The sequence below is a fragment of the Mytilus californianus genome, unplaced genomic scaffold, assembly GCF_021869535.1.
Source record: "Mytilus californianus isolate M0D057914Y unplaced genomic scaffold, xbMytCali1.0.p SCAF_7, whole genome shotgun sequence".
Lineage (NCBI taxonomy): Eukaryota > Metazoa > Mollusca > Bivalvia > Mytilida > Mytilidae > Mytilus > Mytilus californianus.
Window position 1 is genome coordinate 44,873,978 of NW_026262723.1, and position 144,179 is coordinate 45,018,156.

Below are 144,179 nucleotides of genomic sequence, written 5' to 3' on the forward strand. Positions count from 1 at the left end.
AAGATTAGAATAAATGTCATTTGAATTTCTTTTTATTTATTCAACTTATTTTTTTTCAAATTTTTAATAAATACACTGTTCTGAAATTTAACATAAAAAAATATCCAATTGATTCTAACAAATAGAATATAAATGCAACTGTTCGGTAGCCAAGCTTTAAATATGACACAATTTGAACAGTAATCTGCATCCATGCTAGCATTTTCTTCTTTAAAAAACAACAATAAAATATCTTTTAATTAATAATCATGATTGCTAAGTTTTTAATCATTTTTTACAATTTTTACAATTTACCCAAGCTGTTAATAATTTCTGACACTTTTGTGAGCGGTTGTCACAAATTATTGTATTATAAATATGAAATTGTCTTACATTCGAATCATTCAAACCAAGTATGGCAAACGCACAAGTTCAACAACTTCAGTATGTACAGAATAAGTTTGGTAGAGAAAGTTTGGTCCTAGGAGGCCATCGTTACAGAGTGAAAAACAAAAGAAACAATAGAGTTAACTGGCGATGTTCTATTCCAGCCTGCCCTTCAACAGTTTACACTCATTTAGTCAAATTAGGTCCACCACACAACCATCAAGCCAACCAATCTAAGATATAGGTGATCAAAATAATGCAGACTATGAAACAACGGGCCAAGAAAGAAGTTACTCCTACACAATCAACCTATGAGGATGAACTTGTCAAGCTACGCACTCCAGAATGGAAAGACGACACCAAACAGATTGTTGAGCAACTACCAACCTATTACTCCTGCAAGACATCACTCTACCACCAAAGGTCACTCAACAGACCAATCCTACCCAAGACAACTATCGACATCGACCTGGATGAATGGTGCCTTACTACTACAAGACAACAGTTCCTTTTACCGTCAGACAACATCTAACCACCAATGCTGATCTTCTCAACAACAAACAACTTGACTCACCTTGATGCTGCCAGCACGATCTTCTGCGACGGCACATTCTACTCATGTCCAACTCTCTTCCATCAGCTGTACACAGTACATGCAATGACGGTTCTATGTTCCCACTAGTGTATGCTCTAATACCAGGAAAAGACTAGGTCATCTATTTACGCTTCTTCAGTCACATACGATACATCGATCAACAACACCAGTTACAACTTCATCCAGAAACAGTATTCATTGATTACGAGACAGCAACCAACAACTCAGCACGGATAGTGTTCCCAGGGGTAACATTAAAAGGCTGCTTCTTCCACTTCACCCAGTGTATTTGGCGAAAGCACAGAGATGTGGACTACAGTCGTATTATAAAGAAAATGAAGACATCACTTGACTTATACGACGAGCCGCAGTATTACCTCTTGTTCCACCCCACCTTGTTCAGGATATTAGGCTTACAACTTTAGAAAACATTGGTGAAGCTGACAACATACCCGCTACAACATCATTTACTGATTACGTGACAGAGGTCTGGGTTGAAGGATACCGCTTTCTATGGAACCACTACTACACAGAAGGACCATGCACCACCAATCACCAATTAACAAACTTAAGAAGAGACTCCAACATGCCCGCCCCAACATCTACGATATCATTGAGTTACTGAAGAAGACCCAGGCACTAACAGAATGTAATATTATCCAGTATGCAACAGGAGGAGCCCGCCCACCAAAAAGACGAAGATACAGAGTAATAGACACCAGACTCCAACTACTGAAAGACAAATACCAACAAGGACTCATCAACGTTGTAGACTACTCTGACGCAGCATCCCATCTTCTCCATTTGAATGAACAACTAAGTGAAATATTGTAATTTGTGACTTTGTAAATATAATGTTTTGTGACTTTGTAAATATAATGTTTTGTGACTTTTGATGTATATATAAAAGATTGTATTTCCCATCATTATACATATTACTTATTTTACCATAGTGCTTTATTTATCTCCTTATGCAATGTATTTATAAACTTGATTCATATATTATCTATATTATGTTTGCAATAAAAGAGAACTTGCATTGGTGTATTTATATCATGAAAATCATTCAGAAACTAATGAATTATAAAGACACTTTTATAACTGAATCATTGTTTTGTCATTAGTTGTACATGTTTGTTAAATGAATCGATTGAATTGATATTAAATTATTGAGAAAAATATTTGATTTATTTATTATTTTTCTATACAAATGAAAATGGAATTACATAATAAAAAAATACCTGAATATATAGAAAACACTAATAAACTATATACCTAAGTTGGAACAGACTATACAATTGTATGCTCATTAAACCTTTTGTCTTTTTTGTTTTCTTTACTAATAGATAATTGATATAATTAAAAGTGGGCAAACCAGGAGTAAACCATTATTTCTAAGTATGCAGTAACAACAACGTGTCTCAATGTTAACGGAATTAGTTCAAGGGAAAAAAGAAATAGAGTTATAGAATGGGTTACGGCTCAAAAAAGCGTTATAAGTTTTTTACAAGAAACACATTTTGATGAAATTATTGAAAGGGAAATAAATAATAAAACGGAATATGATACTTATTGTAGTCATGGTACTACGGCTAGTAGGGGTGTAGCTATTTTAATTAAAAAATCACTAAGCTACGAACTAATAAATAAATTTATTGATAGTGACGGAAGATTAGTACTTATCAACGTGCAGATAAATAACTCAATTTTTACATTTATTAGTGTATATGCACCTAACTGTAAATCATCTAGAAATTCTTTTTTCAAAAAGGTCAGTGAAAATTTGAAGGAACACGGTCTAGGAATACCAATACTTGGGGGCGATTTTAATGAGACAATTAAACCAATTGATAGAAAATCTATACGTCCATGTAAATTTACTCAACCCGTAAACGGTTTTAAAAACTTGATTAAATCTAACAAACTGTCAGATGTTTGGAGAAACTTAAATGAAAGTAAACAGCAATTCACATGGAGAAGAAGAGATAGGTCACAAGCTAGTAGGATTGACATGATTTTTATGGGGTCAGATTTTTTACCTCTTGTAAAATTTTGTAAAATCAAACCGGCTGTTATTCGGTCTACTGACCACCAAAGTGTATTTCTAAAATTTAAGCCAGGGGTATCAGAAAGGGGCAATGGGTATTGGAAAATAAATAATTCAGTTTTGCAAGATAAAGATTACCAAGAACTGATTAATAATTTGATAGATAAATATATTTTCGAAAAGGAAACACTAGATTGTAGATTATTATGGGATGGTTTTAAAATTGCGGTAAGGGAAGTAACCACAAATTATTGTAAAAATAAAGCAAAGTTAACCAAGGGGCGAAGATATACTTTGGAAAAAGACTTGGAAGAAAAAATTAAATTAATGGACGAGACGACTTTAGATGACAATGAAATAGAAAAAGAAATAAATGATATTGAAGAAGAGCTAAATAAGATATATGAAGAAAAAGCGAAAGGAGCTCAAGTGAGATCTAGAGAAAAATGGGTAGAGTTTGGTGAAAAAAATAATTCTTATTTTCTTGGGTTAGAAAAAAAAAGACAAGTAAAAAAATCGATAAGTAAGCTAATGGGAGATAAGGGGGAAATAATTTCGGATCAAGAGAAACTTTTAAACAAAATAAAAGATTATTATGAAAACTTGTATAATAAAAAAAGTTTAAACAAAGATTTAACAGAACAATATATCAGCGATACAAAATTAGAAAATAAAGTGGATGAAAATGATAAACTAATATGCGATGGGAAAATTACAGTGGAGGAATGCACACATGGTATCTTTAAAATGAAATTAAATAAATCTCCAGGTCTTGATGGACTTACGGTAGAATTTTATAGATTTTTTTGGAATAAACTTAAGTTACTACTGGTAAATGTCTTAAATACAGGATACGATAGAAACAGTCTTTCATATTCACAACGTACTAGTATATTAACTTTGATATTCAAAAAGGGGGATCCTTTACTTTTGGAAAACTATCGTCCAATATCTCTTCTTAATATAGATTTTAAAATTTTGTCATATGTTCTTGCTCAACGCTTAAAAAAGGTACTTCCAAAAATTATAAATGAGGATCAAACCGGTTATGTTAAAAATAGATTTATTGGGTTTAATCTGAGACAAATCCAAGATGTTATAGACTACTCAGAAAGATACAAAATTGAGGGAGCAATTGTTTTTGTGGATTTTACGAAAGCTTTTGATTCGAAAAAAGGGATTTTATGCTTGGAACTTTGAAACATTTTGGATTTAATGAATCATTTATTAAGTGGGTTAAAACTATGTATACAGACGTTCAAACATGTGTCATGAACAATGGGTGGGTATCAGAAAATTTCAAAAATTCACGGGGAATCCGACAAGGCTGTCCTTTATCAGCATTATTGTTTGTTTTGGCTGTTGAAATTATGGCCCTACAGTTGAGAAATAGCAACGAAGTAAAGGGAATCACTATTAAGTTTAGATGGGAAAAGTCACAGCATTACAATTTCACAATTAGCAGATGACACAACATTATTTTGTAAAGATAAAAACGATGTGATATCTGCAATGAATATAAAAGAAATATTTGGCTCGTTTTCAGGTTTATTGGTAAATAGAAATAAAACAGAAGGATTATGGATCGGGAAATTTTATCTTTGAAATCATGCAAAGATAAAATTGCGGGGATTAATTGGGGAGATAAACCTATTATAGCTTTAGGGGTGTTTTTTGGACATGATAAAGAGGAATGGAAAAAATTAAATTGGGATTGTAAAATAGAAAAAATGATAAAAATGTTCAAGACATGGGAAAAAAGGAATCTTTAAATTTTAGGGAAAATACTAATTATTAAAGCACTAATCTTGCCTTTATTTACATTCTTGGGAAGTGTTTGCTTAACTCCCGAAAATTATCTTAAAGAACTAGAAACACGAAGCTTTAAATATATTTGGGATGGGAAGCCAGACAAAGTAAAAAGAAACCTTATAATACGTCCATATGAAAAAGGGGGCTTACAAATGGTCGATTTTAAAAGTTATTTTATGTCGCTAAAGGCATCATGGGTATATAGACTTGTTAATGGTAAATTTGCTAACTGGAAGCTTATACCTTTTAAATATCTAAAGGTGTCTAATAATATTTTATTTATATTTAATATGAATTTAGATGATATAAAACATTTAGAATATTTTAAATGTGTTCCAGAATTTTATAGAGAAGTAATAAAGTCCTGGATTTTGACTGGGGGTGGGCAAACAAAACAACCAGATACATATTTTGATATAAGAAAGCAGACAATATGGGGGAATAAATTTATTACATTTCATAATAAACCAATTTTCTTTGAAAACTGGATTAAGAGTGGTATGATAAACTTAAATGACATTTTAGATGACACTATGTCATTATCAGAAAAATATATTTTGAACAAATTAAAGTGTAAGGTAAACTGGATTGCAGAATTTCATATATTGAAACATGCTATTCCACAAAATTGGATTCACATAGTTAAACAAGAAAATTCTGTTCAAAGTACAGTTAATGTCAAGAGAAATAAGATCACATGGAAAGATCGTTATTTTGAGACTACATGTTTTTCAAATAAAATGTTATATGATTCGCTAGTGAATAATAAAAAAAGAACCGTCAGTAGGGATAAACAGGTGGCTTAAAATTCTACCAATGCAAGAAGCTCCAAATATGAATTCACTATATAACTTTATTTTTAAATATTTAACTGAAAATAAATTAAAAATATTCAGATGGAAATTACTACAGTTTATTGTACCAACAAAAAAGCTTTTATTACAATGGAAAATAACTAATAATGATATGTGTAATTTTTGTAACATAGAAGAAGATTATGATCACTATTTTTTTAATTGTTCTTATTTGACAAGATTTTGGCAGCAAATATACGATCTCTTAAAAAGGAGTAATATAGATTTTTTAATAAAACTACAACACCTGATATTTGGATACAAAATCACAGACAACAAGTATTACTCAATAAATTTTTTAATTACAATACTTAGTTTTTCAATATATAAGTCATACTATGTATCTGAGCAGAAAACAAAAAACATAGACGTCTACAGAATTTTTGTCAATGAATACACTAAGAGAGTAGACACCAATATTAATGGACATAAGACAATAAGTCCAATGTTACTAACAATTAAAAGGAACATAATCAGTGAATTTTTCTAGTATTGTTATTATAATGTTTTGTAAACAAAATGTATGTCAATTAATCTAATCAGCTGACTATTCCCTGGGTAGTCAGTGGATCATAACAGGGTACGTCAAGAGAAGCTTGGAATCTTGATGATTTATGTAACAAGCAATATTTGATGAATAAAATAATTATGTTGTTAAAAAAAAACAAACAACAACGTGTATTAATTAAGTAAACAAACATCAAGGAACGATCACGTGTTTGTATGCTGTGCTTGAATTATAAAACAACCCATCAGCTTTATTAACACGAATTTTTGCTAAGACAGACGGTTAAACATGTCTAGTTACATTATAAGTTTTATAAACAATTATTTGTTGTTATGACTTGTGTATGCATGGAAATATAATGAAAATAAAATTGATTTTTACCTGTCTGCAGCTATAACTTTGTAAACAAAATACATACGCACCCCGTGGGTATAACCGTATTACTAATTTTCGATTCTTAAAAACTTCGTAAATCTTGATAAAGAGCATTATCTTTCGTATGGATATCAAGATGATTCCGATTATTATTTTTTAATGATTTTAAAGTTCAACTGACAAGAAAGGTTGACATTCTTTCAAGAACTATTTTGTCTAGCGATTGGTGATCATTGGTATGTAAAAAGTCCAAAACCATTACAAAACGGATACTATGATTTGTTTACGGATTGTAAAGACATGCACATAAAAGCGAAAGCTCGTATAAATATGAAAAATATACCAAAGGGATAGCTCAAAATACCATTTGAAAACAATAAACATATGGACAGGTTAAGAATGAAATTCTGTATAGTACATAAGTATGTAAAATACGGAACCGAGTTCGGAAAGCGGCTTGGAAGCGGTAAATGACTTCTGGTCAGCGGTATAGGAAAATTGACTGCGTCATTTTCCAAAATCAGTAAAAATCGTCATTAAAGACCAAGAACTACAATAAGGCGTCGATGATGATTTCAGCACTGTTGACTTATTTGTAGAAATTGTCTTACTAATCATTTTTGCGATTTAAAGTGTCTGTCTATCTATTATAGTTTTAAGTTATAAGCGAAAACACTAAAAATTTGTAAAAATCGTCATTAAAGAGCAATTACTCAAAATGCCAAGTCGATTGAAGGTTTTGGGCATAGAAGTTTTGTTGATCTAGTCTTGCTGATCATTTTTATTTTTCAAAGTTTCTATCTATTTATTGTACACTTATAAGGCAAAATCGTAAAAAATTGGAACAAAAAAAATCGTCATTAAAGGGCAATAACTCCAATTATAGGTCGACGGACGATTTCGGCCTTGTAGACTGATTTGTAGATCTTGTCTTGCTAATCAGTTTTACAATGTAAATTTTGGTTAAATTTAGCCCAGTTGTTTCAGAGGAGAATTTTGGTAAAGTTACCGACGACGACGGACGCTATGTGATGAGAAAAGCTAGGTGAGCTAATAAACTTGAGGCAGAATTTCTTTCTTTATTATAATTTTTATATGATTATCTCATTGCATAATTATTTTGTATCTTAACCTAAAGTTCGTAGAAATAGACAACTAGGAGAGTCTATAAAATCATCTTTGACCGTCTATAGATTCAACTTCCACAGTTTATGAAGTCAGTAGGAGTGGACCATCTTTAATCTAAAGAAAATAAATTCAATCTTATCTAATTGCACAAGGTCATTACATGTTGTTTAGAAATTCACCCCCACACTCAATCCCAGCTTTCCCTTTGTGGTATGGTACCTTGCAGTACAATTTTAGAGAGATCCATTCACTTGAACACAAGTTATTGTCTGGAAACTAGAAAAATGCTTGTTTTTTTGGTCCCTTTTTGGCCCTAATTCCTAAACGTTTAGGGCAATTACCCCCAAACTCTAACCCAGCTTTCCCTTTGTGATATGGAACCTTGCAGTACAATTTCATAAAGATCCATACACTTACAAACAAGTTATGGTCATGAAACTAGAAAAATGCTTGTTTTTTGCCCCTTTTTGGCCCCTAATTCCCAAAATTTGGAGGAAATTACCCCCAAAAATCAATCCCAGTATATCCTTTGTGATATTGAACCTTGTGATACAATGTCAGAGAGATCCATACACTTACACACAAGTTATTGTCATGAAACTAGAAAAATGCTTGTTTTTTGCCCCTTTTTGGCCCCTAATTCCCAAAATTTGGGGGAAATTACCCCCAAAAATCAATCCCAGTATATCCTTTGTGATATGGAACCTTGTGATACAATGTCAGAGAGATCCATACACTTACACACAAGTTATTGTCATGAAACTAGAAAAATGCTTGTTTTTTGCCCCTTTTTGGCCCCTAATTCCTAAAATTTGGAGGCAATTACCCCCAAAATCAATCCCAGCATTCCCTTTGTGATATGGAACCTTGTGGTACAATGTCAGAGAGATCTATATACTTACACACAAGTTATGTCTGGAAGTTACAAAAATGCTTATTTTTGGCCCCTTTTTGGCCCCTAATTCCTGAACTGTTAGTACCATAACCCCCAAAATCAATCCCCACCTTCCTTTTGTGGTATTGAACCTTATGGTAAAATTTCATTGAGATCCATTTACTTAAACTAAAGTTAGAGTGCGAAAACTAATGTGTCTTCACACGACGAGGCCGACGCCAATGTCATACCAATATACGACCACAAAAATTTTTTTGCGTTCGTATAAAAACTGGATTTCACCCCTATGTTCTATTTTTAGCCATGGCGGCCATGTTTGTTGATGGATCAAAATTTCGGATACAAGTCATAAACTAGATTCCTTAAGGAACATTCATTCAAAGTTAAGAAGTATTAGGCACAATAGTTTCAGAAGAGAAGATTTTTAAATGTTATCAAACTTGATGAACACATTGCGTAAAATTGTATTTAAAGGGCAATAACTCCTTAAGGGGTCAATTGACAAATTTGGTCATTTAATTTTTCTGTAGATCTTACTTTGCTGAACATTATTGCTGTTTACAGTTTATATCTATCTATAATAATATTCAAGATAATAACATAAAACTGCAAAATTTCCTTAAAACTACCAATTTAGTGGCAGCAACCCAACAATGAGTTGTTCAATTCGTCTGAAAATTTCAGGGCTGATAGATCTTGACCAATTGAACAATTTGACCCCTTGTCAGATTTGCTCTTAAAGCTTTAGTTTTTGAGATATAAGCAAAAAACTCCATTTGATCGCTATGTTCTATTTTTAGCCATGGAGGCCATGTTTGACGATGGATCAAAACTTCGGATACAATTTATAAACTAGATACCCTAAGGAACATTTAGTTAAAGTTTGAAGGTATTTGGCCCAGTAGTTTCAGAGGAGAAGATTTTTGTAATAGTTTATGACAACGACAGACGACGACGGACGACGACGGACACCAAGTGATGGCATAAGCTCACATGGGGCCCTTCGGGCCCCGGTGAGCTAAAAAAGGCAGGATGACAATTTATGTAAAAAAGTCAGGATAAACTAATAAAAAAAAAGGCAGGACAGAGATTACAACTAAAAAAAAATGCAGGACAAAATTTTTCATCCTAGCCCCTCCCCCTAAAAATCAAATGGTAGCTCCCTAATGCCAAGGTCATCCTAAATAAATACACATGAAGATTTGGCTTCAGTTCCATCTGCCTTCGAATCCCAAGATCATCCTTAATAAACAAACTTGACGATTAGGCTTTGGTTCCATCTGCCTCATAATACCAAGGTCATCCTAAATAAATACACTTGAAAATTTGGCTTTAGTTCCATCTGCCTCTGAATGTCAAGATTATGATGAATAAATACACTTGCCAATTTGGCTTTAATTCCATCTGCCCCAGAATACCAAGGTCATCCTGAATAAATACCCTTGATGATTTGGCTTTGATTCCATCAGCCTCAGAATTCCAAGGTCATCCTAAAACTAGATTTGAGCCTTCTCCAAATGCAGTAAACTACTTTGTACACTTTTGTTAGTACGAGGTGTTATCAGATCATACTTTTTCCTGATTTCATGTTGCATATGCCTCAGATTGCCAAAGTAATTGAAAATCATCTAAAACGGAGGTATTTTTCACAGTTTTATTTCATTTTATAAGTTTATCAAATATCCAGTAGTCCTGAGTTCAGATTTATTTTTAGAAAATGTATTTTTGCTTTCTTTGTTTCCACTTTTAACTTCTTGTCGATTGTATTTTCATATAGTTCTTTTTTGTATCCTAGGAATTTATTTGTTTATTGTATATCATGTAGCATTCTACTTTAAAAGGGAGGGAACATATTAATAAAAAAATGTAGTCTTTTGTGTCATTTATTAAAATATCTAACTGATTTGGCAGTTAATGTAAATTCAGAAATTTTTGCCTTCATATTTTATTGTAATTATTGAGCAACATATATTCAATATTTATTTTAATGTGTCTTCACGAAATGCTGTACCAAAAGGGTTGATTTTTGTGAAATAATAAAAACATCACAAAAATTTCTGAAGTTACAGTATTTGGTACATGTGATGTCAATGAAGCTATTAATTAATAAAATGTCAAATACTGATAGAAGATAGGTGCAAGATACCAAAGGGATATATAAACTCAAAGACAAACTGACAACACCATGGCAAAAAATGAACAAAACACAAACAACAGTGTACAAAAAACAACATAGAAAACTAAATACTGCGCAACACGAAAACCCACCAGAAACCAGGGTGATCACTGGTGCTCCAGAAGGTAAGCAAATTGTGCACCCTTCAAGTTGTTCATGGTAAGTAAATACTGTGATAACTCTGATTCAGTGATTGATGTTACGATCAAAGAAAAGAGGACAGTATTGCTATTACAACAACTGGAACACATCTGTGGTCATCTGTGACACTAATATTTGACACATGTGGCACCTGTCAAATGTTGCTCAACAAGAAAAGCAAGATTTACTAGATTTAATATAATAAGGAAAATCATAAACAATATGCATAGCTATATAAGAATTACAAATATTAAATCCATATGACAACCATTATGCTAAAAATTATTTGCTAACAGTTATAACATTTTTTATATCATCTATCTGATAATGGCAGTTTTGAACTTAAGTTTCTATTGCATCAAAATTTTCAAAACTTCTGACTTATAATATTTATCGAAAATGCTGTTTATTTTCTTCTATTAAATGGAAATATATATAGTCAACTGTATACTTGTATGATTACTTACGAAACTTTTAATTTATTTGAAAACAATTTTGAAGAGAAAAAGAAAGCTTAATAAATTGATATCTAATTGAAAACAGTATCTGATATAACAAATATTAAATTCAAAACTTTACACTAATTATTAATATTGATAAAAAAGAAGGGTTAACAATATTTTTTTAAACATCTAAATTGTTTAGTGGCATTATTATAATCTTTAAAGTATTTGAGGTGAATGGACTTCAGATTATTGAAAACTATTTTGAATGTGCTTTGTCATCAAAAATTCCCAAAGAAATAGATACCTTATTTAAATGATGCTTATGGCAGTGTCTGATGCAAATACATAAATATTATCACACATGATTTCTTATGAACTTTTTGACACTCTAATTCAAAGGGGTAAAACTTTATTTTGGTACTGATTTAGACATAATTTTTTTTCTCTTTTTTACAATGATTTATACTGTGTATATAAAATTCTAAAACATTACTGATACATTGAAGCTTCACAAAAACACTAAAAGAATTAGCTTTTATATAATTAACTAACATATGAAAATGTTTGTCATTACAAAAAAAGCATTAGGCTCAACCATTTTCTGTTCATTATGCGCAATTTGCAAGAGAAAAAATGTCTCAATAACCGATGTAAATTGTGAATTGCAAAACAAATTAATTGTCTAATTCTAATTACAATCCCTATTTACGCAAAGATTAAACAGCATTTCTGCAAAAATAAAAACAGATCATATTAAAATCCAGGTTTGAAACCAGAAATGAAATTTTTTCTTGACCACATTCAAGTATATAAATACAAAAATAATGAAAGAAAAAAAAACACCGTCATATGTTACAAGATTTTTTTAAAAATTGATATGGCTGTAAAATGCACTTGACAATATCTAAATGCTTTATATAATGTTATTATTCAGACATTTAAACATTTATCTCTTCTTTTAAGTAGTAATTTTACAAAAGAAAATGTTGAACCAACTGCAAATTTACAAAAAGAAAGAATGGACCCTTTATTAGATAGTGCAACTTCATCTGTATAATATGTAATTGTAAGTGACCTTCATAAAATCTATAAATACTAACGTATTTATTTAAGAAATAAGAGTGTTAAAAAAAATGCATGTAAGAAAGAGCCTCTAATATCAGTTTATTTCAGTCAAATAAACTGATTCTAATTTTCTAACAAAACCTAAAATTATAAGAATTTGTAGTCATTGAATATAATATATTTTGTATGGACCAACACCAATAAAAGCCTATTGCAATATTTTTTTAAGTAAACTTTGGACAAAATTTCCTCATACATGGGATACAGGAACAAGATCAACTAATCACAGTTCACTTCTACCAAAAGTTAAAAAAAATGAAACGTATAAATTCTGGCTCCCCAGTTACAAAAGCTTTACTTACAGATTATAATATAACATTTGTAAAAAGTTAATAAACAACATGGTTATATGTGTATAATAAACAACAATGTCTTTGATCTGTCACAAATTACTGGCCAATAATACCAAGAAGTAGTTTCTTGTAGTCCCCACTTGTCTCGGAGGCCACAGCATCATGAAGAGATTTTTGGCGCATATTTCTGTACTCATCCTTAATGTCTTGTAAATCAATCTATAAAACAGGAAAATGTGTATCAGACACCATGCCCAGCTTGCACTTTCACATTTCCGTGTTCAGTGACCCACAAAATTTCAATCAAAACTGTAATTTAGCATATTTATCCAAAGTTCATATAACGAACCTGTCGTTTCTCGTTTTTTATATAGATTAGACCGTTGGTTTTCCTGTTTGAATTGTTTTACACTAGTCTTTTTGGTGCCCTTTATAGCTTGCTGTTCGGTGTAAGCCAAGGCTCTGTGTTGAAGGACGTACTTTGACCTATAATTGTTTACTTTTTACACATTGTGACTTGGATGGATAGTTGTCTAATTGGCACTCATACCACATCTTCTTATTTATATGTGTAATAAGTTTCAAGTTTATGTGATCACAACTTCATGGAAAACTAACTTAAACCCAAACGTTAACATGATGCGCCACACAGACATAAAGACAGGAAAACATAATGTCTCCTGCTATTGTAGGTAGGGCATAAAATAAGGGTTTTTCATTAAACCTTACAAATGTGTTAGCTTTGTTTCTAGAATATCTAGAAAATGTTACTGAAATAAAATTTTATATTAGAGAAATATATATCTTTTTTTTTATTTATCTTTTATGTAAATTCAATTTACAAAAAATATCTGTAACCATGTAATAACATCTATATATATACATACAATTAAATGCAAATATCAGCATCTCTATTTTCAGTATTTTGATTATTGTAAGTGTACTTATCATATGCTGTTTCTGAAAGTTGCCAAGAACATCTTCATGCAAAAGCATTTTGACAATCAGCGCTTGGCCAGCTATATGTGATCCTATAGCAACATATTCATTGATCTAGTCTCAAATACCCATACTGTCAGACCATAGGTATATAATTTCTTCTCCTAAACTTCCCCTTCCTAATTTGTTCCCAATTTTATAATTCATACTAGCCAATAGAATCTTAGCCAGACCAATCAGAACTAACTGTTCAAACTGAAAATGGAAACAGGGAATGTGTCAAAGAGACCAGCAACCCAACCAAAGAGCAGAAAACAGCCCAAGGCCACCAGTTGGTCTTCAACACAGCGAGAAAATCCTGCACCCGGAGGCAGGCTTCAGCTGGCCCCTAAACAAACATGTGTACTAGTTCATAGAAAATGGATGTCACACTAAACTCCAAAACATATAAATGAACCAAAATTAAAAAAAATATACAAGACTAACAATGGCCAGAGGCTCCTGACTTGGAACAAGCGCAAAAATGTAGCGGGGTTAAACATGTTTTGTGAAATCTCAACCCTCCCCCTATACCTCTAGCCAATGTAGAATAAACAAACGCACAGCAATACACAGAGTCAAACTCACTTTAATAGAAGTCCAAGTGGAATGTTAGAATAGGTAACAGAATTAAGAAACTTAGCAAAATGACAATGATAACATAAATTAACAACGGACTACTAGCAGTTACTGACATGCCAGCTCCAGACCTCAATATCGAATTGGCATGTATATCAACTTAAACTAATAGCTTCACACTGCCATGGGAAGCAAAAAGATGAAAACTAAACAAATAGCAACTTTTTGAAGCAATAACTCTCAATTCTTACCTCAGACCTTGAAACAACGACTCTGATAAGTGTAGAATCCTTTGTTCCAAATCCAGCCATTGCTTTGTGTAATCTCTCAGCAAAGTATTGTGGTCTATTCTTAGCACAGGTAACTGCAATATGAGTAGTATAAATCTATATATTGAGACAAAACAGCTTTCATCAATTAAAAAAGAAAGTGTTGGAAATATCAGGAAATATATTGATGAATTGTTTTACAAATTAATAATAAATTAAATAAATAATATTAGTTATAAAAAACTTTCTATATTGAAAACCATATGTAGACTTTTATATCTTTTTTCGTTTGGTTGCTGCCTCATTCATGTCTATTGAAAATATTGAATTCTTCATATTGCACTTAGATAAAACTATCACATACCTAAAGCTTTGAATCCATCCTCTAAATCACCTGACATTTCACCTTTAACAGCTGATATGATATCTTTTCCAGCCAACTGTGAACAAATATTTGCATATTGATTCAAACTTTAATGTAAGAATATGGCAATAACTCCCATTAGATGTCATCGGATTGCTTCTATCAAAATTGACGGAAGCTACCTATGGATTGAACAAACAATTTGGTTGGTCAGTTCATATCCACTAGAATTATTCCCTAAAAATTAGGAACCGTTACCCCTACCTTCAGCTGAAGGAAAACAACAATAAAAGTGGGGATTGTGCTGAAAAACAAGTTTTAGTTGTTTTTTTTAAAAAGTTTCTACAGAACCATGTGTCTTGTCTTCAACTGCTGCTGTCAGTGTTAAACTATTTTGAAAACAACCAAAAAATTAATGGACAATTGATCAGTGAAATACATTTAAATAGATTATTTCAAAATAAAAAGTTTGCTCAGGGAGATATCTCTTGATTATTAGGAAGCTTATGTCTAAGCTTTGTGAAATTTAATGAAGTTCATTAATCAGTTAAAGCACAAACTGAACCTTAACGTTGACAACACTAACACCATGATAACGGACAGCAGAATCATTATGTTATGACCTTTGTTGTAGGAAATATAAAAAAGAATCAAATGTTTTGTTTCTTCAAATTTCTGATAACATTGTTTAAATGGTTGTATTACACTTCCTTCATGTGTAATAGGCAAGATCTACTAATTTCCTTTTCGTGATTGATAGAGGCAATAAACCTGGATTGAATGTAAGTCCGCAATATCAAGGAGACAAAAACAAAATTACAGATAGTGGTCAATTTCATCAACAAAACTGGCAGATTTGTTTCTGTAGTTCCTCCATCCCATCTTACAAGTGCATACCATTTACAAATACATGTACGTAGCAGAAATTCAAATGAGCATAAAGTACAAGATAGTAGACTGCATCATTGAGACAAGTTGTGCCAGCAAGCCATAAGATTGACGATCTCATTATTATGGCACCAAGTAATTGTTAAAATTTATTGCCATTTTTGTTTTAAAATTTCCCTAAATAATATCAACTGATTTTATACATTATCACATGATAAAATACATCAAAGTAACGGAGGAACATACACATAATACTGAAACTGAAGCCAATACACTTTACTTATACCTCGCATTTTATTGTTATTTTTTCTCTTGTCCAGCAACATAAGAAAATGCCTGTACCAAGTCAGGAATATGACAGTTGTTATCCATTCGTTTGATGTGTTTGAGCTTTTGATTTTGCCATTTGGTTAGGGACTTTCCTTTTTTAATTTTCCTCGGAGTTCAGTATTTTTGTGATTTTACTTTTTGTTTCATAAATGGAACTGTGTTTTCTGGCCAGATTTACACATAAACAAGGATCTAAATCAAGCTAATCCATCGGTTGCAAGGATTAAATGCTCAAAATGATGACAGACGACAACAATAAAAGCACTGTATTTTTAAAAATGTAGGCAGAGATTGACAATGCATACCTCTGCTACCCTGTTTTGAATTGATATGGTAGGGTCCATGTTTTTCATAAATCATTTGGATTAAAACAAGAGACTGTCAGAGTGTCAGCAAACATGTTTTTTTAATATTTATTTGTGTCCTGGCATTTTTCAATATCACAAGGACCATAACTCCTGAACTGTAAAAGTGACAATCATTCATATTGAACTTGACCTCCATTTTGTCATCAATAACAACATATTAAAATTTGAAAAGCTTTGGTTTGAACGGTCCATGAGTTAAAGCACGGACACGACTGGAAATAACATTTTTCAATCTTTCAAAAACCACAACTCCTGAACGGTGAAAGTGAAAATCGTCAATATCAAACTTGACCTCCATTTTGTCATCAGTAGCAATATATTAAAATTTGATTAAAATTTGAAAAGCTTTAGTTGAACAGTTCATTAGTTAAAGCACAGACACAACTGGAAACACCATTTTTCAATCTTTCAAGAATCATAACTCCTGAACGGTGAAAGTGAAAATCGTCAATATGGAACTTGACCTCCATTTTGTCATCAGTAACAACACATAAAAATTTAAAAAAGCTTTGGTTAAACGGTTCACGAGTAAATGCACGGACACTGTTTAGCAGCCGCCCGCCCGGATGCCCATCCGCCCGCCGTACATTCCCAAGTCAATAACCAGTTTTTCCTTCAGAAATCCTGTTAAAAATTAGAATAGTAGGTGCAAAATGGCACTATAAAAGAAGAATTCTGGGCAAATTTCAAGGAGATACAGTAAATGGTTAAGGGGAGTTCCTAAATTATGATAAAAAAAAATGTTTTGCTGTGTGAACCCAACAATCATTGGGTTAAAATAAGTAAAAGCAATGGTGCACAATACCTTTACATATTTAAGATTCACTCATACGACTCATTTCACAAAAATCTTATATCTATATACAAGTATGAACATTTCAGTATATTTACGATCAATTTTAGTCATACCATTTTTTGTGAATAGAGCCACTGAATGTTACCATGATTTTATTGAATGCCTTCAGTTACAAATGAGAAAGAGCTTTAAAACATATCTACCCTATGGTACTCTTCAAAAGTGGCTCTAAGTTGATAGTAATGTCTGACAGCCATAACCTGTAGGAAGGCAGACTCATCTGTTCCTATTTTTTTTGCACCAGCTTGGTATAGTTTTTGAGCATCCTCTCTTGCAAGGTTTCTATCAATTACTGATTCAACACCCTGTGTAGCAGCTTTCTGTAACTGTTCTTGGGTTAGTTCTGTTCTGTTTCCCTGTGAATATATAACATAACTATATAATAAGTTTTTAGCATTCTTGGAAAGACCTTGACCTGAGCTTTAATTTCTCTTTGTATTTTGAATTAAAACTTTTTTATCCCAAATATGCACTTTAATTTCTCTTTGTATTTTGAATTAAAACTCTTTTATCCCAAATATACACTCATCAAAACTGTAAGTTTGTGGTTTTTTGAACAAATTTTTCTTTAAATTAGGATCACTTCAGCTCCTTATTTAATAAAGTCTTTCTAAGTACCTGGCATGCTGACACTAATAGACGTTTAAAGTGACCACTGGTTTCATCCATAATGTCCTTCTCCAGACTTCTACCATAATCTACATAATAAACAATTATGAAGTCACTGAAAATCAGAATATCTACCTGAATTATGCATGCATTAAGCAACTATAAAATATGAATACACATATATATGTGGGTAGATAAAACCCTCTTTACAGTTGGGAAATAACATCTGAATTGGCTGATACATGTATATTATATTAAAGGCATACATCAAATAAAGTAAATAACAAGATTCCCAAGACTTCAAATACTTACATCTTCTGCAGTACTAGCCTTTGAACTAAATTACAAAGAAATTTTTCTTGATTGAAGATGAATGTATATTTTCATTGTGTTTTTAAGACTAGAACCAATAAATAATATCATTTACTAACAATGGAATTTTTCCTCCATTTTTGATTGAAAAATTAAATTTTGGCCTCATTTGGGAGTATCTTTCTTACTACACAAGTAAAATATACATTGCATATCAAAAGCATTGATGTCAAGTCTGTAACAATAAATTTAACAAATTAAAACTCATTATATATAAATCTGAAATACTAAGTAAGGACCCTAACTAAAGATTCTTAATTTTTTCCTTAAAGTGACATTTGTTTTTGGATACAAGAGCAATGTGTTTTGGGGGCATTCATCTTTTTGTCTTTTCATTTATTGCCATGGCATTGTCAGTTTGTTTTCAACCAATGAGCTTTGCATGTTCCCTTGGTACCTTCCCCCTCTTCTTTCTACAATCTCCCATGGGGAAATTGTCCCTTACATTTTAATACAATTGTAACAAAAATAACTGTCCAATCACAGATCAATACATAATTCATTGAAGTATTCTGTGTCAACCCCTTATTGGTGTTTTACAGAAGAAATAGGTACACCACTGATAATCTTAATAAAAAAAGATCAAAGATACCAGTTTTCGCAAACATGTTATTGCAATTCTGTCAAATATAAGTATAAATGCTGAAGAATGGAGCTATTCAACAGTATAACAGAATATTCAACAAAATTTTTTTTCTTTTTTTTTCTGCCAAATTTGTAAGGTTTGCTCAAGAACTTGATTAAACAGATGATATAAAGGCTTAGTTGTAATAGTAATATAATCCAAAAAGTTCAAACAAACCTCAGAAGCAAAGTAACCAAACTCTTGTTGAACATATTGTTTTGGAAGAGCTTTAATGAAGAGCCTGTCTTGAAGTTTCCAAAGAAGATAGGTTTTGATTAATTTATGACAACCTTCAAGACAACAAACATCAAGAAAAGCGCTGCTTCCTTGGTATACTTACAACTTATACTATACATGTAATATCCATCACTTTTAAATTGTTATAGATTTTGCTTAAATTTTTCATTTTCAAACAGATACTTCCAAATCAATAGCCACTACAAACTATTATATTTATTATGGGAACAATCAAAATATTGCCTCTTCACTTAAAAAGTTGCTTACTTTTTTGGTAGCAAGCAACAATTTCTTTGATATCTGTGTTTGGTCTTGTTAAAAGGATTTCAATGAGGACAGATTCTTTTGTTCCAACACCCTGTTAATAGAAAATTCAGTATTAAATTTTGCATTTGTAAAAGTAGGTTCAAAGCATTTTTGAAGACAAAAAATATACAAACACAGGCTTGCAGCTGGTAGAAACCAATCGTGTCTTCATGTAGAAATGAAAGAAGTCATGTGAACATTTAATCTTATATCTCCCTTTGACATACTTATAATATTTTTTTAGTTCTTTAATGACAGTAAAAGGTTTTTTTTTTTAATCAACAGTAATCAAGAGTAGATATGTTCCTTTTCATCAACACAGTTTCTTAATTTCATATACTGGGGATACATTTATTTTCTTGGGAACCAATTCTTGTGGATTGAAGGAACATTGCATTTGCATGGATATTTGATTTTAAGGTTTTGTATACGTCTGTATTCAAGCTTATAAAAAATTTGTACTTTGTTGAACATTTAAAGCCTTTAGAACAATGTCATGTATCATATAAAAGTAAAACGAACTCAAATTTACATTGTAAACAAACTTTATTTTTCTATATTTATCTTATCTATTTATAACTCTTTATTCATGTTATTGCTACTTTCACTTTTCATTGTTTCTCTCACCTTGACAACGTCAAATTCAATGTACCACTTTGAGTACTTCAGTAATTAATTTCTGTATAAAATTTGTCCTGATGACGCCTGTACGAAACATGTAGACCATGGCAAATAAAATTGCAGACCATTTGAAGTGTTGTTGTCAATTTTGAGTATTATTTAAATGCTTGGTTCAACTTTTAACCACAAAATCCATGAAAATAGGTATCCAATGAATAATTATGAATCCACAATAAGCACTCTATCTGTCAAAATTGTACTTTTACATACTCAATATCAAATTGGATCTGAATACCTATATTACAACTAAAATAATGTATTGTATTTAATTTTATTTCCATTCACTTATCCTTCAAAGAACCTACCTTTCCTATACACAGTTTTCAATATGTTAGGTATAATGAAATCAAAATTGGCAATTCAAATCCATTTGTTTGGCTTCTTTGACAACTTAATGACACATATTAATTTCTTAAGGATTTACATCCATTGCGTGTGTAATGTATTTTTGATTTTCATATTTTACACCATTTAGTAAAGATATGAATGAAAAAAAATTTGGTTTTCCAGGAAAAATATTGATCAGTATGTCTTTTGGATGCTGTCCACTGATAGAGACTAATTTCAATATATGATGACAGGATATTACGTAATAAGGCCTTGTTTTGCTGATTCCAAAGTGCATGGAATGGGTACATCCAGTCAAACAATCATTGTCCATGAGGCATATGCACAACGAGAAAACTGTATTAAATTTACAATTTAATTTTACTTTCTTCCAATTTTTTACCATTAAACACCTAATTCAAGCTCAGTATTAATACATGAAAAAATACCGTCAATTGATATCGCGTACTTAAGGTATGACATGATTCCTTGACTCTTAAAAATGGCTGATTTTAGAGGTAGAAATGCCAATCTCTTTGGAAAATAGGTGACAGCTGACCAAGTAAGAGAGGTGACCACTTAAATAAGTTAATAAATATAGGGAAATGTTTGGAGGTTTCAAAATAACCGTTAGAAGAAGGTGACTGCTGATTTGAGGTGACTTTTAGGACAGGTTTGACTCATTTAATCATTCCTGGTGAAAGCTTTACAAATTGTTGACACACTATCAATTTTATCAATTTTAAAGGTTTTTCTAAAATACTTTGATTTCTAGGATGATTAAATGCAGTAAAAGTATAAATTGGTTGTTGATTTCAAAACTCAAGTGTCTTGGACTATGCTTGGTGGGCAACAACTCTTTATTTGAAAATCCCGAAAATTATCAATCAATAAAAGCTAATATGAAACTCTGATATTGTAAATTGACAATATTGTTAGTGAATGAAAATTACACTTTATTCATTTCTTGCGTCTAAAGTGCCTTTCTGGATTTACCTTTATCAGGAACACTTAAATCTGAACATTTGTAAGCCAGGATGTAAATATACATAATCACATTAGGAGTTATAGGACCAAAAGGGACCTCAAAGGAATAGCCAAATTCTTCTTTGGTCAACTTTAGTTTTTAATAAATTCTTATAATTTATTAGCAGGAATTTTAGATGTATGCTATAAATAATATCAGTGTCGAAGCAGAGGTAGACATATCTTTTTCATTTGTTTACAGGAGGCATAATGAATTGCAAAAAAATTTAACATTATGTGTAAGAACTTAAATATAAAACTCATTATTATTAAAGGTAAAGTATGAATGTATAAATAAATAATTACTTACTTCCATAGCTTTCTTAATAGAATAAGCATCATAGAAAGTAGTTGGTTTAAACATTGCAAGAATCAACTCCTCCAAATCTCCACTTAACTCAGATTTCAAATCATGAATTAGATCCTGAAAGTAAGTTTTCTTTTTTTTTATAATATGTAAATAAAACAAAATGTCCCAGGTAACTGACTTAAAACAGTTGATTATTTAAATGTTATTTTAAAACTTCAAATATAATCCATCATTTACCACATTCTTTTTTCAATCTAAGAGATAAAAAATCCTAGAAAAGACCTGAAGATATTACAAGAATACAATTTGAATCTGAGCTGGAACTCCAATTACAAATGGTGTTTCAATGCCTCATAATTTACAAGTCAATGAATTAATCTACAAATATGGGGATATTATATGATTACCAATGAGAGTCCAAATGACATGGATGTAAGCAACTAAAGGTCGCTGTATGGCCTTCAACAATGAGCAATACCCAATTCAAATAAGAAAACCCAAGGTCTGATATATGACAGCAACCAACAACAACTACTTTAGAGGCTACTGACTTGACAGGAACTTAAAGAATGTGGCAGAGCTAAACATGTTTGCGAGTGATTAAACCTCCCTCTAATCTGGGACTGTGATGTAACAGCACAACATAAGAACAAACTGTAAAAATCAGTTGTAAATGGCTCAACTCATCCTATTGCCACAAGGCACAAAAAAACAACTGACATAACTAGACAAAGTGATGCCCCCGCACTCCACTCTGAAGTAACTGTATTATAACAAAGTCAATGTAGAACTTTCTTTGAGATATTATTGTGTCTGGGAGACACAAATGATGCCCCTGCAGATGCAAAGTGTTATTTTAAAATACACACAGTTGAGCATGGGAGCACATAGGTCTATGTTTCACTGTAGGAGGAGTTATCCAGAAACTCTATGAACCTCTTATGCAATATACTCCAAAAATGACAAAGTTCAACTCTCTTCCAAAAGAGCAAAATATAAATTAAAATCAAAACCCTGACCACATGCACACCTTCAATATATGTACAAACAGCCAGCAAAGTGAAACTGTAGGAGGAGTTATCTGGAATAACTATATACCCATAATGGGATGGACTGATGGAAGGATGGACAGAAGAACAGACGGCAGGACGGACAACAGGGGTAAAACAATATGCCCCCAAACTTTCAGTTGCGGGGGCATAAAAACAAAAGACACAAGGTATTGATCTAAGAGTACTCATAGTTTCTGAAGGCTTTTTCAATGCAAATTACAATTAATAAATTAATCATTTTCTCCCAGACTAAGTTTGTTTTCATCTGGTTTATTCCAAATAAAGACAGACAATGATTTTGAATGGAAACTGCAAAGTTCGAATTTTGAGGGCATTATAACATTACACAGTGATTTGATTATGTACCTTTCCAAACAAAGTCTTAAACATAACCAGTATTTCTTGTCTTTGCTTGTTAGATCTATGACTTATAACATCCACAATGGCTCTTTCATCAGTGCCTACAACAAATGTTCATAATTTCATTAAGCTGGAGAAATAAACGATTATAAAATAAAGATACTAATGACCTGAGAAATGCTATCATAACATGTTATATAATATATCTAATTTGTATGAAATTTAATCTTTTTTAACAATTTTTTTACCACAATTTAATCAACATGATTCACTATCAATATTTAAAAGAATATCTCTAGTAATGCAATTTCTCAATCAGAAGCAATCAATTTAAATTTCATAATTAATATTTTCAAAAGAGGAAAAGATGTGTGCTTATATACATTGTCCAGTGTTGGTGTATGCTGTGGTCTGTTGTACTGTCATTTTTTTTTTTTGGTGATTTATGTTATAATTTTTATTATTTCTTTTCTTTTCATTAATGAAGAGAAACAGGTAAGACTGCTTTGCTAAGCAGATTACAAAAGTTATCATTTCTTGATAGAATTTTTGTTCAAATTTTCATATGCTCAGCAAAAAAAAATGAAAAAAAAATCCTTAATAAATTTTATTAGTTAGAAGCACTTTTCTGGATTTACCTTCATGTAATGTAGTTTGGTGATTTAAATTTTAAATTCAGGGTATTATGGTAGAATCTTTATATATATAAAACACTGAAAGTCATTGAATTAAACAAGGTCAATTATTCTAAAAAGTTTTCCTATCACACAATATTTTAAATAAGGATTTTCTTCCAGTTTGTCATCTTACAGAACAAAAATGATTGTTTTCTTCATTTTTTGATCTTATAAAAAATAGACTGATATTTTAAGAAACTAATAACTACTGCAATGTACTAACCTAATCCCTTCATGGCTTTTCTTAGTATCTGTGCATCTTGTTCAGCATTGAAAGGTTTAGCAGGTACAATAGTTGGCCTTGACCTTTCTACCATGTTAGCCTGTACATTTAGATTAGCCATTCCAGCAGTTGCCATGCCAACATTAGGACCACCTGGTGCCTGAGAAATATATGGTGCAATAATAATACATCTAAAATATATTGTTTCTATAAAATCTGATATTTTCCTTGGTGATAACAAAGGTAATTTCATGCAAAAGAAATAAATATAAGTAGTATATTAGAAGTTTGCAATTATTATCAAAACAAAACAAAGCTAAATTCTTATTTCTTTATTTACAGTGAATGTTATTTGTTTGAAGATCTAATCAAATGAAAAGCCAAAGCATCTCTAAAATAATTACATTTCAACAAGAAATCTAGTTGAGCTGTATGTCTTAAACAATTACTTCACAAATAGCTTTAATATTGTAAACATTGATTGTTGTGCTCTTGTATGAATAAATGAGATCTTGACAACAACCCAATTACGGATACCGGTAAATCATAAGATATTTTGTTCTTTTTTTGCTTTTACTACGGTTTAAAAACATAATAAAGATTTTTAAAACTACAACAATAGAATATATTCAATATTTTTATATTTTGAATATTTACTAGATATTTTATATTATATATTTATCCTGAAGTTTGCTTTTTTAAAAACTTTGACATTTTCTTTTGACAAACAAGTGACAAGAATGAAACTTACTCCTGGCTGTACATAACTTGCAGGTTGTCCTGTACCAGGTGCACCATAAGCTGGAGCTCCACCTGGTTGACCATATGGTACTCCTCCTGACTGAACTTGTGGTGGGGCTCCACCTGGAGCACCATAGGGTAAACCTCCAGGCTGTGCTGTTCCATACCCAGCTCCTCCCGCAGGCGGTTGTGAATATCCTCCTCCACCAGCAGGTGGAGCAGCAAAACCCCCTATAATCAATGTAAAAAAAAAACATTTTTGTGGTTGTCATGGTAAAATACTAATACATACTCCATCACACTTATGAAAAGGGTGTAGAGAAAATTGGAAATTAAATATGTAAATAAATGTAATCTTTCTAAATCTATATAGCAAACAAATGATGATATATGAATGCAATATAAAAATAAGGAGATGAGATATGATTGCTAATGAGACAAACATCCACCAGAGACCTCCTACTTGAATCCCAACACTATGTGGAATATATTTCTAAATAGGACTATTCCAGAAATTGTTGTAATAACATGAATAAGAGACATTTCAAATTACAATCTCGGGAGTGATTGTATTTTTATGAAGAATTACACAAAATTTTGAAAATTTTTATAGCTCATTAAAAAGAGAGGCAGAATATACCACAAGGATTTTCATACTCAAAATTCCAAGACAAAATTTCTGACAACTACACAGCAAAAAAAGAAAAACATTTTTTTTTTGGCCCTCTTGATGATTTGGATGTTAAAAAGAGCCTCCCTCCCCTCCTTACACAAACACATAGAATTCAACTACTCGACAGTGTTTGCATAATATTCTTTAACTGACTTTGTTTGTAAAACAACAAGCAAGCTAATGAACAATCAAAAGAAATATTAACCATGACTATTCTCCTTGAAACTAAACCATAATGTGAAAAGCCTAAAAACGAACTATGTGTGGAATACAGTTTTCAGTGGCACAATATTGTTGAGAAGCTAATATCAGTACCCATGGGTTGTAGACTTTGGATTCATAGTAAAACAAAAAAATGAAATCTGACATAAAACCTGAGCCCATGAAGTCAAACTTAAAATATGAATCAGGTGCCTTTAATCTTAATGGTATGGTATGATGATTTTTCAATACTGACTTTTGACATAGATGAAAAAATGTACACATATTGTTTTACATCTAACCCCCTTGTTTTATTAATTTTGTTTTTACATTGTGTCATAGATCAAATTTATTCGTTCAGTGTATGTTCACTTGTTTTTGTTGATATGTCTTTTGATTGAGTTAAGCCATTTCAATTGATAATTTATAGTGTGTCTTTCTATGTTGCGATGTTACACTATTGTTTCAGGTAGGGTGAAGGTTGGCGCCTATTAAAACGTTTAAACCTGCTGCATTTGTTTGCACCTGTCCTAAGTCAGGAATCTGATGTTCAGTGGTTGTCGTTTCTTGATGTGGTTCATAAGTAGTTCTCATTTCTCGTTTTTTATATAGATTAGACCAATGTTTTTCTGTTTGAATGGTTTTACACTAGTCATTTTTGGGGCCCTTCATAACTTGCTGTTCGGTGTGAGCCAAGGCTCTGTGTTGAAGGCTGTACTTTGACCTATAATGGTTTACTTTTACAAATTGTGACTTGGATGGAGAGTTGTCTCATTGGCACTCATACCACATCTTCTTATATCTACATAATTCTAGAGAACTCTTTAAATAGATAAGGTTAACTAAAAATCACCTACAATGATTCAAAATTCAAAAGAATAGATACTATCAATTGTACATGTAGTATTTGAAGGTAAAAAAGACAGAAAATGCATGGCTGCATACCTGCAGGTGGTTGACCAGCATATGGCTGTACACTTGGTGGTTGTCCTGCATAGGCAACTCCTATAATTAAAAAAAATAATTTCTTTCACATTAAAACCAAGAGAACAGATATCTCTTAAACATATTTTCATGTCATAATCTGTGAATTTGCTCAACTATTTTATCATATGTTCTGTTCACTTGTGATAGTTTATGATTGAAAATGCATCAACACAAAGTGTTTCTCTACATGAATAAAAGAGATGTGGGGTATATATCAATGAGACAGCAACCCAATGACAAAAATAACCAAAACATCTACTTTCGTTGTTGATATATACATACTCCATGCAATATGGTATTAATTTTCTTTTAGTGTAGAGCTCAACTTGTCCTCTTATGGATGTCAATTATTTGAACAAATTAAAAAATTAAGTTAGCAATTCCATCATTTTGTATATTCTAAAGGTATGAGAAAGACCACTGTAATGAATGTGTTACACTTTAACATTATACATTTGTATTCCATTTACCATACAAAACAATAACTAAATATAAATTTGAGAAAGATTCTGGTCTGATATTAAATCTCTATTATATAATTTATTGGATGAGTAAACTTTGCAACATTATATTAGATCAGGCACATATATTCAAGAGTCTATCCTAAATTGAGGTAAATTATGTAGCCTTCCAATAACCGTTTCGATTCCTAACATCACTGAAGAGACATTAATTGTCGAAATCCGGATATGGTGTACAAAAAATCTTTGCACCTTTGTTTGCGGTATACCATCTTCGCCACAAGTTTATTGTTTTCTGTTTGGTATTAAATTTATAGTTAAGATCCATTTATTACACCTTGTGATCCGTTTATTTGGCAATCGCCAATGGCAGTCAGCAGGATTTAAGAACATTTGTTGTTCGACCTGTTAGTCAAATGCGTTTTGTTAAAATATACTTTTTCACTTTTTTGGTCTTTTGGAAAATGTTGTTTGTGCTGTATTTAGACCCCTCTAACAAGAAATTGTTTGCATGCACACGTATAAAAATTGCAGTTTTTATCCAACGCAATCATAGGTTTGAACGTTGTTTTCAATTTAGACTTGTATATATATATATATATATTTATTCAATTTAGACTTGTTTATATTTTCTAATTTGGGATCGTATTATATTTGCCTTCGGGTTTATATAATCCGTTCATCCTATTTGGACTCCTCAAAATTCAAGAGTCTGTTCTAAATTGAGGTAAATTATATGGCCTTCCAAATACCGTTTCGATTCCTAACATCACTAAAGAGACATCAATTGTCGAAATCCGGATATGGTGGAACAATTTTTTGCACCTCATGTTGCGGTATACCATCTTTTCCGCAAGTTTATTGTTTTCTGTTTGGTATTAAATTAATAATTAAGATCTATTTTGTTACATCTGGTGATCCGTTTATATGGCAATTGCCATGGCAGTCAGCAGTGTTTAAGAACATCCGTTGTTCAACCTGCTAGTCAAATACGTTTTGTTAAAATATACTTTTTCACTTTTTTGGTCTTTTGGAAAATGTTGCTTGTGCTGTATTTAGACCCCTCTACCAAGAAATTTGTTTTGGATGCACACGTATAAAAATTGCAGTTTTTATCCAACGCAATCAAAGGTTTGAACGTTGTTTTCAATTTAGACTTGTTTATATTTTTTCGTTTGGGCTTGTATTATATTTGCCTTCGCGTTTATATGATCCGTTCATCCTATTTTGACTCCTCAAAATTCAAGAGTCTATCCTAAATTGAGGTAAATTGTATGGCTTTCCAAATACCGTTTCGATTTCTAACATCACTGAAGAGACATTAATTGTCGAAATCCGGATATGGTGTACAAAAACCTTTGCACCTTTTGTTTGCGGTATACCATCTTTTCCGCAAGTTTATTGTTTTCTGTTTAGTATTAAATTTATAATTAAGATCCATTTATTATATCGGTGATCCGTTTATTTGGCAATCGCCAATGGCAGTCAGCAGGGTTTAAGAACATTTGTTGTTCGACCTGTTAGTCAAATGCGTTTTGTTAAAATATACTTTTTCACTTTTTTGATCTTTTGGAAAATGTTGTTTGTGCTGTATTTAGACCCCTCTACCAAGAAATTTGTTTTGCATGCACACGTATAAAAATTGCGGTTTTTATCCAACGCAATCATAGGTTTGAACGTTGTTTTCAATTTAGACTTGTATATATATATTTCAAGATGAGATGATTTTCTGATTGCAGCTAGCGCTAAGACTACTGATATCCAAAATTCTTTCATGGAGATCATCATGTACTTTGCATCATAATAAACAAAAACATTTCAAACTCTGATGATCTCCATGAAAGAATATTGGATATCAGTAGTCTGCAATTAGAAAATCATCTCATGTTGAAATGCTTTGCATATAATAATGTATAACGAAATATTAGTCTCTATTTTGTTTGTCTGAGAGTCAAGTCTAAAATTTGATAGACTGGATGCTTATACAATATCAAAAGTGTTATATTCAGCTTGAAACTGATATGCATGAATATTGTATCAATTGTTTATTAAGGTCTTTCCACTCCGTTAGGAAAGACCTTATTGTTTTTCTAATGTTTTTTTTTCTACCAGCATTTTTATTACATGCCCTCCCCTCCTTTCTATTGGAGTTATCAAGAACAATTATGGACCATCGATAGACCTCATCATGAAGTATTACCAGATGACCCTGTTAAGGATTTCATCATCCCCTTTATAAGTTATGTCCCTTTTAATGTTTTTTTTCAACATTTTTGTTGTTTTTAAAGATATCATGATCTTATTTGTACAATAGGTAGATCTCAACATGATGTATTACCATATGAGACTGCATAGGATTTCATCATCCCATTTGAGAGTTATATCCCCTTGAAGCAATTTCTTTTATTTGCATTTTTCTTAAAAAGTATTAGAGATAGAATCGAATTGAAAATGGCAGCATGTACAAGAGCAGATGGCAATGTTAATAAACATAAACAATTAGTTTGTTATCAACCCTTATAAGGAGTTATTTCCCTTTAAAAATTATACACAATTTTTGAAAAATTATATTTCAAGAACCAGAAGTTGTAGAGACTTGGGACCTTCGCCAATAATCTTTAATTCATGTGACCTTTAATTTGCACCTACTGAATGTTCCTCTCGACGAGCTCTACATTTTACACATTAAGCTCAAAACTGTCAGACCGTCTGTTCAAAAGTTACAACAAGATAATTCTTAAAAGTATAGTATTTTGGGTTTTTTTTTTAAAGGTAACAGATATCAACCTACTATAAATTGCAAAAATGATCAGTATTTAAAGACCTTCATTTTGAGGTCAATGTCAGGTCATGATGAAATTTTACCATTATACCATTACCTTTAAAGTGTACTAGTACTATGACCTTGAACTTGTGACATTTGAAAGGTCAAGTGGTCCTGAGTTGAATGGTGGTAGTCCCATGTCTCTGCGACTTCCGGTTCTCAAGTTTGGTATTGCATCATATATTTGATTATTCATTGTGACCTTGATGAACCTTAGAATTGTCCAAATCTTTTTTCTAAAATGTTGTACTTCAACTTCAGATCATTTATCACTTAGCAGATTTGAGATACCTGTTGTCGTTTTAGAGATAATGCAGTTTAAAATTTTGCGAGCGGAGGCATGTATTTCTGAATCAACAACAGCTTACCTTGTAAAATTTTGAGAAATTGAAGAGTTTAACATGGTTATATGTTTGACTAATTACCAAAAACATTCAATGAAAAAAAAACCCAAAAAAATCAATTTGAAATTTTCATCTTTTTCATTGTTTTTGTAAGTTTCATAAGTTCTATTTATATAATTGATATTGCATCATTTTTGGCACTTTGGCATATGAGGTCATTTGGTATATCAAATTGAAGGTCTAAATGAGCTCTACTCAAAAATGAAAATTTTAAACCCCTTTTTCATCCCAGTGGGAATGGTGGGGTCATTTAGTGCAAAATTCAAACTTGTCAGATGGTTAGGTTGTCGCATATCAAATGAAAGTCCATAATGCTTACATTTCAAATATCAAATTAACGTCCCCCAAAAATGGGTTGGGTGGGGTCATTGAGTGCAAAAAATAAAATGTCTCATAAGGTAAGGTTGTTGTATATCAAATGAAAGGTCATAATTTGTACATTTCAAATACAAAATTCCTCTCCTCCAAAAATGAGTTAGATGGGGTTATCAAGTGCAAAAATCAAACTTTCTAGAAGATGGTGTTGTCGCATAGCAAATGAAAGGTCATCAAGTCTACATTACAAATATGGTACTTACGATCTAGAAAATTAAGGTGGATAGGGTCATTAAGTGCGAAAAGTGAAAAGTTTCAGAAGCTATGACTGTCGCATTTCAAATGAAAGGTCGTAAAGAGTGCATTACAAATATCAGACTTTAAATGGAAAGACCCTTCAATTGTTTTACAAACTAGTTATAAATATTTTTAAAATGTTATGTAAAATACATTTTAATGTAAAAAGTTTTATCACTGAAGAATGTCTGATCAAATATTCTAAATCATTCCTCATCATGAGCTTCATATACACAATCGAAATGCAGTAACAAAAGTACATTATAGAATATGTTATTGTTGCGAGAAAAGTTATGGATAAATAAGTAAATAAATGCTATATTCTAGCTGGAATTAATCACATTGAAATACAATGGAATATTTTCTTTTTAACATTTTGATGTAACATTTGTTGACAATCTTTGTGTTGTACAAAGATCAACACATTCACACAGAGAAATGAGAACACAGTGGTAGTTGTCTGTTTATGCTGGTTTTTTTATATCTATTGAGGTTTGGTGTTTGTGTCAATTATTTGATTGTTACTGTTGATATATTTAAAACTTTTCTAAACTTCAGGTGATAAAAGATTGTAATAAGGTATAGGCACCTTTCAAGGTTGAAAGCTGAAAGTGATCTCTAGATGTGTATTTTGGTCAACATGTTTTGGTTGGATGTTGTGATGTTTACCACACATTATCTTTGATTTATATGTAACAATACCAGTGCTCCAGGTTGAGTGATGCTTATGTTGGTATAGTATATACATCTATGGGTGAACAACTCACTGGCAAACCAACATATTTTGTTAAGGCAGCCTGGCCTTGCGGTCATAAAACTTTCGAGTACGATTATTGTACTCAGACTCAGAAATCACCCAATCAAAATACTGGATTTAGTGTTTCGAGCACAAATTTTGTACTCCGAGTACTGAGTAAAGTTTTATGACCGAGGGGCCTGGTGTCGTGCAGCACATAATCCAACTTCACTACATACTATTTGTGCTATGATTTTTTTTCTACTTTTGGTTGTAAAAATATGATTGCGTTTGTATGTATCTTAAAACATTTGTATGTTAGAAAGGCAGTTTATACTTGTAACAATGTAACTGTAGAAATAACTTGCTTAGATTCAAAAAATAAAATCATAGATAAATTTGTGTATGGTAGAAGGTTGATTTAGATCTTTCTTAATATAAATTTTAAAAATGTAAGCTCTCAATTTAATGAAATCAAATCTCCTTTCATGTCAAAACTTAAGACAATGCCATATAACAGCAAAGCTGCACTAGCCGGTAAATGATGTAACAAAGGCTTGTTATTTAAGCATCTTTCTGGTGAAGAAACACTTAATATAAATAAGAAGATGTGGTATGAGTGCCAATGAAACAACTATTCATCCAAGTCACAATGTTTAAAAAGTAAACAATTATTGGTTAAAGTACAGCCTTTAACACAGAGCCTTGGCTCACACCGAACAGCAAGCTATAAAGGGCCCCAAAAAGACTAGTGTAAAACAATTCAAACAGGAAAACCAACGGTCTAATTTATTTAAAAAACGAGAAACGAGAAACACTTATGAACCACACAAACAAACGACAACTACTGAACAACAGGCTCCTGACTTAGGACAGGTGCATAAAAATGCAGCAGGTTTAAACGTTTTAACAGGCGCCAACCTTCACCCTAAACCAATATATTCTTATAATGCTTTCAGCTTTCATTCCAGTTTGTGGGAGTCAACAGTGGGTAAATTTATGCAAACCTGATTACTGTAAATTGGTTTATTTTTGCAGAGCTTAAATTTTCTGATTTTATGGGGCCAGCATGCTTTGTGTTCTTTTATTTTCGTAGTTTTTTTGTATCTGATTCTTATCTTCAGGGAATTATCCCATGTAAACGTTTGCATTTAACCTAATCTTACAGAAAAGGCATGATATGGGGCCCTTGTCAGGTAATCTATGGAAACTAACAAATGTTACCAGAATTTAGTTGACTAATTTTGCAAGACAGATAGCTTTTGCTGTCACATAGGAAAAGAAATTTTGTACATTTTTCATGACTAATATGAATTAAAATATAAAAAATGAAATAATGAGACAGATTGTACATCAACTATTTTGTTTTAAATACTGCTCACAACATAAACCATTGATTTAAATTTCACAGATTCATCCCATTTTCACCAAGACTTTTAGCAGCCTTCAATCTATCATAAAATCAGCAAATTAGAAATGCTGTTTTTTTTAATAAATAGACAAGAGTAGACATAGTGAAATGTTTGACCTGATTTTTTTATCATGACTGAATTTTATGCATGAAACCATAGAGATCAAGGTCTTACTATAGGTATTAAATGATCCATGAAAATGAGGAAAAGGTAGGATGAACCCTTTCAGACAGAAATGTTCTCTACAATGATTAATTACAACATAAAAAGTTGACCTTTAACTTATAGTATAAGAGATTTGATGTAATCACAAAACATGAAAATAGATCAATGGTTCATATAAAGGAGGTTAAGGTCAGATGAACCCTATCATAATTTCAACTCACAATCACTGACTCTATATATCAAAAATAGTTGACCTTCGTTTGCATTACTTATAGTATCAGAGAAACTGACCTAATCACAAAAACTAAATGTTGATCATTGAACCATGAAAAGAGGTCAAGGTCAGGTGCATCCTGTCTGATCTATATCTGGCAATGATATTAATCTACATTCCATATAAACTTAAATTATATTTACCAAATAAAGTTGAATAAGATCATGTGATATAACAGCTTGTTTGTTTTTTATAGATTTTTATGCTGTTTTTTATTGTGTATGTTTGATATGTATGTATATATGTTTATTGTGTTAATACATGTTGGTCACAAACTGTAAAGTTTATACGACAATAAAATATTTGATTTGATTTGATATAAAAAAAAACTTAAGTTAGTTTTTTTTCCTGTCATTGAACCAGGAAACAATGATAAGGACAACAGTTTGATACCAAATAGAAACTATTGTCAGACCATAAAGCATCTATACACAAGGTATGGATTATTAACCTTTTGGAATATAAAGCTTTATACAAATAGAATATGCCCACACTGTCGCTGGTATTGTATCCCTGTGTCCAGCATTGTGCAGCTTAGTCACAGGTGAGACAATTAGATAACATCATTAGTTTGCGGATGAATTTTATAAGACTAATAAGCCTCTAATTGCACCTTGTTTTTTTTCCAATTAATTCAAGAATAATTGATAAAACTATAACATTCCTCAATAGAGAAACTTTTTTCTAATCATGAATATTAGATATTAATATAATGAATCTTTCGTAACTCTATTGTGATTCTGGAAGAATGATATTCTTGGCAAAAAATAAAACTTAAAAGACACAATTCAGATGAACATCATTTTTTATTTTAATAAGAGTTATAAATATCGTGACTGAAAAAATTGCATTTTATCACTGAATTAATTGCATTTCATAACTAAATAAACTTTACCAAGTAACCAAAAAATCCAATTATTCTTCAGTCAAATTCAACAAGGTAATCAATGAAAATTGAAAAAAAATAATATGAGGAAAATATACAACAAACATTCCAATTTATATAAATATATGTATCAGACAACAATCACTGGCAGTACACACATATTTAACTACAAGAATGATTTGAACACAATTGGCCATTTCAGAATCTAATGCCTGCTGGGTTATATATATTTTTTTTTTAAAGCGTACACCAAAACATTACGGTCAGTCAAAAACGTCAAAAAAATTGGAAATTCAACGAATGACGTGACATTATCTCTATTTTGGTGTACGAAGAATAGAATTACCAATAATCCTTTAGATTCTGAAACAGCGTATTGGAAAATTAAACTGGAAATCAAGATTCTTTAAATGCCTGTAGGCAGTCATCAAGAGTAACATCATGTCTCTGTTTTGATATTTAGTAATTATCCATAAAGAATATGAATATTGGGTAAAAAAAAATCTCTTCCACTTTGGTGCACCTTTTATCATTACTATGACAAAACGATTCATGCATAAAAATCACATGTTTTGCATAAGGCACATAGAATAAAACGGAAGACTATGATTAACATGGGAATCATTTGAGCACTTTTCAATAAGTCTTGCCATGAATCTAAAATTTCTCTCACAAACTAATTATTATAAGTTTATCTTCTTTAAAGGAAGTTCATATAGTATTGGCTCCCTGCTTGAGTTTAACATTTGTGTGCTTCCTTTATATATCTTGACAATCAATTGACATTTGAATTTTTTTAAACATATTTGAACCAGAAATCACTTTGGTCACATTAAAAAGCACATTAAATTGTTTAAAACAGGTCAATGATTGAAGGTAGGATCCTTTATTATGTCTGTTTGATACCTACCTCTTTAGACCAGAAATATAGATTCCAACACTGCATCAAGTACTAGTGTGTTACGATATTTCTCCACTCGAGACAGTTAAATTTTAATATTTATAGTGTGAGGCTTGCAGAGCTTTTTAAATAATTAAAATTTAACTGTTGAGAGTGGAGAAATATCGTAATACATGAGTAATGGTGGTGGAATCTGTTTCTCTAATGATTTTTATCCTTCCTTTTCAAAAATTTGCAGAAAGTTGTGTTCTTTATATGTGACGTCATCAGGCATGGTCGCCTTTTTTCATGACGTCACAATAGGAAATTCAGAAGAAACCAAGAAAAGTTGACGTCATAATTAAATATCGACCAATTATTTGCCGTTAACAGATATTTCACTATTGAGGAGAACAATTTTTTCACAATCGATTGGGAAATGTGAAAATAGTGAAAAAATTAGAGAAATTAGGATACCTTGTCATGAAATTTCTTATTTTTACAATTAGGGTTTGAAAGCCTGGCTCACTGTGCTTATCAAGGGTAATATTGGACTCATTTCCAACAGTCATAGCAATCATAATTAAAGTGTCTCTTGAATTTATGCAGAATTTTTTTCATTATGTTATGTCTCTGTCAAAGAAAACAAGGATCATGTTGATATGCAATTGTAATCATTTTAAATTTATATTATATATAACAATAAGTCATAAATTATAATAATAATAAAAAACATTTAGTAAAAGCTGCTACTATGCTCCTTCAAAATTTATTTGCATTTGCAATGTTTCATTATATCAAGCATGCAACATGTATATCACATTTCTGCCATCTTGTTATTATTTCCTCTCCCATTCAAGACTTAAAACACAACATTATAACTAGCATTAGGCACTATTCTATTACAAGGAACATCAGTAAGGTGGCCTTTGGAAGCCTGTAAATAAAAAAGAAAGAACTGATTTTAGAGATCATCTGGTAAGAAAGGAGTGTTATTATCGATTTTAACCATTTAACATTTTGTAAAAAATAAAAAAATGAACAGTTTTCATGATTTTGTAAAAAAAAAGGAAAGAAAAACAGTCTTAAAGTTAATGCAATAAAATATCTGTACTTCAATATTCAATAGGTCAAAAGGTGTTTTTCTTTTTCTTTTAATTCGTTTCAGTTTTGCTTGCAATCTCATAATATCTAAATTATATTTTGAAATGACTATATGTGACTACACTTATAACCAAAGTAATATATACATCATGTATATATATATTATATCCTTTATTTATAAATCTCATTCTGATGATCCCTAAACACAGATTTTCCTTTTTCAAGTCTACAATTTGAACAGAGTTGCCTCCCTTATAGAAAAATCAAGGTGTAAGGCCATAAAAAAGAATATGTTTGTTTGCCATAACCCTACCTACCCAGAAAATAGCTGCCTATTCAAAATCTTTCATTGTCCTGATGTGGAAAAGTTTTCTTTTAATCAGATAGGCAGGAAGACTAAAAATCATCTGACTCTTCAATTTCTTTTTGCAGAAAAAAGAAAAAGAAAATGCCTACCTACCTACCCACTGTCTCTACCTTTCGATAGGGTTTGGGCAAATCAAAATATTTTTAAGTGCGGCCTTAACTTTTCCTGCAGTTTAAACAATCAAATAAACAGTTAACACAGAGATATGTCTCGCCTTTTTGTAATTTTGATAATGCAAATGTTGAAATTAAGATAGCAATACTATAGCATGTAAGTTATGCAAATATTCAAAGTCGATGTACACAATCTCCATGGATATGAGATATGCCAATGCTTATACAACTGCATACCAAATACCATTGACTTATTATAAGTAGTTCCCTTTAAACCAAAATAAACACAAACATTAACTTGTTAACTATGTAAAAGCTTCAAAGTCAATGAACCATGATGAGGGGATTGGGCTATATAATCTCCATAGAAACGATACTTGCGAATGCCAATACATTTGCATACCAAATATCATTTACTTAACATTAGCAGTTCATCTTAAACTGATCTAATAACAAACTAATACATGTATACTAAGCAAAAGTTTCAAAGTCAATAGACCATGACTGAAGGCGCTAGGCCAAATATTCGCCATGGAAATGAGATGTTCTAATGCTTATACAACTGAATACCAATTTACATTGACCTACCACTAATGGTTCCCCTTGAACTGAACTAATCACAAACTAATACATGTAAACTAAGCAAAATTTTCAAAGTCAATAGACCATGACTAAGGGGGCAAAGCCTAATAATCTCCATGGAAATGAGATATTCCAATGCTTATACAACTGCTTACCAAATATTATTGACCTACCACTAGTGTTTCCCCATAAACTGATCTAATCACAAACTAATACATGTAAACTAAGCAAAAGTTTCAAGTCAATAGACCATGACTGAGGGGGCAGGGCCAACTAATCTCCATGGAAATGAGATGTGCCAATGCTTATACAACTGCATACCAAATTTCATTGACCTACCATTTGTGGTTCACCATAACCACCATAAACTAGACCTAATCACAAACTAATACATTGTTGACGCCACTGCCAGAAACAACATACCTATGTGACTATGTCTCGCTTTTTGACTCCGTCAAGGCGAGACAAAAAGTATGTGAATGAGCATAGAGTCTTGCATGATTCTAGTCAGAAATGGTACAATAATTCAATTAAACACATTATACTTCACATGCAGTTTTCATGTAAAAATCACATTATTTTTCATTTAACAAATTTATTGATTTTATCACAGTTAAAGGATTTTTTGGCAGTTATCTCGTACATGTACTAACTAATTATGATAAAAATACCAATATACAACAAGTACTGTGAATAGTTTCTTTGTTGTTAGCTATGGATTTTATGGATTTCTTAAGAAAATTAGAAAGCAAATATATGATAATTTGCAATTCAATATAGTATGTGAAAAATGCAAAATTTGGACATTATGCAATAGGCAACTCTGTATATATGTGAATTAAATGCACTGATTATCTAATACATGCACATGCAAAAAAAGTGACCAATTATATATTATAGTCACTGAGGCATAATTTTGTATAATAAAGTTAAACAAGCAAGGCGTTAAACTGTTGTAATTTTCTAAAGAACCTTTTATTGAAATTTTGTAAGCTATTCCTTGTCAATACTTCATCAAGGAAAAATGTCTGTTTAGAATTTTATAATTAATCTAAGAACTTCCTGTTTGGTCATGATTCGAAGTTAATGAAGGATCTATTGAAAGCATCTTTTTTAGTCTAAAAGCATTTGATGTAATACCTTTAAGGGCAAGATCAATTGATCAAACAGAAATATTCCTAAGCATTTGTAAGACCATAGCATTTATGGGTGATTGATATTAAATATATATTTATGCAAGCTGATTTTAAGTAGCTTTCAACAATGTTGTCCTCTGCTTTTCTTATCAGAAAATTCCTTGGGCCTTTTTCTATAAATGTTTCCAAACATTATTCAACTGCAGGATTCATTATACAATGTACTATATACTGAAACATTTGATATGAAAAAGTATTGGGCTAGAGTACATATGGAAGGAATTGACATAGAAACAAGGCTGATGTCAATTGGATTATGTTTCAAATTTTCCCATCTTTCATGAGATTTGTCTACCGTTATTAACCCAAAAAATAAAAATTTGAATTGTGTTTGAATAAATAGTATGAATTTCTATTGAATTTGTACAAGCACTCTTACAAATCGCCCTCTGTTTAATAAGGGTAAAGTAACTTTAAAATATGCCTATACAAAAATCTAAATAGTGTATGGTATTTTCAAAGGTATTAGGGAATAAAGTAGTTTGAAAGTTTCACATGCATCGTGATAATGATAAGTGGGAAAATTTTATTTATAAGTTTTTTTATCTGTGACCTTTCAAAAAAAACTATGATAAAATCTATCCAAACTTTTAAAGAAACCAACTGTTTTTTGCAATTATGTCTATAAAATTTCTTAACCACTTCATTATCATGTATACAAACCTACATTAGACAGTATTTTGACCAAGATTTACTCACCGCCTGGATTATAGCCTGCTGCAGGAGGTCCTATTAATATAAAAAAATATGAGTGAGATTTATAATTCTGATAAAGGGCGATGAATCATACTTCTACCTGTCTGAGTGGAAATTTATTTTTGATTGATAATGTTTAATGTAAAAATAATCTCAATTGAATTTTATCAGACTGATTTTATACTTCTCTAAAAACTTTCCTCTAGGACGAACAAAATGATACAAGAACTGAGAGTGAATTCACAACAGGATTTACGCTGCCCAAAAATACCTAAGTAATGTTCTACAAGTGTTTAAAGTTTCATCAATAACCTTTTTGCCTTTTAGAACCAGTTGCACTAACGAGAGACCACATATTGCAATATTGAACTAATCAAGTTGGATTAAATCCCTTAAGCATGTAGATTTTACTTCTTTATGCAGATCCTCAGGTATTACCCTTTATTCAATATCCATCCAGATATTAAAGAGAAATTGTGCTTACGAGACACTATTACCAAATATTGCAATATTAATGTAAGTATATTTGATTATTTACATTTTGGACCAGGATTGTACATTCTAAGGTAGTCTTCTACAACTGTGTAAAGTTTCACCAATATCTGTCCTTTTGTTAAGGAGGAGATTGCAAGGAACATGGACAGAGAGACAGATATTCCTATAAAATTTTCCTTCCCCCACCCCAACTGTATAAAAATACAAATAAAAGAAAATCTCATCTGGGACTTTAAAAAATATAAAATAAGTTTGCTTGCATCAATTTTTTTAAGAAACAAACAGTTCTTCATGCTTATTTCTGCATAATTTCTGAACTCTTTCATTTTGATGTATACACACATGACACAAATAAAACTGAACCTTTCTTCAACAGACAGTATGTTGACGTAGATAAACTTACCTCCTGGATTATAGCCTGCTGGAGGAGGTGCTGTAATCATATAAAAAAGTATGAAAATCTACATAATTTCATTTATACTCTAATTTATTGAGGCAGAAATATATACTGATCTTTGAGTCTGTTAAAAAAAACACAATTCAGGAAAAAACATTTTACCCTCCTAACAAAAATATTATCTTTTTATACTCATGTTCTCATCTTAAAATTTTTGGATAAAAAAAGTGTTCAAGTTCTATACCACAGATGATTTAGAGTGAGTGACCCATATTCACCGCATAATTCATACATTCTCACTTACATCCGACCTACATTCGAATATTAGGAACTTTTTATGTAGGTTTCAGAAATTTAACTATATGAAAAAAATGTTTGATAAAGGAATCATCTTCAAAACATTGGTTAAATGTTCTGAAAACAAACGCAACTCAAGAGAAAATCAAGTTGTTCGTGTACCATGGGGGACACATTTTTGCCGCAATGTATGATATGACCATCCTCATTATCCTGGTATATTATAAAAACGAATGTTTGCAATAACATGAATTAGCTTGAGTGATCATTCCTATACATTTTTTCTCACAAGTATTTTCATTAAGACTGCGCATGATTGCCATCTAAATCTTACAATCTAATTGCCAATATCGTGTAAAAACACCTGAGTATTTCTTTATATGTGCGAATAACCTTGGAAATGGGGTAAAGATGAATATCAACAGTTCGAACATTACAAACAGCCTTTACCATCTTTTTAGGCAAGTATTGGGTAAATGCACAAAAAATTTACAGAAGAAATAGCAAAACGGCGAAAAATGTGTCCAAGGCGAATATGTGCCACCCACTATATACATAGTAATCTTTTTCAATTAGTGGTTTTCATTTAGATATTCCACAAGATCTAAGTATTGGCAACAGATTTTGAGTAGTTTCTGTTGGCTTTTTTAAAAATGTAACTCAATGAATTCATAGCTTGACAGTTTTGCCCCTCCAAATGGTCATGTGCCTGTTCAGGTTGAGAATCTCATCTACTGTTGTATTATTTCATAATTTGATAGATTTTGTTATTTGGAGTGTTTGGTGTTGATGGCAGATGCTTTAGATTCTGTTGGAGGGGAGTGGGTACAGTTTCCCATTATATTCTGATTTAATATGATTTTGAGATATGTTGTAAATCAAGATAAGATCTCTGATATTTCATGAAAAGAAGTTCCTGTGCTTGTTTGCTATGAAAAAGAGGTATAAAATTGGAATTTTGGTTATTTCTTAGAAATTTTTACACAATTTTTAAGCTGTTCCAAAACTGGTATTTTTATCAATAAAACTGTCAAGTTGCTTTTATCTAAAAGATCTTATAAAATCAAATAGCAAAAAATTCCAATGAACATGATGAAACAAATATTTGTCATCTGTTGCATTAAAATATGACGAAACTTTTGTTATGAAAATCATTTTCCATGGGTAATTTTGCAATTACTTAGTTTTCACATATTTAACATTTAATGTTTTTATAGTTAACAGTGTGACAAAACTGTTGCATGCAAAATATCTAACATCACAAGTAAATAACTTATGTTAATCCTGAAACCTGAATAAACGGACAGACTTTCCAAACCTGCACTTTTTCATAGTCCCATAGCCGGTCCGTTTATACTAGTTTTACTGCATAAGGTCATCGTCATAAACAAATGATTAAAAAGATATTGAACATTCATTGAACACTCATTGTCACCTTAATAGTTATTTCTCCTCAAACTGTATCTTCAACTCCCCTGAATTTTTTAACTTTTTTACTTGTATAAGACTTTGTTGCCCTTTAACTATCTTTTTGTCATTGGGTTGCTGTCCCATTGTATACCACACATATTCTTTTATTCATAAACCAAGAGTGCTACTTGTCAATTTGTATGTCATTTGGTCTCTGGTGGAGAGTTGTCTCATTGCCAATCATACCAAATCTTCTAATTTTTATGTATACTGAAATGTGTCGCCTTTTAACTGATCATGATTAAATCTATGTTGAAAGTATTTCAAATAGAGGTTTTACTAAAAGAATAACATAAACTTATTATTATCAATGATCCATGTACATTGAGACAAGGTCAGATGAATCCTGTCAGATGGACATGTGCAGCTTGCAATTATTCAATTCACGAAATACAGTACCGGTATATACATGTATAAACCTATTGATTATAGTATCTCAGAAATGTGCCTTACTACAAAGACTTGAACATTAACTTAAGAATCAAAAATGTGGATTATGTCCACATGTGTACACAGATGATGCCCCCGCTTGCATATCATATAGTTACAAAGGGACATAACTGAAGAACGGTAAAAGTGACGCTACCCAAATTTGTTCTTGATCTGAGTTTTGTGGTAATAAGCATTTTGTGTAAGTCTCATAACATTTGGTTGAGGCTAACTTAAGTAGAGAACAGAAACGAAAAATTCAGCAATTTTTCTATTTGTAAACACGCATAACTCTAGATAGGTTGTGTATAAGTTTTATAACATTTGGTTGAGACTACTAAAGTTAGAGAACGGAAACGAAAAATTCAGCAATTTTTTTTATTATAAAGGGACATAACTCAAGAATGGTAAAAGTGACGCCACCAAATTTCGTACTTAATCTGTATTATGTAGTAATAAGCATTGTGTATAAGTTTCATAACATTTTGTTGAGGCAAACTAAAGTTAGAGAACGGAAACAATATTTGTACTCGATCTTCGTTTTGTGGTAATGAGTATTGTGTATAGGTTTCATAATGTTTGGTTAGGGCAAACTTAAGTTACAGAATGGAAACAAAAAATTTAGCAATTTTTCGTTTTATAAAGAGGCATAACTCAATAATGGTTAAAGTGACACTACCCAAATTCAACTTGATCTGTGTTTTATCAGTGGAAGGCAAAATTAAACATTGCATTGTATAAAGCATTGATTGTAGTAGATTTAACTATAATCATGGACAAAGGAAGATAACTCCAATTTTAAAATATACTTGAATAATGATATTGATATTTTTGGAAAAAAAATGAAAAAATTTAGCAATTTTTCCATTTGTAAAGGGGCATAACTCTAGAACAGTAAAAGTGACGCCCCAAAAATTCACACTTTATCTGCGTATTGTGGTAATAAGCATTGTGTATAAGTTTAATAACATTTGGATGAGGCAAACTTAAGTTAGAGAACGGAAATGAAAAATTTTGCAATTTTTCCATTTATAAAGGGGCATAACTCTAGAACGGTTAAAGTGACGCCACCAAAATTCAAACTTGATCTGTGTTTTGTGGTAATAAACATTGTGTATAAGTTTGATAACATTTGGTTGAGGCTAAGTTAAGTTAGAGAACGGAAACGAAAAATTTAGCAATTTTTCCATTTGTAAAGGGGCATAACTCTAGAACAGTTAAAGTGACGCCACCAAAATTCAAACTTGATCTGTGTTTTGTGGTAATAAGCATTGTGTATAAGTTTCATAACATTTGGTTGAGGCAAACTAAAGTTAGAGAACGGAAACCAATTTTGGGACATACGGACGGACGGACGGATAAGGGTAAAACTTAATACCCCCTCCGCTACGGCGGGGCATAAAAAAATTAATGCAGTGTTCCAGCTAGGTCCTTTTCACAGGGCGGTCCGCCCGCCCTTTCCCGAGTGCCGCCCTGTGCCCTTTTTACAGTTTGCAGGGCGCCTTGCCTTTTTTGAAGATTGATTGGTATATTATTTTGTTCGTATTGATATGATCAGCCAATTACTAAAATTTACCTGGCGACAAGTATATGACTTTGTTTACGACCCCAAGCTAATCAACGGTTACAACAGGTGTCATAATCTGTTGTTATAGGTAATCCGTTTATCGGATGGGTCATTTAATGATCATCAACATTAATTCATTCAAATAGAATCGGTCAGTCGGCATTTGTCTTTGAACTTGAAGAAATGTTCATACAACTTGGGCACAATTAGCAATGTTTACCGTAGTTTCATGGAGAAAAAGTAATTGACAGAAAGTCGAAAACCATAATCAACTCGTTAAAAACATTGCTCTTATTGTTTTCCGTGAAATAAATAGCAAATTAAGACGTATTTTTCATTGACTTCCTTCATTTTTTATAAGAAAATAACAAAATAGGCCACCATATTGTTGATCGTATTTACATCTTCTACGTACTGTTTATTATCCTCCAAAGAAGGAGCACACCCAAATAAAGAAAGATAACTCAATCTTATTTTTTCCTAGCATTGAGTAACCTACTAAGATATTATAAAATATGTCTTCATACTTCTGGCTTTAGAATTTATATGTTTAGGTGTTTTGAGTTATGGGAAAAGTTAAAGAGGGTCTTAGTAGCAGGATTGGTAGGGTGCCTTGGTCATCTTTTTCTGTATTTTTTATTTTCAATCCAAATTTTCACTGTTCACTATATCCTAACATTGTGCATTTACAGCTGTTTTGTGCTGTATTGCCATTAAGCACAGAGAAGGTAGAAAGGTGAAACTTGTAAAGTGTGTCAGACCATAGAAACAGAATGAAGCAGGACATTTTTCAAAAAATACTGCATATAAAGCTTAACTGTGCCAAGCAATGATTTAAAACTTGTGTCAAAATCTGCTTGATAAGTTTTCATTCTAAAAAGTAGAAAGATAGTTTTTTCTCTGGGCTAATGATGTTGTTCTTGTATATTTATAACCAGTGATTCAATGAACAAACAATGTTTGATTATAATCTTTATTAAAACATGCCCTTTTCATATTATCATATCACACGTTAAATGCCCTTTTTCAGGATTGGCACCCTGCCCTTTTGAAATCCTAGCTGGAACACTGTAATGTCAAGATCAGATGAACCTGACAAGAAGCTTAAGGACATGAAAACTTTACAATCTTTCTATACACCAAAAACAGTTGTCATATTGCCTAGAGTACATGAAAAATCATGAAAACTAAACATTGACCAGTGAACCTTTAAGTGAGGTCAATGCCAAATAAACTCTGCCACACAGACATGTACACTTAACAATCATTCCATACACCAAATATAGTTGACCTATTGCTGACCTATTGCTAATAGTACAACAGTACCTGACATATGGATATGGATTTGACCATGAAAACTGAGGGTTGACCTGGTTGATAACTGATCCATGAAGTCTAGGTCAGATGAATCAAGCAAGGACCCCATAAACCACATATAGCTATCCTATTACATATGATAAGTGAAAAATTCATGTGATCTGAACCATGAAAACGGAGATATGACAGATGGAAACTTCAGAACATAAGGCAACTGAATATGTAGTATAAAGTATCCATGTCATTTACTTTCTGAAATATAAAGATTATACAAATAATTTATGCTGACACATCCAATTCTGCCAGATAAGCATGTCTATGTCTAAATTTCTGTGACTTTCATCAAAGGTGAGACAAAAACATATAAAAACTTACGTTGAAAGCCCTGCTGAGGATAACCTCCAGCTGCTGGGTAGGCTGGGTTTGGAGCTTGTGGATAAGCTCCTCCTGCTGGGTAACCACTAGGTGGTGGGGCATAGCCTCCTGGTGGTTGAGCAAACCCTCCTGGAGGTGGAGCATACCCACCAGCTGGCATACCTCCTGGATAACCTTGTGCTGGTGGTGGTACTGATCCTGTTGGATAACCTTGTGCAGGTGGTGGTACTGCTCCTGTAGGATAACCTCCAGCTGGGAATCCAGGTTGTGCAGGATAGCCTCCTCCATGATGACCTTTACCCTAGAAAAATTATAGAAAGTATAGAGAAAAATCTTTTCATTTATATTTAGTTATGTGGGTAAATATCAGACTAAATATGTATATGCAATAGGCCCAATTCCTAGATTTATTACTGAAAGCAGCAAATTTTCACTTTTATCTTTATATAATAGACATTACAGTGTAATTTGTTAACAGGTGACACTAGTGGATCAGGATATGCTTATCATTCTTGAACACCCCAGTTGACCCTAGGTTTTTGATGGGGTTGTTGTTGCACAATATTAAGTTTTGTTGACTATTGTTGTTGGGGAGGGGAGCAAGAGGGGGTCCATTAACAGGTCAACAATTTTTTATTTTGCTCAAAACAGATAACAATAAATTTAAAATACTGATAACCGATAACAGCAATTAAAATGATCCTAAATGAAAAAAACAGAAAACATTGAATTCAAAAATCAAAAAACAGTTAACAGGGGTCACTTTTTTTTATAATAACAGTTATCAACAACATTAATTTTAAGAAAAACAGATAACAGCTAATTAGTCAATAGCAGTAGCCCTTTTAGTAGTGCATTTAGAAAACTGTATGTATATATGTTTTCAAAACAAAGTTCTTAGATAATTTCAGATATTTTTAATTCCATATGTAAGCTTTTTCTTACGATAAAATAATCAATCTTTTTCATTTTTCTAGCATGCTCGTAACCATTCAATTAAACATTTAAGCACTGCCTACTTTTTCAAAATTTTTGACACAGAACTTGTTTCCAATCAATGTTTATCACCTACTGGTTTAATAAAATAATTTAGTGTTAAAGTTTTAGTTTTTTTATTGCTTTCGTTAACTTTGTTTTATTTCTTTATTCCTACTTATATACATGTCCTTGGTGTTTTTTTTTTTTATGTAATTTGATTTTAAATTTTACTGTATTCATGAGTTGCATATATTGTAGATCATACATACATGTTATGTATATGTATATAATATATAGAATTTTTATAATTTTATGTAAAGTGTGAAGTAAATAAAAAACAAATGTTTAAGAATAATGAATTTTAAGTTACAATTGTACATGTACTTTTACCTTAATAGAAAAACAAAGGATATGGGGTATTCATCCATGACACAAAATCAGTACATGCACAGCAAAAAACACTAAAAAGCAAAGGAACAGCACTTTTATTGCTGTTCTTCATCTCAAAGTCACAGTGAGCTTTCATTGCCAGAGTAAAGATGAAAGATTATTTAAACCTTTACTGAGATGTAAATCTGATAAAAACAAAGAAAACATATAGAGGAAATTTATAATAAAGCTTATACCGGTAATCGTCAAACATGTTTTCAGGCAATTTCCATACTTACTGGAGCCAATACTCCATGATGAAGTTTAATTTTGTTCTAAAAATAGTCAAGCATATATATTGTACATAGATGCATATGTACATAATCAGACGAAAGTTTATTTTGTCTATGCAGAAGTGCTTTCAACAACAAACAAGAGGCTTTCAAGAGCCCGAATAGCTCACCTTTAATTTTTTGCTTAAATCTTTCATCAATGATTATTTTTGCTTTTCAATATATATTAATGAGTGGCTTAAAAATGACATTTAAATGTTCTTTGTATCTGTCATATTTTCTTCAAAAGCAAAAAATTGCAATTTACCCCTATGTTCCATTTTAGCATAGTGGTTATGTCTCTTGACGTATAAGGAAATAAAATACAAAATTTATACTAGATACTCTGAAACTCAATCAGCCCAAGTTTGGCTGAAATTGAGTCAGCAGTTTCAAAGGAGAAGATTTTTTAAAGTAAGCAAACTAGAACAAATTGTGAAAAATTGTCTTTAAAGGAAAATAACTCCTTAAGGGGTCAATTGACAATTTTGGTCATAAAACTTATTTGTAGATCTTACTTTGCTGAACATTTTTCCTTAAAATTACCAATTTAGTGGCAGCCACCCAACAATGGGTTGTTAGATTCATCTAAAAATTTCAGGGCTGATAGAACTTGACCTAATGAACATTTCTACCCAAGTCAGATTTGCTCTAAATGCTATTTGTTTTTTGAGATATAAACAAAAAACTGCATTTTACCCCTATGTTCTATTTCTAGCCATGGCGGCTATGTTTTTTGACGAAACACAAAATAAAACACAAACTTTATTCTAGATACCCTAAGGATCATTCAGCTTAAGTTTGGTTGGAATTGGTGTAGTAGTTTTAGAGGAGACGATCTTTGAAATAGTTTAAACCGGACGGACGACGGACACCAAGTGATGGCAAAAGCTCACATTTCTTTTTCAAGGAAAGGTGAGCTAAAAAATGGGCTTAACACAGGTCAAATTCCAGTTAACTTGAAAATACTAAAACAAACATTTTTATCTGAGAGTTTTAAAAGAAACAACCTTTTTAAGCATTATAAAAATATTTTCTCAAAGTACATTTGAAGGCCCTTTTTATTGTATCTCACAGATACATATATATACACCAACATTGAAACACTGAAACATAAACAAACTACATATACTACATTTTTTGCTAATTTTCTTATACCTTTTTCATCATCTTTCTCTGCTTTTTCATCATTTTCCTCTGATCTTTTGGAAGATGTTTATAACTTTCATCATCAGAGCTAGATGAACTTGAACTACTACTTGAACTTGATTTGTGCCCATGATGGTGTTTTTTATGTTTTCCCATTGTTATCTATCTGTCTACCTTGATATCTGTAAAATATGAAACATTTGAATGTTTGGTTCTTTTATGTATTTCAATCATAATAATCATCTCTAATATAAAATTATTTGTCACTTGTGTTTTTCTGCATATATATAAATTTCATATTTCAGTAAAATTGACTTTCATAAATAACACACTCAAAACCAGAATTATTTGCAGCTTTGATCTAGTTAATTACTTATCGCAAACTTTAGAAATTCATGGTAAAAAGACTTCAGAAGTTAAACAAATGAAACAGATCGATATCTGGACTGTCACTTATCACTTGATCTTATTTTGTGGTCCATTTCTAAGAAATCATAACATTGCTTCAAACTTCCAATTCTCTTAAGGTTGTGGCCTGTTTATCTATTTTTTGCATGAAAAGATATTTTTCATGTCACACTTCTAAGAATGTGATACAAAAAAGTGATATGAAAAATGTGTTAATTTAACTGGCTTATCCAGCATCTTAAGACCATATTGAGACATTTCCATTGTCTATTTGTCAGGTCATTGATGACTTTCAAAGATTAAGACAACGAAGATATGTGATTTCTTCAAAAATATACAGAACAATCACACTTTTCATGTGAATATCTTTTTTTTAAATTTTATTACATTCTGATGTCTGATGTTAAAGTTTAACACTGAAAAATGATATATGACATGATACTGGTGTGACAGTGCAAAAGACTAAATCAACTATTCACATATTTTTAAATTAACACAATAAGAATGTTTACCATAAGAGAAATAGATTTAACTACTCTTGAGAATTGGATATTGTTTGATATCAACTCTCGTTAAATAATTTAAATAGTAATAATAAAATCGCACAAGGCTTGTTTATTATTATATTGAAAATAAATGACTCAAGTTGATATAAAGGGATATCCCATTCTCTCTCGTTATGAAACCTATAAATCTATAGAATTCAGTTCATACACCTGAACACAAATGCAGAGCCTACAACAGTATCATGAGTATATATATCTTAGTTTCTATTAAATAATTTTTCACAAAAATAATTATCCCACAATTTTCATGATTTTGTTAGTTGGATACAAAAGTTCATATGGTGACCTGATATATACATATGATTTATCATGCATAGAAATTCCTGGACTGCTTCATATATTCTTAGCTATTAGCCAGAGATTTTATAAATAAACAATTATCTTTTGACAAAGTGAATTTGGAAAAAAAAATAATAATTCACAGAACTTTCTGTTTGTAAAAATATTTTGTGGTTGGTTGTCAACAAGGTTAAAGCTACAGGACATAGACATTACTCAAGTCATATTTTATTTCTGTAAAAACTAAGTCTAATTTATATTTATAAGAATAATATGGAAATTTTAAACTGGAAAAAAAATATATTCGAAGTTTTGCTAGATTGGATACTGTCTTTTTATCATGACAAGCATCTACAACCAAGTTTCATATAATTCTATGAAGGTTTGACAACGTTTTAATGTCCGAAACCTTTAACTTGAGACTGTATCTAAATATGCTAAATGTAAACTGCATAAAAATCAAAGTCCATTTATCAGTTAAATACGGAAAAATTAACACATTTATTTTCCAAATTTTGATCTAGATCTGGATGATGTCTTTAAATAAATTATAAAAATCTTCTGTTCAAGTCTCATAAAATTAAATCAAGGTTTGATAAATTAAATGAGGAATGTGTCCATACAATGTATGTCCATGGGACACAGGTGATGGCCCCGCTTTCATATCATATAAAGTTATAAAGAGACATAACTGAAGAACGGTAAAAGTGACTCTACCAAAATTTGTACTTGATCTGAGTTTTGTGGCAATAAGTATTGAGTATAAGTTTCATAACATTTGGTTGAGGCAAACTTAAGTTAAGAGAATTCAGCAATTTTTCCCTTTGGAAAGGGGCATAACTCTAGAACAGTGAAAGTGACACCACCAAAATTCAAACTTGATCTGTATTATGTGGTAATAAGCATTGTGTGTAAGTTTCATAACATTTGGTTGAGGTTAACTAAAGTAAGAGAACGGAAACAAAAAGTTCAGCAATTCTTATTTATGAAATTATCTTCAATTATATAAATATTAAACTGAGAGAAAAACAGGAAGAATATGTACATGTATGTTAAAATTGAGAACGGAAATGAAGTATGCGTCGATCAAAGAGACAATAACCTGACCCGAGGTCACCAATGGGTCTTCAACACTATCAGAAAATCCCACACCCGGAGGTAAGCTTCAACTAACCCTCTAAACAATAATGTATACTAGCTCAGCATTAACACATTTACAATTACTCCTCGTTTTACTAATTAAAAATGATATAATAATTTCTAAATTACATATCATGATCCGAAGCTCAAAGTTTTTTCTTAACTAATAGTCTATATGGATCAATCTATCTTAAAACTTTAAATTATTTGTGAGCTAAGACCCAGTAATTAAATAAGGGTCAAATACATTTTGCGCTCAGTATTTTGGTCATTTTTAAGGACTGGACTAGCAACTGGAAACAACAGTAAAATACAAATGTTTCAGAAAATTTCCCTGATGGGGAATATTTCCTACCTGCACTGGTCAGAGACCAGTTACCATCCCCTGTCATTTTATTCAATAATAGAAGCCTTGGGTACAAACAACAGACTGCTGATATCTTCACACAAATACTTTTAGCTCATTTGTAAAAACTGTTTTGTTTGATCCTACTAAGATATGGAAATGCAGTTTTCTGTAAAATTGAACATGCTGTGGGAAGATACTCATGTGCCCACATGCCATCTTCACTTCATGACAAACTTGATTTTGGAAAACTTACCGTTTTGAGACAAAGCAATATCTAACCTTGCTTTGAAATATTTAATTTCTTTCAAAAGACACATGAAAGAATTTTAAAAGATTTATAAATTTCAAATTTAAAGTTTATCATGTTTATATGTCAGTCAGGGGTATTATTTGTACAAGTTATATTTATTTACTTGAAGGAGTAAGTAATAATATACTTATACATGTTATAGAAGTAAATTTGTTATATTCATATTTTCTTATAAAATTTGAATAAGCTCCCCTTAATTATCTCAAAATATTTACGTGTATAAGTAATTTTTTTTTACAATCCCTAAAATTCTCAAGTTTTGGGATGTAAAAACATGCCTTACACAATTTTTCTCTGGTAAGCTCATAATTTTTTATTAGAGTTCAATGTTTCATCTCAGTAATTCAACAGAGAAACTAATTGCCAAAGATCTTAAGTAATTGCGCAAGGCCTTCAAAAATTGCCCCTTGGAGGCTTGTAAATGAGCAGTATTTTGAAGATAACAGACAAATGACAATGAGATTTTCATCATGTTCATTGTCCATGAAATTACACTTCAATAAATAGTAAAGACATCTGCAAAGGACAGACAATTAAAAATTCTATTAGAGCAAAGAAGTTCTGAGAAATTCAAGAAAAGAAGATAGTATGACTTTTTTACTTGTATAAGTAAAAAAATTTGAATGTCTAAGGGACATAAAAAAGCCATTAACATGATTAAAATAATAAGTAAATAAAATACACTTGTATAAGTATCTTACAATTTTACTTATATAAGTATATTAATATTTACTCCTTCAAGTAAATGAAAATGACTTGTACAAGTAGTACCCCTGACTGTATGTCTTTCGATAAAATGTAAGTGGTTGATTTCAAATGACATACAGTAAACTTTCAGAGCAGGAAGGAGACCTTCCAAAATTAATGGTCAGAATACACCTTATCGCTATTTGTCCGTCATTTCTGAACACCACAAAGGTTCCCATAAAATTTTGACGTCACATTAATAGAAAATGTCTAAAGCCACAAAGGAAAATCATGAATGTCCTGTTTAAATGTAAAATTCTCTCATTTGATGGCAAGATTCAAAAGTGACTGGTTATTGGCATCATACCTACATAAATTCCCGCAAAAATATGCATAGAAGTAAAACTTTTTTAGTTGTAATCTGGTTCTATGCCTAGGCTTTGGGCTAAAAGTGACTTTTAGGTACCCTTTTTATGTTAAAACATAAAAGAAAAATTAATTCCCCAAAGTGTTCCTGATAAAATGTATTAGAGAAAAATATCGAATTTCTGGCAGTTGTTGGTCTTCGTACGAGTAAATTATACCCCTGACAGAATGTGCAAAACATCTTATTGACTTATATATACAAGGATTTGAATAGTAAGAAGTCTTACTATACATTATCCTTGATAGGGGGTCTCATTGGGGGGTTCTGATCCCGGATTCCGCTTACTGTTTTGTCAGATTCCCGTATCCCGCTTACACTATGTACGTAAGCAATTCTCAATTTTTTGTAATTTCCCGTGTCCCGCTAGACTTCATTTCCTGTTTTCACGGCACAATAATTTGACTTTCACGTGTCACGCTTACAAAAAATCGGCAATCCCGCGTCACGCTTAAACCCCAATGAGACCCACTTGATATATCATACATTGTATGTCATATATATAAGAAGGCGTATAAAAATGTTTGAGATGTTCCCCTCGGGTTGTAGTGCATTGCATTGATTGACATGCATGGAAAAAAGAGTAACAATAGACATCTCCACAACAAGTGATTTAAACTGTGGAACTGGGTGGATTAGATAAGACAATTAAACAAACCAAATAAGTAAGAATGTGTAACCCGGAAATCGCTCTCTAACATAGAAGGGAAAAACCCTACTCCTATGTAAACTTCCGGTGTTTATATGTACGTGGTTGAAAATCAGCAGGTTAATGATACATTTTAATTAATAGATAAAAGTAAATGAGCTAAAAGCTTACTACACTAACAAGACTTGACCAACAGTTCATGTGGATAAGGCACTTTCAGTCTAGTTACATAATTTGAGCGTTGAATACCGGTACAAGCCAAATCGTCACCTGGTCGATTCGGCACCTAATACACAGATACATGTACACTACAGGCTACAGATCTTCTTCTTCTTTCAGTTTCCGCACTCCATCATAATATTGATGACTATGTGCCGTGCATGCGTGGGTAGAATTTACAAATAATGAATATATATTTACATCAAAATTTAAATAAAGAAATAATAACTTGTTTTTGATTTTCACTGACACTGTACATATAAGATAAAACTATTTACAAGGTGTTACAATTACATGGTGTAGTATTGGTTGAGAACAGATGTAGGAATCTGTTCTCTGAAGGCTTCAACTGTGGGGGAGCGTCTTTTTACCAAAGAACACCACAGAACACCCAAAATTTACCACAGAACTTCGAAATAATAATACTTCAGACATTATTATCGTGTTATTGTTAATTCTTTTTATAATTTGACATTCATTATTCAAATAAAATTTAATTTTTCTATTTAGGGTCAACTCATTAACGCTACGCCCCCAACTGAATGGCCAATATAAATTGGGATCATACCGAAAACCCCAAGCTATTAAAACTATAATATATTTATATTTGTGACATTTATATTTTAAATACATTTTAATCTTTTTTGTAATTTTAATTCATTTTTGAAAATTTTTAGACACATGAAGTAATTTGTTAAGCTGATATCTAGAGTTGTTCAAACAATTGGCGAATGTGTGACCTATAATGGTTTACTTTTATAAATTTTGACTTGGATGGAGAGTTGTCTCATTGGCACTCATACCACATCTTCTTATATCTACATCAAAGTTTTCTCCATTTATAGAGTTATATATAAAACTTCAAAAAGATATCTAAAGTTGTTGTAGGACAGTAATATTTGAGTTGACTTATAACATATTATAAGTGTGTCTTTTTAATTTTCAATTAAAAGTTCAAGCTCGATGACTGTTTTTGGAATCTTATGTTGTGTGTGTATCTTCTCCAATCATTTAACAATATTTGGGATTTTTACCAAATTTTGTATGCATTTAGAAATCGTTGAACTGAGCATTTACATATATATTCTATATTTTTTAGTCCAAAATTAATGTTGACCATAGCAAGTTCACCGACACAATTAAAGTACCGAAATTTAATTACAAAATGTAGATTAACCAATTTTGACACTTGTGGTAATCACCAATTAACATGTCATTTAAATTATTACACCTGAGACATCAAATACATTTAATTGAATTATCTTATATAATCAGGTGGCAGCTAGAATCTGTAAATATTCAATTATTAATGATATATATTATATTAAATAGAATGTTGAAATGATCTAATTATTGTCAAGTCATTTCAAGAATAAAATTTTTATGATAATAAAAATTCAAGATTAAAATGTGAACCGATGTTCACCATCATTTTAGTTGGAAATTAAAATTATTGTCTTATAGGTTTATTAATTTCACAGAATAAATACTTACATATGAGAAATATTAGCTCTTTCTTAATTTCACGAAAAAATATTGTAAAACAAAAGAGTTATCAACACTTTTTATCGATCAGTTCAATATATTCAAAGCGTATATTGATCAGCGATTGAGAAAACCGTACAGTAATTTTTTTGTTGCTAAAAACTATTTTTTTAAATGTTTATTTTAGATTTTCATTATTACAATACATTAGTTTAGTGTCTCAAAGGTCTCCAAATGTAAACAAAATATGGCAAATAACAAAAAAGTTATGATCATTTTTATCTCATCCAGTCAACAGTCAATCATCATGTCATTGGTGTAACTGGTGGTCAATTATCATGTCATGGGTGTAACCCGAATTAAAGAAATATAAATCGGAATTATCAGATTTGCTATTTATAAAGTAATTTTACTGTTCAGTGGCATATTTCAGTAGTTTTGTTGTAATTTGTGTAGTTCTGTGGTACATTTTGAGTGTTCTGTGGTATTCTGTGGTGTTCTGTGGTATTCTGTGGTGTTCTGTGGTAAAAAGACGCTCCGCAACTGTGGTGCATTGGACAGCAGTAACTGGTAAAAGGTTCCATTGGATGATTGTCCTTGGATAGAATGAAAATTTGTATGAGTCTTTTTTTGCCTGTATGTGCCTGAATGAGTGACTATGAGTGTATTGTCTTGTGCAACTGTCTGATGGTATTAACAAGTTTGTGGGGTATATTGTTACTTGGTGGTGTATGATTTTGAAGAAAAATATAAGTCTTGTTCTTATTCTTCTAAGTTCAAGTGTTGGCCAGTTGAGATGGTTAAGCATGTTTGTCACAGAGCTGGTGTTATGGTATAGATTGCATGTATACCTGGCTGCACGTCTTTGGACCATTTCTATTTGTGATTTTTAAAGGCAGTGCTTTAATGCCTTTCTAGTTGCCGAGTTAATCCTTCCTTCCGCGATATCCAACTTATCTACGTGGGGGGTCATTAGACTCCAAGTAGATCCGGAAATGTTGAATTCTCTCCTCTTCTTATTGCGATATAAAATGTTTTTTGTTTCATTTCATTTACATTGGGAAATAGAGAAACGATCATTGTGTTTTGTTAGTTTTAAAAACTTTTGATATATTAGTATTTTGCATTATAAGCAGTCAACCGATTGACAAACTAGAATTATTTGAATTCCGTGTGGAAAGAGCTCGGGTTAATTTCGAGTGTTATCTGCAATCTAGATGTTTATAAATCATTTCAGTCGTTGATATAATAATTAAAGGTCGACTGAACATGAATTATATTATACAATTTTAAGCGCATTTCTGTTTATGCACGTGAACCCGTCTAACGTTATTTTCGCAGTTATATAAAGTAGCAAATTATCGTTCCTGAATAGGTGGCGCCGTGGTAGCGGATCCTGTTCCTCTACTTCCGGTTTCTGCATTGTGCAACTATTTCAGTTACATTTTTAATTAACGATGCCAAGTACTTGTTGTTGTGTACCTGGATGTCATTTAAGAGGAGGACATGCATTTCCAAATGACTTAAAAAGAAGGAGAAGTTGGATCAACGCCATGACCCATACGCAGATTGGACGAGAACACGATGATATCGTGGAGTCCATCTCAATCAGCTGTTGTTTGCAAGGCACATTTTACTGAAAAAGACTACGTGCAGGAAACTATTCATGGTAAAACTCTATTTTCTTTGTGAAATATATAGTTATATATGTAATCGCCATGCGAATAAACCAAAGTCTGTTTACAACCGCAATTATCGTTTAAGAATAAAAGGGGGTGGGTAATTCAAGACGTCATAATTTTTTGGATTACGATTCAATGTGATCTGTTTAAGATTTTTTGGTGATTGCTACAATTATAATGATTTCTTACAAGAGGTATATCATACTGAGAATTATTTTAGCAGTAATTATGCTAATGTAGTAATGACAGGAATGCATAAGCTATGCCTCATAGACTTTCTTGAAAAATATCAATGACAATGTTAACAGGAACAAAACAATGACATGCTCTCATCTATATTAAAGTTATTTAGGTACAAACAATGTACGTTTGTTGCATAAGTCTTTCATTGTTTGTCCTTTGGATTTACATAACATACATTGAATCAGGCAAACATAGTTTTATCCAGATTGTAATGAATAAATCTAGTTAATATTTCGCCAGGTAGTACAAAGTATACATTGCTAATGGAAGTTCATTTAATTATAATTTCAGGGCACAAACCCACCATACAGAGACTTAAGTCTACTGCAATTCCCAGCCTATTTTCCTGGACCAAGCAAGAGACTGAATCGTCCGCAAAAAGAAAAATCAGGGCAGTTTCCTGTGAAAACAAAAGAACTAAACTTGATGAATATTGTAGTAGAAATCTAGAGGAAAGTTTTGATTGTAAAGTTGGTTTTCCTGAAGAAGTCATTCATACTGCAGAATGGATTTATGACTGTCCACCACCAACTGCCGAGCTAATGTTGAGCTTCACAGATGGAATTACGCAAACACCATCAATGCCTATGTTTTCAGCAGAGAATTTTGAAATGAAGACACGTGACACAGCCATGCATTTTTATACCGGTTTAGAGTTGTATACTAAATTTTTATTTGTTTTGACCACACTTGGTCCAGCAGCACATTGTTTGAGATACATATATTTTCAAATTGATAGGGTGTCAGTTGAAAATCAGTTTTTTTATGACTTTGATGAAATTGAGGCATCATACAACCAACTTTGAACTGTCTAGATTCTAGATTGAATCTAGTGTTAAGAATATTGTGTATACATGGATTGTTTTTATGTCTAAACAGAGGTGTGAGGCTAACACTTGGCCATCTAGTGGTTTAGTCAGGTATTTTTCACCATCCAACTTCAAATTAAAGTTTCCTACGACTTGGATTATTATTGACAGCACAGAATATCCCGTGATAAAACCTAAAGCTCCTAGAGCTCAGGCAACCTTTTCATCAAATAAAAACAGAAACACTGAAAATTCTTGAATGTTCGACACCTGGTGGTTTAGTCAACTATGTCTCTATGTCTTATAGAGCGAATTATTGGACTTGGCAAAACATACAAAATTCTAATAAATCCTATGAATGGAACTGAAACAAAACTTTCATCTGAAATAACATTTAGTTGTTTTATGTTGTGTAATTTTAGAACTTGTATTGTGCCAAAGGATGCATAAATAAAAGTGACGCAATGAATTTTGTTCTGATATATATATATTTACAATTACATGCACATGTAAATTGTAATGCATATAAAAATAAGGAGATGTGGTATGATATTCAGTGAGTTTATCAAACTAAAGTGCATAAGAAATGGGTTTAAGCAGTTACAGGTGTTACTGTCACCGTACAATCTCCAACAATGAGAAAAACTCGTACCCTGTAAAAAATTTCAGAGATCTTACAACTAAGTTTTGTTGTCTCACCTTGACTTTGGTGAATATTTTATATCTGTTGATGTAAATATAAAAAAGAAGATGTGGTATGATTGCCAATGAGACAACTCTCCACACATGCACAAGAGACCAAATGACACAGAAATTAACAGCTATAGGTCACAGTACGGCCTTCAACAATGAGCAAAGCCCATACCGCACAGTCAGCTATAAAAGGCCCAGAAATGACAATGTAAAACAATTCAAACAAGAAAACTAACGGCCTATTTTATGTAAAAAAATGAACAAATATAACAAATATGCAACACTTAAACAAACAACAACCACTGAATTACACTTTTATAGGCTCCTGACTTGGGACAGGCACATACATTGTACATGTACATACAGAATGTGGCGGGCTTAAACATGTTAGCGGGATCCCAACCCTCCCCCTAACCTGGGACAGTGGTGTAACAGTACAATATAAGAAAGAACTATAAAAATCAGTTGAAAGAGGCTAAACTCATCAGATGGATAAATACAAATACAAGTGGACGTGGTCAGGTAGTTGTACATCCAAACAACAAAAAGACACTAAGTACAAATCTGAGAGTACTCGCAGTTACTGACAGCTAGTTCAAAGCCACTAACAACTTATAAAAAAATCTTGCATCTAAGACTAAATTATCAATCCGTAAGCTCCCTTTAGAATTTTATAAATTTTAGATTTTACATTTCTGAGTTATGGGGTTTTATTCATTAAAAAAGGGGGGATTTTCCAGTTTTTGGACAACAACTCAAAAATGCTTTAAGCAGTTCACATGAAACTTTGGTGAATTATTTATAGCTATTGATGTAATCTCCCTATTGATTTTCATAAATTTCAAATATGACATTGAGAAGAAATTGAACTTTATTTGTTTATAGTCTGGCAACAGATTTATTAAGTATTGCACAACAGCACAGTGTATTGCACAACAGCAAGAAATCTTTAATTGAATATAAATTCAATTCATATAACCGATTTCAAGTTCATTGACTACATTTATTCAGAAACTATAATATGTCAAATATTTAATTACAATCCAAATTCAGACCTGTATCAAGCTTGAATATTGTGTCCATTTTTGCCCCAGCTGTTCAGGGTAGTACCTCTGCGGGTGTATCCAGCTGCGCTCAGCAATCAGTTTATTTCTTAATTAAGAACTCCTTTTTTAACGACCGCAAAAAAATTTTTGTGGTCGTATATTGGTATGACGTTGACGTCGTCGTCCGAAGACACATTAGTTTTCGCACTCTAACTTTAGTTTAAGTGAATGGATCTCAATGAAATTTTAAAATAAGGTTCAATACCACAAAAGGAAAGTGGGGATTGATTTTGGGGGTTATGGTACCAACAGTTAAGGAATTAGGGGCCAAAAAGGGGCCAAAAATAAGCATTTTTGTAACTTTCAGACATAACTTGTGTGTAAGTGTATGGATCTCTCTGACATTGTACCACAAGGTTCCATATCACAAAGGGAATGCTGGGATTGATTTTTGGGGGTAATTGCCTCCAAATTTTAGGAATTAGGGGCCAAAAAGGGGCCAAAAACAAGCATTTTTCTAGTTTCATGACAATAACTTGTGTGCAAGTCTATGGATCTCTCTGACATTGTATCACAAGGTTCCATATCACAAAGGGAATGCTGGGATTGAATTTGGGGGTAATCGCCTCCAAATTTTAGGAAAAAGGGGCAAAAAACAAGCATTTTTCTAGTTTCATGGCAATAACTTGTGTGTAAGTGTATGGATCTTTATGAAATTGTACTACAAGGTTCCATATCACAAAGGGAAAGCTGGAATTGAGTTTGGGGGTAATTGCCCAAAAAGTTTAGGAATAAGGGGCCAAAAATAAGCATTTTTCTAGTTTCCAGATAATAACTTGTGTTCAAGTGTATGGATCTCTCTGAAATTTTACTGCAAGGTACCATACCACAAAGGGAATGCTAGGATTGATTTTGGGGGTAATTGCCTCCAAATTTTAGGAATTAGGGGCCAAAAAGGGGCAAAAAACAAGCATTTTTCTAGTTTCATGACAATAACTTGTGTGTAAGTCTATGGATCTCTCTGACATTGTATCACATGGTTCCATATCACAAAGGGAATGCTGGGATTGATTTTGGGGGTAATTGCCTCCAAATTTTAGGAATTAGGGGCCAAAAAGGGGCAAAAAACAAGCATTTTTCTAGTTTCATGGCAATAACTTGTGTGTAAGTGTATGGATCTTTATGAAATTGTACTACAAGGTTCCATATCACAAAGGGAAAGCTGGGTTTGAGTTTGGGGGTAATTGCCCTAAACGTTCAGGAATTTGGGACCAAAAAGGGGCCAAAAAACAAGCATTTTTCTAGTTTCGAGACAATAACATGTGTTCAAGTGTATGGATCTCTCTGAAATTGTACTGCAAGGTACCATACCACAAAGGGAAGGCTGGGATTGAGTTTTGGGGTGATGAATCATAAGGGGGTTCAAAAAATTTGGGGGGGGGATTCTTTTTCCTTTTTTTTCTTTAAAATTTTCCATTTTAAATTGGTTATTTCTGATTTATATATAAAAGCAAATAATAATGATATGGTTTGAATAGGTAAATTAAATTTTTTTAAGTATCTTAGACCACTTTCATTCTGTGTCAGAAACCTATGCTGTGTCAAATATTTAATTACAATCCAAATTCACTTGCCCCAACTGTTCAGGGTTCGACCTCTGCGGTCGTATCAAGCTGCACCCCAGCGGAGCATTTTATTTCATTCATAAATTACTTTATGCTTGGAAATATAATTTTGCTTGGAGTTGAAAGAGTTGACATGTTGCAATGTACATTTACTCTACATAGTTCTATGGTACCAAATCAAAAGTTTATATAAAGAAAGAAGTCAAAGGTTTCCCATCATAGTTTAGTTACATACATTTTTTTTGTACCCGAGGTCGTTGAATATAGATCATTATATAAATAAGGAGATGTGTTATGATTGCCAATGAAAAAACTAAGGATTTTCTTATCCAAGGAATAGATTACCTTAGCCGTATTTGGCACAACTTTTTGGAATTTTGGGTCCTCAATGCTCTTCAACTTTGTACTTGTTTGGCTTTGTTACTATTTTGATCTGAACGTCACTGATGAGTCTTATGTAGACGAAACACACGTCTGGCGTATTAAATTATAATCCTGGTACCTTTGATAACTAATTTGACTATAAACATAGATAAAAAAGGTACAAACTGGACATAATGCACTAGTTCATAAACTAGTGAGAACAATCGCCTTCATATAGTGCTCAGAATATGACATTCATAAAACTTATTCAATATCATTAGAGAACTCTAAATCTTAAATACTGAAAGCCACCTCTGATAAGTACACTGTACTATGCAAGATAATGATATAACTGGACTTAAAATACACACAACCTGTAATTAACTGCCTTTACAGCGCTTTCGTGCTTTGATTGTGATTTTGTATGTGGGTCCCAGATGCAGCTACCATACTCTAGCTTTGGTCTCACAAGTGAGATATAGGCCTTTTCTTTAACTGACTGTGAGCTGACTTTAAGGTTTCTTTTGATAAAATTAAGTTGTTTAGTTGCATTTGCTGTGATGTTATTTATGTGTTTGTTAAATTTTAAATCAGTTTGTATTGTTAAGCCAAGATATTTAGTAGATGTTTCTTGGTGCAAAGTGTGCCCATGTAAGATGTAATCATATGGGAGAGGGGTTTTCTTTGTTGTTACTTGGAGGACTGAACACTTGTCCGGATGGAAGGACATGAGCCAGTCCTCTTCCCACTTTGCTGCTGCTGTTAGGTCTTCTTGTAATTTTTCTGAGTCATGTTTATTTTTTATGGTTTTGTAAATAATGCTGTCATCTGCGAAAAGTCTAAGAGTGCCATGTTTAATATATTCATTCAGGTCGTTTATGTACACCAGGAATAGGATGGGACCTAGTACCGTTCCTTGCGGTACTCCTGATGTGACATGTATTTGTTCAGATTTTGTGCCTTCCAGTAATACCGTTTGTGTGCGAAGTGTGAGAAAGTCTTCTATCCATTTCAATGTTTTGTTGTCGACACCATAGTGTTTAAGTTTATAGAGTAGTCTTTTGTGAGGGACTTTGTCAAATGCTTTGGCAAAGTCCATCACAATTACGTCTGTTTGAATGTTATCATTGCTATAATTTGCCAGTTCCTGTATGAATGATACTAACTGGGTTTCGCAAGATCTTGAGGAGCGAAACCCATGTTGTAGATCGTATAGAATGTTGTTATTTTCTAGATGTGCCATGATGTTACTTGCTAATATGTGCTCCATGATCTTACATAGGATGCATGTTAGGGATATAGGCCTGTAGTTGATAGGATTATGTTTATCTCCCTTTTTGAATACTGGGCAGACGTTGGCATGCTTCCAGTCAGTAGGTATTTTTCCGGTGTTCAGGGATTTTTCGAAGATTAATGTTATTAAAGTCATTTCGGCACCTAACATTATTTTCTTTCTTTTGAGGTAAGGACAAGGATTTGTATAGTACAAAATGTAGTACTATGCAAATCCTTCGTATGTCAGAGGAACATATCTTTTTTATTTTTATTCAACATTTTTGGGAAAAGTTCATCAATTATGCACGCCTTTATAACATCATTTACAAGATAGAGGGGGTCATTTTAAGATGAACCACTAATGTTAAGTCAATGATATTCAGTATGCAAATGTATTGGCATTTGCAAGTTTCATTTCAATGGAGATTATGTAACCCCACCCCCTTATTATGGTTCATTGACTTTGAAACTTTTACATAGTTTACAAGTTTATGTTTGTGTTTAGGTTTGTGTAAAGCTAAGGGAAAAACTTATGAAAAGTCAATGGTATTTGGTTTGCAGTTGTATTAGCATTGGCACATCTCATTTCCATGGAGATTGTTTAGCCCTTTACCTTCAGTCATGGTTCATTCACTTTGAATATTTGCATAACTTACATGTTAAAGTATTGCTAATTTAATTTCAACATTTGCATTATCAAAATAACAAATAGGCGAGACATATCTCTGTGTCAACAGTTTATTCTAATTAGCTGCTAAACAATCAGAAAAACAATTCAGATGTCCGAATAGAAAAAGGGAGTCATGTAATCTACATTGTAAGTACAATGTATGGAACTCTTGACATGGCCATGAGCTTATGGGTTTTTTATTACCGGAATCCAATGCCAGCTACCCTCCCACCAGGGGTACAAGTCAAAGTGGCACCTAGTCATTCCTGTGATATGCGACAGGTGCTACCTGATAAGACCTGAAGGTTATTGGTTTTTTAAAAGTGGATATTCATATTTTATGTATTTGTTTCACTTGCATGACTTGTTGTCATACTTTTCAGCAATCTGATATACAACTTTGCAGGAAATCGTATGCTCCTTTTGTCATGTTAGTGATATTTTTGCACAAAATTGTATACATGTTAGTGGTGTTTTAGTGGAAATATTTTCTCCTTTATGATATTTTAGAAAAATCCTGATAGGAAAGGAAACCTAAAAGAATTTAACAGCCATGTTGTAGATAGTTTTTATACGACCGCAAAAATTTTTGCGGTCGTATATTGGTATCACGTCGTTGTCATCGTCGTCCGAAGACAGTTGGTTTCTGGACAATAACTTTGGTATAATTAAATAGAAATCTATGAAATTTAAACACAAGGTTTATAACCATGAAAGGAAGGTTGCCAACTTGGGATTAATTGAGTTTGGGGGTTATGGTCCTAACAGTTTAGGAAAAATGGGCCAAAATGGGCCCAAATAAGCATTTTTCTAGTTTCCAGACAATAGCTTGTGGAACGGTGTATGGATCTCTCTGAAATTATACCACAAGTTTCCATACCACAAAGGGATGGTTAGATTTCGCTTTGGGGGGTTATGGCTCAAACAGTTTAGGAATTAGGGGCAAAAAAGGGGGAAAAACAAGGGTTTCCTGGTTAAAGGACAATTACTTAAGACAATTTAAAAGCAGTGTAAGGGAGGTAATCCAAACACAACGTTTTGATTACCTCACTTACACTGCTTTTAAATTATGTATAAAGAAATGTTGTATTGTCTTGAGATGATTAGCTGTCAATTTATTTTTAGAAGTTACTATTAAGGAATATTAATTTTAGCCATGATTATGCATGTCATTTTCTATTTTAAGACTTTTATGATGTATTTAAATGGGTAATTATGGTTGCAAACTCCATTGGAAATTTGAATTGAGATTATGATCATATCTTGAGGGAAAGAATTTTTTGGGGGGAAAAGGGGGGGGGGGGGGGTAAAAAGAAATTGTGGGGGTCAATTTTTTCTCATTTCAGATTTCAGAAATTAAAAAGAAAAATTCTTCAAATATTATTATTTTGCAAAAGTATTTTGCACAAAAGCAAAAATTTGAATATAAATTCAAATCATATAACTAATTCTAAGTTCTTTGACTACAGTTATTCTGTGTCAGAAACCTATTATGTGTCAAATATTTAATTACAATCCAAATTCAGACCTGTATCAAGTGGAAATATTGTGTCCATTTTTGCCCCAACTGTTCAGGGTTGGACCTCTGCGGTCGTATCCAGCTGCACTCGGCGAAGCAGTTTATTTTCTTTAAATGATATAAGGGTCAGTTTGGGTTATTTTACCATTATAGTCACAGGCACTTGTTTCTATCCATGGGAAAGTCGACCCTTATACCATTTAAAGAAAATAAACTTCTTCGCCGAGCGCAGCTGGATATGACAGATTTCTTGCTGTTGTGCAATACACTGCTGTTGCGCAATACTTAGTAAATCTGTTTTCAGACTATATACAAAAAATTAGCAAAATAAATTGTGACCCCAAATTTTTTCTTTGGAAAATTGACAATTTCTTAAATCTTGAGGGGAAAAAAAATGCCCCCCCCCCCCCCTCCCCCCCCCAAAAAAAAAAATTTTATTTTTTACTTTTTTACTCCCCCCCCATCCCCTTCTAAAGAATAACATTTGAAGTAATTTTCTATTTGTAAAATGATGTACAATTTCAGAGACATCCATACACTTAAACACAAGTTATTGTCTGAAAACTAGAAAAATGCTTTTTTTGGCCCCTAATTCCTGAATGGTTTGGGCAATTTCCCCCAAAATGAATCCCAATCTTCTACTCCTGGTATTGAACATTGTGGTACAATTTCAGAGCAATCAAAATACTTAAACACAAGTTATTGTCCTGAAACTAGAAAAATGCTTGTTTTGGGCCTTTTTTGCCCCTTTATTCCTAAATGGTTGAGACCATCAACGCCAAAAACAATCCCAACCTTCCTTTTGTGGTATTGAACCTTTTGGTCAAATTTCATAGAGATCGATACATTTAAACTAAAGTTATTGTCTGGAAACCAAACTGTCAAATGTCTTCATACGCTGACGACGACATGATAGCAATATACGACCCCCAAAATGTTTTTGCGGTCGTATAATAAGGTTTGCTTCATTGCAGTTAATGGTTGGTTTAATAAATTGTAGAATTATAAGTTATCATATATAATGTAGCTGTTGTGCTAGCTCCAAAACTGCATCAACTGCAAGTTCAATTCTTGTTGCAAATGGGAATTTTGAAATTTTTAAAAGGGGAAGAAAGAAATGGGCTTCCAAACCCAAGAGTTGGTCTCCTGATCTGCCAATGGTTTGTGAGGTTGGATTCACAGACATGACAGATATTGGTTGCTCCAGCAAATGTTCTTTTTTTAACTGATCCATGTTCAAATATTTCGTTCATATATCTTCATAATGATTAATGGTTCTTTATAGGATTTTTTACAATGTCTGTATCATATTTCAGATAAATCAACACACGTCATGGTAAAAATTTTAAGTAATGGTGACATAGTACCAGATGATGATCCAAGGGCACAACAGAGTTCATCAAGATCTAGCAGGCCTACTTCAGCAAGACCTAGACAGGTGAGTTAAATGTGTCCTAAATCTAGTGGGACTTCTTCAGCAAGACCTAGACAGGGGAGTTAAATGTGTCCTAAATCTAATGGGACTACTTCAGCAAGACCTAGACAGGGGAGTTAAATGTGTCCTAAATCTAATGGGACTACCTTCAGCAAGACCTAGACAGGTGAGTTTAATGTGTCCTAGATCAAGTGGGACTACTTCAGTAAGACCTAGACAGGTGAGTTAAATGTATCCTAACAGTGGGACTACTTCAGCAAGACCTAGACTTGTGAATTCAATGTGTCCTAGAACTAGTGGGACTACTTCAGCAAGACATAGACAGGTGAATCAATGTGTCCTAGAACTAGGGGGACTTCTTCAGCAAGACCTAGACAGGTGAATTATTGTGTCCTAGATCCAGAAGGACTGCTTCAGCAATCTTGACGAAAACAGGTGAAAGCATTTTTGTAATCCTTGACCTAGTGGGACAACTTCAGTAAGACCAAGACAGGTGATTAACATGTATGCTAGATCTAATTGGACTATTTCAGTAAGACCAACACTGGTGTTGATTGTAATCCTTGATCTAGTGAGACTACTTCATGAAGACCAAGACAGGTGAGGTATCCTTACATCTAGTGGAACTACTCTAACAAGACCAAGACATGTGAGTAATCCTTTATCTAATTGGACTACTTCAGTAATACCGACACAGGTGTTGATTGTAATCATTGATCTTGTGAGACTACTTCAGGAAGACCGAGATAGGTGAGGTATCCTTACATCTAGTGGGACTACTCTAACAAGACCAAGATATGTGAGTAATACTTGATATGGTGGGACAACTTCAGTTAGGCCAAGACAGGCAAGTTATTCTAATTTGAAATGTATATGTATTTTAAACTTGATGTCTGACAGTCAAGTTAAGAAAATATTATTACTTGTACACAATGATGAAGGTAAATAATTTTAAAAAAAAGTTGTCTACTTACATATTGCATCTTAAGCTCATATACTATTTACATGATTAGATATAGTTTGCTATACTTTGAAAATAACTCATGTAATTTATTATATTAGTGGTTAAAGGAATGCAGAAAATTTTCCAGATAAATTCTTTGAATTAAAATAAATTACATGAATCAAAGGAAATTTTAATAAAAAAAATGTTTTGTAAAAATTTTGGGTAGTAGATAGAAACAGGAGTTACATGTATAATATCAAATAAAGCGTATTTATTTTAGGTCTGATCAGTACCAATGATTTTCAAGAACACATGACTTGATTACAGAGAAAAGTTTTGACATTGCATTACCTTGTATTATTTTTACATGTTTTTGTAAAATGTGACATCAAATGTTTTTTTTTTATTATTCTGGAAACTAAACATGCTAAAAGTTTAATAAAAAAAAAGAAAATCTACATATGAAATTACAAAATGCTCTTCCTTTCATGGTGGAAAGTTGAAAAATTTTAATGAAAAAAGGTTCAAAATATTTAAAATTTGTATGAAAGGGAAAGGGTTAATATTGAAATAAAAAAATGACTTTGCTTACATGCTGTACATCCTGAAAAAGTTTGTTTAAATGTTCTATCTATTTAGAAGAAATCCTGTTTTTTTTACAACCACCTTTTTAGTTTGACAGTTTATATACCATGATTAAAGAAACTTTAAATTTCCAAATTCTTTTATTATTTTTTTTTAATGGAGATGTGTTGAAAATGTCAAGGAGACAGCAACATCAGAATATGATTTAACCAATATAAAAATCTATGTCTTTAGTTTAGTAATTAAATATGCACTTATCTGTTGTTCAAATTAATTTATCTATATATATATATATATATATATATATATAGTATATTTTTTCCTGTACATTCAGAAAATCTTCCAATGTTTTTATTTTTGTGAACTTTGTGAAAGGATAATATTGCAAAAATAAAAAACTCACATTTAAAAAATTAATAGCATTATTTGAATGCAACATTTCCTGAAATTGCAATAATTTATCTTGCTTTTTTGTTCATTGCTCACTAATCCCAATAATAAATACATGCAAAAATTTCTGAAATTACGTGCCCTCATAATTAACATAATAAATGTAAAATCTATAGATAATTGTAGAAACACAAATAATCCTAGATGTTGTTTTGCCATTTTACTCATCTCATTGATTTTTCTTTCCAGGGGTTTGTTCAGCATGACAATAATGCTTACCAACAAGGTCAAGCTGGAGGACAAAGTGTATCTGTATTTACTGTGGTTAATCAAAAACTGTTAGGCTACGGACTGCCTAGATTTAATGTTGGACCTTATGTTGTGGAGCCCATTGTTATAGTAGCTTTTGTATTAGCTGGACTTTTGATGGGCCTTCCTGGACTTATATTTGCAGCATTGTTATTTTTTGTATCACAATGGAGTGGTATAGGCGGGGAAGGAGGAGGAGGAGGGGCAGGTCAGAGGATGGGAGGGGGAAATCAAGGAGGTGGTGGTCATAGACTTGGTTAATAATTATAGTAATTTATTATAAATTCATTGTGTTTTATGCAGATATATTTATTACAAAGATCATGTTATTGTTAAAGATTTGATACTGTACAAGCACTTTGTGTGAAGTTCATAAACATAAATAATCATAAGTTTCACAGCAAGTCTGACAGGACAAGAAGATTGAGGTAATTGAGATGATTTCTGCCAAGATATTCAAACTGGATGTTAATCTGTTTTAGCTACTATAATCAATCTCAGACAATATCAGTGGGTGTTGCAAACTTAACATTATACAATGTTGTTTTTATCCAACAGTGATTTTTTTTACATAAACTTGCATTCAAGCTTTTTCTCACCTAGTGAGTCCAAATATGTGATAAAATTATACCTTCATGTGGTACTGTTAGAGATTAATGGGGTCAAAATTTTTGACATTTACACAAAATTTCGGTTTCTTACATAATGTCTGTCCAAAGGATAGAAATGTTTAACTTGTTTAATTAAAAAGATAAACACAAGCAGATTTAAAAAAAAACATTTGGAAAATCCTCTTTACATAATTTATTTATATTAAATTTTCATAATTTTAAAGAGAAACTAGATGTGTCAGAACAACACTAATGGCCCCACTTGCAAAAAAAGCTTCAAGCCATTTTTAAGAGTGTAAATTTAAAAATGAAAGTCTGTATAACTGATATTTTCACATAATTTTAAAAGTCCAAAGCCCGTAATTTCTGCAAAAATCAGTGAAGTGGAACCAAACGTAAACTTGATCTGTAACTCATCATAGTAGACTCGCATACTAAAAATCAGCTGAATATGTGAAGGAATCTAAAAAATATCTGTATAACAGTTCATTGCGGAATGATGTATAAGGGTAAAACTATATGGCCCCCAACCACTTTGTGGTTTGGCCATCAAAATGGCATTTTTACTGTATATCTAATCTGATTAAATTCAGATCCTGTGTCCAAGCTTTGCTTACAAGGATCTGAAAATGATTCATTCTACTTTCTATTGTAAAGAACTTTCAGGAATCCTCTGGTTTTATCAGATTAATATTCACCATCAAGGAAGTAAAACAGAATGTTTTCAGAGCCTTGTAATCATCAGTGATTTGTTTTTAAAAAAAGTTGGTACGAATAATCCTCATACACAATCAAGCAACTGAACATAGAAAATGATAGTGCAAGTGGGGCATCCATGTACTATGGATACATTCTTGTTTTATTACACAATTTAATCAATTTACTTCAATTTTTTTTTTACATATCACTTGTAAAAAAACTGTTCAATAGAAATAGCATATATGGTATTGCATCATAAAGATATTTTAGGAGAGAAAGTTGAATGAAAGTGAAGTAAATTGTGTATTACATTGTATTGTGCAATAAACTGTAAATAAAATTTGATACCATTTCAACCCACTTCATCATTTCTCAAAATGGTTTATTTGTATACTTCTAGATCTTAAATTCCAGTTCCAAGAAATAATCTGATAATTCAACACTCCCCCTAACCTTGGACAGTAGTGAAACAGCACAACATAAAAACAAACTATTAAAATCAGTTGAAAAGGACATAACTCATCAGAACAATACAAAGCACAAACAAGAGTGCACACGATGAAATGTCTCGCTTGCTTGACTGATTTTATGTTGATAGTCCTAAATATAAAGTTTTACTACAAGTATCACATAAACTTAACATGATCCAAGAAAATGAGGTCACGGTCAGATAAACCAAACCAGAAATACATGTACACCTTACAATCATTTCATGCATCAAATATAGTTGACCTATTGATTATTGTATCTAAGAAACAAACTTAAACATTCAGTATGTGCCTGTCCCAATTCAGGAGCCTGTAATTCAGTGGTTGTCGTTTGTTGCTGTGTATCATATTTGTTTTTTGTTCATAAATTAGGCCGTTAGTTTTCTTGTTTGAATTGTTTTACATTTGTCATTTCAGGGCCTTTTATAGCGGACTATGCGGTATGGGTTTTGCTCATTGTTGAAGGCCGCACACACGGTGACCTATAGTTGTTAATTTCTGTGTCACTTGGTCTCTTGTGGAGAGTTGTCTCATTGGCAATCATACCACATCTTATTTTTATATTAACAGGAAACCTAAACATTGACCAATGAACCATGAAAATGATGTCAAGGTCAGATGATGCCTGTCAAACAGACACATACACCTTATAATCATTTCATACACCAAATATAGTTGACCTATTGCTTATAGTTTAAGAAAAACAGACCAAAACACAAAAAAACTTAACATTGAGCAATGAACTGTGAAAATGAGGTCAAGGTCAAATAAAACCTGCTAGACTGACATGTACATCCTAAAATATTTCCATACACCAAATATAGTTGATAATTGCATATAGTATTAGGAAACCAGACCAAAACACAAAAACTTAACTTTAACCACTAAATCATGAAAATGAGGTCAAGGTCAGATGACATCTGCCAGCTGGACATGTACACCTTACAATCATTCCATACACCAAATATAGTAGACCTATTGCTTATACTATCTGAGATATGGACTTGACCGCAAAAACTTAACCTTGTTCACTAATCCATGAATTGAGGCCAAGGTCAAGTGAAAACTGTCTGACAGGCATGAGGACCTTGCAAGGTATGCACATACTAAATATAGTTATCCTATCACTCATAATAAGAGAGAAATTAACATTAAAAACTTTAAACTTTTTTTTCAAGTAGTCACTGAACTATGAAAATGAGGTCAAGGACAATGGACATATGACAGACAGAAACTTCATAACATTAAGTATGATGCAACCAGGTCTTCTACAGTCTGAAATATGAAACTTTTAATTAGTTAACGCAGCTGTTGCCACCAGATCACTATCCTTAAGTCTCCCTTTTTGCAACAGAAGTCACAGGCTCGACAAAAACCAGTAACAAAAACACTAAAGACACAATGTACAGATCTGAGAGTACTCACAGTTACTGAAAGTTCTTTCAAAGCCAATTACAACTGAAAATGGAGACCTAGCTAGCTAGTCATACATTTGTCTCATAATACATACGAGACTCACAGTGAGACACATATGTATAACATATATCAATTATATATTAAATCATGACTTCACTTCATGGTATCTCATTGACAGAAATTCAATGCACATGATATTTTACTCTCAGTATTTGATATTTAAACAATTTTCTTTTTAAGTATTTGTAGTCAATTTTGTGGGACAGTCTCATTTAAATATAAACTTAGCATTAATGAGACAAATCTAGAAATATTTCCTTCTTAAGTACAAAGATCATTAGAGTTTTATGAACTAATGATAATACCATAAGGTAACCTGTAAATTCACATTCACTCCTATGTTTTAAATCAATGATAACATTAATGTTTGTATATCTTTATTATTTTTTATATCAATAGTTAAACATAAGTTAACTTGGTGATAAGTCTGTTACTGAAAGATAATTATGCTGCCGCTGTACACATATGTATATGAAATCATAAAACAAGCATTTAATATCAAATCTCTATACATATTGGTATATCAAAAGATCAGATAAAACCTCAAAACTGGATAGCATTAATGCCATTAAAAAAAAAATCCACTGCAATTTACAAAATGGTATACAAAACAGATTTTGAAAAAATTTCAACCCAAAATGATTTCAGTTTAAATGATACTAAAATAGATTGCTACTGCTACTTCTCAGTCTGCATTATTTCTTTAATTTCTTAGCTTAATTAACAAAATGCTAAATGTGATATGGAAGTATTCATTTACTTTTTTCTACCAAAAATGATATCAGTTTAATGATACTAAAACAGATACAACTTATTCTCAGTATTTCATACCTGCCAACCCTCCTGTTTATTGCGGGAGTCTCCTGCGCAAACGACGAAATTCCAGAAATCTCCTGCTTGCCGGTCCGCTCCCGCGCAGGAGTTTATAATCTCCTTTCAGATATTTTTACCTGGAATAACCCACGTTTGTAAATCTCTTGATTTTTTCATTACTTTCAATAGAAATAAACAAACAATCGGCGATCATTTAAAAACTTTGGTCAGTAGTGTTTATGGTCGATGTATAAGTAATCAAAATTCATTTCTTCTATGTCAATTCCAACACGATAGAGGTCTTTGTCTGGACCAAGCGGCAGTGTAAAAAAGAAGAAATAGATAACTGCAAATCAAAATGTCAAGTAGATTTGAATGAAAGATTTTCAATTTTTACGACCAAGTTCACTTGGCAATGAAATTTATCTTTTTGCACATCATGTTCAAATAACTCTTCGATTTCTTCTGGTGGTCTGTACGATGTTTGAAGGCATGCTTAGTGTGAGACTCACAACAAAATCAAAATATGGAACGTTATGAGTTATGAGACTCGGAGGTATAGAAAAAGGCTAAATGAAAAAACCACCTTGTATAGATTATTACCATGAATTGGAGAAATAAAGTATATTTATTAACTCTATTGGTGTTTTGTAGATGAATGCGTAAACAGGTCATACGTATATTTAACTTGAAAATGTCATTCGCGCAAAATCTCCCCCTCAGCTGTCATAGCTGAGGGGGAGATCTCCCTCTTGAAGGTTTCAGAGGATGGCAGATATGGTGTTTGTCTTTTTAAGAATGACCTACTGGATATGTTCATCAAATGATCCAGGTGCCAGAAAAGTGAAAAATTATTTTCGTAGCCTATTTATATTCACAGAACAATATACTGTGAGATCAGATTGGCATTTCTTTTTATAATGGATTATCTTTAGATGATAAGCAAAAACAATATAATTGTACAATGGTAGGTGTGGGGACAATTGTAAATTGTAACCATGTGTGTCTATTTATGAAATAGTAACATTTATATATTAAATAATGAATAAATGATGGAATTTTAGAAAGTGTTTTTTCTTGAAGGTAATGATTTAACAACTGTAATATATGACACTTTTATGTTTTCACATGATAAATCCAGATCCTTTTGTAAAGGAATAATTTTCGATTGTTCACAAATAAATTATCTCCCTTTGATTAACACATGTAGTCAAACAAATGTGGTCATGTTTGATTTTTATTGAGTTTAAGAAATCCAGCTGTTGTAGAAAAGTATTTATTGTTAGCTTCTTGTACTTTCTTCTCTGCGGCTTGTGGATTTACTATTTCCAAACCCTAAAACAGATAACATGAATGTTAATTTTAGATGACAAAAGAGAGATATCAATTGGGTTTTTTTGTGTGTTTTTTTAGGAGGGAGGGCAGTCTTGTATTATAATCTCTAGTTCTTTCGACAGTTTGTTTTTTTCTTGTAAGACAAGTTTGTACTCCTCTACAGTAGTCTCGACATTCATCACAGTCATTACACCCCTTATAGTGTGTATATCTAGAGTTTTAATATTTTAAAATTAATATTTACTCTGAGATAAAAGTTTTCTGCATGCAGAAGAAAATTGCATGTGAAAGGTTGGAAGAAAACCCATACTGAAAAAATGTAAATCAGTTGAATCAATTAAATTTTGTTACTAGTATAATGACTTCTATGTACATTGTAGTTACATATTATTATTCATATACTGGAAAAGTAAAAATTCAAATTCAAATAAACAATGCTAGATGAAAGAGTTCATAAAGCATTGCAGTTCAGGAATTATTATTTAAGTAGAAGTTTACTGCCTTTAAACTTCATCTTGTGTAATAGATTTTGATACAACAACAGGCTTTCATAACGTTCATATACAGCATTATCTCCCTTTAAAATGAACAACTACAAAGTATTTAATTTCCCTGAATGAAAGGAACTAAATTGTCATAAAACTTCTACAATTTTTTTTCTTGATATAAACCAAAACCTATTATATCACATCTTTTGTGACTAGCAAACAGTGCATTGTGCTTAAGTTTTGTTGCCATCATAGTTTAAAGAGGTAATTTAGATGTCTCTGTTTACCTGTAATGGTGTGAATGCCACACTGGATGCTGTACCAGCTATCTGTTTCTTTACTGTTGTACTTCCTCCCCACACCTGGTTATTTTGTTTCTGTACTTTCATCTAAAATTTAAGGTTTCAAAAACTTAAAATTCATATCTTTAGATTGATGAAAAAAATCGAAGTGCCAGTCTGCATCTGCCTAAAAACATAGCAAATGGAAATAATAAACATACACAAAACTACACTGAATTAAATTAAGAAAGGTACCAAGATGACAGTATTCCACAACTGCATCTTGTGAAGTTATAAATAATGATTTTAAAAATGCTATGACATTATAACTATTTGACAGTCGATCTAAAATAGCAACTATAATTTTTATGATTCTAAGCACTTTTCTAGAAATAAATGTATGGGGGTCTGAAGGCACTTTTTATCTAACCTAGCCATGCATAAAATTTTGATTAATTATTTCATAAAATAACCACCACCCATCAAATTTTAATAAAAGTGCCTTCCTCTAATTTCTTCTGACACTTCAATGCTTGTATTTTATCCTCCAGTTGATGTAGGACATTTACATAACCAACAACTGAATATATGTTTCATCAATACCTGTAATGTTTTAGAAATTCTGGCTTTAGTCTTTGAGTCTACAACAGGACCACGTATTCTGCCGGATTTTGCTTTTGATCCAAGTGTTCCCATGGTAAAACCTAAATCATCTTGATATGCATCTTCTTCAATCTGTAAAGATATTTATAAATATTAAGGTTATATGATCCATCTTAAGACACAGATATTATCTTTCATTTTTGCAAACAAAACCATTTTGTGAGCTAACTACAAGTATATAAAATCTCCTGTACATATCATCATTAATGGTTAAAATATATAAATTGTTTTTATTCTTACTACCTACAGTGTGACACTTCTGACATGTTGGAATTTCTGACGTAACTACAGCGAATTCACTAATGTTATTTCACACTGATGACATACCAGGGATTGTAAATAGAGGAAATCTGAGGTCCTAACCTGATACATTCCTATTTGTCCATTGAAAACCAACCCAATAGGTCAAGTAGACCTTTATTATTTCAAGAGAACTTCTACATCATTTAGTCTCTAGTTGAGAGTTGACTCATTGGCAATCATACCACATGTTCTTATTTTTATATAATATAATAATATATAAGTTAATAACATTGAAATGTATCTACTAGAACTGACCTCTCCAAAGCTCATTCTGTTGGCAGCTTTAGCCATTTCTGAAAGTCCTAATCTTTCTTTTACTTTTCTAGCTCTAAAATTATAAATAAAAATTGTTAACAATTAAAATACTATAATAATGATGATGATAAATTGGTGTTTAACTTTAAATGGCATATCAGAAAGAAAACATGATTATGTGACATGAATATGAATAGATATAAGAAGAGGTGGTATGAGTGCCAATGAGACAACCCCTGTTTAGTACTAGACCCACATATTGAGTCAGAATTTTAACTTGCTAGTTATCAAGGTAACAGTCCACTGGATGATATATCACCCTTCACTGACACATCATTCTAGCTCTCAGTAACCAGTATTTACTTTTACTCCCACAGGTTGCATTGTTTTGCAGATAAGCAACACAAATACCAATTTTTAATTTGGTTAGGTACCTGTCATGGGTTGAACACACAATCTCAGGACTCAAGGCCTGCCCACTACCACAAGACCATGGATGCAGTTTAAAAAAGAAAACGGGAAAAGGGTATACATCTAATGAGGCAGCAACCTAACAACACACAAAGTTTTAAAAGATATCTATCTGTCAAACAGTTTTATAGTTTATGAAAAGTTATACAGAATTTATTAAAATATCCATCCACAGCAAGATTGGGTTTTAAATTTCTGAATTTTGTCACTAAGTGTATACAATAATCTACGACAAAATGTGAATCAATTTGAAAGGGAAAACTAACAGCCTGATCTATGCTAAAAACATATAAGGCAATCAGAAACTAAGGAAAACCACTGGTTTACAGGCTCCTGACTTGGGACAGACACATACAGAATGTAGTAGGGTTAAACATGTTATAAGTTCCTTTTCAAACAAATATCAACCACTGGTAATTCATGTTGTCCCTCTACATCAGATAAAGTTCTATTAATTGTTTAATTCATACCTTCTTCCTCCTCTTTTTTTCTTGGGGACCTCTATGGGGGCTGGTAAAGCTTTAACATGTTTTACTGGGGGAGGTTCCTGTAGTTTTTCTAATTTTTGTTCTATATCTGCGGCCAGTTGGTCCCCTACTTTGCCATCTACACTTTCATGGAAGCTGTCCACTCTGGCTGCTAGTGTACTTTTGGCTGATACCAACCTTGCTGCTTTCTTTCTCAGATCCTGCAACAACTTAGACATTAGAAGTAATCTAGTAGAAACATATGATTCTGAAGTAATGTATGTAGACCTAATTTGGTAGAGTTTTCGTATACTAGAGCGTTTAAACCAAAATGGGGCCCAGTACCATAAACTATATCCCCCATCCTTTTAAAATTGAAATTCCCTATTATTTAATCTAACCCCTGTCCTTCACTTATTAGCTAGGGAAAACAATGATATTTCCTTTTAATTTCTACATGTTGGCCAAGTTGTATATGATTGTATACCTTTACATGTCCTTCTTGCTACTGATAAAAAAGTGCTTTTAGTATACTTGTTCAACTTTATGACAGATTATTATTGGTTTAGGAAATCAGAGCAAACCTAGTGATATAATGTATGATATTGATTTCAGTGTAAAGACATGTCTGAATAACCTTCCTACGGTGTGCAAGAGATGAAAATTTTAAGCTAAATAAATAAAGATTTGGGCATATCTCAAGTCACTATCTTTAACAAGTAATTAAACAAGATTGCTGCACCATAGTGAAATATTCCTTGCGCTGAATGTGTGAAGAAATAGACAAACAGATAGATGAACAAAATGACGATATATACAACGGATGATAAGAGACAACAATATCCAACATCAACCCTTTTGGTCAGGTAAGCTAATATCTTACAGGTGGAGTTTTCTGTACTGTATCACTATAGTATATGTATCCTGTGTGTGGCATGATAGCTGCTGTAGAGAAACCAGACAATGTTTTCTTTTGTGAGCCCAAAAGCAATACATTACATGCTGGCATCTTAGACAAGTTCGTTAACCCTCCTGCTAGACCTGTGAAAAATAATAACATACAATCAGTTATACTTTTCTTTTGAGCCACTTGTTTCACATGTACATGTATTATATATATTAAGGGAAATACTTTTCTTGCAAAGGAGAAGGTATAATAAGGCAAGTTTTTGGCCCCTTAAGAAGTAATATAAATCGATCAGTTATCATTCTTGAAAGGTTCATATTTATATTTTTTAATTTGTCTTGCATATTTGCTTTTAACTCTAGGCCTTCAAACTTACACACAATTTTAAGTAATCAATGCAAACACTTTAAAAGTTGTCAAACTTTGAGATTTTGTCACTAATATTTACATAGTTAAACAAAGTGATAAGAATTTATCATTGTATTCTATTACTAATACAATGAAACTAACTTTGAAAGGATTAAAGAAGTTTTTTTATTTTAGGGACTTAATAAATGCACTTATCATACCACCTCCTCTCTACAGGTTTACTTTATGCATGAACAGCAACAACTGACTGGCAATAAACTGAGAATTTACTTTAAGGTTACATTTGAATTGTTTTCATATCAGATATAATAAAATGCTCCGCTGGGGCGCAGCTTGATACGACCGCAGAGGTCGAACCCTGAACAGTTGGGGCAAGTATGGATACAACATTCAAGCTAGATACAGCACTGAATTTGGATTGTAATTAAATATTTGACACAGCATAGGTTTCTGACACAGAATGAAAGTGGTCTAAGAACTTAAAAATGTTTAATTTACCTATTCAAACCATATCATTATTATTTGCTTTTATATATAAATCAGAAATAACCAATTTAAAATGGAAAATTTTAAAGAAAAAAAAGGAAAAAAAAATCCCCCCCAATTTTTTGAACCCCCTTATGATTCATCAACCCCAAACTCAATCCCAGCTTTCCCTTTGTGGTATGGTACTTTGCAGTACAATTTCAGAGAGATCCATACATTTGAACACAAGTTATTGTCTGGAAACTAGTAAAATGCTTATTTTTGGCCCCTTTTTGGCCCCTTATTCCTAAACGTTTTGGGCAATTACCCCCAAACTAAATTCCAGCTTTCCCTTTGTGATATGGAACCTTGTAGTACAATTTCATAAAGATCCATTCACTTACACACAAGTTATTGTCCTGATCCTAGAAAAATCCTTGTTTTTTTCCCCTCTTTGGCCCTTAATTCCTAAAATTTTGAGGCAATTACCCCCAAAATCAATCCCAGCCTTTCCTCTGTGGTGTGGTACCTTGCAGTACAATTTCAGAGAGATCCATAAATTGAACACAAGTTATTGTCTGGAAACTAGTAAAATGCTTATTTTTGGCCCCTTTTTGGCCCCTTATTCCTAAACGTTTTGGGCAATTACCCCCAAACTCAATTCCAGCTTTCCCTTTGTGATATGGAACCTTGTAGTACAATTTCATAAAGATCCATTCACTTACACACAAGTTATTGTCCTGATCCTAGAAAAAATCCTTGTTTTTTCCCCCTTTTTGGCCCCTAATTCCTAAAATTTTGAGGCAATTACCCCCAAAATCAATCCCAGCCTTTCCTCTGTGGTATGGTACCTTGCAGTACAATTTCAGAGAGATCCATAAATTGAACACAAGTTATTGTCTGGAAACTAGAAAAAATGCTTATTTTTGGCCCCTTATTCCTAAACTTTTTGGGCAATTACCCCCAAACTAAATTCCAGCTTTCCCTTTGTGATATGGAACCTTGTAGTACAATTTCATAAAGATCCATACACTTACACACAAGTTATTGTCATGAAACTAGAAAAATGCTTGTTTTTTGCCCCTTTTTGGCCCCTAATTCCTAAAATTTGTGGCAATTACCCCCAAAATCAATCCCAGCATTCCCTTTGTGATATGGAACCTTGTGGTACAATGTCAGAGAGATCCATACACTAACACACAAGTTATGTCTGGAAGTTACAAAAATGCTTATTTTTGGCCCCTTTTTGGCCCCTAATTCCTTAACTGTGGGTACCATAACCCCCAAAATCAATCCCCACCTTCCTTTTGTGGTATTGAACCTTATGGTAAAATTTCATTGAGATCCATTTACTTAAACTAAAGTTAGAGTGCGAAAACTAATGTGTCTTCGGACGACGACGACGCCGGACGACGACGACGATGACGACGACGACGACGCCAACGTCATACCAATATACGACCTCAAAAATTTTTTTGCGGTCGTATAAAAATGCTATGTTAAACCATGGAAGTAATATTTAAAAGGAATAACAACAACTAATTAGCATGTATTAACAGCCTGCAGAGCTCTGTACTAAAGTCATATGATTTTATCCAATTATAGTCTCAGCGGCAAGACCCCTTTGGTTACTATCTGTGATACCGCAGTTGTAAAATGGCATCTGGAATTTCTTATCAGTCACGTGATTTTATCGAGTCCGGTAATTTTAAAGCACCTATGTGAAATCTGGGGTTTATTAATAAGAAGGTGGCGCTGTAATATATAAAACCTCTACCTTCAGAAAGAAGTCGTACGATGTAAAAAACTTGAAAAACGGACAAGAATTGTTCAACCTACAACAGTTTTAGCATGGAAAATTGTATTTAATTTAGCATATTTTTGCTTTTTACCGTTTGTTTTAAACTGTTCTAAAAGTATTTTCCAGTTAAAAGCGGATCCCGAGTAAAACAGTTAAATACCCATGAATCGATCAGGTTTCACATGATGTTTAACAAAATAATAATGTTAGTAAACATATATTTTTTTAAAAAGTGTTTATTGTGGAATACTTGTATTAATATAACAAGCTACAGCAAAGATTAAAACAAACTGACAAAATGAGCTTGACGCTATCTGTCTTACGGCAATTTCATTTTACACGAACTAGTGTATGTATCAAGAACTATAAATTAAAGGATAGAACCGTTTAGAATTGTCAATATTTTAATTGACTAATACACGAAAGACTTAGATTATTCGTATTTAATAATAAAAGGGGGTCCAAACGTATTTTTTGTACAATCATCTTCTTAACTTAACTGTCTGTAAATATTAAAATTGAAAATGACCCAGCCTTGTTCTCCAATTTCATATGTGATAGCTGTCGGTACTATTAAGATCGAACTAACCAGAGATAGGAAAATTGGACTAAAATAAAAATTGAACGAATGACTCTATTCGGCAGCGTACATCAACGGAATGTAACGAATGGACTATTCGGGTTACTTCGCACGTATATACGACAAAAACTTGTCTGTTCGTAGTTTTCCGTGAACACGAAAATGACCGAAAAGTGTCAGTGATTTGATCGATCACATGCGGAGAATCAACTTCCATGCCAGATATTAAACCAATTAACGAGTTATCGAAAGATGGGCGGTATCGCAGATGAAACCTTTGAAGTGACGACGTTGTTATTCCTTTTTAATATTACCTCCATGGTTAAACTATATATTTTCATGTGCTTGTGTTGTTGGATTGTATGCTGACTGATGTTTAATTAATAAATATAGTGTAACTAAAATGTGATTTTTTTTTTGTATTCATATCAAATGTAAAGCTACCTTGAACTTGAAGCTTATTCTGCCTGTTCCACTTTAATTTGAACATTATTTGTCTGATCAATCTCTATCCAATATTTGATTTTGATTTTCAATTACTGTAAATTCAGAATTTTTCTGGATTGTTTAATTATTGCGAAAATTGCAACATGATGGTTTTTGGCAAAATCAAATTTTTTACTTGTATGCAGCATTTACTGAAAACACAAAAATTAATTTCATATTTCTGTCCGTTTGGTACAAAAGTATATTAAACAAATAATATTTAAATATGTCTCATTTTCAACATAACACGATTAAGAAATTTTTAAATAATGCCACCTGACTGATAAAGAAAGGTAAATTTTGAGCATTCCTGATTAAGGTAAATCTTGAACAACACTTCAGATGCACCAAATTTATAAAGTATTATTTTTATTCCATATTCAAGTTACCTTAAAGAATTCAAAAGAGATTGATAAAAATCAATTTAAAATAAATGATATAGCATTCAGTTTTATGATTATTGTTTCAGGTATTATATCTTAATAATATGGAAAATATAACATAAATGCTAGACACTTACCCATCAATTTAGCTGCTATTGAAGCCCCTACAATAATTGATAGGTTAGGTGCAATGAAAGACATCCTCGACTCCACATACTCAAATATCTTTAGTTTAAATTCGCTCAATTCAACAGCCTGAAAATACAAAAGATATACTGTGGATTCATTTATTTTTGTGGATACCAATTTTTCATGGATTGAGGAAAACTTACATATTTGTTGATAATTGATTTCATGGTTTTGTTCACGTCAGCATATATTCCAAGAGAGCATTTGTGTTTCGTTGAACATTTAAATTCATGGTTTTCCTGAACCAACGAAATCCATGAAAATTGGTATCCGTTGAATACTTATGAACCCACAGTAATGTGATCTCTATAAGTAATCTACAACATACTGTCCTATATGTATTTGTTCTTATCTGTGTATGTCCATTATATTGTAGGAGGTGGTTGTTTGGGGCTTGGACTATTTAACTATAATGTTACCTCTTTTACATACATAAAAGGGGCACTAGCTGTCAAATTCATGTTTTGACTCCATTGCCAACCAGTAAAGGCTGAATGCTTAGGTGAGAAGCACCATACAAATGTTCAAGTCTTTAGTTTCAAACCAATGATCCTCTGCACATGATACTCTTACCACCACTTGACCACCGAGGTGGTTCAACTTTGAAAGCGCACATGAATATGTGGCATTATTAAGCTAGTTTTTTTTAACCTGACACAAAAAAAAACCTTATAAAAAGGCAGTCAAAGAAAAGTACTGAACTTCAAAATAATAGTTTGCTAGATAACAAAAACACAAGTATAATAAAGCAATAATAAACATTATCATATACTAAGAATAAATAAATTTTTACAGTATGATAAAAGCATTAAATTTGCGTGAATTCCATATTTTCCGAACTGGTGCTTAGCGGGCTGATATATATAGATTATAACATGGCATTTTTCATATCAGACCCCTTATCAGCCCGAGAGCCGACAGGCTCGAGGGATGATTTTGATCATGGGCTGATAAGGGGTCTGATATGAAAAATGACACGTTATGTTCTTTTTATCATATACTTCAGCAGAAGCCATACAGACATGAAAACTTTTTTAAAACTTTATAAAATTCATTTATTGTATTATTTGTTTTGCATTTTTTAATAATATATTTTCCTGTTTCCTAATATTCCTTCTGTTATTCTACTTAGCTATGTTTTTCACTTAAATGTACCACTGAGGTTTATTTTCCCGAATTTGTAGAATGACGTCGAAATGCTTTGCGATTACATTAAAGAAAGGGATGCGATAATAACCGGAAGCAGTTGATATAAACCGGAAACAGTTGATATATACCGGAAGCAGTTGATATATACCGGAAGCAGTTGATAACAAAAGTCATATCACACGGCTAAGACAATTCTTCAAATTTATTGAATAAATATATGCATAAATTAGTTTTATCAATGGGTACAATTATACCATTATTTTCTACAAGTATATGATAAGAAAAAATTATCAACTGCTTCCAGTTATTAGCGCATGCCTTTCCATAAAGTTATCGCATGGCATTCCAGAAATTTCACCTCAATGGTAAGTTTTCATTGAAAAACATAACAAAGTAGGATACAAAACAAATATTAAGAATCAGGAAAATATTTTATGTAAAATGCAAAACAAATGATACAATAAATGCATTTTTCAAAGTTTTAAAAATAATTCTTGTCTGTATTTCTTCTGCTGAAGTATATGATAAAAAGCTCATTGCATTTTTCATTATGTCTTGTTGAATACTATACTGTTGTTTTTCTCCTCTGTTGAGGCATATGATAGAAATATTTCATATCGGATGTATTACATTTGGCATCCATCGTCTGTAAGCTTTTCACTTTTTGAACTTCTACTTGAGAAACACTTAAATGTCGCAGATCGATATATTAAACTGTTATTTTTCTCCATTGTTGAAGCATATGATAAAAAGATCATAACATGTCATTTTTCATATCAGATGTATTATCAGCCCAAGAGCCGATAATACATCTGATATGAAAAATGCCATGTAATAATCTGATAATATTACACTGTATCATAGAATGTTCACAATTAACGGTACTAAAAGCAAGCTTAAAGTACTTTTACTGCAGATATGAAATAATGTCACAGTCTTCACAATAGACTTTTGAATCTAAAGGCCTGAAGCTGAATTTTAAGAAAATTTTTATATAGTTAGATTATATTGGCCTGTGGAGGTGATTTTTACAGGCCCAACAAAAAGTTTTACAAGCCTGTGCCGGTCTGCCTGTGGTTGAGTGCAAAGACTGATGTCATTCATTAGCTGCACTTCATAGAAGATTAACTGTAAATTCAGAAACTATTGTAAGGTTTTTATTAATGCGAATAATGTGACTGGGTGAGAATCGCAAAAATAAGAACTAGCATTTTGATATCTGATTCATATATCTGTATAAAGACTTTCCTGAATTCGCAATTATTAATTTCACATTTTTGTCTATTCTTCAAAATCACATTAATAAATGCACTCAATAATTTCTGAATTTTTCAGTAATACAGTGACGCCATAAATGGTATGCAATCTTATGCAAAGCTGAGAACGAATTGTACAGAATTTCAATGCAGGAAAACAAAAGAAAAATTTAGTCTTGCTTCAAACAATTTTAAAAGACGCAAAGTGATGTTTGTGCAAAGATAAAGAATAAATTTTACCATTTTGCAGGCATCCATGACAACTGCCAATTCTTCATCTGTAAGCTTTGAACTAAAACAGAATACATGTACCATCACACTAAATTACTATTTCTTCTAATTATAGAGCTGATGAATGGACAACTTTGAGTAACTAACAGCATTAAAATTAGCTAAGAAATAAGTCTAAATACCAAACATTTTTTCACACAACTATTTCATTATTTTATTGCCTACTATTTCATTGTTAGATAATACTGTATAAACATTAGCTAGATACGATATCTATGTTAGTATGTTATCATAGTTACAAGTTAGTTGCAGTTATATAATTTACTTTTCTTGAGGCTTAAAAAAATAAAGGAACTATCTTCTGTGGAATTTTTCTTCCATAACTTTGAAATTAAACCAAGGTCTATATTTAGATTAAATTGTAAGTAATAAAGGTTAAAGGTTATTAGACAGAGTTCCTCGTGTGTCTATTCAGCCTTACACTTTCGTACTTAAAAGAAAGTCAATTTGTTAACTTTGCCTTCCACCTCATACATAAAATAAATTCTGTTTGTAAGCACAGTTTACACATAAAAAAAACTCCTTCAAAATAGCCTTTATTTAATTTTTATCATTAGGCTGGCAGCTTAATGCTTATTTATAGGTCAAGGTGACTCGATTTCTAAATAGACCAAACATGTCTGCTGACAGCATATGATTCTTCTATTATTTCCAGATGATTTGTTTTCGACATTACCAAATTTAAACAAGGCTACTGCACCTATATTTTTTTGTTTGTTTATTTCATTTTTAGCACTATGCCTACTTGGATCATGAATAATTACATGTCCTATAAGTCTCTCTTTGTTTAGAAAAAGCAACAATGTTGATTACATCTTATATATCTATACCTTGTGTAGTAGATGCAGTGTTTATTACAGCTTATATAACTAAACCTACCCTTGTGTAGTAGATGCAGTAACACTGACAACCATTATGGTGGCTGGGGTCAGTATCTCTTGTAAGTTTTCATTGTTTTTGGAATTTTCTAAAATGCTGTTTCCAAGGTTCTACAATAAATATAACATATATTTATAAACTGTAAACCTGGTAAATTTCATAGAGTAGCCTTTACGGCTATCGCTTGGCTGCAACAGGGGAATAATTGTATTTTAGAATATTTTGTTACCAGTGACAGACAGAATCCCTATTGTCATGCTTACTAAGCACTAGTTGGTTTATCAAAGACCTTGATTGCAGACATACAGCTGTGACAGGATTAATTATAAGATGGAAAAAGTAATATTTTCATTGTTTTTGGAATTTTCTAAAATGCTGTTTCCAAGGTTCTACAATAAATATAACATATAATAATAAACTGTAAACCTGGTAAATTTCATAGATTACAGTTGTGACAAGGATTAATTATAAGATGGAAAAAGTAATATTTAAGTCAATTAAAATGTATTAATACATTTACAACTAAAATAGGTCATTACTTAACAATTAATCTCTTTTTTGACGAAGGTATTTTTTTTTATTTGGATCTCTCTCTCTCTCTTTCATTTATACACTGAGAGTTACATATGTATATTTCTTCATGTTTCAACTGAATATCACATCTTGAAATCAGTAAAAAAATGAACCCATTCTGTTGATTTCGATAATTCATTATATTTCCTGCATTTGGCCTTTTGTTGTTTTATCTTAATATCTATTTCTTAATTCTGGCGTTTTTATAAAATTATTGTCAGATCAAATATGTATTTCCATTCCTTAAATTCCTAATTTATAGAACAATATTATGTGTATCAAACCTTCACTGTCCTAACATATTCCATAGGCATTGGTACTAATGATTCTAACTCGGGAAATCTTTTTGAATAATGATCTCTGGTAAACTTGTGTATCACATCTGAAAAAGAACCAAATATGAGGTATCCATCTGTAAAAACTTTCTTAAAAATACATTAATTAAAAACTTCTGTCATTAGAATAAAAAGTTATGTGAGTAGTACTACTAATACAACTCAGTAAGAACAAGACTCTACTTTGTCTTATTTTGTATTTAAACAAGAATGTGTCCATAGTACACGGATACCCCACTCGCAATATCATTTTCTATGTTCAGTGGACCGTGAAATTGGGGTCAAAACTCTAATTTGACATTAAAATTAGAAGGATCATATCATAGGGAACATGTGTACTAAGTTTCAAGTTGATTGGAATTCAACTTCATTAAAAACTACCTTGACCAAAAACTTTAACCTGAAATTTTCTATGTTCAGTGGACCGTGAAATTGGGGTCAAAACTCTAATTTGGCATCAAAATTAGAAAAGATCATATCATAGGAAACATGTGTACTAAGTTTCAAGTTGATTAGACGTCAACTTCATCAAAAACTATCTTGACCAAAAACTTTAACCTGAAGCGGGACAGATGGACAAACGGACATACGGACGGAGGAACGGACGCACAGACCGAAAAACATAATGCCCCTAGGTGGGGCATAAAAAAAAATTTAGTAAAGATAAGATAAAAGATTTTAAAGCTATTTATAGATTGTATTATATAAAGTTTTCATCTTTAGACTTTACACAAATCTAAGCTTAAAATGCAATTGAATGAATCTATCTTACCTTACCAAAACAGTAAAATGTTTTGTTTATGATTGTAAAAATATAGATTCTACCACTGTATCAACTGTTATACAATATCTCTCTACTCAAAAAATTTAATTCATATTAAAAATGTGAGGCTTGCCAACCTTTTTTAAAATTTTAAATTTATCTGATGAGAGTGGAGAAATATCATATTGCATGAGTTTATGTGGTGGAATTTGTTTCTCTAATGATTTTAGACTACATGAAGACAAACTTTATCTTTCTTTTTCAATGATCTACAAAAAGATGTGTTCTTTATATGTGACCTCATCAGGGCTCTTGGTTATAAAACTTTATTCATTACTCGGTGTTCAAATTTTGTGCTTGAAATTTCAAATCCAGTATTTTGATTGGTTGATTTCTGCTTGAAATATCAAATCCAGTATTTTGATTGGTCTGGTAATCAGGCTCAACTTTTTTAGACCCCAAGGCCAGACATAGTTCCCCTTATTAGTGACATCGCAATAGGAATTTCAAAGGAAAGCCAGAAAATGTGATGTCATAATCAATGAAGAACTGAGAACAAACGAACCACATGCTGATTATAACAAGCATTCTCAGAGTATTGCATGGCAATACATAGTCCCCTACCAGGTAAAAATTCATTATGCTGGAACAAAATGCTAACTTGTTCTATAACTTGTCATGGTGTAAACAAAAAGTAAATATCATGTCAATATCTTCAAGCATGACTAAAACAGTGTGGAAAACTGATTATATGAGGGAATTTTTCAAGTCCAAGGACAATAACTCTGCACAAAATTATTAGATGATAAAACTATATACCAATTATCAATCAATATCTTATAAGCATGATGAAAAAAACATTAGATATGATAAATAGTTCTCTAAAATTAGATATGATGTAATACAGTGTATATCTATTTTCAAATTATAATCAGATATAATAAATAGTTCCAAATATTTTTTTCTTTCATTTGTCACAAACTAATAAAGATTTGTAACTTATCTATAAAATGTCAACAACTTTTATCTACACAATATAGTCTAGTCAATTTAGTGAACAACCTGCAACTAATTGCAACACAAAGTTTTTCTCTGAAAAACAAGTCTGTTACTATCTATGAACAACATACTAAAACTATACAAAAATATATTTTGCGGAAAGTGGTGTAATTTATAAAAATGTTTAGTAGTAAAAGTAAGGTTATATGAGTTGCTTCCCCTTATTTGCCAAAGTTGAAAAAAATAAAATTATACAAAAAAAGTTCTGTATTTTTTAAAACAGTTCAAATAATACAATACAATACATAATTATTTCAATTTAAAAGAATAATATTACAAATGAATCACTTTTCTGTCTCAAAATTTGTATATTTGAATAAAGATATAGACCGAGATTGTGTTCTGCTATTTTACAATCCAAGAATCTAATTCTCCAAAATAATGTTGGTAAGTAACCTATAAATAGAAAACTGTACTGAATTAGAGTCACCAACTTAGTCACATTCTTACTTGGTATTTGAAAGAATTCTGCCCTGTGTTAAAGGCACAGACAGTTAATTTTTTGTTGGGGGAGGGGTTCCAGAAACACATGTTTTGTTCTTTATAAAAAAAATGTTATTGCAAGATTCAAAGTCTTTAATGTATTTTTCCCCACAACTTTAGAAAAAAACCAATATATTTTTTTCATATACCTTCTGGAATAAACATGTTAAGATTTAGAATCCAACAATGTTTCATAAAAAAATAAGAATGATGAGTGTTAAATGATTTTATGTTAAATATTTTTTCACAAATGAAAATTTCAGGCTTCTCGAAGCAAATAGCTACTCATGTAATTTGCGACGATCTCAGTACTCACACACCATATAAATAAAGCTTTGACTGTAACACTGAATCCACTTTTCACTTTGGTTACTAATCGGATGTGTACTTATTTATATTTTAGTCGGTGCCAACAGTATTTATTCATCAACTGTAATTACTAAGCTTTGAACTAGCTATGAGAACTCAGTGTCTTTTTGTTAATTGGTCATATACTCCGTGCTGATCTTTTTGAGTTGAGCCCTTTCCAACTGGTTTTTACAATTTGTTCTTACGTTGTTTGCTATTTAAATAAAATTGAGAATGGAAATGGGGAATACTGTATGTCAAAGAGACAACAACTCGACCAGATCAAGAGCAGATAACAGCCGAAGGCCACCAATGGGTCTTCAACGAAACGAGAAAATCCCGCACCAGGAGGTGGTCCTCAGCCGGCCCCTAAATAAAAACTGTTCTTGATTATTGGAGGGTTGAGTGCTCGCAAACAGGGTTAACCCTGCACACTATGAATATGATTATCACAAGTCAGTGGCCCATTATTACTTGGTTGTTATTGTTTGCTGTCTGTCATATTTGTTTTTCCGTTTATTGTTTGAACATTAATCAGGCCTTTGAGTTTCTCGTTTGACTTGTTTTATATTTTGACGATGAGCTATAATTGTTTACATCCACACCCACATCATTGATATCTCTTGTGGAAAGTTTTCTCATTGGTAATCATACAACATCTTCTTATGTTTTTAAAGTGGGGAGATTTTATAATAGGTGATGGTTTCATTGGCAAGCAATCAAACTTACTACCAAGAGATCACTGATAGAGTTTAGTGGACCTTAAACGTTAAACATTTATATTCTTTTGGCATGAGGTGTATTTTTTTAAATAATTTTATAGTTTCGTTCAAATGAGTTGAATACAGGTCAGCATTCCGGAAGCAGAAAACAGCGTCTTTAACATTGATATATCTGTAATAGAGTATATTTATGAATAAAGAGAGATTTGAGGTTTTTAAAGTCAACGAGAAAGCAACCCAAACGACTAACAAAAACCAACAGACATACTTTCAGATAAGACATGACTATCTAAACGCTATCTCTGGCCATCAAAGTCGCCCACAGACACTACAAATTTTGATTCATACACAAATGATGCATGATCATTTTTTTACAGTTCTTAGCCTAAGCTGATTATCTTTTATTATATTAATTCAATGAGATATATTAAATAAAGAACTTGGTAATGTTTTTCTTTATATACTAGTAAGTATAGATATATCTTTGACCATAATATTTTCATATAGCAGACAACCCATGTTAGTTCTTTGTCATTACCATTTGGTTGATGTTTCAGACCACCACATACATGCAGGTTTATAGGGTACACACATAAGGCGCTGTTCCTATTAACACTTCCTCCAGGAAGTGATCCCATTAATTCATTCAACAGTGCTTATCTCATTTTCAACATCCAAAATTGGACCACTTTAGTACAATTACTATTTAAATTCAAGCTCTTGAGGTAAACTTATAATCGTATCGACAAAGCTGCTCTTGAAATTGCCTTAAACAATATCAGATCTACATTTAATTTTTGATCTATGAGTTTGACTGTCCCTCTGGTATCTTTTGCCCCTCTTTTAATGCTAATTCAGTGAACTAGTATATGTTCCTAAATTTTAAAAGCTTATATATCTGAAATTAAACGTGGATATTGATAGAGCTTGCTAAATAAAATTAGCAACACATTAAGAGAAATCTGCAATCACATCGTCTGTTTTTAACTGTGACTTTATGCAATTCAAATATTGTAAAAGTAGCTAATGAAAAAATACACAAAAAGGACTACAGTCAATGACGATGCAAGGACACTAGAAAAGTGAATTTTCCAGCAATTAACATGACACAATCAAAGTCAGTAACCAAACTGATTTACAGTTATTTTTGAACACAATCATTTTTTGTTTATTATACCTACACGTTTAATTACTATAAATACATAACCGAAACATAAGATAAAATTTCAAACTTCCACAAAATGCACATATTTAAAACTGAGTTTTACTGTGTGTTTGTTTATTCTATATTGTCTAGAGAAACTAGGGGAGGGTTGAGTTCTCAAACAACATGTTTTACCCCTGCCACATTATTGCACCTATCCCAAGTCAGGAACCTCTAGCCTTTGATTGTCTTGTGTGTGTTTTTTCTTTTTTGTGATAATTTTGGTTCATTTGTATGTACTGGAGTTTAGGGTGGTTTCCATTTTGCTGAACTAGTGTACAAAATAATTAAGGGGTCAGCTGAAGCCCACCTCCGTGTGCCGGATTTACTTGCTATGTTAAAGACCCATTAGTGGCCTTGTTTTCTCTTTGACACATTCCCTGTTTCCATTGTCCATTTTTTCGTTTTTAAAAATCAAACTAAAAATAACCAAGATTTTAATTTTTTTAATTTTATATGCCCTCACTTAGGGGCATTATGTTTTTCTGTCTGTGCGTCTATTCGTTCGTCCGTCTGTCCTGCTTCAGATTAAAGTTTTTTGTTAAAGTTTTGGTCAAGGTATTTTTTTATGAAGTTGAAGTCCAATCATATTGAAACTTAGTAATAAATGTTCCCTATGATAAGATCTTTCTAATTTTAATGCCAAATTAGAGTTTTGACCCAATTTCACAGTCCACTGAACATAGAAAATGATAGTGCGGGTGGGGCATCCGTGTACTATGGATATATTCTTGTTTTGTAGTTAGTGTGTAAAACAAAATATTTCACACAACAAATTGATTATTATTGATATCGATAACAAGAGGAATACATATGCGATAAACATAAGATAATATAGTCTGTCTATAAAGATCCTATGTTAAAAGTTTTAACCATGAATAATCGAGTTTTTTATTTCTATTTTTCACAATTTTTCTCTACAAATCACATTTTACACAAGAATTACAATTTTTTAAATACTAATAACTATAGGACTTCTTAAGATAAACATCGGATAGTATTCTCTATTTTCTGTTAAGATTCCAATTAGAAAGTTTTAACCATCAATAACCGAGATATCTTCATTTCCAGTTTTCCGGGTTTTCGGTCTTAAAACATATATTCAACCAAAATTACCCAAATATTAATATTGATAACTAAAGGACTTCACAAATAAAACATAAAATAGTATGTTCTTTTTCTATATAGATCAAATTTCAAAAATATTAACCATTAACAACGGAGATTTTCTACGTTTCCAGTTTTCAGCGTTTTTTCATTAAAAATCACTCATTACACCTCAAAATTACTTCAGTATGAATAATAATAACTAGAGGACTACATAATATTCTATAAAGATATGGTTTCCTGTCTTCAACAAGCTTTAGGTCTAAAAATGTAACCATAAATAACAATTTTTCTTCTTTTCCAGTTTTCAGCATTTTTTCTCTAAAAAACACATATTTCACCCCAAAATAACCTTTTCCGCAAATTATATCAATATATAGTTTTAGTATGTTATTAGTACAAGTCTATATTATAATTTGCACTAAAAAAACCTTGTGTTGCAATTAGTTGCAGGTTGAGCGATTTTAGAGCTAAATTGACTAGGCTAATATAATGTAGTGAAATATATACATTAATAAAAATAGATTATTATCTAATTAAAGGATTTCTCTTCATAATTTTTTATTTTATATATATAGCATTCAGAAAATGAGTTTATACTAAATAACAAACAAACCTGTCAAAAAATTCTTCAAATAATTTAACAAAGAATGTCTTTTAAAAAATGAGTTATCTCCCTTTGTACAGAAATATGGTTTAACATAGTACTCTAACATTAGATATGGTCCAGAGTTATGGTTCATAACTCTGAACTAAATCATCAGACCAGAACAAAATTCGAACTTAATCTATAACTTGTCATGATAAAACTATATACCAAATATCAAATCAATATCTTCAAGAACGAAGAAAAAAAGTGTGGAAAGCTGATTTGCCGGACTGACGGAGGGACAGACGGACAGATGGACAGACGGACAGACGGAGGGACAGACGGACAGATGGACAGACAGACAGACAGACGGACGGAGTGCAAACCTACCTACAGTCCCCTTCGACTTTGTCGGTAGGGGACTAAAAATTTAATCAACTGGTCATGAAAAGTACAAATCAGGTAAGAATAAAATAAATAACTCATACTGTGAAAATACTTTTTCCGTCTATTATTTTCTTTTTTTATATATTTTTTTTCAGCTTCTAATATTAGCTTATTTGTGTAATTGTGTATTGTATTCTATGTTTGGCTGCTATCTCCTTCTTTTCTACACTGTGGTGTGCATTTTCATTTTGACCATTTTGTGGTTTTAAACTCAACCTTAAAAACTGAAACGGGGTAAAGCCGTGGTTTTTCATGTGTCTTCTACATGTAGTGTTATCAATTTGTATATCTTTTTTATGTTATTTTTAAACTTCAGTAAGCCTTCAGTTGTCTCATTCATTTTTTGAAACTTTGTTTACTGAGTCTTTTTTTTATCGTGAATATTAGCTGCAGAACATTTCCCATTATCCTTTAGTTTATAATGGATTGTTGTCACTTTGGCAACCATACAAGATGTCCTGAATTTTATAATATTTCTCTTTTTTTGATAAACCCAGGAAAATCAGTTGTATATATTTATAAAAGAACTTACTTATTTCATTATCTATTTCAACTGTTAAATTGTTTGCTTCAACGATAAGTTGATATTCTGGATCTGCTTCAACTGGCCCAGCAACTACAAAAAAAGGATGGTAATATAAGTATTACAAATCTCATCATTTCACACTACTTCTTTGAGGGAATATTTAGATTTATATTCAAAAGATTAGTAGCACCTGAACTTAAATTGGATTTTTTTCTGCAATCTTATTTTTCGATTTTGATCATGTTCTTAGTTTTTCATCTATAGTGGTGACCATGTTAGATAAAAATTTGTAAGGGGTCCATGGAACCCTGTGTCTCGACTGCGATTGCTGCTGTCAGTGTAAAAGTGTAATGTTGACTTAAAAAGTGAGTCCATTTATCAGTAAAATATAGAATTTTTTTTTAAATTCAAACTTTTTCTTTAGAAGTTTTTTTCTTCGTCTTGAAGATTAACTTATGTCCAAGTTTCATATCCATAATCAATGAAGGCTGACAAATGTATCATTTCTAAAAAATTTAATCCCAGACTGTCTGTAAATGTTAACTGTATAAAATGCTTCTCTGAGCACAGCTGGATACGACCGCAGAGGTCCACCCCTGAACAGTTAGGGCAAAAATGGACACAATATTCACGCTTGATACCAGTCTGAATTTGAATTGTAATTAAATATTTGACACATAATAGGTTTCTGACACCGAATAACTGTAGTCAAAGAACTTAGAATGGGGTTATATGATTTGAATTTATATTCCATTTTTTGCTTTTGTGAAATACACTATGCTGTTGCGTATTGACCCCCCCCCCCCCCCAATAATTTTTTTTTACCCCCCCCCCCCCCCTTTTTTGGCAAAAAGAAATAATATTTGAAGAAATTTTCTTTTTAATTTCTGAAATCTGAAATGAAAAAAAAAAATGCCCCAACAATTTCTTTTTTACCACCCTCCCCCCTTAATATTTTTTTCACCTCCCCGCCCCATTTTTCCAAAAAAAAATTCTTTCCCTCAAGATATGATCATAATCTCAATTCAAATTTCCAATGGAGTTTGCAACCATAATTACCAATTTAAATACATAAAAGTCTAAAAATAGAAAAAAACCCAACCCCCCCCCCCCCCCCCAATTTTTTGAACCCCCTTACGATTCATCACCCCCAAACTCAATCGCAGCCTTCCCTTTGTGGTATGGTACCTTGCAGTACAATTTCAGAGAGATCCATACACTTGAACACAAGTTATTGTTTGGAAACTAGAAAAATGCTTATTTTTGGCCCCTTTTTGGCCCCTTATTCCCAAACGTTTGAGGCAATTACCCCTAAACTCAAACCCAATTTTCCCTTTGTGATATGGAACCTTGTAGTAAAATTTCATAAAGATCCATACACTTACACACAAGTTATTGTCCTGAAACTAGAAAAATGCTTGTTTTTTTCCCCTTTTGGCCCCTTATTCCTAAAATTTTGAGGCAATTACCCCCAAAATCCATCCCAGCCTTTCCTTTGTGGTATGGTACCTTGCAGTACAATTTCAGAGAGATCCATACACTTGAATACAAGTTATTGTCTGGAAACTAGAAAAATGCTTATTTTTGGCCCCTTTTTGGCCCTTATTCCCAAACGTTTAGGGCAATTACCCACAAACTCAATTCCAGCTTTCCCTTTGTGATATGGAACCTTGTAGTACAATTTTAGAAAGATCCATACACTTACACACAAGCTATTGTAATGAAACTAGAAAAATGCTTGTTTTTTGCCCCTTTTTTGGCTCCTAATTCCTAAAATTTTGAGGCAATTATCCCCAAAATCAATCCCAGTATTCCCTTTGTGATATGGAACCTTATGGTACAATGTCAGAGAGATCCATACACTAACACACAAGTTATTGTCTGGAAGTTACAAAAATGCTTATTTTTGGTCCCTTTTTTGCCCCTTATTCCTTAACTGTTGGTTCCATAACCCCCAACCTTCCTTTTGTGGTATTGATCCTTATGGTAAAATTTCATAGAGATCCATTCACTTAAACTAAAGTTATTGTGCGAAAACCAATGTGTCTTCGGACGACGAAGAAGACGACGACGATGCCAACGTCATACCAATATACGACCGCAAATTTTTTTTAACTTAGTCCAACTATCAAAAAAATACTGATAATGAAAATATGTTTTCAAAAGTATGCTTCATACATTATCTCTTAATCATAAAAAAGCTTCTGCCAAAGTTTCATAAAATTCTATGAAGGTTTGACAAAGTAATTGATGTGTAACAAACTTTAACCCTAGACTGTTAACTGTAAAAAAAAATCTAAGTCCATTTACCAGTGAAAAAAGGGAAAATGAAAATAAATATTTTCAAAATTTCACTCTGGATACTGTCTTTTGGTCATAAACAAGCTTTTGTCCAAATTTCATAAAATTCCATGAAGGTTTGACAAAGTTATTGATGACTGAAGAACTTTAACCTCAGACTAAATCCGAACGTTAACTGTAAAAAAAAAGTCCATTTATCAGTATAATACGGAAAAATGAAAATCAATATTTTCAAAACTTTGCTCTGGATGCTGTATTTTGGTCATAAACAAGCTCCTCTCCAAATTCATAAAGTTCCATAAATGTTTGACAAAATTATTGATGTCTTAAAATAATTTAACCACAGATTTAACCTAATTTGTTGACGCCGCTTACAGAATCTTGGATCGCTATGTCTCGCTTTTTTGACATAAATGTTGCAGGCTCGACAAAAAAGTGTGTTGGTAGGTCAAAATTCTTGAAGGTTTAATAAATGTATCAGTTTTAAAACAATTTTACTAAAAAGGATTTAAAAAAATATCCTTACTTTTTTTTAATTATATTTTCATTTCTAAAATAATAGTTCCTCCTACTGTTGATTGCTGTTGGGACCATCAACTATAAATTTAAATGGCAAACATTACATGTATCATCTATTGTCCCAATGCTTAGTAGCAGTTCTGGTTACATAGTGTTTCATAATACATTAATGTGCTTTCTAATCATAACTTCCAGGTATGATAAAATGTTAATTTTGCTCAGAATTTTTAATGTTTATTAGTGACTATGACAGTATTCAATATATGACACCACTGATCTGTGATAGAATCAAGTCCATAATAAAATATATATATGACATCTTTTAATTGTATTAAATCAAGTCCATACTGTTATCATGTGTTATCAAAGTAATGATTTGATTTTGATTTTTGGCGCTTTAATGCCTCTTTTGAACACCGCTTTTAGGCTATTTCGTGGCGGCCACTTTTTATTGGTGGAGGAAGCCGGAGTGCCCGGAGAAAACCACCGACCTTTGATAGGAAAACTGACAATCCTAGTCAATTAAGATTGGAGTCGAGTGAACTCACAACCTCAGTGTTGACTGGCTAGTGATTACAATAGTGACTACTTAGACCACTCGGCCACTGAGGCCCTTATCAAAGTAATGGCTAGGTAGGTAAAGTAATTCTACATTTGAAGAAAACATTTTTACGTAAGACTAAAGAGAAAAATGTTCTGGACTTTAAAATGCTTAACCAAAAATGTCTGGTCTTTAATGGCGCTTTAACAAAGCAGGTAGTCACAAAACTTTAGGTTATGTAGTGCCTTAACAAAACAAGAGTGCACGTGTAAGTGAAATGTCCCACCTGTTTTACTGACCATTTTTTGTCAGACAGACCTAGTCGCTTTACAATTATTCCATACACCAAATATAATTGACCTATTGCTATTAGTATTTGAAAAACAGACCAAAATACAAAAACAAAACATTGACCAATGAACCATGAAAATGAGGTCAAGGTAAGATAAAACCTGGCAGACTGACATGTACCCAGAACAATCATTCCATACACCACATTTAGTGGACCTACTGCTTATAGTATCTGAGAAACGAACCTAATCACGTAACTTTAACATTGTTCACTGATCCATATAATGAGGTCAAGGTCAGGGGAACTCTGTCTGACGGACATGATGCAAGGAACCCATATACCAAATATAATTATCCTATTACTCATAATAAGTGAGAACTTTACATGACAAATAAACTGCTTCGCTGAGCACAGCTAGATACGCCTGCAGAGGTCCAACCCTGAACAGTTGGGGCAAAAATGGACACAATATTCAAGCTTGATTCAGGTCTGAATTTGGATTGTAATTAAATATTTGACATATTATAGGTTTCTGAATAAATGTATTCAAAGAACTTGAAATTGGTTATATGAATTGAATTTATGTTCAATTAAAGATGTCTTGCTGTTGTGCAATACTTAGTAAATCTGTTGTCAAACTATAAACAAATAAAGTTCAATTAATTCTCAATGTCATATTAGAAATTTATGAAAATAAAAAGGGAGCTTACATCAATAGATATAAACAATTCACCAAAGTTTCATGAGAATTGGTGACAGCATTTTTGAGTTTTTGTCCGAAAACTGGAAAATCACCCCTTTTTTTAATGAATAAAACCCCATAACTCAGAAATGTAAAATGTAAAATTTATAAAATTCTAAAGGGAGCTTACATCAATACATACAAACAAATCACCAAAGTTTCATTAGAATTGCTGAAAGCATTTTTGAGTTTTTGTCCGAAAACTGGAAAATCCCCCCTTTTTTTATGAATAAAACCCTGTAACTCGGAAACGTAAAATCTAAAATTTATAAAAATCAAAAGGGAGCTCATGTCATTAGATATAAACAATTCACCACAATTTCTTGCAAGTTGGTGAAAAACTTCTTGACTTATTGTCCAAAAACTGGAAAATCCCCCTTTTTTTAATGAATAAAACCCCATAACTCGGAAACGTAAAATCTAAATTTTATAAAAAACGAAAGGGAGCTCACGTCAATAGATATAAACAATTCACCAAAGTTTTATGCAAATTGGTTAAAGCATTTTTGAGTTAATGTCCGACATGTTGACGACGGACAGACAGACGGACAGACGGACGGACGGACAACGGTATACCATAATACGTCCCGTAAACGGGCGTATAAAAACTGTAATTTTTTAAGCAGTTGCTGAACCATGAAAAGGAGGTCTAGGACAATGAACATATGACAGATGGAAACTTCATAAGGTATCTGTATACAAGGTATGAAGCATCTAGTTTCTTCTACCTACTGAAATATAAAGCTTTATAAATACAAAAAAATTACAACTCCGTCCCCGCTGGATAGTAATCCCTATGTCTCGCATACTGTGACGAAAAGGCAGGACAAGACATATGTTTTGTTACATATATATAACTGACTGTTACACAAAATTTTTCTAGACTCAGAGGGATTTATATGACTCTTATGAGGGTCATATGTTTGTGTGCTTGTCAATTATTGAAGGCTGCAAGATGACTCTAGGATAATTTGTGTTGTTGGCTTGCTGACATTACTTGTAACTTTTTTTAAAAACACAAATTGGAAGTTTTCAATTGTATACTCTTACCTTTTTTACGTCTTGGTTGAGTGGCATATACTTGAACTTGCTGCATGACATCCTTCAGCTGAAAAATGCCAATAAATATTTAAAATGTCATTATAGCATATTAACTCCTACCATTGTTTTCAATACAGCAGTAACGGTCTTCTTAGAAATTTGATGAACATTTTTCTTTGAATTAAGGAAAGCGACATATGTATCATTTCACTTAGTAAAACATCTACTTGCATCCAGCCTATTTCTTATACATATCTTCCCTATTTCCAAAATACTAATATTTTGTAATCATAGTCTATGGTAAATGTATATACGGTAAAATCTTGATTTAAAAATAATATATAAACCAATTAAAAAATTCAGATATATGAAACATTTAACCGTATAAAAGTGATGCTTTTGTAGAATTTGACTTTTTCCCTGAAGCACATACAACAGACATCTGTTTAAATAACAAACACAACCTTACTGTACAAAATAATAGTTCAAAAAAGGGAGACAACCAATATAATCAGAGTACTTTTGAAACATTCTTTATTAATGAAAAAAAACAGCAAATTACTTGTTTTCCATCAAATAAGTAAGGCAAAGAGGTAGCTACTCCAGGCATATTTAACAGCAAATGGTTCAAGCCTGATCAAATAAGAATTAAGGAGGGATATAAAAAATAATGTTAAATAGATACTAGCAAGTCTAGTATGTAGGCATATGTGGATGTTTAAAATCATTACAAGGTATGCCTAGCTTATTCTGAAGCTATTTAGGGACACATGATGTAACAGCTAAAGATGTACAGAAAAACTCAATTTGAGATCAGTTGGTTTCCTTTACTAATTAAAATATCTCAATGTGATATAGTAAGGCTAACAGCATATGTTAAATTATGATTTAAACTGAATCTACAGTTTTCTACACGTCTTTTTTTTTGAGAACTCATGAGTGAATTGTAGCCTGCTCTTTGTATGGATTTTAAGGAGTTCAGTCATCATAATTGTATACCTTTTGGCTATCCCGTAGTTTTGCTACAGATCTAACAGAGTCCTTTGTTGAGAAGTCAACTTCTTCAGAGACTTCAGCCACTTCAGCAATTTCTGTCATTTCAACATCAGCTTCATCTTCAATTGCCTCCCCTCCTGCCTCTTCATAATCTGCTAGAAGTTCATCTGCTAGAGACATCCTGTTTCAACTCTTTCTCAAAAGCTTACAACTACAATACCAAAAATATAAATGCACATTACTGGTATCTATTAGAATTTGTCCAATTTTCAGTACTACAGCTGAGTATAATTTATACTCATTTACCACATTACCTTTTTATTATGTGGCAAAGAGGCTAAAAGTAATCTAGACAATAAAAAGATAGTTACAAGATTTCACTAAAAAAAGTTCTCAATATTTTTTTTTATCCTGCATTTAACCAATTTTTGTTCAAATAACAGGTATACAAATAAATGTTTCTGTTAACCTTTACTGCTCTGAGAGATCTGCTATGTTTACATTGCCATTTTTGTCAGACTTCACTTAAGGGTCATCTTCAAGGTCTCATAGTAAACCAGGGATGGGGGAATCATCATTTAAAGGCAATAATACTAACAATACTGGTAAAAAAAAATAATCCCTAAATGCACACAAATGTAATGCAACCCTGATTTAAGGAATTTGAATAAAAAAATTACCACTTTCAATTTAATTAATTTCAAGTACTTGGTTGATAAATTGGATCTATATATCAATTTTGAAAGTTGGGTCATCTCGTTTGATCCAAACAGAGTTAATCTTGTTAACAATTATTTAACCTCTTTAACATTGTTAATCTGCATTATCCTTATTCTTATAAACATAATAAATCTGACAGACAATAAATAGCAAGGTATTACTTATCAACATGAGCCACAGTACTTCCCTAAAAACCTTGCTGATTCACAATCATGCTTTATCAACTATAACATAATTTTATTAGATCTTTATTTTTAAAAATACTGGTACATTGTATATGTATAAACTCATATTCTAGTATTGTAGTATTTTAAAAAAAAAGTAAATGTGGATTGTGTCCACATGTGGACACAGATGATGCCCCCGCTTGCATATCATATAGTTATAAAGGGACATAACTGAAGAACGGTAAAAGTGACGCTACCCAAATTTGAACTTGATTTTTTGGTAATAAGCATTGTGTGTAAGTCTCATAACATTAGGTTGAGGCTAACTTAAGTAGAGAACAGAAACAAATAAAGTTAGAGAACAGAAACGAAAAATTCAGCAATTTTTATGTTTATAAAGGGGCATAACTCAAGAACAGTTAAAGTGATGCCACCCAATTTCAAACTTGATCTGTATTATGTTTCATAACATTTGGTTGAGGCAAACTAAACGGCTATGGCGGGGGCATAAAAATCAACTATACTGGAATAAAAGTACAATGTATATACGAGTATTGTTAATAATATTAGTACCTTGCAGTTGGTGTATCAACGCACCTAAGACTTTTGACTTCACTTTGGTAAACGCATAAAACCAATAATCAGGTAAAATATTATGTGAACAAATTCATGACACTTTAATTTCATGAAATCTTCTTTATGTATGGTTTCATCCTTAAGATTGTGTGTGATGCACTCCAAAAATTAGGGATTTTATGATATTGAAGGGGAGTGACTATGGGGGGCTCAACAAAAGGGTCCTGTTCTCAAGCATCTATGAGTTATTCATGAGATTGCAATTCTAAATTTATTCTTCAACTTATCAATTATAATCTTTTCTGTTCCTTTGGAAAACTACAAAAATGTAGAACAATTACAACATGTATAAGAATGTTTCTATATATGTTTAAATGTTGAGTGTCAGAAAGTACCTAACATTTTGTTATTATAAAACACCAATGCAACCACACATCCCATATTGCCTGATAGGACACAACACTATTTTAGTGTTTTGGCAGTTAAAGTTAAGATGCATTATTTTAATATAATCAAATATGAAAATTATTCATGTATATATATTGATATATTTATATTTAAATTCTTCATCAATAGATCTAGTTATTATCAGTCAGGGGACTTATTGAAATAAGTGATTTAAAATCACTTATTTAAGTAGCAAATTCGAAGTTTTGTCACAAATTGTGATTTTGAAGTTGAATTTTTGCTTCTTTTAAGCAGCAAGGTTTGTGCCTTTGATGCAATCATTTAGCTGCTAATTCTATTTTAGTTGAAAAAATGCTTTAAAAATGGCTTTACATAATGAACTGATACTTTCTAAACAGATTTTTCCCAGCAGTGGGAGTATTTTTCCTGTAAAATTCAAGGTTTCATCTTATAGATTAGCGGTATGTAATAAAATTCTACTGTTCGTGATCAAAATTTCACTGTTCGGGGTGTTGAAATTAGTGGGGGTTATTAAAATAATGATACTTAAAGAAGTGATTTTTTGGAAGGAAATTGAGATATGATACTTAAACAAGTGATTTTTATGACATTATCCTAGATTTAGTACAAGGTCATCACCTGACATGACCCGGTCATCCTATCAACACAGATGTTGCAATTGGTTCTGATAATTTTAGCAACATAAGTAGTCCCTGGATCATTATTATTCTATATTTAAAGCTTCAATAAATTTAAATCACTTAGTCTAGCGATTAATTTGTACTACTTAAATAGGTGATTATTAAAGAAAGAAAACTCTTACTTCCAACCTTTATGGACATAATGTTACTTGAATCAGTGATTTAGAAAATCACTCATTTAAGTAAGTCCCCTGACTGATTATGACAGATCTGCCATCATCAGGGGTCCAACTGTCAATTTTATGTTAAAGTCTTTAACTTCAATCTACTATTAAAGCATAGTTTCATTCAGTTTACATTTGTCTGTGATTGCAGATAGCTGGATTTTCCATTGTGGCGTGTATTAGGGGTAAAGGTTATAACTGTGCTTGAAATTATAACTATCAGCATTAATATTGCAGTTGTCATTCTAAAGAATGGCTCGCAGATTTAAAAAGAAAGTTAAAACTGTTAAACAAAAATTAAGAAATCTCGATCAGGTTTCAAGAAAGAATAGACTTTATGTGAGCCATGTGACATTATAGAGTTTGTCCTATTCTGTACTGCAGAAACACAATGTGTTGGGTCCTGGAAAATAGGCATACGTGGCTGTTAGGTACTTTCTGACAGGTACATTGCAGATATGACGCAATCAGGTAATACACAATATCTATGGCCGGTGGGATTCAGTGGATTCCATTGTATACCATATTGTCATGATTGTGATTGCCGGTAACAAGACATTTTGGCACCCAGACAAATCGGCACCCAAGTCCGAAGACATTTCGGCATCCATTTTCGACATTTCAGGATCCCCACATTTCAGGACCAAGACAATTCGGCATCTCATTTTTTAAAATATATTTATCACTGTATTGTATATTGAAGGTGGTGGATGTGTTGTTGTCTCAGAGAGAAAAATTCTGTTTATATTCTTATCTCAGAGCTCCAAAGAATTTTTTGTGTTATAATCTGGTGACATTTACACCATTTATCATTGGCGCAGATTTAAAATTGACATGTAAAAAAATAATAGACGCGTTTATACCTTTTCAAATTTACCTCGTGTAACTTGACCCCCGCGAAGGCAATCCTTTTAGATTTTAAAAGTTAGTTAAAGCCCCACCTGTTATAATTCAAACCTTAATTACTTAATATAATGTGATTCTTAGTGCTTAATAATCATTTCTTTTTAGATTTTATAAATAGAATTATAGAATTTGACTATTGAAGTCGGACTATTTTTTTTTGTAGTGACCACCATTTGCAAATGGCGCACTTTTTAAATTTTTGAATAACTTTGATTAGAATCATTTAGAAGCAGTAGAAGATGAAACAAAACTAATATTAAAGATATGTAAGGAAAATTATTCACATGAAAAAGTCTCAATCCAAGAATTGAAAAATGCTGTCAAAAAATTAAATACAAATAAAGCTATGGACTATTATGGAATCACTGCTGAAAATTTCATCCATGCCAGCGAAATACTTCTTGAGTATCTTCAACTTCTAATTAACACAAGTTTTGAACACTGCTATATACCAAACTTACTCAAAATTGGAACTCTTTTCCCTGTATTCAAAAACAAAGGTGACATAAAGAATGCTAAAAATTACCGTGGGATTACTGTAACACCAACTTACTCGAAGATCATAGAGATTATAATCAAATGAAGAGAAAACAATAAGATCTTGAAACATAAAAACGCACTGCAAAAAGGCTTCACAGCAAAATCCACTCCACTGCTATGTGAACTGTTCATTGAAGAATTTGAAAGAGAAAATAAAGATCTCAAGTTACCAACCTATGCTGCATTATTGGATGGAAAATCTGCTTTTGATGTTGTAGTTCATAAAAACTTAATACGACGTCTTTTTCAAATTGGTTTCTCACAGCAATCTATTCTACTGATCAGCAATTTATATGAAAATGCAACATCCTGTGTAAAATGGGGCAATACATTGTCAAATTGCTTATTCAATATTGAACAAGGTGTAAGACAAGGTGGTGCCATTAGCACTGACCTCTACAAAGTTTATATCAACCCTCTACTACAAATTCTGAGCAACTCAGGACTAGGAGCCAAAATTGGGAATATAAACTGTTGTGCGCCGACCTGTGCAGACGATGTTGCCTTGATATCCAACAATCCCTTTGAACTCCAAAATATATAGCAGTTGATTACAGCCAAAGAGAAGGATATCTACTACAGCCTCAAAAAAGTGTAGTCTTGCCAATCAAAACATATAACAAAATGCTAGATATTGATCAAGGTTTTTGGAAACTTCAGTGTTTTCCATAAGAACCGGCCGCCGGCCAAATTGACCATTTCAAACAGTTTTTTGGCCGGTTCAATCGTCATCAGCAAAAAAAAATATGAATGCATATTTTACTTATTGGATTATTTTGAGGGTCGCAATTATTATTATTGTTCTTGGTTTATATTTACATTTGAGAGTTCAGATTTGGTTTAAAAATTCAAACAAATGTGGAAAACTTCCTACGATGAAGTACTGCTAATAATATGTCCATTTGACAAGCATGAAATCTTGTCTAGAATTTACCAGATGCCATGATTTTGAGTCTAGATTTAAAAAAATTTCTGTGACCGCCTACTTAATCATTTTGGCTTGTTAGGCCAAAATGAACGGAAAACCCTGAACTTAAAAATATATACATGCCCATTGTTCAAGACTCTTCTCATATTGGAATAAAAAAATCTCAAAAAGACTCTACTAATGCAACCATCACTGAAAATACAAAAAAAGCCAGAAGATCTATGTACAGTCTTATGGGTGCAGGATTGCATGGGGAAAATGGATTAGACCCTGAAACACTAATTTCCTTATTTAGAACATATATCTTACCAGTTTTGACCTACGGCCTGGAAGTCTTGATACCATCAGGTAAAAACTTAGATCTTATACAACAACAACATAAAAGGTGGATTAAACAGATTTTATCTGTCAAACTAAATGTGGCTGACCCGGCTGTCTATTTATTATCAGGTTTGCTCCCACTTGAAGCAGAGATCCATATTAAAATTATAACACTATTTGGGAATATAACCAGAGCTGAAAGATCGTCCTTAGAGTGGAGAATAGCGTAACGTCAACTTCAAATTAAAACCTACTCAAGCAATAGCTGGTTTATTGATCTGAAAAAGATATGTGGCAAATATGTAATAAAGCTGATGAAACCATTGAACATTTTATCTTACTGTGTGAAACAACATCACAAATAAGAACATCTCTTATAGGCAAAAAACTACACGAAGGTAGTCTGGTTTTAGCAAGAGAAAGCCTGTAAACTCCTATTGACCTAATAACATTAATAAGTAACCCTTATTATTACCTCTCAAAGAAGAGTTGCAAGGATGTTGAAGACCGAGTCGGTAATCACTTGGTACCGCTATGCCGCCAACTGTAATATACACTTCATTCCAAGCGCTATGATGTGTTGACAAAAATTGATACAAAAACAAACAGAAAATGAAGAACTGTGAATTCATTTTAGTTATAATATATATATATATATATATGTGTGGAGGTACACATGGATCTCCCTCTTTTATTAGTTTTAAAGTCTATTCATTTTTTTTATGGATTGCATAAACTTTCTTTTTTTGAACAGCGTTAAAAATATAATTGTACTTTTTGTCTTTATTGTTAACTTATTTCTAAAATTAAGTTTTACCATTTTAATTGCATTTGAAATATTTTTAACACTGTCGTGGCGTAAACATGTATATTAAATAAGATAACTTTATGTACGAACTATCATGACTATTGTGAACCATAAATTGAACTGTGTATATACTGGTGGAGGAATCTCATTGATGGAACTACTTTCCTCTATACGGAGGTGTGCCTTGATTGGCAGAAATTCAATTACAGATTACAGATTTATTAGGAAAAATTAAAGAATTGTTGCTTTTAGTGCTTCATTTTGTGCTGTGTAATTTATTGCATGTGTATTATGTGCTGTGTAATTTATTGCATGTGTATTATGTGTTGTATTGTTATAAATGTCTTGTATGTCGGCTAAAAGTATACTTTGCCGACTCTAAATAAAGCTTATTTATCATTATTTATTATTATTTATTATATTTATTATATTTATTATATGTATGCATAAACTGTTGAATATATTTATAATAAATATAATAAATAAATATTATTAATATTCTACATGTGTTTTATTGATTTGGGATACTATGGTAATAGAACTATGCATTACATTAAAACTAGTACATGAACATTAAAAGTAGTACATGAATGGTGAAATCTATAAAATCCGAAGGTTCATTGTATCAGGAAAAAGAATACACACAAATAAGACACCTATCAAAATGACTAAGCTGCAGTACAGTCTTCACAAATAAATAACAAAAAGAATAAACCACTTAATAAGATACTTCTTGGAAGATACCATATACAATATTGACAATAATGTTATAAATAGTGCAGGAAACAAATTAGTAATTTGTAAAAACAGTCAAACATACATGTAATTGCTATATATTAACACTAAACTTGCACATTGAGTTCATGCCCTCATACATATATCAGTGCTGGGTAATTTATATTTTTGGTTCACTATATTTAGATCAAAGCTGGGAACAGTATATCTAACATATATGTTCCTGATCAAAGATAAAATAATTTATAAGGTGCCGATTTGTCTAGGTGCCTATTTGTCTGGGTGCCGAAGTGTCTATCGCGGTGCCGATTGATGCCGATTTGTCTGGGTACCGAACTGTCTAGAATTCGTGATTGCCAAAGCCAGGTACATGTTTTATTGTGTACATGTATGTATTTGTGCGTTATAAAAGATCAAAGAGCTGATGTTATTGTTTTGTTACATGCGCGAATTTAAATAAAGCTTTTAGTTTGATAAGATGCTATTATCCCAAAAGTTCGAACTCCGACGTCTACGTATTTAAGTCAAATGATGCAAAAGAGGAATAAAGCCTTCAAACAGCTAGCAAAATCCTTGAACTTTCGAGTCAAAACTTAAATATTTACATTGGAATTATCTCAAAAAATTTCAGTTTTACCAAATATCTGATCAACTAGATTTCAATTCCTCAAAATACGTCTGAAATAAACGTAAACAGCCGCTGCTAAATTGTTACATGGGGGCTGCCATTTTTCGTAATCAAAACGTTTTTGAGATTGACGAAAATAATACCAGGTTTGGGACGGTTTATTTCCGGAAAAAGTTCACTCGATCTGTCGATATATAAAAACCTGAAGACTTCAAAAACGGTAAGATGAATACGACGAGTACTGAATGAGAACCTCCTTCACCGTGACGAACACACTACCACAGGACCACAGAGGCGGTTTAATGTTCATGTGGACCCTTTGGCTAAAATGGCTGCGTTTTCACCACATGCACTGGTCTCTGAAAAAAAATTACCTTTATAGGCATATGACCGCACTTTTAAATAGCAGTCTGTCAGTCATTATAAAAATCACCATAATGTATATTAATGATTGTTTTTTATTGAGAACATCTGTATAACTTATATTTCTTTTAATATGTACGATCCTAATTTTTGTTTTTGTTTTTTGTACATCATCAGTGAACATTAATGATGTGTTAACTGTCGATACACACATATTTATGGTCTTTCCCCCTGTGAATACCACTGTCACTCTAATCATGGAAGTATTATATTGACAGGGTCAATATAATACTTCCATGATTTAACTATTGTCAGTTTATTGTCTCAATACTGTATGCCATAACCATTTAATGTAAATGTGTTTGTGCTAATAAAATTAAATATTGTCTATTGTCTATTGTAATATAACAAAATTACATTAAAGTATATAAGTATATAGGTATTTTTTTGTTCAAAGACAAGTGGCTGTGCTTTTCACGTCAAAATTTACAGACAAACCTGTGCATCTGGAAGAGTTTTTAAGGCATAGTATGAGGGTATTGATGGGGGTCCCTCGTTTCTGATCTTTATTTTTTTCGCTCATTATTCTTTATCTTTATAAATAATCGGGCTATTCTGTAATTACTTGATAACTGTATTCTGGACATAGTCCTGTTCTGTAATCAATATATTTTTACCCAATTCTTTATTTTTGTAGTTATTCTTTATATATATTAGCATCCCATTATTCTCTCTTTTTTTGGCCCATTTTTCTCCTCTTCACTTTTTTGGCCCATTATTCTCTGTTCTGTAAACCCCATCCACACCGTCTAGTATGCCCAGCCCTAGATAAATAAAATTCAAATACATTTTCTGTTTTAGAAAATTAAAAAAACTTAATTGGATTTTCTGTTCACTTTTTTTGTCTCTGCAGAAGATGATAAAATTAGCAAACAGTTGAGTTTCACTTGATATGGTCCACTCAGTCACACTGTTTAAATCACCAATTATTGTCAGGTTACCTTTAGTCCCTCTGTTGTCCATATCAATCAATAAAGTTCACTTCAATTATTACCTGTGGGGAGAACAAAAAAAGTGCACTGCAAAATCCAGTTAAGTTTTTAATTTTCTAGTGCATTGGAATCTTATTTATCTAGGGCATGCTAATGATGCTATGCCTTAAAACTTTTTCCAGCTACACATGTTTGTCTGTACTCAGAGTTTATTTTGAGGATGAAAACACATGCAGCCATTTTTGCAAAAGTGTCCACATTGGTGAACCTTCAGAGAGGCTTGAATATAACATGATGCATGTCAATGGAATTTCTTAGTGACCCATTTTTATATTCTCCCGGTAATTGGTAGAATTTTTTTTAAAGATAATTTTACTATTGGAAGTTGACCATGAAATATTAGATAACTGCAAAAAAATGCATTATAAGACTGATATAAAACCTAAAGAAGAATTAAGACCAAGAAAGTCATAAAAAGATGCTGAGCATGCATTTCAAAAGACTAGAAAGCAAAATTCTATAAAATGTAAGCGTCTATATATATCACTGCATATATAACTGTTAGACAATGCTGTCAAAATTGATGAAAAGCTGCAACCCTATCTAGTCACTGCGAAGTGCTGCAATATTTATATATAAGCAGCACATAATCAGTAACAAGACGGGCTGTTAACTTGTAAATTTTTAGACAGCAGTAATTTCAGAACCTTAAATGGTAACAAATATCTGAAGAAAATAGAAACTACATGAGAGAAAAGAGAAAGGTGCACTTCCATTTGACCAGTACAACAAGCCCTTATACTCATATACTTAAAATGTTGATAAATCTCCAATTAAAATTTTGTAAAAAATGTAAAATATAATACTAGTAAAACTTTAAAATTTTGATAAAACAGTAAAATACCCCTTTTAAATTTTGATACAACAATAAAATGACCCATTCAAAATTTGGATAGAACAGTAAAACATCCCCAATTAAAATTTTGAAAAAAAACAGTAAAACATCACCAAATAATTTAATTTTGGATGTAACGCGTCTTCTGATTGGCTGACGTTGTTTTGTTTATCAGCTCATAGACATAATTTTGTCATGTGACCGTGACGTCATCAACGTTTTTACATGGTTTATTACGATTTAAAATGGAATTTAGAATTAAATTATAAGAAATGACTGTAATATTTTTCTGTCTATTCGAAATAACATAAAAAATGTGGTGCACACTTTAAAATAACCCGCTACGCGGGTTATTCAGTGTGCACCACATTTTTTATGTTATTTCTTCATAGACAGAAAAAATATTACAGTCATTCCTTAAATAATTTAATTTTGGATGTAACGCGTCTTCAGATTGGCTGACGTTGTTTTGTTTATCAGCTCATAGACATAATTTTGTCATGTGACCGTGACGTCATCAACGTTTTTTCATGGTTTACTCCGGTTAAAAATGGAATTTAGAATTAAATTATAAGAAATGACTACGCGGGTTATTCAGTGTGCACCACATTTTTGATGTTATTTCCTCATAGACAGAAAAAATATTACAGTCATTCCTTAATTAAAATTTATATAAAAAAAGTAAAACAATCCCATTTGAACTTGGAAAAAACAACATATAAAACATAAAAAAACAATAAAATGACCCTTTTAGAATTTTAATAAAAACCGTAAAATACCCTATTGAAAATTTGATGCAACAATAGAATTACTCATTTAAAAATTTGAATAAAACATTCAATTATCCAATTTAAAATTTCGATAAAAACAGTAAACTATACTTCTATAATTCATTGTCTATTCAAATTTTCTTTGTTCTAAATTTCTTATATTTATAAAGTGAAATGACTTTTATATAACGCCATTGCCGAGTTTCAAGTTTATGACATTGCTTTGATATTTTTTTCACTTAAAAGATACAAGCCCAAACGAAAAAATATAAACAAGTCTAAATTGAAAACAACGTTCAAACCTATGATTGCGTTGGATAAAAACGGCAATTTCTATACGTGTGGATTCAAAACAAAAAGGTAGGGCCATTTTCCCGTGAGTTTTTTTCATTTGATTAGCTAGGTAAATCATGTTTTTAAATAGCCCGATAGATACTAATTATAGTATATGAAAACACGTCACATCATCTATTTTCATACCTTGAACAGGTATTCCTACAATAATCAAGGCCAAGACTATTGATTTTTTTTGGTTTATCAAAACCAATATTGATTTTGTTTGTAAATGCCCCTGAGCATTTAAATATGAATTATCAACTAATAGATATTCAAAATTAGTTTTGTATTAAAAAAAATGATGCTTCAGTTAGCGTGTTAATGTTGGTAGGTGATTTGTAGCGTACATGTATTTCACAGCTTTGTTTACTTAAAACTAACAAAATATTAAACAAGAATGTGTCCATAGTACACGGATGCCCCACTATCATTTTCTATGTTCAGTAAACAATAAAATTGGGATAAAAACTGTAACTTAGCATTAAAATGAGAAAGATCATATCATATGGATCATGTCACGGATTCATGTGTACTAAGTTTCAAGTTGGTTGGACTTCCACTTCATCAAAAACTACCTTGACCAAAAACTTTAACCTGAAACGGGACAGACGGACGAACGAACAGACGGACGAACGAAGGGACGGACGGACGGACGGACGGACACACGAACGAACGGACGCACAGACCGAAAAACTGAATGCCCCTAAGTGGCGCCTAAAAAAGGGGGTTAAATATAAATACAAGAAACATTTAATAATCTAATTATCTGATATAAATCAGCTAATCTGATTCAAGATCGGTCTCTGTTTTAATGCCAAGAAGCCAAAAAATATCGGACGCATTTGACTGGGATGTTGTTTTCCTCAATCTGGATGTATCTATATCTATACACTGTTCCAGCTTTTAAGGTTTACCGTCTATATGAACAGGACAACACCTTACACCAGTTGGTACTAGAACGGCTTGCGTAACAAACACATGTAATCTGGTCTTTTCTGGCATTGTAACAAATGGATCGACCCTATATTGTGATACAAATTCAATGCTTATAGTTTCTTGATGTTTTACATACAGTCGCGATTGGTAGTGCAATTGCTTTTTTCTGTGGTGTTGTTTCATTTTCTGATGACTTAGGTTCCGATGTAGGGACGGTGGTACAATGTAACAATGCCAGTACTAGTATCTACACAGTTGGTGGATTGGCGATAAAATTACTGTCTGCATTTGTTACATATCATACCATTTTCTAAAACGTTCTTGTTCAAGATTTAGAAAAAATATTTTTGTTGTTTTGAAATTGTTCTGCTATGGCCTTTTTTCGTTATGTGTATAACACACACAACATTTGGGCTTCATTGCTATATATCAATTCTCGTGTTATTGGTTATGTAAAAGCATCTACTTCAGTGTGACTCTTTGAATTAAACAAACATCCGAAAAAATGTGATAGAAACATAACATTTTAATATTTCAACATAAAAATGAGAAAAATTAGCGTGAGATTTGAACCCCATCTTAAAAACTATCCATTCTTTACAGTTTTAGGCGCTACCGATGGAGCCACGGCGACTCTTGAAAACATATCAGGTAATCGATATTAAGCAGCTATATAGGTAAAATTTAGTGATGTTCCACTTTTTTATCAAAAAAGTTGTTTTTTATGTATTAAGGACACACTAAACCAATTTCATTTTTGAGGGAAAAGTTGTATAAATTACAACAACAACAGTAGTTGGGAAATGAGAGTTCTGCCACACTGCATAAACTAAGGGGGAAAAATGGCAAAAAAATCCAAAAAGGAACACGCATGTTGAGGAACAGCCAACCCCCCTCATTTGGGACTTTTTTGGGGAAACCCCCTGAATTTGGGGAACCCTTGCAGGTTAGGAACCATTAGTATAGGTGAAAAAAAGGAAATTGATATCTAGATACAATAGAGACATGAATTTGCTAGCATATAATAAATCATGGATTTTGTTTGCAAGAGAGAACTTCCTGGCAGCGGTCGGTGTGAAGAAACTCAGGACAACCACATCCGGTTACTTGAGCAGGCAGAGGCTCAGGACAACCACGTCCGGACACTTGAAGCTGAGACTGAAGAGGAGGAGGCGAAAAGAAGGATTGCAGCCCAAAAGGTGGCGAGGTCCGAACCGATCATTAAATGGAAAGATCTTCCGGAAGAGTTCTTCAAGATCACAGAAGTCAAAGAGTTTGAAGGACAATGGGAGAAGAGTCAAATCTTGACGCTGGTGAGGAGAGGAAAAGAGTTCAAGGTCTGGGCGTGTGATAGAGCGCGGAAGGAAGTGACACGATTACTGCAAAGAAGGAAACTGCCGCTATGGCTTGAGAACAATGGGATGAAGAAGGCAAAGAAAAGTGGGTATAACTACTTCGATTTCGAGGTAGGGTGCTAGAAATTTGTAACTTTTCCAATGGGGGAAAACCTCATTGGAAAGGTCGTATGGGAAAGAGGGGGGCTATTATCGCGAAGAGGTATGATTTGCTAAAGCTTCATTGAAAGGGGTCGAAGGTTGGCGCAGCTGATACTTCTCATCGTAGTAATTCTTCAGACAGATTGCAGGGGTTGGAACACCATCTTCGCCCGGGAGCTGGGACCTGTAGGATTTTGCTAGCCGTACGGTATCTCGGTGTTTCTTTTTCTTCTTGACAACGCGCCGTGAGATCAGGGACAGGACGAGGGTACCGGTGGCGGTCAAGCAGGCCAGGGATCCAAGAGGAATGGAGGCCACGGAACCCACACCGGTCAGAGCGGTGCCAAAGGTACCGCTTGTTAACAACAGACTGGTCACGGAACACGCGCCTAGGGCAATGGAGATAACCTTATCCAATCGGTTGTAGATTTTTAAGGCATGCTCATATCTTTGGATTTCGGTGGCAAGCTCTTCATCCATTTATTTGTAGGAGCATACCGAGGATGGGAACGTTCTTAAACGGACTGTTGGGGCCCAGGATCAAGCCAGATCCGTCGTAGAATTTCTGGCCACGCTGCAGGTAGAGACCATCACCCTGAACAATACGAGCAGCCGAAGGTTTGAGGTACAGCCCGGTGCCGCTAGGTTTCACAGTGCAAACACAACCACCTCGCTTCAAGTACAAACCCGAACCCATTGCTTTGGAAACGGCAGCACTACCCAAACCACTTAGTGCACCGACTCCCAAAGCAGGTAGAATGGTCTTTGCTACCATGGGAAGTGCTCTCATGGCCAGGCCGGCAAGCATGGGGAGGAAACCACCTTCTTTCTTCATATTTTCCTTCAACTGGGCAGCACTCATCTCCAGATTCATACCACCTGAACCTTGCTGCAGGAGCTTGGCGATCTTTTGAACCTGTCGGGAGGTGAGTAACATCTTGTGATCTCCTCTCAGGTTTCAGTGGGCCAAACGAATGGTGACCGGACAACCTTTCTTGGCAGCCCGTTGTAGTTTATCAGCCTGACCTTTCGTCAGGTTCAAACTGTACGATTGATAAGTCATTTTATTTATACTTCGCGAAGATGAAAGCGGATGGTGAGATGTTCACCCCTGAAATCGATGGGCCTACCGTCTTGATCGGTGAGATATGTTTGCATGCGATTGATGGTTCGCAAGGTCACCGGCAAGTATACTAGATTCTTGGGGTTTTGAATGATCTTCATACCAGGATCGACTGCGGGAAAGAAGCTGTAGATGGTAGACTGCTGGGTACCGTTCACATAACTCCCATGGATGATATCACTATTTACCAGAATGCTGTTAATGCTGATGATATTCACAATGTGTTCACCCTCAGTGTAACAATTTGTAGCCCTATCAAAAGTGTAGAGTCGCCGCTCAAATCCCAACACGGTACTAAGGCTGTTATCAACGTTAAAGTCCACTTGAAAGCGTCTGGCTAGGGTCAGGGTTGCTCTCAGCGTCGATCGGTTGGCATCGATGATGATCTTAGTTTTGTGCTGGTTGAGACGAATCTGTCGCTGGACCTCATTGTTAATTTCATCTATACCGTACGAGCCAGTGCTCAACACAATGGGAAACCAGGTAACACCTTCGTCTTGAGAATAGCGGAAGGAATTGTTACCTGCGTGAATGTTTGGGATGGAGTAGTAGGTTTCCAGGTTCACCAATGCCATCTCGTAGGCCTTGGATTCCTTGAGTTGTATTGGGGGGTTGAATCGGGTAAGGATGCGGCTATCGTTTCCAGAGACGATGAAGGAAAATCCCTGCTTTGGGTCGGTGTTATCGACAATTTGCTGCAACAATTTGTTGTCCATTTATTTATGGTAGACCATTGTCACATATTTTTTGCTTCCACTCTTCGATACCGTCGTACTGCTCCTTGAGTTGTTTACCAGCCTTCACTACGATCGCATAGACTTCGGCGGGGCGACTGGCAAAGAGGAGTTGTAGGTGAATTTTATCCATTTACTTTTTAGTACACGACGTTCATCTTCTGACCATCGGATTCAAACTGTAGGATTCTGTCTGAAATGATAAGTGCAAAAGCTTCGGTGTCGGCTGGAACATTGCGCTCGAATTCAGCTCGAATCTGGATGTCCACCGTAGATTCTTTTAACCGCTCGGACTGATGACTAACATCGATGACAAACAGCGGGTATAGGTCAATGAAGTCACAGGGGTTGATGCCACCGTTACTGAGGAGGGTGTCCATGTTGTAGAATTTCTTTCTGAAGTCTGCAGCATCCTTGATCATTCTTGCAACCCTGTTTTGGGTAAAACCGGCATTAAAGTCGACGGCTGGGTAGCGTTCAGCGTTGAGGGTGACATTGATATTTCGCAATCGACAGTGATCGAACACGGCAGCATTATGGGTTTGGTCACCACTTCTGTCGGTTTGGAAGGCAACGATGATATATCTAGGCTTTTCACGACCACTCTTGGTAGATAGGCGCCAGTTAAACTGTGAGGCTTGGCGAACGGCTATGGAATCGCACTGTCTCATGCGATATCCACAGTGGATCTTGGATTTACTCTGGATGGTTTTGTACAGTCGCATCTTATTTTCGTCTGAGGGGGTGACGTGAGGGACGAACCAAGATAGTTTACTCAGGACGATCTTTGCCACATCGTTAACGGCAGCTGCTCTCAGGATGGCATTGTCATCTGAATCGCGAACGAGAGAGAGTTCGTGCCTGAACCCATACACTATTTTGTTGTAGTCATCCGCAAATCCGAAAATGTGTTTCAGGGGGATGGCAAACGAAAACGATCCTTTGTTGGCGGGCTTGGTGATAATGTATCCATTTCGGGCTGCAAATCCAGTGTTCTCAGCTTCGGCTTCGGTGGAAGAATCCTTATACCACAGTTGGTTGAGACCTTGCGATTTGGAAAAGTCGTCGGGGTAGGTTAACATTCCCAGCATAGTGGTGGCGATGCCGGGGTCGTTTATATGTTCGATCTGCTGACCGGAAAGCCTGTAACTGATGCTCTTGAAGAGATACATGATACCATTATGGGTGAGCGACACGAGATCAGCGTCGGCATATGCAGTGCCGTCGTTCTTTTGAAGACGTCCTTCTACCACGAGATAGCTCTCGGCGGGGTGTAAGAAACAAATCCTGGGTTTCGATGTTGATTCGGATTTCAGAACCGGCATTGTTCAGCTGGGCACCGGCTTGTGGTTCGTATTCTCGAACCTGATATTCCTGGAGACTTTCGTCGAAGGTCAACCCTTCGGTGATTGTAAGGATGTCAGACATAATGTATTTATTTATAACGCTGGACGAAGTCGTGGATGGTTTTGATACCAGAGCCGGAGATTAGATTGTTTAACCGAGCTTGCTCTGGCTTTTTGCGTTGAACACTAGGCTGTTGAGGGATTTTAATACGTTTCCTGGGGGCGGGTCACTTTACCAACCACATGGTCGACGGCTTTGGAAGCCCCTTTTTCAACACCTTTCAAGGCTGCATTGGTGGCAGCATTCATGGCCTTACTTCCTAGGGTTTGGGCGGCAGAGGAAGTAAACATGCGTCCAGCTAAACTGGCGATTGTGTCAAACAGTCCTTTACCACCGTAGGCGTACTTTCGAGCGTAACCTTTCTTGATTTGCAACATTTATTTATAGGATGCTACGATGCAGTGCCTTATATTCCTCGATGCTGATATGTCTACCCCTTTTCATAGCATCGATAATCGACACAATTTCGTTGCGCACACCATTGTTTCCTGCTCGGTATGCTGCAGCACACAGTTCCAAGCGATCGAGAAGCTGCTTGAAGTTGGAAGGAAGAAACACGGTTTGCAGCCCACTGCCAAACTTATCCTTCTTGTAGATGTGGGATACGATTTCCTTCCACTTGTAACTCTTATTCGCCTTCGGGGTTCTCGAGAGGGTGGAATTGCCTTGATACATGGCACCGGAACTTTTCAGGATCTCTGCATAGTCATGAAGGTCGTCGGGCTCAAACGATTCTGGTTTCTTTTTCACCATGAGTTCCCAGAGGCCAAGGGTTCCTTTGTACCTCACACCATCCACGAAAATATCATCACCGTCAAAAGTAACTGGTGAGCTTCCGATGAAGATACCATCATTTTCAGATCGCAATCCAAAGGTGTGGTCGGCGGAAGGAGTCATACTGAGCTGCAAATACTGCTGTGCTCGAGGTCCGAGGACGGTGTCTGTAGGTGGTGCGATGGGTAGTGGGTCGGCAAACTCGGGCGGTGGAGGAGTGAGGGCTGGCACTGCTGGAGGTAAATCTTCGATTGTTTTGGTGATTTTTGAAGCCGCTTCCCGCTGAGCCTCAACCACAGGCTTGAACACCTTGGAAAGGTCTCGGCTGAGTCCAATATTGTCAAGGCGGTGTTGCATGTTGCTAGCTTGAATGCTCCGCTTAGTTTCATGCAACTCCTTTGCAAGTGCCTCAAGCTGCTTAGGGTCGGTAATCTTGATAAACGTCATTTATTTATAGGATCGAACGCTGTTGAATGCCCCTAAGCGTTGGTTCGAACGTTCAATAGCGTTGGTGTGAACGCCGTTGAACGTTTAATCGATCGCTCCTAAGCGTTGGTCTGAACGCTAAATGACGATTGTTTACTCATGAAAGTATCACACAACTGAAACGGGTCCCTTTTCTTCGAAAGATTCAAGTGTCTGAGGCATAGGTCTTTACGCAGTTGGCATGGTTTTGTGCACTGGTGGCCACGGATTGTCTTGACGGGGCATTGGGGTTGTGGGGGACGCTGTACAGGCCCATACTGACGACCGGAGTTCCATGCGTCGAAATCACCTCCACCGTGATATATTGGATGGAGGATCACGCGACCACACTTCCAACATATACTTCTCATATCGACCGGATTCCACACGAACTTACATTTACAGGGCCAGGGCTGGGGTTCCTCTGTGTTCAGATATTCTTCATTCTCCAATTCCAGGAAGAATTTTTCGAACGTATCCATTCTTTATCTTATACCTCATAGAACTCATCTAATTTGCATCGGTATTACCCTGCTAACTTGGGGCTTGTGAGATCGATGGTTACAAATCCATAGGGTTGGGACCAGCAATGCTTACACAGAGCGTCGAACTGTTCCTTGGTGAGATCGTTGCAGTGATCGCGTTGGATGTGGTCGAGATTCTTTGCATCTTGCTGGAAGAGGCAGATAAAGTTTGCATTTTCTCGGATCGATTGTCGGGGTAGTTTGAAGTAGTTCTGACATAGGTAGAAACAATCGACGTTGTTGTGGCGACAGCGCACGTAGTAGTCTTCACACGTGTTCTGTTTGCTCAGCATCAAATCGTCGAACACCATGAGGTTCTTGCGACTGGGGTCGAGTTCTCGGGGGTCTGGTACATCGCTCCCTTGCTCGAAAAAAAAAGTGTCGATACCACTCGGGTGTCGTGGTGATGGTAAGGCGTTGACCACATCGATCAACGAGTAGGGTGACTTACCCCTACACTGTAAGAGGTCTCGGATATCTTCCTTAGGGAAGCATTTTCCCAGCGCTTGCTGCAACAGCTGGTAGATGGGCTGGTGAAGCGATTTTCCGAAGACGTATAATCGATCGTAGTCGAGCCATCCATCGCGCAGGAGTAGGTTGTTCAACAGTGTTGTTTTACCACAGTCCGACTTCCCAATGATCAACCCTCTGATCGACCGCTGCGGTAGGAGGTAGTGATTACTCCTCTTGGGGGCGTTGGCACTGTAGGAAATGTCTTCGACGTTCATTTATTTTAAATAAAATAGCGATGATCTTCTGCGTGAAATGTCGTAGGAAGACGGACACAGTTAACCCTGGTGAAACAATTACCAGCAACGGGCGATGGAGGAAGTTTGGCAACTACAAGGTGTGCGGTGCCAAGAAGTCTCAGTTTGTTGCTACAACCGGTGCAGGGTTCATGAACAAACTAATCAACGGATTACCCATGGAAATGCATCTGCCCGGACACAACTTTACCGGGCCAGGGACTAAACTTAGCAAGCGACTACTCCCCGATGACACCCCAAAGGCTTGGTCAAAACCCATTAATCGAGTTGACCAGGCTGCCTATCACCACGATCTCTGTTATGCCCAGCATAAGGATACCGCTTCACGCAACTCCATCTGTGACAAAGCTATGCTAGCCTCGCTGAACACCATTCCCAACCCTACCACACGCGAACGCATGGACCGCAGCATTGTCGGACCCATCATCGGTACCAAAGCTCGATTCGGTCTGGGTATTAAAAAAAAAGTTCGCTGGACCGATGATTTAGCTGAAGAGTTGCACAAACCAGTTCGACGTAAGTTTCAGAAACGCCGTGTGGTAGTGGGTGGTGTGGATGAGACCTGGGCGGCCGACCTTGTTGATATGAGTGCCTTTTCCAGGGACAACAAGGGAAATAAGTTCATCCTGAGCATCATCGATGTCTTATCCAAATATGGCTGGCTGATACCACTCAAAAACAAGAAGGGGGTGACGGTGCGGGATGCCTTTCAAGCGGTGTTCAAGGAGCGTGTGCCCAAGAAGCTTTGGACAGACAAAGGCACTGAGTTTTACAACAAGGATGTAAAGCAGCTGCTCCAAAAGCATGATATTGAGCTCTACTCCACCGAGAACGAGGAGAAGTCGAGTGTGGTTGAACGCTGGAATCGTACCATGAAAGAGAAGATGTTCAAATATTTCTCGGCCAACTCTACACGCACCTATATCGATGTCCTGGACGATCTTGTTCACCAGTACAATACCACCAAGCACCGATCCATCAAGATGACCCCTGTCGGCGCAAGTCACAAGGAGCATGAAAACAAGGTGTATTGGAACCTTTACGGCAGCATACCTCCCATGAAACCACCGCGATTTCATGCTGGCGACAAAGTCCGAATCACCAAGAAGAAAGGTACATTCGAGAAGGGATACACACCCCGCTGGACCGAGGAAGTATTCACCATTTCTCTAGTGTTAAACACTCAGCCGCCCACATATCGCCTCAAGGATTTCAGCGGCGAGGAAATTCAGGGATCCTTCTATGAGCCCGAACTTCAAAAGACTGATCAAAACATCTACCGCATAGAGAAGATCCTCCGCAGGCGAACCAAGAACGGGATTAATGAGGTGTTTGTGAAGTGGAAGGGTTATCCTAAGAATTTTAACTCGTGGGTCCCACAATCAGATCTACAATAATCCTCAACAACCTTTCCGGTCTCAACCTTGAGACTGGAAAGATTTGGAAAACTAAGCATGCTTCAATTCGACAAAAACCCTCAATGCATCCAAATCCGACTGTAGACGATCGTAAAGGGCTTTGGTGACGGGTTCATTGTCAGTTTCTGGGAGTGAAACTTTTGCATATCCAGCTCAGCTTTTATCTTACCACCGTTGGTTAAGGCACACTTTGACTTATCGACTTTACTATCTTTTAGAGTCATCACCTTTTTTGTGAGTTCTCCGATTGATGAGTCATACTCCTTTTGCATTCGCTTGATGGTCCTCTGCATCTGTTTACACTCAGAATCTAATTTATCAATATCTTTCATACCATCTTTCAACTCTTGGGTTACCCACCGTTTTGTCACGGCATCCGAGCTGTCCTTGGGTTGTCCTAGGCTAGTAATCCGATTGTCGTTCATATCCAAATCCTGCAGCATTCGCCAAAGAGATGCACGCTTTCTTGCATGAGATCCAAACTTATCCATTTATTTATAGAGTGAGAAGACTGTATCTTCCAGCGATTTTCCAGTCACCAGCAATTTCAACACGAATAGGCAAAAGTGACCACACACCACCGAGCCTCGCTGCTGTAATTCATCGGTGCTATATCGAATTTCAGGCTGTAAGTAGTTTACCATCTCGTCAGGCGGTGGCAATCCATAGGAGCCAAAGTAATACTTTACCGACCCACGTTTATACCAGCAAGTCCAATGCGTTCCTGGACCTTCCCAACTGTCATGATTCAATATGCCACATTCGATGCGTCGCGGGATGGATGGTAAGGTATCTCGCATAAACACCCCTCTGAATCTTGGAATCCCTAGGGCAGCGACTGCATCCTCCAATTCCTTATTCGACAGGGGCTTATGGGGGAAGATTATATCATGCACGCGTATGCTGTCCATTTATTTCTATTCGGTAGTGACCGTGGGCAAGGGTACTGATACCATCTGACAAGATGTATCGCTTGTCATCATCGGCTGAGAGGGCTTTCTTGCGACACTCGAGTGTGTAAATCTGGTGGCCCCGGCTCCAGATCATGTTCATGGTCCGGTAACTCACTCTGTGCATGTCCAGACAGGTCTTGTAGTCAGCGAAGTTCATCTCATTTTTCACAATATTCTTCTTTACACCTTTAGCCCTCTTCGTTTCGCGCGTACCAACCTTGAAGGCATACATCTTGGGTCGCAAACCTACGAATTCAGTCATGGGAGACCCGGCACACTTATCTTCAAACATTCCTAGGACTTTGCTATTCAAACCCAACTCGATGCCGGAAAGGTGATCACTAGGATAGTTGGAGGTGTCAAACCACTTCCGCCCATGCTCGTTCATATCTTTTTAAATGTCAGGGGTCTCAACGGTGCAGATGATACCATCGGTGTCTGTGTAGCAAATGGTCGCCCTATCACCATAGGTCGGCTTCATGTACTTGTAGACAAAGTCCGTCATCAGGGTCTTTGAAAGGTCAAGAATCGAGAACCCTAGGTAAATCGGCTTGTCGAACTTTATCTTGGTCTTGCGCATGTGCACTGCCACCAGGTTCTCACTGAAGATGACCCGGTGATCGAAGTTGGGTTTGGCCACGAGCTTCAGCGCTTGTTTCTCATTGGTAACCAGCCGGACATCTACCCTCTTGCGGATATTTTCCATGGTTTTCCCGAACATTGCATTGTTCATGAGCTTGAAGAAGTCCTTCTCGAAATCGGTGGTAGCAGCGGCTCTGAGTGCGGTATTCAGATCAATATACTTCTTCAACCATGGGCTCTGATCGAACCTAATCACCCGGTGGATTTTTCGGAGCTTGAGTCCGAGCGCGAGGTACTGTTTCAGGTTGACGTAGTGTACCACATACTTGATCTTATCTCCAAAGTTCGGCACCAGCTTCCTCACTTTCTTCAACTGTATGGCTTCCGGAGCCAGCGGATAGTCATTGTGGTAGTCGCGGAGATCTTTCGGGTATTCCAAATCTACCTCCAACACATAGCCTTGATCATCTTCAGCGGTGAGGGTATCCAGGGCTGGTATGTCATCGGGGTTAATCCATTGGAAACCACCAGTCGGCAGATGTTTGCTCATGGCCCACCCATACAGGTTGTTAGCGTCCGCATACATCAGGTAGTTAGTAGGCTTGCTGGCATCGTACCCTTCAATGTATGGGTTGTTGGCTTTGGCATAGCGTTGCGTCGCGACGGTAATTCCACCACGGATTCCTTTCTCAAACATCAGGAGCATATCCGGGTCCGTGATGAGATCAAGTCTCACGCCAGTGAATTTCAGCGCTGCATCGTAGGTAAGGCCCGGGGCTGAGACATACCACGCTGGGTCGAGTTGGTAGTGCTTCAAGGAGACATCCCTGAAGTTTTCGAACACATCACACAGTAGGAGCACGTCCGTCATCAGGTATAGGTTGTGGTACTCTCTCATGCTGGTGATACCCATCTCCTTCCACACTTGCTGCGCATGTCCATAGTCTGCCTGGCTCACCCCTTCGCCTGTGAGGGTACTGTAGAATGCCTCCCGGGGCGGCAGCTCGGTCTCCTGGAGTTTCTCGAACCCATCCATATAGTCATAAGGATACACTCCCTTTCGCAGGAGTAAACTCACATTCACAACCTGCCCCGGTGTACCATAGCTTTCATCAGTGTCTTCGTTGACTCTCTGTGAGCATTCATTACCTTGTTCTAACAGATAATCGAACTCAGCCATCAGTTCGTCTTCCTGGAGCAGGGAATTGGGCACCTGGAGTTCCTCGAGTTCATCCATATAGTCATCCATATAGTCATGGGGATCTACTTCCACGGTCTGTCCCGGCTCATCAACAGGTATATCATAGCCTTCATCCATGTCTTTGTTGGTGAAGGTAATATCACATCCCATGACCTCCTTGACTTTCTGTGTGCACCCGGCGAGCACTTCTGGGAGTCGTTCTGGTGTCACCTTGTCCTTGTAGATCATGAGACCATCGAACACAAGTGATCCCACTTCAATACCCTGTTCTGTCAGGTAATCGAACGCAGCCATCAGTGCTCTGTTTTCCAAGCTGCACATCACATAGTTCACCGCGGTCCCATCAATGTTATAGTCGGTGCCCCTACGATCCTTTGACTTCTTCGCCAGCTCATAGAGTTCCGGTCGCAGCTTGACGATGGAGTTCGTGATATGTCTCATTCCGCTGTAGAATTCCTTGTACCAGTCTGGGTCCTCAGGTGCCAGTTTGACCCGTCTTCCATTAATAATCGCTAGGAAATGTGCCTTGGCGTCATCCCGAGTTGCATTGTTCCTTGTCATCCAGTCTGTCAGGTACTCTTCCCGGTTCGCAATGTAGGCGTCGAGCCCTGTGCAGTTGATGCCATTGTCATGACAATACCAGGATAGCAGTGTTGGGTGGGCATTTTTCATGTCGATGTTATACATGAAGTCCCGACATAGCGTATGTCTGATCTTCCGACTCATGTTCTGGATACCGAGGGCAGCCGCTGTCCAGTAACGCCCGAACCCATTTCGCTGGTAATATTGCATCATGCTCTCTCCTCGCTTGTTAACCCGCGCCAAGTAGTCCTTCATGAGTGTCAGCTGCGCGTTCTTATCCAGTTGCTTCCCTTTGATGTACCGGCTTCCCAGCTCGAAATCGTCGGGATGTGACACGATGAATTCTAGCTTACTCCTGTCTATCACCTCGCGCAGTGTGATTTTCCGGTCGTTTTCAGACTTAGCAGGTGTCACTCTGTACAATTCGGGATCCAACGCCCCGTTACCGAGTACCTTCTGGGTGTTTCTGAAGGCGTCGGGAGGGAGTATGTCCACCAATCTCTGCAGGCCCGCGCTCATGAACTTGAAGCTGTCCACAAAACGCAAACTCTGGTAGAGAGGCTTCATCTTCCCATCCTTGGTCTTGTACTCGCTCACCTGGATTTTCTTAGTGAACGAGATGTATTTCTCCTCGGTATTGGGAATACAGGTGAGCTGCCCGGGTGTTGATCCCAGGTTCTTGATGAAAAGGTGACTATCATACCCAGCCAGATTATGAAAGAACACGGGTATGAACTTTGGCACTTTACACTTCAGATTACACTCACTATGTGCCGCGCCCCTGTACTTGCCGGTGAAGTGGCAGTGATCCCTCACCTTATCTTCCCCGAGCACTTCATTACACAGCCAGCACTGTGTAGCCGCCTGGTAGTTCTCCTTGTCCTCTTCCATCATGATCATTGGTTTCCTGAAGTCGTTGTCAGTGTAGATGGCCTTGATGTCCCTCTCGAGCCGTTCCACGAATATCTGCGCCACATCTTCATCTGACTCCCGCATGGTGTAGAGCACCGGCTTCTTGGAGAATATACTTTCATCGAAGCACTTGATGTAATAACAAAATCCCGACGGCGTGTGCTTCTGATAGGCTTTCGTGTGCGGTTTGTCTCCAGGGGTGACCACAGGCTTTGATTCAACCTTCTCGGTGAAACACTCGAAGTCTGCATAGACTACGAAGGGGACTCTCGCCGAGTGGACGTGGTTCTGGAAGGTTTGGTAGGCTCCTTCTTCAGGCAGTTCGATCTTCACCGCCTTGTGGTTGGCACAGGACTCTTTGTGGGCTGCGAGACGTTCCTTGTTGTGGAAGTGGTTCAGGCACCTACGGCATAGATAGATCTCACCGTTATGGTCCGATATCTGACCCGACACCAGCCGGGACAGGTTTTTGATCCAGCAATAGTGTTTTCGCCCACCACCCGCTAACAGTAGCAAGTCAATGTCCCTCTCTCGTTTTTCCGCGGCATCTGAAATGTGCAGGGGGTATATCTCCTTTTTGTCAATCCCATAAACATTGATCGCCAGGGTAGGGTTGGTCCGCTCGAACTTGCTGATGTCCTTCAGGCTCACGGGGAATGTTAACCCAGCCAGCTTCAGCTCCTCCTTCCACTGATGGTACTGGGTTACTCTCCCTGATCTCTTCTGGTCTACCTCATCGTGGTGCAGTGCCGATAGTATGGCCCACTTAAAACATTCCTCATCGCTATTCTTCACATTGACCACGGCTTTCTTAGCTTTGACCCATCCTGGTAGGTCCACGTACTGCGAACCTCCCAGCGGCCGGTGTTTGTCGATATTGAGTTGAAGTTTCACTATTTCTTTCAACGTCCAGCCGCTCTTCTCAGAGGTCCACTGTGCAATATTTTCCTCAATCTTATCATCCATTTCCTTGAGAACTTCAACCAGGTCCGTGCTCTCAGTGATGATGTGGTTCCCCGAGTGAAATTGTCCCTCGTTTTCATCGCTATCCTTACCTGTGGGATTAATTTTCACAAAGGCACAGTGCAACACCATGCTTACCTTAGCCCCCTTCAACCCCCAGTCTTCGATAATTTTCCTCTGCGATGGTCGCGATATCTCAAGGAAGGTCTGAACGTCCATTTCAGCTGTAGGTGTAATTTTCCAGGTGGTGAACGCCCCTTTCAGAGCTTTTTGTGGTGGGTGTACTTCGATCATATCCCCAGCAGTCTCCCTGTCTTTCTTGATTTTCTCCTTCACCTTTTCCAGCAGTCGATCCTTCGGCAGCCTACTAACCCCCTTCAACCCATGTTGTTTGGCCTGAGCCATGATCTCCTTCCTTGTCTGAGGTTTGGGGACACGAGCAAATTTGTGGTCGGTCTTTGTTTCGATCAACTCGACCAACTGAGATTTGTTCAATCTGGAGTACCCTCTGAGGCCAGCGTTTTTCGCAATGCCTCTCAGAGTTTTGACGTTTTCAACAATCGATCCCATTTTAGAGATTGGCATCATATCTTTATCCTATTTGATTTTGATGATATTCAATTCCCCCCTCTTTCCCATACGACCTTTCCAATGAGGTTTTCCCCCATTGGAAAAGTTACAAATTTCTAGCACCCTACCTCGAAATCGAAGTAGTTATACCCACTTTTCTTTGCCTTCTTCATCCCATTGTTCTCAAGCCATAGCGGCAGTTTCCTTCTTTGCAGTAATCGTGTCACTTCCTTCCGCGCTCTATCACACGCCCAGACCTTGAACTCTTTTCCTCTCCTCACCAGCGTCAAGATTTGACTCTTCCCCCATTGTCCTTCAAACTCTTTGACTTCTGTGATCTTGAAGAACTCTTCCGGAAGATCTTTCCATTTAATGATCGGTTCGGACCTCGCCACCTTTTGGGCTGCAATCCTTCTTCTCGCCTCCTCCTCTTCAGTCTCAGCTTCAAGTGTCCGGACGTGGTTGTCCTGAGCCTCTGCCTGCTCAAGTAACCGGATGTGGTTGTCCTGAGTTTCTTCACACCGACCGCTGCCAGGAAGTTCTCTCTTGCCAACAAAATCCATGATTTATTATATGCTAGCAAATTCATGTCTCTATTGTATCTAGATATCAATTTCCTTTTTTTCACCTATACTAATGGTTCCTAACCTCCAAGGGTTCACCAAATTCAGGGGGTTTCCCCAAAAAGTTCTCAAATGAGGGGGGTTGGCTGTTCCTCAACATGCGTGTTCCTTTTTGGATTTTTTTGCCATTTTTCCCCCTTAGTTTATGCAGTGTGGCAGAACTCTCATTTCCCAACTACTAACAACAAAACATAACTTTGTTTTGGTTTGAAGTGTCCTTCTAAGGGAATTCCCTGTTTTTCCAACCTAAAAACACGGTAAATTCCGCATATTTGACTTTCATCCTTTTTTTGAGGTTAAGTTAACTATTTTCAGGCATAACATAATACATAAAAATCGAGATATTTACCAAAAAACAATTTTATTTCATGTTTTTATCGGAACTTTTATTCTTTCAGCACTTCTTGAAATTGGCCCTTCTGTGAAAAAATTTCAGGGGAAATTGGCCCTACCTCTTTCTTGGTAGAGGGGTATATATATAAATACGCCTAAACAAGTGACAACTGTACGACAGATCCATTCATTGGATCACCAGTGAAGGTGATACACGGCTGAAAACACATATTAAATTCATAATTACTCTAAATTTCAGGACAACAATGTTAAATCTGCAAATTTGCGGAAGCAAATTTTTGTTCTTAGAGTTGTTACTTGCAGGGGCGGGTCCAGGTAAGGGCGTAATGGGGGTACGCCCCCTTAAAAAAAACCACATACTCTGATTTCTTTTTATACTGATTCCCCCATCTGGTGGGTGACTTGGACACCTTTTTTAAACAACCAAAACGGTAAGTAAATCTATACATGAAATGGTTGTTTTATGTGACACTTCCCCAGTGGCCATTCTACATCTACCCGGGGGATACTCGCTATATATATGATACCGGGTATGTTCCGACAAACGGGGTTGCATTTTCAGCTAAATTGTCTGAAATGGGGTTCTTGTCTGAAATGGCACTCATACCACATCTTCTTATATCTATATTATGTTTTTTTTGCCTTGCATTGGAAGGGGTAAGATTTGACTATCTAGAACGGGGAATTATAAATACAATGTTACACTATTGCTTCATATAAGGGTGAATGTTTGGTACCATTAAAACGTTTACACCCGCTGCAACTGTTTGCACCTGTCTTAAGTCAGGAATCTGATGTTAAGTAGTTGTCGTTTGTTGATGTGGTTTATAAGTGTTTCTCGTTTCTCGTTTTTTATATAGATTAGACCGTTGGTTTCCCGTTTGAATGGTTTTACACTTGTAATTTTTGGGGCCCTTTATAGCTTGCTGTTCGGTGTGAGCCAATGCTCCGTGTTGAAGACCGTACTTTGACCTATAATGGTTTACTTTTATAAATTGTGACTTGGATGGAGAGTTGTCTCATTGGCACTCATACCACATCTTTTTATATCTACTAAATTGAAAACAACGTTCAAACCTATGATTGCGTTGGATAAAACCCGCAATTTATATACGTATGCATGCTAATCAAATTTCTTGGTAAAGGGGTCTAAATACAGCACAAACAACATTTTCCAAAAGACCAAAACAGTGAAAAGGTATATTTTAACAAAACGGGTATATATATCAAAAAATCAGAAAAAGCTATCGTTAAAGATTTATTTTTCATTTTTCATGCCCATTTCATATAACCTTTGAACTGAATTTACAACTTATTCCAAAGATTTGATATCCACATGTTAATCAATACATTATATATAATTTGAATGATCCGAAGGCAGACTATTTTCACCAATTTGTCTATCATGGAGTTATAATACTGCATAATTTGATGCTAAATTGTTGAAATCCAGGAGCTTCTGACCTTCCCGATGGACCCTATACCAGGGCAACCGGAATTACGCCTCCCGTTCATTAAATCCTGGCCTAGGACTATTGAAATGTAAAGCAACGCCCTATACCCTAGAATTTCGAATTTCTCGTTATAGGTCTACTGCTATTAAGATCCATCCAATCATTTTAATATACCATAAACAATTAATGGAGAGAATTCGGCATAAAAAATATCAAACCCTGACACTTTAACTATAAAATATACATGCTCCAAGTCAGGAACCGCGTTACATTGGTGCATTTCACAATTATTTTATATTTTTTAGCCCAAAAAAGGTCCAAAAAGAATTTTGCCTAGCTCCGCTCGGCTTAAAATTGTATTCTACGCCCCCTCTTTCAAATATCCTGGAAACGCCCTTGAATAGTTTAAACCAAGGAGGTTATATGAAAACAGTACTTCATTGGCTTGATAAAACGTAAAATGTCGGAAAATTAACACATGCATTTTGTACATTAATACTGGAATTGCCAGGCATGTAGATTAGTACCTCTCTAAATGTGACAATACACATATGGTATGTGTAGATTTATTTTTAATCAATTCTCTTTTCAGGCCATGCACGGTTGTAATATTTATAAAAAAAATGGAAGATACGTCAATTTGTAAATAAAAATACCACGACACTCCCAGCCGAAAGAGTGCATGTCTATTCTTTTATTTACGGACATTTTTCCTGCACATTTTATAAATATTTTGTTTTAAATTTTAATTCCATATATATACACCATTTACGAAACAATTCATGTCGGTTGAGTCGTTCGTCTTGCAGATCCAGAAATTCTTTTTCGAGCTCCAACAAATGGAAGTTTTTCTTGACTGGCTATACAGCCCTTGCACGGTCGGCTCGGTGCCCGAAGGCGTTTGGTGAGCGTTTAAATAATTTTGTGCCATCGGTCAGGAACAGGTGGAGGACGCCATTTTGGTAGGCCGCCATCTTGGTTTTGTGAGTTGTTTTGGTTTTTCTTTTGTTGACTATTTTGATGTTATGTCTTCAAAACGGCTGCTTTCAGGGCCAGATTGGTCAGCTTGGCAGCCCGCTAACCTCGATGATGGAGTACTGGTACAGTCCCTGTAACGTAAAAGTTAACACTTTTTTCATTCGGGAATCGTACGTACAGCGTTCGGGAATCGTTCGTATAGAGTTCGGTCATCGTTCGTACATCATTCGTATAGCGTCCGTACAACGTTCGGTCAGCGTTCGTTCATCGTTCGTTCATCGTATGGTAAATGTCATCGTTTAGGGTTTTGTGTATCGTATGGTTCATGGTATCGTCAAGCGTTTTATTTGTCGTATGGTACATGGTATGGTTTAGCGTTTAGCGTTTCGTTTATCGTATGGTATATAATATCGTTAAGCGTTTCATCTATCGTATGGTATATCGTTTTGTTAAGCGTCTGATATATGTTAGGCTTTAATTTCAGAAAGTTATTTCAATTATTATTTTGAGTTAAAATAAATTAATATAAAAAGATGCGGGATAAAAAAAATATTATTAGTTTGGATTGATTGAAAATTGGTTGCGTACTTGTATATCCCAAACAACCAAACGGATGCCCCACTTTGGCAAGTTTTTTTTACTGCCAGCCGTAAGAAAATCTTTAGTGACCATATTTATATCCTTTTGTCACCCTTTGGACTATATTAGATTGGAAAGATTGGATTTGAAACATTTCACTTGTTAATTAAAGCAAATAAGTTATCTTATTTATTATATATTTTGTTTCATACTAATTGCGTAGTTCTTGATGTCTTTTTGTAATTTTGAATCATTTCAAATTCGATCTTATAAAATGTTAAAAAAAAACTAACCTAAACAATACCCTTAGTTAATTGAAACGTGAACTATTTATTTACATAAAACATATTTAGTCGTAAAAATAGTATTGGTTGTAAACGTTTTATCTTGATTGAGAAACGTTGAGCAATGCAATAAACTTACTTTAAATGTACTATAACTTAACGTAGATTTCGAACTGTAAACCATTTCTTACCGATAGAAAAAAAATCTGCAACTAATATCATTATAGAATACTCTGCTATATAAAACGAAGGGGAAACACTTCCTTACATCACATTTTGACATGAATAACATGAGACCAATTTGAAATACCGCGAAATAAGTCTCTCTCTTTCTCTCTCTCTCCTCCACCAAATATTTCCTTGAAACAATAAATTATATATAATGTTCTATAAATGAGGCTTTATATGAGATACACGTTTTATATCTAAATGTATTTGGATTTGTACCAGTGGCACGCGCTGATTACAAAGTCATTTAACTTCAAAATAATAAAATCTATTCACACCAAACTTTATATTTATGAGTTATATACTCATATCTTCTTTTATCCATGTTCTTTGTGGTCTTAAAACATCGTTTTAGTGTCCTTAGTGCAAACACGTTGGACTTAGTACACTAAGAAGTCCGTTGCGGTATTTCTGCACACCGTTTTGATATTTAATTAATAACTGGATTCCCTCCTCCTAGCTATTTACGGGCTAGTTTCTGAGTGCTTAATGCATGTATGTGATCTTATTCACCATTCAAAATGATTGTGCACGAGTCATCTCATTCTGTAAACAGCCTTGCAAAGTATGATTTAACAGCGCGCATTATGTTTCCATTTAATTTCTCCTTTTTCTATAATAAGTTCAAATGTTGCTTTATTAAATGCACCTAGGTACGTATTTGTAAACTTATGTTATTACTTTATTTCATGTATCTTTTTTGTCTTCTTTTTTGGCTTCAATTACTTCTTTTTTTTTTCTAATTGACTTATTCGTAAATCGAAAAACGCAGAAACCTAAATAGAATCATATGGCATTGAATGATTTCTCCAACTCAAAACTAGTTATAGATGCCTCTTAAATTTTATTTTTCTCGTTGGGTTGCTTGTCCATTAATTGACGTTTACGCCGTATTCTTTTTTTTCGGTATTTGTAAAAACCCGCTCATCGATCAATTTCACAAGAAATCTAATACTCGTAAGTCATGTACATTGAAGTTTAACTTGCTAACAATTTTTCGTATACGCACAAAGATAAAATAAATGAAACACTTTTAAGCTGTTTAAAATCATGCAGTGAATTTTGAAAATATGGTTTTGAAAAACCTGTTATTTCTGTTTAATACTTTTCTGTCCCTTTTCTTAATAATTAGGACACGTGCCACTGGTTAATATAGAACTAGTCAACCATGAATAATCCCAAACAACAAATTTTTTGATTGGTTTGTCATACTTGCTTATCAATTTCGTATTGTTTTCGGCTGAGACTACTATAACAGTTATAGTAGTCTCAGTTTTCGGCAATATTGTAACAATATCCTTTAGAATTTTAAATTGCTTCAGTCATTTAATATATAATTTATTTTAGTTGTTGTTCACGATTAATATTTTTAGATTGATAATATAATTGCATCATTTTTTAAGCATTATAGAAGTCACAGTAAACATTACACTTATGCATGGCGGAAAAGAAATATACGAAAACGATAGGTGCAATGTTCATGTAGCCTTGCAAATAATATTTAAAAAAAAAACATTTAATTTATAAAACTTAAGACTTTAATTTAAGTATTTTTGATGGGATGTTGAAGTTTCCAGAACATAGAAAATACACAAGAAATCTATTAGTACACTAGTCTATCAAAATGTGCTTGCTGTCCATTTTACAATATATTATTTAAGAATTTAGTGTTTTCTTATTCATTCTGACATCTGTGTCCCTTGATCTGAAAAAGAAATTGCGAGGACGTTATGCTTATCAGTTTACCTTTAAAATGATTTTTCAACAGAATGTTATCTATATAAAATTTTAATTTTTTTGTTTTTCGTTGCGAAAACAAAATGGCCCTAAAGCTAAATGTCATCGTCAGATGTATAATGGAAGGTGATAAACACTTAAGAATATATACCACCTGCTGGTTCTTTTTACCTGGACACAGATCTTATTACATAACAAGTACGAAGGTAAATTTATCGATTTGGTATATTCAGTCGAATATATACGGTATCTCTGGACTGGGGTTTTTAAGATATTTTGATCTGACAATGTATGTAAATTTATTTGTGCTTCAAATCACTGATTTCAAATTATAGACCAATCTCATTATTATCAACAGTGCATGGGAAAAGTATTTGAAAAAATTGTATTTAAAATGTATTTAATCACTTAATTAGTTATATTTCAAATATACAAGAAAGCGTTTTTGTTTCAAGTTCATATTCGCCTTTTTAGAATACTAATGCAGGAGTTCCACAAGGCTCTGTATTAGGTTCCCTACTATTCCTTATTTATGTATATGAGATAGCTGGTAATTTGATAAGTCTAACTCGATTGTGTGCTGATGAAACATCCCTTTCTAATTTAAGTATTATAGTCCTTACACAATAGAGGATGTCTTTACTAGCGATTTAGAACAAATTTCAGCATGGTCTAAAGATTGCCTTATTGATTTCAATCCTAACAAGACAATTACTATGCTATTCTCCTGTAATTCTTCCCCAGATGATATTAAATAGAACTTCAAAATCAAGTAGTAGAATTGTCTCCTGTCATAAACACTTAGGGATAACTTTTGATTCCAATGGTAAATTCTATACACATATAGAAAACGTTTTAAATTGTGCAAGCACAAGATTAAATTTCTAAAAAGAATTGAAATATGTATTGACTAGAAATTATCTTACTCGTATAAACTTAACACTTATAAGACCAATTATGGAAATGCACGTGAGTTATGGGATGGTTGTACTCAACAAGATTCCGACAATCTAGAACATGACGTTTAGTTGGAAGCAGGAAGATTAGTAGCTGGGTTGCCCGTGTTTGCTAATCCGGAAGTTATATATTTTCAGTGGTACAGGCCCACATTTGCTAGTGGACAGAAGAAAATCCAGAAAGCTCAATATGTTCTATTCTTCACATAAAGTGGGACTGCCTCTACGATTTAATGCCACTTTTTTTCAGTTATGAATAGATATAACCAGAAAATTCTTTTTTTTCCATCTACTACTATCGAATGAAATAGTCTAAACCCCGACATATGTACGTCCAGAAATATGATTATATTTATCTAACTTGATACAGACACAATTGCACACCAATCTTTATTATTAAGGACAGTTGATTGGATAAAAGTGATGGATTGCCACGCCTATATTAAAACTGAGGTCCTATGAACTGACTTCAGATAGCTCCCAGTATCTTTTATTTTTTTACCATTTCACTGTTTTCTTTATTCTTCTGCCAATTAATCTGTATAATAATTGTCCTAAGCATCCATGTAATATTTGCCACTTGACGTTAAGCAACAAACAATCACCTCTTTATTCTGTTATCTATATTTATTTATATCTATTGGTCCCATGATTCTCTGTTCTTTAAACCCCATCAGAGACATATATTATATGTCTCTACCCCATTCATATCCTCATAAATGATAACCTTTTCCTAATCTCATACATATACGTACATTGTAATTGAAACAGGAAAAATATACAGTCATATTACTGTATGCTGGAACTAATAGATAAATGTATTAGTTCCAGATTATCTTCTATAAAATGCAATTGCGTTTTAATTAGAAACAATGACAACCAAATTCTTTTTTTGTGGAAAGAGGGGGGACAGTTTTTTTTAAAACAAATTATTGGTTTCCTTTGAAAATAGGAGTGAAAAGAAAATACGACATTTAGTTTATAAAAAAGTCTTGTTTGAAAAAAAAGTTTGCAGTTGTTGAATAAAGTCACAAAAAAGACAGTTTTGAAGGAAAAAATCACAAAAATGATAATGTGAGAATTTTGTTATGAAGACATATCCCATACATCGATACTAATATTCTTGGCACTAAACATTTATTTGTACATATTTATTTAAAACACAGATGTTGGTTAGTAATTTCGTTCCTGGTCAGAAGATGATATTGTATTAAAAACCAATAAAAATATTCGTACTTTTCCAATCAACATGTACATCAAATCTTTTAAAATGAGACATTAGGGATAAGAAATGTCTTAATTGATAAGTTCTACATTGCATTTAAAAAATCCATTGAAAGAATATTGTATAATTAAAAATCATCGCCCGCTGTTGGAAGTTCATTTTCGCCATTTTTCGTGCTTGTCATGAGACGATATTTCAGGGGTTTCGATTGTTAAACTCATTAAATCAAATAACGAACATGTTCCATCTCAACATGAGAAAGAGTGGCTCATTTACCTCTATCAATGTTTATCGTTTATAAGATGTTGTACTTTCAACGCTATTCATAAACGCAGAGTAAAATTAAAAATGTTTGGTATACAAATTTTAAATTATTCATCTTAAAAAATATTCAGAAGATTATGGGAAATATCAAATAATCATGATATAAATTTAAAGAAAAGAAGAAAACCCAACTAATTTTTTATTAAAATTGAAAATCCAACTGATGAAAAGTCGTATTGACCTCTAAAATTCTATACACAGAAAACAAGTACTTATAGTATCTTAAAATATCCAAATAGAGTCCGTTTTATAAACGCGCACTGGACATAATTGTTATATTTCTATTCAGACATTCCACATTTTATCAACCGTTTCTGAGCTATTTTTGAAGATTACGAATCCGTGGCTTCATTGCACATTTAACGCAAAATACATTTTGTTTTTTTTATTAGGAAAATAGTTACTTGTGTGTAAAATAATTTCAATGGAAGCTTTTTGAAGGTATTTGATAGGACGTACGCCAATTCATGAGGGCGTGACAAATTGTCACCAATGTCAAATCAAGTTTTTCTGTTGTTCAAAGTTTGAAGTGTTGAGTGTATTTTACATTTGTCATTTCGGAGTCTTTAATATCTTACTATGCTGTATTGATTTTGCTCATTGTTGAAGGCCGTACAGTGACCTTTAATTTGTCATTTCTACGTTATTCAGTCTCTGGTTAAATTCTCTTATTAGACATTATACATTTATTTCCCGTGTCTGAGGGAAATATGAAGATTTGTTCACCCAAGAATATTCATATTTCACGAGGGCTCTGCCCGAGGGAAATATGATTTTTCGAGGGTGAGCAAATCTTCATATCTCCCGAAGCAAAGGGAAATGAATGTTTTATTCCACTGCCTATGGTTTGTTTACTATCAATACATTAAATAAATTTTGCATACATTTTGTTTTCTTATCCGCTTGTTTTTATAAGCTAAACTAAACACGGCATACCCATTGATAAACTGTACCGATCAAAATTTAATTACAAGTCTTTTTGTTTTATCGTCTGAAATAAATTTGAACATGATAATGATTATTGCTATCGCTATTTTAAGAAGAATAAGAAGTTCAAAACGTTATGTACATTAACCGCGCGTAACGTCACACGATGTAATCCCGACATTTCAGAGGGGAATATGATCCTCAGAATGGAATATGAAGATTTGTTCAATGACACGTGGGATAGTCTCAACCAATCAGATATTGATTAAACTATCAATATGTATAAAAAGTGGAATAATATCCCATCATAGATGATACCGACCGTGCAAGGGCTGTATAGCCAGTCAAGGTCGTTAAAAACTTCCATTTGTTGTATCATAGATGAACCGACCGTGCAAGGGATGTATAGCCAGTCAAGGTTGTTAAAAACTTCCATATATATATCATAGATGATCAGGTTTGATATAAAAAAGAAAACTACATTATCGTATCTCGGATATATATATCTATTAAATATAATAAAGAAAACTTTAAGTAAGATTGAGTACAACAAAAGCTTTGCCTTATTAAATCCTTGATACTGTCTCCATCAGACTGTCAAACACCGTCACCCTACGAATATAATTCCTAGTGTGAACAGTGCTTAACTTGCATTTTTTTTTTTATATACTTTCTCAATTTATTTCTTGAAATTTAATGCATGAAATATTAAGAAGGGGGATGAAATTACATGTTAAATCAATTTGGGTGCTGAATCTTTATGTTAAGGAGTGATTTGGTCCAGTTAAAAAAGGTAAACAATAGTACATTTGTACGTCTGAAGCTGTCAAACTGAATTTTAGACCCCCTTATCACAGAATTGTCAATATTTTGAGTTAGAGCTGGAGAAGTTTCTATAATTTTGATATTATTTGTCCCAATAGTAGTACACTTCACTGTAAAAATCTTTTTGAGATAGAGCAGGTGCGATTTTTTTAATTTGAATTTATTGTCTAAAAGAAATGCACTACGAAATGAATGTGTCCTCGGGCCTAATTGTTAAAGTGGTATTATATGTGATAAATTGTTGTAAACAATAGTAAACTGAGTATAATAAATTATTCACAGTACGCACTTCCTAGTTTAGTTGTGGTGATAGAAATCTTAATATCATTGATATACAGTTGAGAAATATGGTGCAGTTCTTCAAATGCAGATTTAAACCTTATTAATATTAAACCCAATCCCGCATGGCCGCCAGCTGTGGTCATCCTGTTGAGGGTAGTATTCATTATTTTTTAAGTGCCCTTTTATCAACGAAGCAAGAGAAATATTGTTTTCAAAATTAGAAAGATCTACTATATCCATTTTGCTTCTATTGCCGGCTGGTAACGGTGACCTTTCATTTCAGCAAAAAAAAGACATTTTTGAGTCTGTACAATCATATATCAGAAATACACAAAGATATAGAACATTCAATTAAAACTCGGAATTCCTACTTCCCAACTCTTCAAGGGAAACTCCGCGAAAAAATGAAAAACTGATATTTTGTTCTTTAAGTATAAAAAACCACATGTTCATAAACAAAAAAACTTTTATTCTCTATGAAAAGAGATCAAAATCGATTTTTGAAATTCACTATCAGTTCTCGACATATCGCCATCTTGTCGGCATATTCGATCTAAAAAGTCACGTGATATCTAAAAACCTCAAAGACCAAAATGAATCAGGGATGTATTGACCGTGCGTTAAAAACTCCCATCATCAATCGGGGATTACCGTAGACGATCATTCAGTGTGAAAATGTCTTGTTAAGCGTACGGCTGTTCTGTCCGACAAGGTTATGACAAAAGTCTAAATAGTTTTCCCAAACCCACAAAAAAAAGAAAGAATTGTATCAGACATGTTTGTACAACCTTAAACTAACAGCAAATAGTTGCATCTATAGCAAGCACAAGTTAAGGTATGAAGACCATTTTGAAAAATCTTGTTTCGAGGGAGATTTGGTGGTAATTATACTTTTTTAAAAAACAAAATAACCTAGCAGTTCTGATAGCTATTATATATAGTTATCAAATCCTTATATGATAAGATCTCGTTGATTAAAAAAAATAGATTTGATGAGGAAGAAAAGTTTCAATTATAAGAAAGAAAATGCAGTATTCTTGTAACAATCACTGATTTACAAAAGATTCTTTAGTATGCCTCTTTTATATCAAGTGCATTGATTTATATAAAGAATAGTTCCGTATTTAGACAAGATAATTTTTCAAATTAATAAAGTTATACGATAAATAACATTTTTTTAATTATGATATTTAACGGCTATTGACAAGGAGCAATGTTAGGAAGAGGTTTTAGCTAAGACAAAATATGTTGATATAGTATAATATTCCCAGGTTATAGAAATGTAAACATCGAAAAATTGGACATCTCAATTTTTTGTTAAAAGTGTTTTTTAACTAATCTTTTAACTTTATCAAATTGATACGGGATCAATTCGGAACAGTCACTTATAAAGACACTTTACAGTTAAATGTGTGACCCTATCTGGTATGTTTGGTAACAAATGTATAGTTTTTTTTTCTTTTTAAATTTTATTTACGTTATCTTATTATATATATATATATATATATATATATATATATATATATTTTTTGTCTTCCTCCCGAATTGATAATAGGTATGTCAGAATTATTGATAGATGTCGTGTCAGAGCGACACATTCAGTTAGTTATCCCAAGGACGTATACTATATTAGATACACGTCCTTGTGTACTCCAGTGACATCCTGTCGACTAAAAATTCGTATTACACAATTATATAATACAGGTTCATGCATGGCTTCTGTATTGAGGTACCCGGCGTGCACAGGTAACATTTACTGAACCACATATCGTCCTGAATATGCATGAAATATTTGCCACTGGACGTTAAGCAATCAACAATCAATCAATTGAACCACATATATTTGTGTTCGACGTTGTTTATCTTGTGCGTGTTTGAAATTATAATTCCACCTGTTAATGAATGATGTTCTGATAATAATATTATCCACTATTTTTGCTGATAATAAGTTTTAAAATTTTATAAACATGACCTTATTTTTTGTGAAATAAATACTGTTTTGTCATGATTCTGGACCCTTCTTTAAAAAAAAAAATTCTTCACGCAAATACAAGCTTTTGACGAATTGCAAACATGCAGATGTAAAGTAATGCAGCACTTATAGTCAGTATCAATATTTATTTATTGAAGATAAGAGAGCTCCTTCTATGTCCAATGTCCCTATCTTTATAAGGATTAGAAAGACAGTGGAAATAGTCATTGTAAAGGAGCGGAGATAGAGTGGCATCGTGAAAAAAGATAACCGAATAGAGAACAATATACTATATGGAGAATTATCGACGAAAAGGGTAATAGTAATTGTAAAGGAAAAGAGATAAAGAGAGGCATAGTAAAAAAAAATGTTTGCTAGACAAAGTTACTGCTCGTTTGACATTTTTAGTTATACAAAATCACACATCGTGTTCCAAATTGGTATTCACGTGCGATAACTTGATGCATAGCATGGTTAAAAATAAATAAGTATCCCATTCGTTATATCGTAGTGTTACTGTGTTTCTTTGTTCAATTTATTTAGTTTGTTAATGATTATGTAAATAAGAATAAATCTGTATAAAAACTTCATACCCGTTCAGTTATTGCCTGTAGGCGTTTGATTATTGTTACATTTAATATATATATAGAACCTTTCATACATCTTAAAGTAAAAGATGTGTCAGTCTGATTCAAACGACATGAGAAGCCTCTAATACTAGTACGACTCGAGTATAGCATGTAAAAATTCCTACTCAATATGGTTGTATTTGAAATCTTTTCATACAGATAGATAACTCATGATCCGACATTCATGTAATATTTGCCACATGACACTCATATTTCTTTCTACCATCATCATCTTATTCATTAATATTGCTGTAAACATCGATGGTTCACACCCAAACAAAATGGGAGTAATATACCTTTAGAGCTTCTCCGTGGTATACACTTGTGAAATATATAGACGAAATTCGTTATTAAAGTGAATCTACATCTCACAAACACAATTTTTGAATTACGATTTTGAGTGAACACCCATCAAACCATTACGAAATGGCAAGATATAACCATACAGGCATTTAGTTTTCGTCAGAAACAAGATAAATAATCACTCTCATAAACGTATATATATGCATGCAGTTTCAAATATCAAGAACAAGCGGTCGATGTCTATAGATCATTGTTAAGTCGGTTTACTAGCTGTTCAAGCTGTTCAGAGTCAGACATGTCACTTGTACATTCTTGGCCTTCATATACCCCATCCGACGATGGGAACCCTTTTCTGATAGTGTTGACAACATAAGCTTGTATGGTGATTCTGTTTATCTGTACCAGTGGTTGGGCTCTACTGCCCCAAAAACAAACTAACGAAACGCTACAAGTCTGCTTTGTCTGTTAGAAAGAACCTTTGGCGCTCATCCTCAATGGCGCTAATACGTCAGGAAACTTACAAGTCTACTAGTAAAGATTGTTTCAAGAACAACGAGGTTGGGACGAACTGTTCTAAAATCGTCAATATCAGTTATACATTACTAAGATATGCCTTTTATTACAACTACTATATAACTAATTTGGATTAATGACGGCTATCCTGTTCAGCATTGCACAAAATTATCATAGAATATAAAAAAAACTTGTTAAAAAAAATCCTCAAGCAAAATAATGTATTAGCTTAGATTTATAATATATGTATATCCATTAATGAAATAAACGATATTTTTTACAAATAATTCGTTTAAGTGATTGGCAGATTAATTTGATTATGAAAGAATGAAATGTTAAAAAGAAAATTTAAAAAATCACGCATGTTGTACTGTTGTATTTTTTTTTCAATTAAAAACTTGAAAATAAAGATAGTTTTACGATTGTTAGCATTTTAATATCGCCAGATTTAAATACAAGTTAAAGAATTCCGGTAAAGTAAATTAAACAGATGTGCAATTATTATTAATTGGGAAATGAAACATTTAATTTTTAAGACTAAAAGTACTATTCTTTTAACTTCATATTTTAATTTTATGCAAATTGCATAGAACGTAATCGAAAATTGTTCCACTGTAATATTGTATACAATTCCGGAATTGACAAAGATTGAATGTTTATTTTCAATTAATTTAAACAATTTAATTATTGTTTCTCTATTGTCATCGGATATTTTATCTTGGTGTATTAAACACGCTATACTCTTTCTGTTAATCCATTCAAAATGACAACATACACACCTGTGTACGCTTGAATTCACACCTGTGTACGCCTGAGGATAAATTGCTGCAAGGTAAAGTTCAAACGAATTCTCCTCAAATCGAGAAATAAACAATGACTTTACAAAATAATATACACGTTTTGTTCACATATATTTTGCATTGAAATGGTTATCAAAGTTATTACGGTAAATAAAAACGTAAAATATTTCAGTTCAATATCAGTAAAAATGTTCAATAGATAGTTTATGAAACAATCTCAACAACAATTTATGAAATTTAGATTTTTTTGTCAAAAGAGAAGCACAATTACCCCAAAGCGAATTGCGAGAAGTGGTTTCGTATTTCGTTATAGAAAAAAATTACTAGTAGTTTATGTAAAGTAACGACTCTCGTACGGTGTCGCGTTAATATCTTTTTAATAAATTGGTGCAATTGGATGCAACAAATAATGACCATAAAATGTCAGGTTTGCGAGATCAGACAGTAACCTAACCAGTAAACAATTGAAAATCTAGGGATCAATATTTAACATTCGTCAGCAATGAGCAATTTTCATAAATAAAACATGATTTAGTCGAATATGTAACAGTGGTTTGATTCCGCCAGTGTAATTTATCCGGAGGAAGAAAATCCCCAGTGATTTTTATCCACCAACAAAAATTCACTAGATTTTTCTATCCGGGTCCAGTGTAAAACATCCACCAGTCATTGTAAGATTCTAAAAAGGGTTTTTTGAAGGGGAAACATGTATAAAATGTGGCTTTATAGTTTTTAGTGTATTTGAAACTTGCATAGTTGATTTATGTAAAAAGTGGAGAGTTTTCATCCAAGGAATGTTCACACTAGTGTTTTTAAACAAGGAATGATTACACTAGTGATTTTGTACCGGAATGATTGCACTAGTTATTTTATAACGGGATTAATTGCACTAGTGCTTTAGATCCATACATTGATGAAGTGATTAGTACTCATTTTCAACACACGATAACACAATAATGCTTATTAACGAATAAGATTTAAATAATTTTTCTATGCAAATCTATAAAATCATATGCTTTTAAATTGTCACTAATTGTAATATTTATATTAATTGGAATGCTGAAGTTTTTCTGTGTATTTACTTTTCGGTCGACTTGGATATAAAATCATATCTTCTATGTCAATATCAAAGGATGCTTCTATAATTGAAACTTTATGTAAGAACAAATCTGCTCTTTAAGTTTGGTTTATATCAAGTTCAATGTCCTGGTCATTGATAAAGTATTTTGAGTTATAAAAACATCCTCCTCATCATCATCAATATTATTTACTAGATTGACTCAGATTAATTAAACTGGTTCCTTGAAAATCATTTTAATTTTAACCCATTTATTTATGTAAACAATAAACCGGTCTAATATAAACAAAACAACGATATCAAGTTTGACGCTTTCACACTATTTACATCCAATATTCTCTAGTGAAAAACAGTTACCCGGAATAAATACACGGCGGAATGAAAGTACGCTTACAAATACTTTGCGAGTAAAGAAAAAGAGACTACCATAGATTTGTTATTAACCCCAAATGCTTGATGGGTACAAATCAGTATTCAAGAGTTACCTTTTTTGCATTGAACCACATTACAACAGAAATTGGAAAATAGGGCGTGGAAGTATTTCTAAGACATTGTTGTTTTCCTGTTCTATGTAGCTTTCTTATTGGCAAACATGGTGATAGATTTTATAGATGCTGTCAGGCACCGACCATTGAAAACAATCGATCTGTTTAAAATAAGAAATGAAAATAACTGTTTGGTGTTGTTTTTTTTTTTGGCAAATAAGAAAAATGACCGTTTGATTTAAAATTGTTTAAAATTATTTTGAAATAGATTTATGAAAATAATTTACATGTGAAAAGGCTAGACTTTGTGGCGTAGGGATGTGATTGAGTGGTTTTGTTTACAATTATTTCCCATTATTTCGGCAGTGAAAATCTGCAATAATTATTTGTTCATCATGTTGTGTGATTTACACATTATAACAAAACTAAGAATATGACGGATGAATTTAGAGTTATCTGTTTAATGTCCAGTGGAAACTATTATATGTATTATTAGGAGGACATTTAAAATGTTATAAATATGAACAAGGACATCCTTAATTGTTATGCAAACATGTGTATCACGGCACAAGCGATGGCCTATAGACCGTGTGTATCATATGTATATTTAGGGTGGGGTTGCTCCGAATAAAGGAGGTATAGATACAGGAAAATAAAGAAAAAATATAGAATTAGAATAGAGTATAACGGGAAAAATAAAGAACAGAGGAAAATGGTATAAAAAAATTAAAGAATAGAGGGTCTAGTCTTTTTGCCGGACAATTGTTGATGA

The 144,179-nt window shown here is 33.6% G+C and overlaps 4 protein-coding genes across 5 annotated transcripts; 2 read left to right on the forward strand and 2 right to left on the reverse strand.

Moving 5' to 3' along the window:
• Positions 1–11,075: 11,075 nt before the first annotated feature.
• LOC127709125 (annexin A7-like) lies at positions 11,076–53,565 on the reverse strand. The gene is made up of 16 exons (XM_052214479.1): positions 53,509–53,565; positions 48,697–48,869; positions 45,860–46,160; positions 40,411–40,440; positions 39,516–39,545; positions 26,759–26,818; positions 24,950–25,170; positions 24,199–24,358; positions 23,305–23,399; positions 21,887–22,000; positions 19,504–19,594; positions 18,012–18,091; positions 17,537–17,749; positions 14,952–15,027; positions 14,570–14,682; positions 11,076–12,980 (listed from the first exon to the last, which is right to left on the reverse strand). The coding sequence occupies exons 2-16, from the start codon at positions 48,841–48,843 to the stop codon at positions 12,858–12,860; spliced, it is 1,854 nt and encodes a 617-aa protein (XP_052070439.1). The 5' UTR covers positions 48,844–48,869; positions 53,509–53,565; the 3' UTR covers positions 11,076–12,857.
• A 100-nt stretch (positions 53,566–53,665) lies between these two features.
• LOC127709147 (protein FAM241B-like) lies at positions 53,666–70,459 on the forward strand. Its single transcript, XM_052214512.1, has 3 exons — positions 53,666–53,883; positions 66,445–66,566; positions 68,734–70,459. Exons 1-3 carry the CDS (start codon positions 53,880–53,882, stop codon positions 69,052–69,054), a joined length of 447 nt encoding a protein of 148 aa, XP_052070472.1. The 5' UTR covers positions 53,666–53,879; the 3' UTR covers positions 69,055–70,459.
• LOC127709145 (uncharacterized) lies at positions 56,616–58,089 on the forward strand. Its single transcript, XM_052214509.1, has 2 exons — positions 56,616–56,872; positions 57,420–58,089. The coding sequence occupies exons 1-2, from the start codon at positions 56,788–56,790 to the stop codon at positions 57,932–57,934; spliced, it is 600 nt and encodes a 199-aa protein (XP_052070469.1). The 5' UTR covers positions 56,616–56,787; the 3' UTR covers positions 57,935–58,089.
• A 1,968-nt stretch (positions 70,460–72,427) lies between the features above and the next one.
• Positions 72,428–108,198, reverse strand: LOC127709131 (U4/U6 small nuclear ribonucleoprotein Prp31-like). 2 transcript variants are annotated; one of them, XM_052214491.1, is made up of 14 exons: positions 108,098–108,198; positions 100,490–100,697; positions 99,500–99,557; positions 94,061–94,144; positions 86,756–86,853; positions 85,899–86,008; positions 84,969–85,020; positions 82,272–82,389; positions 78,027–78,184; positions 77,147–77,364; positions 76,206–76,278; positions 75,588–75,719; positions 74,991–75,092; positions 72,428–74,215 (listed from the first exon to the last, which is right to left on the reverse strand). In XM_052214491.1, exons 2-14 carry the CDS (start codon positions 100,664–100,666, stop codon positions 74,105–74,107), a joined length of 1,491 nt encoding a protein of 496 aa, XP_052070451.1. In that variant the 5' UTR covers positions 100,667–100,697; positions 108,098–108,198; the 3' UTR covers positions 72,428–74,104. The 2 variants fall into 2 exon arrangements, with proteins under 2 accessions (XP_052070451.1, XP_052070450.1); XM_052214490.1 differs by having other exon boundaries at positions 108,066–108,192.
• Positions 108,199–144,179: the final 35,981 nt, after the last annotated feature.

What these genes read in the sequence shown, in the direction of transcription:
- LOC127709131 (XM_052214491.1), bottom strand. Translation starts at nt 100,666, where the DNA reads ATGTCTCTAGCAGATGAACTTCTAGCAGATTATGAAGAGGCAGGAGGG. An exon ending in TCAACCAAGACGTAAAAAAG is followed by an intron (nt 94,145 to 99,499) that starts GTAAGAGTATAC and finishes CTTTTTTTGTAG; the next exon opens with TTGCTGGGCCAGTTGAAGCA. An exon ending in TCATGGATGCCTGCAAAATG is followed by an intron (nt 82,390 to 84,968) that starts GTAAAATTTATT and finishes TTGTATTTTCAG; the next exon opens with GCTGTTGAATTGAGCGAATT.
- LOC127709147 (XM_052214512.1), top strand. An exon ending in CTTCAGCAAGACCTAGACAG is followed by an intron (nt 66,567 to 68,733) that starts GTGAGTTAAATG and finishes TTTTCTTTCCAG; the next exon opens with GGGTTTGTTCAGCATGACAA.
- LOC127709145 (XM_052214509.1), top strand. Translation starts at nt 56,788, where the DNA reads ATGATATCGTGGAGTCCATCTCAATCAGCTGTTGTTTGCAAGGCACAT. An exon ending in CGTGCAGGAAACTATTCATG is followed by an intron (nt 56,873 to 57,419) that starts GTAAAACTCTAT and finishes TTATAATTTCAG; the next exon opens with GGCACAAACCCACCATACAG.
- LOC127709125 (XM_052214479.1), bottom strand. Translation starts at nt 48,843, where the DNA reads ATGGGAAAACATAAAAAACACCATCATGGGCACAAATCAAGTTCAAGT. An exon ending in CTATTAAGAAAGCTATGGAA is followed by an intron (nt 19,595 to 21,886) that starts GTAAGTAATTAT and finishes TTCTATTAACAG; the next exon opens with GGTGTTGGAACAAAAGAATC. An exon ending in GGATGGATTCAAAGCTTTAG is followed by an intron (nt 14,683 to 14,951) that starts GTATGTGATAGT and finishes CTCATATTGCAG; the next exon opens with TTACCTGTGCTAAGAATAGA.